This window comes from Argopecten irradians, chromosome 11 (assembly GCF_041381155.1).
Source record: "Argopecten irradians isolate NY chromosome 11, Ai_NY, whole genome shotgun sequence".
Taxonomy (NCBI): domain Eukaryota; kingdom Metazoa; phylum Mollusca; class Bivalvia; order Pectinida; family Pectinidae; genus Argopecten; species Argopecten irradians.
Genome location: NC_091144.1, coordinates 1,473,671 through 1,617,849, shown reverse-complemented (window position 1 = coordinate 1,617,849; position 144,179 = coordinate 1,473,671). Strand labels below are relative to the sequence as shown.

The window sequence follows — 144,179 nt, the reverse complement described above, 5'->3', positions numbered from 1 at the left end:
TAAATATGATTTGAAAGACGGCAGATCAATATCGCCGAGTGGTGTCAAAATAAGAAAGTATTTGTTTTAACGACAAAATAGACAATATGCTGCAGATTGATAAATATGTCATATCTGACTCAAAACTATCTAATGTTCAGCATTACTTTACCACTTTTTAAATGTTCATAGCCTACAAAAGACGCGATACAATGACTGCAAACAACTGCATAATGTGTTCAAATGGCACCACTGGATTGGTATTTTTGCTAGTCTTGCTATTCTCTCTTTTGCAGGATTTAGGCATTGTAAGGGTGTTTGGTCATTGATAGAGGCCCTGTATTCCCCAGAGCCCCGGATATATCCCCAACCATTTCATAACAAATCCCGATTAGATTGTGGACAATCCAGAACTTTCTTACTCCCTGTACCTCATCATACTTTATAATTTGTAGATTTGTTAGTGTTTTATCCCGTCTTCTCGTGTCACCAAGCTCATGGTAGCACAGGAATGACAGAAATATAGCATACGGAACTGGAGAAATCGTAAGTCGTCCTAACGTGCAGCGCTCTAATTCTGGCTGTAGTTGGTATGGAAACATACGCGAGGAATTCTTGGTAATCTTTATATCTGATGAACATGCTATTTGACATTTTTGAAGGAGGGTATATCCGCGCCCACAGCAGAGATGTTCATATCTTATCTCATCCTTCATACTTAGGTGGTCATTAACATATAATTTCCAGTATGTTATCACCTGTCCACACATCTCCAGTGACTTCTGGTAATTCCCGGTCTGGAAGTGATATGTTGCTAATGGTAAAATTCCTTGACTTGAACATGCTGAGACCAGCGGTGTTAAGAGCCTTTTTGATCTCCTGAGTGATTTGTACATTCCTTTATTTCCCCTATCACAGACGTCGTTCGCAAATGTTTCCATCCCTTCTACGGACATCCCGTTTACCAAGCCATAGTAAGCGATGAAGTCGTCCATGTCTGACTCGGATTTATATAAAAGGTTACACAGAAGTTTTAGCGATCCAGGAGCTGAATAATTGTGAACGGGTTGCAACGTTTCTCTGATGATTTTCAAATCACATTCTTTTTCTGATCGAGTTGATGGAATGAGAATTGCTTCCCATTCCCCGCGTTTCACCTGATCGATATGGTCGCCGACTGTTGGTTTGATAAACGTGCCAATAGACAAAGAACCCCAAGCCATATCATGGATATCACCAAGAAAACGATACAGTTTTTGTTGACGGTTTCCCACAAACCTTTCCAAGAAACATATTGTGTTTGTAAATAAAATAATTTGGGCAGTGTCCAGCTTTCACGTACGCGGATAACATTTTCAAACATAGCATGAAACAAAGAAATGTATTTTTCTCTTGCCACAGAGATGTGGGTGTAGTTTCCAACGCATGAAAGACAACTGTTTTGAGGATATATGATGAAATGATATCTTCATCTCCGTAGATGTCTTTTAATCTGTCGGACACCTGTTTGAAGAGGTACTTGAGTAGACAGTAAACAAGGAACTGGACATGACTAAACGAATGAATGAGCTTGCGTTCCGCAGACGCGAATGAAATTCTCCATTGCATGAACGCACATTCTGATGTCTTATCCCCAAAAGGCACCACATAACATCCACCATTAACGATCTGATCTCTCAAACTCGCAACTGGCCAATTATACATCCGGGATCTTGTCACCCATTCATGAGCCACTACTGGCCAACTACTACAGGAGAAAGCGCAAACGATATCCATATCAGAGCCTACTTTACTCTTTTCGTTCAGCAGAGGCGTTGATGGTCCATGTGTTTCTATGGGGACCTGGAAAACAGTACTGAGTATAAACGCAGCGCATCGTGTATACAATGCACTCGATAGAAAATGTGAATTTCCAAAAGGAACAATAGATTCTAACAACATTGCGGGAGGTTGCTGTCTCATATTGATTAATTCCAAATTCACATATCCAGGTCGGTCGTTAGAGTCTCTCATGATAAACACAGATTCATTACGAAGATCAGAGGTTATGCTCAACGATTCCTGATCAAAGTCTAAAATAATCACCATTTTGTCAATCAGCATCGAGTCTTTGTCCGAACCTTTCATCAATATTCCTTCAGCTGAACTTCCCGTAGACAGCTGTACCTGTAATACTGCTGAAGCATTATATAATAGATCGTTTATAAGAGTCAGTCTCCTACTGATGGTTAACATTGGTCGACCTCCTATCAACCTGTCAAGAACATGGTACAATATCCAGGAATCCTCGCACAAACTGGTCCGACATAGTGGATGGGAGATCCTGTAAATGTAAAACAGAATAAATGTAGCAGTGTATGTAAGGTTCAATGAAATCAGGTGTAAATATCATTCACATGTGCTTCCTTTATTAAGCGACGAGTGTATTACTGGTGGGTGCCGTTTTGGGAGACTGTAGTATTCACATGTGACTATTATACGATGATATAAAACTCTTGCATACGTTGTTGTGAAAGATAGGGATATTCTACCAGAGGGTTGTACAACATTGTGTGATCCTGATAGTAGAATATCCCTTTTACCCCATCGGACAGAGATACCTGCACTTCAGAACTTAGATGCGTGCTTAACCGGAAGCTGTAAAACGTCATTTAAGGATTAACCTCTTACTTTGTGTATTTTATGAGATGATTAACCAATGGAGCACGAGGTAAATTGCGTAAGGTTAATAATTATATTTACAATATTTTCTTTAAACAATAGAATCCACCAGAACATCAGTTACAATCATTTACCGTGTGCTATTCGCCGTCAAAATTATGTCGTCATGTTTAGTTTAACCGTACACAACAGTCATTCAGAAATAGCGCGCCGTTGACTAGCTTCATCCGCTCTATTTTTCTATGACATCACAAAATATAGTTCTTTTTTATGTCAAATAGCAATAAAACAATAAAACAATAAATCTGTTTTCTTGTGTGTATCCGATTGTTTCGTACATGTGTTATTTGTAAACATTGACACGTGATTTTGCGGAAGGTCAAAGGAAGTCCACCAATGTTTACATGTATCCATACGTACCGGACATGATCACGTTTTGCACTTAAGTTATAGGGAAATAAACAGATCTGCCCCAAATTATTTTATGGATACAGAAACAGTGGCAATAGTTAATATATGCAAATAAACATTCATATGTCCAGTCCAATTGGACAATCTGTATCACCCTTTAATTAGAACACCCGATCAACTTTCATCATCGAAATCGGATGTCCACCTTCCTTCACATATATCTTTGATGTTCATCCGATGAAAAGACTTATCTGAGTAATATTGATACAATACAATAATATATCAATATTTCATTGACTTCGAATATGTTGAATGATTTGGATTATTGGTTTTTATCCCCTGCTTTCTCCGAAACAAATGTAATCCGAATTTCTTCAAACTTAGTGACAAGGTTATTTAGCGGAGTTATGGTCTTTGTATTACTAAAAACGTCATTTTCTGCCATTTCCGTGCAATAAGTGTAACAAATGTAAACAGATTTTCTTCAAACTTAGTAACAAGGTTAAATGCCTTAAGGACTCGGACAAGTTCGATCGCGACTTTCAACGAACCTTATTTAGCGGAGTTAGGACCCTTTGCTTAAATAAAAAAGTCAGTTTATGCCACCTCCGTACAATAACTGTGAAAAATATTAACCGATTTTCTTCAAACTTGGTAACAAGCTTGAATGCCTTAAATGCCTGACCAGGTTCGAACAACTCTTTCAGCGGATGTTATTTATCAGAGTTATGACCCTTTAATTTACAACAAATGTCATTTTTCTGCAGTTTCTGTGTAATAACTAACAAAAAACTGTTTGTTAAAACTTGGTAACAAAGTTAAATGCCTTAACGGCTTAGCCAATTTCGATGGCCACTTTTGGCAGATCTTAATTAGCAGAGTTATGGCCCTTTGATTTAATAAAAAAGGTCATTTTCTGCCACTTCCGTAGAATAACTAATAAATACAAGTGCTCTTATATACACTATAAGGTACTCTGAACATGACAAGAAGACTATTTACGAAAAAAAAAAAAATAGTTATAATATGGACTTTGAGGTTCCATCCGGAAATTTGCATTTTCCGCCCCAAACAGATCGGTTGAACTATTTTTTCGTGAAGAGTCGTCTTGTCATGTTCAGAGTACCTTATGGTGTCTATAAGAACATTTGTATCAATTGAGATGGCTTCTTATATGCGATATTTGTGATCCGCCATTTATAGCAGCCATTTGCATTTACTACAATAGGCTCCTATGCTATTTGCTGGTCCGATGTTGCCAAACAAACTGTTGGAGTACCTGGCATATTCACAACTGAACACGATGGCATGAATATTTGGTTCCATCAATGCAATTCACACGAGTTCTATGTCTTCTCCAGAAATATACATTTTTCTCTCATATTTTACTGAGTTTTACAAGCAGCTTCACAAATTACATATCAACAGTAAGACTGACAGTTAGCCAGGGTATATACCAACAATTGATGAAATTAGTTCTGTTCAATTGCAGCACAGTAATGAGTTTTAGGCTTGCAAAATATCACTGTTTAAAGCCTTTACATGAACCTTAACCGATTTTCTTCAAAGTTGGTAACAAAGTTAAATATCTTAAGGGCTTGGTCAAGTTCGATCGCAACTCGCAATTTGGCAGAGTTATGGCCCTTTGATTTAATAAAAAAAGTCATTTTCTGCCATTTCCCTGCAATAATTTAAAAAAAAATTAACCGATTTTCTTCAAACTTGTTAACAAGGTCAAATGCCTTAAGGGCTTGGTCAAGTTCGATTGACCGACAATCGAACTTTTTTGGTCGACATTATGTAGTAAAGTTATGTCCCTTTGATGTACTAAAAATGCATTTTCTGCCATTTTCTTAAAAGTTAGTACGGAACTTAAATGCCAAGTTTAATAGTCACTTTTTAATAGCCACAATTTCAGGCATGATTCAGCCAAATCTTACCTGTAGAACTTGTCAATGAGAAGTTAAAAATGTGTTTTCAAGATTGCGGCTGTGGCGGCCATCTTGGATTTTAGATCGACCCGAAAAATCACAACACTTAGTCATGACCACGTCAGAGTCGTTTCAGGCAAGTTTCAGCCAAATTCCATTGGTAGAACTCGCTAATAAGTTCAAAATGTGTCTTCGTGTCAGATGACCTAAAAATCGTCAATTTGATAGAGTTTGTATACAAAGTAGACTATTATAGTTTTAAACTGATTTAAGTTAAAGGTGCAGAAGATGTATCATTCATTCTTAAACTAAACAATAGGACAGGAAATTCACGACAGTCTAACCCTCGACTGTCATTTCCTTACGGTAGGAAAGATCCTTTTAATCCTTCATAACCAAATATAAAACAGTACTTTTCCTGCAAAACCTCCACGTTTTTACTATAATTTCACAATTGAAATATTCAACATATTGATATCCTCAACGCAGAGTTTTAAAAAAGCCTCTTCTGTCAGTACATTTTCCATATATTGATATTTGTAGCGGACAGATGTCTTTCTGCCTCCTTTACAGTGCAACCAGCCTGCGTCCTAGAAATAATACTACTATTTAAGAAAAACAGTAACATCATTGATGCAGTGACGTCCCCAGGTTGTACTGCATGGTTACCCAAGGGTATGTATGTTATAAATCTATCTACTAAGATTTCCAGACAGTAGTAGTGATTGCTACAATCAAATATAAAGGAAAACTTCTTAAATTTACTGAGTTAAAATCACGTGGTCATTAACATATTATAACATGTTTTTTCGTCGGATAGTATTTTTTCTTGTTCCAAGTTAATGTCTATCAAAAAGCTCCAATTATTTAAAGCCTTTTAATACAGTACATATAATGTTGTAGATATAAAAGGCTTACTTTATCGAACACTCAACGTCAAGATAGTTTTTTTTTTTCCAAAAAGACCGGGATCAGGTCAGTCATGGTGTGAGCAAGAATGTTACCCGCGTTATGCTTCGGTGATTATTATATCGACGTGAACAGATTTGAGTACATAGGACACACTAAGGTAAACATGATATTGTCGTTGGAACAAACCCCGGTTAAGATCTATAACATCTACTCACCAGTGTTTGTGTCTCGACTGGTCAGTACTAGTCAGTACGTACTCAGCGGTTGTGAGGTTTCACTGCATGCCATATTTCTGCATACTAGAACCTATATATAGGCAACACAATATTCCTGACAACATATGGATAAATTATTTCAAAGGCCCTCTATTAGCAACATGTGATATAAGTTACTGGATGTCCCAGGTGTGTTATTGCCCAGCCATGTAACACTGTTTTACATGTCCACATCCATATACCAGGTTAATATCCATCGATTACGATAACGTTATTTGTGTGCACTTTGGAATTCCTACTTTCGATTTGTATAGTCGCAAGTGTAAACGTAAGTTTATAACAAGAGTAAATGGTCTTATAGCGAGTTTCTGTATGACGCATCATGTGATCACCTGTAAGTTATTCTAAATTTGGAGTGGGAATTCCCAACGCTTTGTGGCAGTTGTGGTATAGCGTATGTATATATCGTTCAACAATAACTGGTTGTGTATTACACAGATGGAGAATGGACATCCTGTTTAAAACCCTTATAGTAACCAGCTGAATTACAAAAGTATCTCTCTATCGTATCAAAAGCACAGCCAGTACGTTGGAACGTGTTTGTTGTTATTGTGGAAATGGGGTGTTGTATCGTTTAAAGGTCATTAGATATCAAAATGTATTTTAGCACTCTTATATCGTATTAATTACTATTTATTATATGGTGTTTCAAAAATATTGTCACACCCGTTCTATATACTTAATAAGCGTAAATAAATATCAAAATATCAAGTTTATGTGTACTTATAATTCACATGGGATATATCAGTTATTTTATTCGGGAAAAGATAGTTTGTTAATTGCAATATATAAATTTTTAAATGATCAAAAAGTTGCAACATCGTCTAATTTATGTTTTTGGGTGGGGTTTCCAGTACTTTTTTTTTACATCGACCGCATCAGAGGACCAACTATGGCTTATTTTTGTGAGTGTAGTAAAATACAACTTTAATCATATTCCCAAAAAAGTTGTCCTCCGATGCGCTCATGCCGAAAAATGAGAGAAAATTGTGATTGAATGAATATTAATCAATACTATTCAGATTGCGTATGAATTAATGAGAACAAATCGATTGATTAGTTTCTTTTTTTTCAATTTCCATGTTTCATTTTGTTTTCCGATTAAATATCTCAACATTTATTAGATTTTATAAACAGCGATTGTTTTAAACTGACGTATCTAGCTACTTGCATTATCTGCATTAGTTTGTTGATATTGATTTGTATAGCATATCCATTGCTGTTTATTCTTTATGATTGTGGACGGCTCCTTCAATGTAAGAGTTGTTTCCCTTCTGCCGATTTTAAAACATATTAAAACAGTGTCGAAGTTGTAACCTGAGTAGTTTCTCAGGAGATGACGTCACCAGCACCCAGAGGCACGTAAGAATTGGCTGACGTGTATCTCCTCCTGATATCCTGTCCTTTACCTGCCATGTGATTATTCATTATTGCAAAGAAATAATTGTGTTGTCATAAACAATACTTGCTTCTGTTGCATTTATGTGTATCTAAATTGATATCAATCTAATGTTTTGAGGGGTTTAAACCGTATACCAAAAGTATCGAGTAAATAAAGTGCAGTGCGCCCGGTATTATCGGTATACCGATATATCCCCGGTTTTCAGTTGTGAAAACGATACGTATTCGCGGTAACGATTAAGTCGTAATCGGTTCATCTACTTCGGAAATCATGTCGGGGAATTGACCATTTTTAAAATAAAACTAAAATATATGTGTTACATGAACGAATAACAAGAAAGGAGAAACCAGCAGCTAAATTCCAAAACAGACACAAATTAATTAATATGATACAATATTTATACATAGGATGGTTTACAATATCTAGAGTAATTCGTGGTGGTACAAGAGTAATACGATGATTTAAAGTGTTTACTTATCTGTATGTGAATGTCCTGGTATAATCCTTTGATCCTTCCAGGTTTCAAATTAACAATAATCACAAATCCTAAAGGAAATTGAATGTCCACCGATGATTTGTAAAGTTCCAGGCAATATGAATAAATCCAAACAAAGTGTTGTAATAATCCACAGATTAAAGTCACAATAGCTCTCCCAATAGAATCTTATATGGCGCTGTACAATTCTTGGTATGTCTTATTACAGGTCTCATTACAGTTCTGATTAGCCTTGGACAGCTGGAGTATATATAGCTAAACCGTAATTCAAGAATATTGGAGAACCTTCTACTTCTAGAAATATCTAACTAAAAACAGTAAACAAGTAAACACACATAACTTTCTGAAATAGATCATTCTAGATCTCTACTTAAAATATCAACATGTTTACAAACATATTTGTTTATACATGATTAAATTCTAGAAAGTTCTATAACCTAAATCAATGATATGACCTTCATAGGATGTATTGATAAAAAAAAGCTATAGGAGTTATCTCCCTTATCTCATAACTACATGTATTTAGTGTCATACATAACACACCCCTCCTTAAAGAAAAGAAAGTTTTCTTGAAAAGGAAACTTTCTTGACATATCAAGTAATATTTAAATCCTTGATAAAGCATCAGCTAGAATATTGTCTTTCCCTTTGATATGTTTGATGTCAAGATTGTACTCTTGCAAAGTCAAACTCCACCTGAGAATTCTTTGATTTTTGTTTTTCATTTTCCCAATGAATGTCAAAGGGTTGTGGTCGGTGAAGACCAACACAGGCACAACTGTAGTGCATAGATACACATCAAATTGGTTTAAGGCCAAAATCAATGCTAAACATTCTTTCTCAATGGTGGAATAATTTCTCTGGTGTTTGTCAAACTTTTTCGAGAAATAACAAATTGGATGGTCAATTTGTTCAGTACCTTCTTGCATCAAAACAGCACCAACACCTACATCGCTGGCGTCAACAAACAGTTTAAAACTGTTTATTAAAATCTGGAGCAGTCAGAACTGGTGAGTTTGATAGTATGGCTTTCAATTTCTCAAAGGCAGACTTACATTCGTCTGACCAGACAAATTTGACATTTTTCTTTAACAAAGCAGTAAGTGGAGCTGCTATAACAGAGAAATTTTGACAAAATTTTCTGTATTATCCAGCCATACCAAGAAACCTCATCAGCTCTCTCTTGCCTCCAGGAGCTGGAAAATCTATAATTGATTCTACTTTGGCCTGAACAGGTTTAACCTGCCCCTGTCCTACAACATGGCCTAAAAAATCAACAGTTGCATGACAAAATTCACATTTCAATAAGTTTACAGTCAATTTCATGGTAGTGAGTCTTTCGAAGAATTCACGAATCCTGCGTAGATGGTCTTCCCACGTGTCGTGGTAGTTGATGACGTCATCGATGTATCCACCACAGCCTTCCAGGTCTGATATCACGCTGTTAAGAAGTCGTTGAAATGTTGCCGGGGCATTCTTCATACCAAATGGCATAACTTTGTACTGGTACAAACCTTGCGAGGTTACAAATGCGGACACTTCTTTAGCTCTTTCTTTTAATGGCACCTGCCAATATCCTTTCAACAGGTCAAACTTGCTTACGTACTTGGCTTTGCCAACTTTGTCAATACACGAGTCAATCCTTGGAATTGGATAAGAGTCTGTTTTACTGACAGAGTTTACTTTTCTGAAGTCAGTACAGAACCGGTATGTCTTGTCTGGCTTTGGCACCAGAACACATGGAGAGCTCCATTCACTTTTGCTTGGTTCAATAATATCATTGTCCAACATGTATTGAATTTCTTTCTTTAAGTGTTCTTCTTTCAAAGGATTGACACGGTAAGGATGTTGCTTGACAGGTGGCGCATCGCCTACATCCACGTCATGATAGATAGCATCTGTTTTGCCTGGTGTATCCGGAAACAAATGTTTAAACTCAAGTATCAAATCTTTCAGTTCATTGCGTTCCTTTTCTGATAGATGACACAGTTTTTTGTCCAAGTTCGCGAGCACATCTGAATTCCGTAACTTAACACCACAGTCTAAACCTACATCTTGTACACCACCATCTAAGTCTAATTTACAAATATCAGCTGTACTTTCACTTTGTGATGGTACAGAGGCCAAAGTAGCAATAGGTTGAGAGGTCTTGCTCTCTTCTCTATCTACATATTTCTTAAGCATATTAACATGACATAATTGAGTTTTCTTGCGCCTCCCTGGAGTTTGTACAATGTAGTTAACATCATCGACCTTTTTCTCAACAACATAAGGTCCAAAATATCTAGCTTGCAAAGGCTGACCCGGTATTGGTAATAGAGCCAAAATTTTGTCACCTGGATCAAAACTTCTTGCACGGGCATCTTTATCATACCATGTTTTCATTTTGGTTTGAGTAACGGCCAAATTTTCTTTTGCCAGTTCACATGCCCTTGTCAACCTTTGCTTAAAGTTAGACACATACTCTAAGAGATTAACTTTAGAATCTTCGTCCAAAATTTTGTCTTTCAAAATTTTCAAAGGACCACGTACAGTATGTCCAAACACAAGTTCAAAGGGACTGAAGCCAAGAGATTCTTGTACAGATTCTCTAACGCCAAACAACAACATGTGTATACCTTCGTCCCAATCTCTTTTGTTTTCAAAACAATAAGATCTCATCATATTCTTCAATGTCTGATGAAAACGTTCTAAAGCACCCTGAGACTCTGGATGATAAGCACTAGACTTATACTGCTTGATCTGGAGCTGGTACATGACTTGTTGAAAAATACCAGACATGGAATTTGAACCTTGGTCCGATTGGACAGCTTTTGGAAGACCAACCAATGTAAAGAATTTAACCAAAGCCTTGACTATGTTAGGGGCTTTAATATTCCTGAGTGGAATGGCTTCAGGAAAGCGTGTGGAAGCACACATAATAGTTAAAAGATACTCATTCCCAGACTTAGTTTTGGGTAGAGGACCTACACAGTCTATAATGACTCTACTAAATGGTTCCTCAAATGCTGGAATGGGGTGCAAAGGTGCAACAGGGATTTTCTGATTAGGTTTCCCTACCACCTGACAAGTATGACAAGACCTACAAAAATCAGCCACATCCCGTTTCAACTTGGGCCAAAAGGAGTGATCTAAGATCCTGTTATAAGTCTTGGTCACACCTAAATGCCCTGCCATAGGTACGTCATGAGACAAACTTAGAATATCTTGCCTATACCTCGGTGGGACAACTATTTGATTGACAACCTTCCAGTCTTCCTCGGGAGACACATCAGGGGGGCGCCACTTGCGCATCAACACACCTGACCTACGGAAGTAACAAACCGGGACTTTCTCCGCCTCTTCCTCACTCAAAGCCCGATTACACAGTAAGGAGATTTCAGGATCTTTTTCCTGTTCTACTATAAGCTCCTCTCTAGACAAAGATGATTTACTCATCATGTCAGACAAAGAAGTACCCTTGTTAGGAACAACTCTATTACTATCAAAGTCTACAGGATTGCTCAAAAGATCACACTTGCTCCCGACATCCTCTATATCATGAGCCAAGAAAGTGTCACCTAACCCTGGACTATAATGATCCTCAACTACTGCACCATCAGAAACCTTCTTACTCATTGAACGAGTTACAGCACAAGAAGGGAAAATACCAGGAAATTCCTGTTGAATAGTCTCAGCATCATCTGTTTTATCAGGGATACTGGACACTAAGGGATCTACCCTAACTTTCTCTCCAGCCAAGTCATTGCCTAAAATGAGCGACACGCCCTCTATGGGAAGTTCCGGTCTAACACCAATGGTGACAGGCCCAGTAACCAAATCTGACTTTAAATAAACACAATGGAGAGGCACATTAACAAAACCTAACTCTACACCTTGAAGCAAAACACTACTACCAGATGAGGTCTCCTCAGACAAAGGCACTACACCATCTAATATTAAAGAATGAGAAGCCCCAGTATCTCTCAAAATCTTCACAGGTTTCAAGTTGGTGATATCACTAGTAAGTGAAACAAAACCTTCAGAAATGAAGGGAGAGTACTTCTCCAAGACGCTATCAGACTCTGAGCTCTTAATTTCAACAGACACTTTAGAATCTTCCACAATATCACTAAGTTTCTGACTAGGCTTTGACATAGCTAACACAGAAGGAACTGACTGTTTACGCCTTTGCTCCTTACGCTGGAGAGAATAACATTCAGACATAGTATGCCCTACTTTCTTGCAGTAATTACAAACAGGACCAGAAGGAGACCCCACACCTACCCTATCATCTGTTTTAGAAGCAGACTCAGTTTTATCACCTAATTTAGGTTTGTCGTTGGAAGGGCCACTAAAGGTTGAGTTCCTAGGCTGACCAAATTTACTAGTACCTGTGGTACTGTTTTTGTCTTGAGAACTGTTTTTAACAAATGAGCCTTTGTGGGTGAGAGCGTAATCATCAGCCATTGTAGCTGCTTCACTAAGTGTTTCAACTTTTCTCTCATCTAAATGAGTTTTTATGTTTGTGTGGACACAACGTTTAAACTCCTCTATCAACAATAATTGCCTCAATTTACCGAAATCCTCATCAATTTCTTTAGAATCACACCACCTATTAAATAATTGTTCCTTTTCTCTGGCAAATTCTACATGAGTTTGTTCATCTCTCTTTCTCGAGTTTCGAAATTTCTGGCGGTAAGCCTCAGGAACTAACTCATAAGCTTTCAAAATAGCTTTCTTGACTACTTGGTAATTTGAAATCTCATCTACAGATAAAGAAGAATAAATGTCTCTAGCTTTACCAATCAAGACACTCTGAAGAAGCATTGTAAGCTTATCTTCAGGCCATTTCATACTGTCAGCTATTTTCTCAAAATGCAGAAAATACTTGTCAACTTCTTTCTCTTGAAAAGGAGGAACTAACCTTATGTTTCTACTGACATCAAAAACTCTGTTTCCTCGTAAACCCATAAAAGTTGGATTACTTGAACTGTCTTGAGAAGCTAGTTCTAATTCTTTAATTCTAAGTTCTGTTTCAGCTTGAATTTTTTGCTTCTCTAGCTCTAACATCTGATCTCTCTCTTTTTCTTTTAATTCTTTCTCAATTTCTTTTTCTCTTAACTCTCTTTCTTTGTCTATTTCTTTTTCTCTTAACTCTCTTTCTTTGTCTATTTCTTTTTCTCTTAACTCTCTTTCTTTGTCTATTTCTTTTTCTCTTAACTCCTTTTCTATTTCTCTTTCTCTCATTTCTTTCTCTATTTGTTTCATTTTCATTTCATGTTCAAGTTCCATTTGTCTAATTTGGATTTCTGAAGTGACTGTTTCCTCTATACTATCTAATGCACTAGAGTCAAATTTGCCATTGTCAACAAAATATCTTATAATTACATTCCTAATTTCAGCTTTCCTCAAATTAGTTTTGATAGTAAGGCCTAAATGTTTACCCAATAACAGTAAATCCTTCTTACTAACTTGCAAAAGAACTTCCAGGGATGGCGCTTTAACAAACTGTTCTACCTGCATAGTAGTCATATTTATCTAGCTGTTGGTTTCAAATGTAAACTCAAAGTTTGTACACAAATTTTGAAAATTTCTAAATTAATTTTTCAAAGTTAGATTTCACAAATTAAATATCGATCCCGGACGAGCCCCCAATTCTGTTACATTAACGAATAACAGAAAGGAGAAACCAGCAGCTAAATTCAAAACACAATTTAATTATATATACAATATTATACATAGATGGTTTACAATATCTAGAGTAATTCGTGGTGGTACAAGAGTAATACGATGATTTAAAGTGTTACTTATCTGTATGTGAATGTCCTGGTATAATCCTTGATCCTTCCAGGTTTCAAATTAACAATAATCACAAATCCACAAGGAAATTGAATGTCCACCGATGATTTGTAAAGTTCCAGGCAATATGAATAAATCCAAACAAAGTGTTGTAATAATCCACAGATAAAGTCACAATAGCTCTCCCAATAGAATCTTATATGGCGCTGTACAATTCTTGGTATGTCTTATTACAGGTCTCATTACAGTTCTGATTAGCCTTGGACAGCTGGAGTATATATAGCTAAACCGTAATTCAAGAATATTGGAGAACCTTCTACTTCTAGAAATATCTAACTAAAAACAGTAAACAAGTAAACACACATAACTTTCTGGAAATAGATCATTCTAGATCTCTACTTAAAATCAACATGTTTACAAACATATTTGTTTATACATGATTAAATTCTAGAAAGTTCTATAACCTAAATCAATGATATGACCTTCATAGGATGTATTGATAAAAAAAGCTATAGGAGTTATCTCCCTTATCTCATAACTACATGTATTTAGTGTCATACATAACAATATGTTTTAACAACATTTCAGCCAAATGCATAGGTTAAGATGGATTTTTTGGATGTTATTATAGGTAGATTACGATCGATCTTGTGCTTAATAACGTTTCAAAATGGCGGCCTTCATAGGCATGGATGATAACCTCGTAAAAAATCCAAAAGCCAAAGCGGCTGTATGGCAGCATTTTGGCCTTATCGTACGTAAAGGAGAAAGAAATAGCGAGGAAAAGATCACTGGATGTCGATTGTGTAGGACAATCGTTAAATGTAGTGGCGGGACAACGAACCTGACGACTCACTTGCATTGCCATCACCCAGCTACTGCAGCTAGCGTCCCGTCCAGTAGTAAGTGTTTGCAAACATCGAGCGGAAGTAACACAGACATTATCTCGCATAACAAACAAGCACAACAACAGTCAATCAATCAAGCATTTTCCACACACAAGCCATACCCATCTTCATCAGAAAAGACACAGAGAATAACAACTAAAGTACCGAGATTTATTGTAAAAGATCGACGGATTTCAAAGAAATGATTAGTGAATGCGACCCTCGGTATATAGTACCGTCAAGAAAAACTTTCTCGGAAATTATCATCCCTAAAATGTATTCACATGTTTATGAGGAAGTGAAGAAGAGTTTACAACATGCTGAATTGGTAAGACAAAGTGAGCCTAAATAACTCATGATATCTGTTTAGGAAAGGTTAGGTGATTATATAGGTTTGTTGTGTACATTAGCCAGTGTACACATATACATGTAGCGTCACAACTTATATTTATTTGCGTTTATTATAATAAAGTTTGGTTATGATTTATATTCATAATATATCATAATTTATTATTATAACTCGTGGAGCATTAATGAATAAATGTGTACTAAGTTAAAGTCAGTAAATTGTATATCATTTTCTAATCCTAGGTAGCTCTCACTACAAATGGATGGAGCTCCCGTGCAACGGAATCTTACATCACTGTTACATCCTGCAACATTGATGAAAATTGGACAATGCGGAATGATGTTCTTCAGACTCGTGCAATACCAGAAAATCATACAGGTAAACATTAATTAAGTGTTTTAATTAAATAGCATAGACTACTATTGAAATATGATTTTTTTTAAATAAGAAACATTGTCAATTTAATATACATGTAGTATCAATAAATTTAACATGATATACATCAATGATGCATAATTTTAATAATTAATTTAGGGATACTTTTTTATAAACAGTTCTAAATTTATGTTAAATTGTAAAAAAAAATAATAATAAAAAATCCTGCAAAGCAAATACTGTGATACAACAATATCTAGCATTATCTACAAATGACAATGAGCAATAATAGTCAATAACATGTATTTATAAGATAAAATAACTAAATTTTGAAGCGTGGCGCTCAACTTTAAATCTCTATAAAAGAAGAAAATAGCCATGTAAATATGACCATGTTGACGGTAACTGAATGCATGTTATGATCTCGTCAGTGGGTAACTGATTCACTAGATGACACGAATAAACCCTTAAAAATTACGTAAACTGACGCATGCGAAATCTGACCTAAATCATCGTCACTATTTTTGTAGAGCGTAACTACAGTTACCCACATCCGGTTGGTGACATTGGTATCTACTTGGTTTGGGATTACAATATAACAGCAAGATATTCCACTATATATATATATACTTGAATTGCCTTGTGTTAAAATATATATAATATAGATATTTATTTGACACAGTACCTTTCATTTCACTGTTTACCTGCAAAATCACAGGTTACGAGTTAAATATGATTTGAAAGACGGCAGATCAATATCGCCGAGTGGTGTCAAAATAAGAAAGTATTTGTTTTAACGACAAATAGACAATATGCTGCAGATTGATAAATATGTCATATCTGACTCAAAACTATCTAATGTTCAGCATTACTTTACCACTTTTTAAATGTTCATAGCCTACAAAAGACGCGATACAATGACTGCAAACAACTGCATAATGTGTTCAAATGGCACCACTGGATTGGTATTTTGCTAGTCTTGCTATTCTCTCTTTTGCAGGATTTAGGCATTGTAAGGGTGTTTGGTCATTGATAGAGGCCCTGTATTCCCTCAGAGCCCCGGATATATCCCCAACCATTTCATAACAAATCCCGATTAGATTGTGGACAATCCAGAATTTTCTTACTCCCTGTACCTCATCATACTTTATAATTTGTAGATTTGTTAGTGTTTTATCCCGTCTTCTCGTGTCACCAAGCTCATGGTAGCACAGGAATGACAGAAATATAGCATACGGAACTGGAGAAATCGTAAGTCGTCCTAACGTGCAGCGCTCTAATTCTGGCTGTAGTTGGTATGGAAACATACGCGAGGAATTCTTGGTAATCTTTATATCTGATGAACATGCTATTTGACATTTTTGAAGGAGGGTATATCCGCGCCCACAGCAGAGATGTTCATATCTTATCTCATCCTTCATACTTAGGTGGTCATTAACATATAATTTCCAGTATGTTATCACCTGTCCACACATCTCCAGTGACTTCTGGTAATTCCCGGTCTGGAAGTGATATGTTGCTAATGGTAAAATTCCTTGACTTGAACATGCTGAGACCAGCGGTGTTAAGAGCCTTTTTGATCTCCTGAGTGATTTGTACATTCCTTTATTTCCCCTATCACAGACGTCGTTCGCAAATGTTTCCATCCCTTCTACGGACATCCCGTTTACCAAGCCATAGTAAGCGATGAAGTCGTCCATGTCTGACTCGGATTTATATAAAAAGGTTACACAGAAGTTTTAGCGATCCAGGAGCTGAATAATTGTGAACGGGTTGCAACGTTTCTCTGATGATTTTCAAATCACATTCTTTTTCTGATCGAGTTGATGGAATGAGAATTGCTTCCCATTCCCCGCGTTTCACCTGATCGATATGGTCGCCGACTGTTGGTTTGATAAAACGTGCCAATAGACAAAGAACCCCAAGCCATATCATGGATATCACCAAGAAAACGATACAGTTTTTGTTGACGGTTCCCACAAACCTTTCCAAGAAACATATTGTGTTTGTAAATAAAATAATTTGGGCAGTGTCCAGCTTTCACGTACGCGGATAACATTTTCAAACATAGCATGAAACAAAGAAATGTATTTTTCTCTTGCCACAGAGATGTTGGTGTAGTTTCCAACGCATGAAAGACAACTGTTTTGAGGATATATGATGAAATGATATCTTCATCTCCGTAGATGTCTTTTAATCTGTCGGACACCTGTTTGAAGAGGTACTTGAGTAGACAGTAAACAAGGAACTGGACATGACTAAACGAATGAATGAGCTTGCGTTCCGCAGACGCGAATGAAATTCTCCATTGCATGAACGCATATTCTGATGTCTTATCCCCAACAGGCACCACATAGCATCCACCATTAACGATCTGATCTCTCAAACTCGCAACTGGCCAATTATACATCCGGGATCTTGTCACCCATTCATGAGCCACTACTGGCCAACTACTACAGGAGAAAGCGCAAACGATATCCATATCAGAGCCTACTTTACTCTTTTCGTTCAGCAGAGGCGTTGATGGTCCATGTGTTTCTATGGGGACCTGGAAAACAGTACTGAGTATAAACGCAGCGCATCGTGTATACAATGCACTCGATAGAAAATGTGAATTTCCAAAAGGAACAATAGATTCTAACAACATTGCGGGAGGTTGCTGTCTCATATTGATTAATTCCAAATTCACATATCCAGGTCGGTCGTTAGAGTCTCTCATGATAAACACAGATTCATTACGAAGATCAGAGGTTATGCTCAACGATTCCTGATCAAAGTCTAAAATAATCACCATTTTGTCAATCAGCATCGAGTCTTTGTCCGAACCTTTCATCAATATTCCTTCAGCTGAACTTCCCGTAGACAGCTGTACCTGTGATACTGCTGAAGCATTATATAATAGATCGTTTATAAGAGTCAGTCTCCTACTGATGGTTACCATTGGTCGACCTCCTATCAACCTGTCAAGAACATGGTACAATATCCAGGAATCCTCGCACAACTGGTCCGACATAGTGGATGGGAGATCCTGTAAATGTAAAACAGAATAAATGTAGCAGTGTATGTAAGGTTCAATGAAATCAGGTGTAAATATCATTCACATGTGCTTCCTTTATTAAGCGACGAGTGTATTACTGGTGGGTGCCGTTTTGGGAGACTGTAGTATTCACATGTGACTATTATACGATGATATAAAACTCTTGCATACGTTGTTGTGAAAGATAGGGATATTCTACCAGAGGGTTGTACAACATTGTGTGATCCTGATAGTAGAATATCCCTTTTACCCCATCGGACAGAGATACCTGCACTTCAGAACTTAGATGCGTGCTTAACCGGAAGCTGTAAAACGTCATTTAAGGATTAACCTCTTACTTTGTGTATTTTATGAGATGATTAACCAATGGAGCACGAGGTAAATTGCGTAAGGTTAATAATTATATTTACAATATTTTCTTTAAACAATAGAATCCACCAGAACATCAGTTACAATCATTTACCGTGTGCTATTCGCCGTCAAAATTATGTCGTCATGTTTAGTTTAACCGTACACAACAGTCATTCAGAAATAGCGCGCCGTTGACTAGCTTCATCCACTCTATTTTTCTATGACATCACAAAATATAGTTCTTTTTTTATGTCAAATAGCAATAAAACAATAAAACAATAAATCTGTTTTCTTGTGTGTATCCGATTGTTTCGTACATGTGTTATTTGTAAACATTGACACGTGATTTTGCGGAATGTCAAAGGAAGTCCACCAATGTTTACATGTATCCATACGTACCGGACATGATCACGTTTTGCACTTAAGTTATAGGGAAATAAACAGATCTGCTCCAAATTATTTTATCGATACAGAAACAGTGGCAATAGTTAATATATGCAAATAAACATTCATATGTCCAGTCCAATTGGACAATCTGTATCACCCTTTAATTAGAACACCCGATCAACTTTCATCATCGAAATCGGATGTCCACCTTCCTTCACATATATCTTTGATGCTCATCCGATGAAAAGACTTATCTGAGTAATAATGATACAATACAATAATATATCAATATTTCATTGACTTCGAATATGTTGAATGATTTGGATTATTGGTTTTTATCCCCTGCTTTCTCCGAAACAAATGTAATCCGAATTTCTTCAAACTTAGTGACAAGGTTATTTAGCGGAGTTATGGTCTTTGTATTACTAAAAACGTCATTTTCTGCCATTTCCGTGCAATAAGTGTAACAAATGTAAACAGATTTTCTTCAAACTTAGTAACAAGGTTAAATGCCTTAAGGACTCGGACAAGTTCGATCGCGACTTTCAACGAACCTTATTTAGCGGAGTTAGGACCCTTTGCTTAAATAAAAAAGTCAGTTTATGCCACCTCCGTACAATAACTGTGAAAAATATTAACCGATTTTCTTCAAACTTGGTAACAAGCTTGAATGCCTTAAATGCCTGACCAGGTTCGAACAACTCTTTCAGCGGATGTTATTTATCAGAGTTATGACCCTTTAATTTACAACAAATGTCATTTTTCTGCAGTTTCTGTGTAATAACTAACAAATGTTAAAACTAATATTGTTAAAACTTGGTAACAAAGTTAAATGCCTTAACGGCTTAGCCAATTTCGATGGCCACTTTTGGCAGATCTTAATTAGCAGAGTTATGGCCCTTTGATTTAATAAAAAAGGTCATTTTCTGCCACTTCCGTAGAATAACTAATAAATACAAGTGCTCTTATATACACTATAAGGTACTCTGAACATGACAAGAAGACTATTTACGAAAAAAAAATAGTTATAATATGGACTTTGAGGTTCCATCCGGAAATTTGCATTTTCCGCCCCAAACAGATCGGTTGAACTATTTTTTCGTGAAGAGTCTTCTTGTCATGTTCAGAGTACCTTATGGTGTCTATAAGAACATTTGTATCAATTGAGATGGCTTCTTATATGCGATATTTGTGATCCGCCATTTATAGCAGCCATTTGCATTTACTACAATAGGCTCCTACGCTATTTGCTGGTCCGATGTTGCCAAACAAACTGTTGGAGTACCTGGCATATTCACAACTGAACACGATGGCATGAATATTTGGTTCCATCAATGCAATTCACACGAGTTCTATGTCTTCTCCAGAAATATACATTTTTCTCATATTTTACTGAGTTTTACAAGCAGCTTCACAAATTACATATCAACAGTAAGACTGACAGTTAGCCAGGGTATATACCAACAATTGATGAAATTAGTTCTGTTCAATTGCAGCACAGTAATGAGTTTTAGGGTTGCAAAATATCACTGTTTAAAGCCTTTACATGAACCTTAACCGATTTTCTTCAAAGTTGGTAACAAAGTTAAATATCTTAAGGGCTTGGTCAAGTTCGATCGCAACTCGCAATTTGGCAGAGTTATGGCCCTTTGATTTAATAAAAAAGTCATTTTCTGCCATTTCCCTGCAATAATTTAAAAAAAATTAACCGATTTTCTTCAAACTTGTTAACAAGGTCAAATGCCTTAAGGGCTTGGTCAAGTTCGATTGACCGACAATCGAACTTTTTTGGTCGACATTATGTAGTAAAGTTATGTCCCTTTGATGTACTAAAAATGCATTTTCTGCCATTTTCTTAAAAGTTAGTACGGAACTTAAATGCCAAGTTTAATAGTCACTTTTTAATAGCCACAATTTCAGGCATGATTCAGCCAAATCTTACCTGTAGAACTTGTCAATGAGAAGTTAAAAATGTGTTTTCAAGATTGCGGCTGTGGCGGCCATCTTGGATTTTAGATCGACCCGAAAAATCACAACACTTAGTCATGACCACGTCAGAGTCGTTTCAGGCAAGTTTCAGCCAAATTCCATTGGTAGAACTCGCTAATAAGTTCAAAATGTGTCTTCGTGTCAGATGACCTAAAAATCGTCAATTTGATAGAGTTTGTATACAAAGTAGACTATTATAGTTTTAAACTGATTTAAGTTAAAGGTGCAGAAGATGTATCATTCATTCTTAAACTAAACAATAGGACAGGAAATTCACGACAGTCTAACCCTCGACTGTCATTTCCTTACGGTAGGAAAGATCCTTTTAATCCTTCATAACCAAATATAAAACAGTACTTTTCCTGCAAAACCTCCACGTTTTTACTATAATTTCACAATTGAAATATTCAACATATTGATATCCTCAACGCAGAGTTTTAAAAAAGCCTCTTCTGTCAGTACATTTTCCATATATTGATATTTGTAGCGGACAGATGTCTTTCTGCCTCCTTTACAGTGCAACCAGCCTGCGTCCTAGAAATAATACTACTATTTAAGAAAAACAGTAACATCATTGATGCAGTGACGTCCCCAGGTTGTACTGCATGGTTACCCAAGGGTATGCATGTTATAAATCTATCTACTAAGATTTCCAGACAGGAGTAGTGATTGCTACAATCAAATATAAAGGAAAACTTATTAAATTTGCTGAGTTAAAATCACGTGGTCATTAACATATTATAACATGTTTTTTCGTCGGATAGTATTTTTTCTTGTTCCCAGTTAATGTCTATCAAAAAGCTCCAATTATTTAAAGCCTTTTAATACAGTACATATTATGTTGTAGATATAAAAGGCTTACATTATCAAACACTCAACGTCAAGATAGTTTTTTTTTCCAAAAAGACCGGGATCAGGTCAGTCATGGTGTGAGCAAGAATGTTACCCGCGTTATGCTTCGGTGATTATTATATCGACGTGAACAGATTTGAGTACATAGGACACACTAAGGTAAACATGATATTGTCGTTGGAACAAACCCCGGTTAAGATCTATAACATCTACTCACCAGTGTTTGTGTCTCGACTGGTCAGTACTAGTCAGTACGTACTCAGCGGTTGTGAGGTTTCACTGCATGCCATATTTCTGCATACTAGAACCTATATATAGGCAACACAATATTCCTGACAACATATGGATAAATTATTTCAAAGGCTCTCTATTAGCAACATGTGATATAAGTTACTGGATGTCCCAGGTGTGTTATTGCCCAGCCATGTAACACTGTTTTACATGTCCACATCCATATACCAGGTTAATATCCATCGATTACGATAACGTTATTTGTGTGCACTTTGGAATTCCTACTTTCGATTTGTATAGTCGCAAGTGTAAACGTAAGTTTATAACAAGAGTAAATGGTCTTATAGCGAGTTTCTGTATGACGCATCATGTGATCACCTGTAAGTTATTCTAAATTTGGAGTGGGAATTCCCAACGCTTTGTGGCAGTTGTGGTATAGCGTATGTATATATCGTTCAACAATAACTGGTTGTGTATTACACAGATGGAGAATGGACATCCTGTTTAAAACCCTTATAGTAACCAGCTGAATTACAAAAGTATCTCTCTATCGTATCAAAAGCACAGCCAGTACGTTGGAACGTGTTTGTTGTTATTGTGGAAATGGGGTGTTGTATCGTTTAAAGGTCATTAGATATCAAAATGTATTTTAGCACTCTTATATCGTATTAATTACTATTTATTATATGGTGTTTCAAAAATATTGTCACACCCGTTCTATATACTTAATAAGCGTAAATAAATATCAAAATATCAAGTTTATGTGTACTTATAATTCACATGGGATATATCAGTTATTTTATTCGGGAAAAGATAGTTTGTTAATTGCAATATATAAATTTTTAAATGATCAAAAAGTTGCAACATCGTCTAATTTATGTTTTTGGGTGGGGTTTCCAGTACTTTTTTTTTACATCGACCGCATCAGAGGACCAACTATGGCTTATTTTTGTGAGTGTAGTAAAATACAACTTTAATCATATTCCCAAAAAAGTTGTCCTCCGATGCGCTCATGCCGAAAAATGAGAGAAAATTGTGATTGAATGAATATTAATCAATACTATTCAGATTGCGTATGAATTAATGAGAACAAATCGATTGATTAGTTTCTTTTTTTTCAATTTCCATGTTTCATTTTGTTTTCCGATTAAATATCTCAACATTTATTAGATTTTATAAACAGCGATTGTTTTAAACTGACGTATCTAGCTACTTGCATTATCTGCATTAGTTTGTTGATATTGATTTGTATAGCATATCCATTGCTGTTTATTCTTTATGATTGTGGACGGCTCCTTCAATGTAAGAGTTGTTTCCCTTCTGCCGATTTTAAAACATATTAAAACAGTGTCGAAGTTGTAACCTGAGTAGTTTCTCAGGAGATGACGTCACCAGCACCCAGAGGCACGTAAGAATTGGCTGACGTGTATCTCCTCCTGATATCCTGTCCTTTACCTGCCATGTGATTCATATTGCAAGAAATAATTGTGTTGCATAACATACTGCTCTGTTGCATTTATGTGTAGTAAATGTATCATCTAATGTTTTGAGGGGTTTAAACCGTACAAAAGTATCGAGTAAATAAGTGGTGCGCGGTATTATCGGTATACCGATATATCCAGGTTCAGTTTGAAAACGATACGTATCGCGGTACGATTAAGTCGTATCGGTTCACTCGGAATCATTCGGGAATGACCATTTAAAATTAAAACTAAAATATATGTTTTAACAACATTTCAGCCAAATGTATAGGTTAAGATGGATTTTTTGGATGTTATTATAGGTAGATTACGATCGATCTTGTGCTTAATAACGTTTCAAAATGGCGGCCTTCATAGGCATGGATGATAACCTCGTAAAAAATCCAAAAGCCAAAGCGGCTGTATGGCAGCATTTTGGCCTTATCGTACGTAAAGGAGAAAGAAATAGCGAGGAAAAGATCACTGGATGTCGATTGTGTAGGACAATCGTTAAATGTATTGGCGGGACAACGAACCTGACGACTCACTTGCATTGCCATCACCCAGCTACTGCAGCTAGCGTCCCGTCCAGTAGTAAGTGTTTGCAAACATCGAGCGGAAGTAACACAGACATTATCTCGCATAACAAACAAGCACAACAACAGTCAATCAATCAAGCATTTTCCACACACAAGCCATACCCATCTTCATCAGAAAAGACACAGAGAATAACAACTAAAGTACCGAGATTTATTGTAAAAGATCGACGGATTTCAAAGAAATGATTAGTGAATGCGACCCTCGGTATATAGTACCGTCAAGAAAAACTTTCTCGGAAATTATCATCCCTAAAATGTATTCACATGTTTATGAGGAAGTGAAGAAGAGTTTACAACATGCTGAATTGGTAAGACAAAGTGAGCCTAAATAACTCATGATATCTGTTTAGGAAAGGTTAGGTGCTTATATAGGTTTGTTGTGTACATTAGCCAGTGTACACATATACATGTAGCGTCACAACTTATATTTATTTGCGTTTATTATAATAAAGTTTGGTTATGATTTATATTCATAATATATCATAATTTATTATTATAACTCGTGGAGCATTAATGAATAAATGTGTACTAAGTTAAAGTCAGTAAATTGTATATCATTTTCTAATCCTAGGTAGCTCTCACTACAAATGGATGGAGCTCCCGTGCAACGGAATCTTACATCACTGTTACATCCTGCAACATTGATGAAAATTGGACAATGCGGAATGATGTTCTTCAGACTCGTGCAATACCAGAAAATCATACAGGTAAACATTAATTAAGTGTTTTAATTAAATAGCATAGACTACTATTGAAATATGATTTTTTTAAAATAAGAAACATTGTCAATTTAATATACATGTAGTATCAATAAATTTAACATGATATACATCAATGATGCATAATTTTAATAATTAATTTAGGGATACTTTTTTATAAACAGTTCTAAATTTATGTTAAATTGTAAAAAAAAATAATAATAAAAAATCCTGCAAAGCAAATACTGTGATACAACAATATCTAGCATTATCTACAAATGACAATGAGCAATAATAGTCAATAACATGTATTTATAAGATAAAAAATAACTAAATTTTGAAGCGTGGCGCTCAACTTTAAATCTCTATAAAAGAAGAAAATAGCCATGTAAATATGACCATGTTGACGGTAACTGAATGCATGTTATGATCTCGTCAGTGGGTAACTGATTCACTAGATGACACGAATAAACCCTTAAAAATTACGTAAACTGACGCATGCGAAATCTGACCTAAATCATCGTCACTATTTTTGTAGAGCGTAACTACAGTTACCCACATCCGGTTGGTGACATTGGTATCTACTTGGTTTGGGATTACAATATAACAGCAAGATATTCCACTATATATATATATACTTGAATTGCCTTGTGTTAAAATATATATAATATAGATATTTATTTGACACAGTACCTTTCATTTCACTGTTTACCTGCAAAATCACAGGTTACGAGTTAAATATGATTTGAAAGACGGCAGATCAATATCGCCGAGTGGTGTCAAAATAAGAAAGTATTTGTTTTAACGACAAATAGACAATATGCTGCAGATTGATAAATATGTCATATCTGACTCAAAACTATCTAATGTTCAGCATTACTTTACCACTTTTTAAATGTTCATAGCCTACAAAAGACGCGATACAATGACTGCAAACAACTGCATAATGTGTTCAAATGGCACCACTGGATTGGTATTTTGCTAGTCTTGCTATTCTCTCTTTTGCAGGATTTAGGCATTGTAAGGGTGTTTGGTCATTGATAGAGGCCCTGTATTCCCTCAGAGCCCCGGATATATCCCCAACCATTTCATAACAAATCCCGATTAGATTGTGGACAATCCAGAATTTTCTTACTCCCTGTACCTCATCATACTTTATAATTTGTAGATTTGTTAGTGTTTTATCCCGTCTTCTCGTGTCACCAAGCTCATGGTAGCACAGGAATGACAGAAATATAGCATACGGAACTGGAGAAATCGTAAGTCGTCCTAACGTGCAGCGCTCTAATTCTGGCTGTAGTTGGTATGGAAACATACGCGAGGAATTCTTGGTAATCTTTATATCTGATGAACATGCTATTTGACATTTTTGAAGGAGGGTATATCCGCGCCCACAGCAGAGATGTTCATATCTTATCTCATCCTTCATACTTAGGTGGTCATTAACATATAATTTCCAGTATGTTATCACCTGTCCACACATCTCCAGTGACTTCTGGTAATTCCCGGTCTGGAAGTGATATGTTGCTAATGGTAAAATTCCTTGACTTGAACATGCTGAGACCAGCGGTGTTAAGAGCCTTTTTGATCTCCTGAGTGATTTGTACATTCCTTTATTTCCCCTATCACAGACGTCGTTCGCAAATGTTTCCATCCCTTCTACGGACATCCCGTTTACCAAGCCATAGTAAGCGATGAAGTCGTCCATGTCTGACTCGGATTTATATAAAAGGTTACACAGAAGTTTTAGCGATCCAGGAGCTGAATAATTGTGAACGGGTTGCAACGTTTCTCTGATGATTTTCAAATCACATTCTTTTTCTGATCGAGTTGATGGAATGAGAATTGCTTCCCATTCCCCGCGTTTCACCTGATCGATATGGTCGCCGACTGTTGGTTTGATAAACGTGCCAATAGACAAAGAACCCCAAGCCATATCATGGATATCACCAAGAAAACGATACAGTTTTTGTTGACGGTTCCCACAAACCTTTCCAAGAAACATATTGTGTTTGTAAATAAAATAATTTGGGCAGTGTCCAGCTTTCACGTACGCGGATAACATTTTCAAACATAGCATGAAACAAAGAAATGTATTTTTCTCTTGCCACAGAGATGTTGGTGTAGTTTCCAACGCATGAAAGACAACTGTTTTGAGGATATATGATGAAATGATATCTTCATCTCCGTAGATGTCTTTTAATCTGTCGGACACCTGTTTGAAAAGGTACTTGAGTAGACAGTAAACAAGGAACTGGACATGACTAAACGAATGAATGAGCTTGCGTTCCGCAGACGCGAATGAAATTCTCCATTGCATGAACGCATATTCTGATGTCTTATCCCCAACAGGCACCACATAGCATCCACCATTAACGATCTGATCTCTCAAACTCGCAACTGGCCAATTATACATCCGGGATCTTGTCACCCATTCATGAGCCACTACTGGCCAACTACTACAGGAGAAAGCGCAAACGATATCCATATCAGAGCCTACTTTACTCTTTTCGTTCAGCAGAGGCGTTGATGGTCCATGTGTTTCTATGGGGACCTGGAAAACAGTACTGAGTATAAACGCAGCGCATCGTGTATACAATGCACTCGATAGAAAATGTGAATTTCCAAAAGGAACAATAGATTCTAACAACATTGCGGGAGGTTGCTGTCTCATATTGATTAATTCCAAATTCACATATCCAGGTCGGTCGTTAGAGTCTCTCATGATAAACACAGATTCATTACGAAGATCAGAGGTTATGCTCAACGATTCCTGATCAAAGTCTAAAATAATCACCATTTTGTCAATCAGCATCGAGTCTTTGTCCGAACCTTTCATCAATATTCCTTCAGCTGAACTTCCCGTAGACAGCTGTACCTGTGATACTGCTGAAGCATTATATAATAGATCGTTTATAAGAGTCAGTCTCCTACTGATGGTTACCATTGGTCGACCTCCTATCAACCTGTCAAGAACATGGTACAATATCCAGGAATCCTCGCACAACTGGTCCGACATAGTGGATGGGAGATCCTGTAAATGTAAAACAGAATAAATGTAGCAGTGTATGTAAGGTTCAATGAAATCAGGTGTAAATATCATTCACATGTGCTTCCTTTATTAAGCGACGAGTGTATTACTGGTGGGTGCCGTTTTGGGAGACTGTAGTATTCACATGTGACTATTATACGATGATATAAAACTCTTGCATACGTTGTTGTGAAAGATAGGGATATTCTACAGAGGGTTGTACAACATTGTGTGATCCTGATAGTAGAATATCCCTTTTACCCCATCGGACAGAGATACCTGCACTTCAGAACTTAGATGCGTGCTTAACCGGAAGCTGTAAAACGTCATTTAAGGATTAACCTCTTACTTTGTGTATTTTATGAGATGATTAACCAATGGAGCACGAGGTAAATTGCGTAAGGTTAATAATTATATTTACAATATTTTCTTTAAACAATAGAATCCACCAGAACATCAGTTACAATCATTTACCGTGTGCTATTCGCCGTCAAAATTATGTCGTCATGTTTAGTTTAACCGTACACAACAGTCATTCAGAAATAGCGCGCCGTTGACTAGCTTCATCCGCTCTATTTTTCTATGACATCACAAAATATAGTTCTTTTTTATGTCAAATAGCAATAAAATAATAAAACAATAAATCTGTTTTCTTGTGTGTATCCGATTGTTTCGTACATGTGTTATTTGTAAACATTGACACGTGATTTTGCGGAATGTCAAAGGAAGTCCACCAATGTTTACATGTATCCATACGTACCGGACATGATCACGTTTTGCACTTAAGTTATAGGGAAATAAACAGATCTGCTCCAAATTATTTTATCGATACAGAAACAGTGGCAATAGTTAATATATGCAAATAAACATTCATATGTCCAGTCCAATTGGACAATCTGTATCACCCTTTAATTAGAACACCCGATCAACTTTCATCATCGAAATCGGATGTCCACCTTCCTTCACATATATCTTTGATGTTCATCCGATGAAAAGACTTATCTGAGTAATAATTGATACAATACAATAATATATCAATATTTCATTGACTTCGAATATGTTGAATGATTTGGATTATTGGTTTTTATCCCCTGCTTTCTCCGAAACAAATGTAATCCGAATTTCTTCAAACTTAGTGACAAGGTTATTTAGCGGAGTTATGGTCTTTGTATTACTAAAAACGTCATTTTCTGCCATTTCCGTGCAATAAGTGTAACAAATGTAAACAGATTTTCTTCAAACTTAGTAACAAGGTTAAATGCCTTAAGGACTCGGACAAGTTCGATCGCGACTTTCAACGAACCTTATTTAGCGGAGTTAGGACCCTTTGCTTAAATAAAAAAGTCAGTTTATGCCACCTCCGTACAATAACTGTGAAAAATATTAACCGATTTTCTTCAAACTTGGTAACAAGCTTGAATGCCTTAAATGCCTGACCAGGTTCGAACAACTCTTTCAGCGGATGTTATTTATCAGAGTTATGACCCTTTAATTTACAACAAATGTCATTTTTCTGCAGTTTCTGTGTAATAACTAACAAATGTTAAAACTAATATTGTTAAAACTTGGTAACAAAGTTAAATGCCTTAACGGCTTAGCCAATTTCGATGGCCACTTTTGGCAGATCTTAATTAGCAGAGTTATGGCCCTTTGATTTAATAAAAAAGGTCATTTTCTGCCACTTCCGTAGAATAACTAATAAATACAAGTGCTCTTATATACACTATAAGGTACTCTGAACATGACAAGAAGACTATTTACGAAAAAAAATAGTTATAATATGGACTTTGAGGTTCCATCCGGAAATTTGCATTTTCCGCCCCAAACAGATCGGTTGAACTATTTTTTCGTGAAGAGTCTTCTTGTCATGTTCAGAGTACCTTATGGTGTCTATAAGAACATTTGTATCAATTGAGATGGCTTCTTATATGCGATATTTGTGATCCGCCATTTATAGCAGCCATTTGCATTTACTACAATAGGCTCCTACGCTATTTGCTGGTCCGATGTTGCCAAACAAACTGTTGGAGTACCTGGCATATTCACAACTGAACACGATGGCATGAATATTTGGTTCCATCAATGCAATTCACACGAGTTCTATGTCTTCTCCAGAAATATACATTTTTCTCATATTTTACTGAGTTTTACAAGCAGCTTCACAAATTACATATCAACAGTAAGACTGACAGTTAGCCAGGGTATATACCAACAATTGATGAAATTAGTTCTGTTCAATTACAGCACAGTAATGAGTTTTAGGGTTGCAAAATATCACTGTTTAAAGCCTTTACATGAACCTTAACCGATTTTCTTCAAAGTTGGTAACAAAGTTAAATATCTTAAGGGCTTGGTCAAGTTCGATCGCAACTCGCAATTTGGCAGAGTTATGGCCCTTTGATTTAATAAAAAAGTCATTTTCTGCCATTTCCCTGCAATAATTTAAAAAAAAAATTAACCGATTTTCTTCAAACTTGTTAACAAGGTCAAATGCCTTAAGGGCTTGGTCAAGTTCGATTGACCGACAATCGAACTTTTTTGGTCGACATTATGTAGTAAAGTTATGTCCCTTTGATGTACTAAAAATGCATTTTCTGCCATTTTCTTAAAAGTTAGTACGGAACTTAAATGCCAAGTTTAATAGTCACTTTTTAATAGCCACAATTTCAGGCATGATTCAGCCAAATCTTACCTGTAGAACTTGTCAATGAGAAGTTAAAAATGTGTTTTCAAGATTGCGGCTGTGGCGGCCATCTTGGATTTTAGATCGACCCGAAAAATCACAACACTTAGTCATGACCACGTCAGAGTCGTTTCAGGCAAGTTTCAGCCAAATTCCATTGGTAGAACTCGCTAATAAGTTCAAAATGTGTCTTCGTGTCAGATGACCTAAAAATCGTCAATTTGATAGAGTTTGTATACAAAGTAGACTATTATAGTTTTAAACTGATTTAAGTTAAAGGTGCAGAAGATGTATCATTCATTCTTAAACTAAACAATAGGACAGGAAATTCACGACAGTCTAACCCTCGACTGTCATTTCCTTACGGTAGGAAAGATCCTTTTAATCCTTCATAACCAAATATAAAACAGTACTTTTCCTGCAAAACCTCCACGTTTTTACTATAATTTCACAATTGAAATATTCAACATATTGATATCCTCAACGCAGAGTTTTAAAAAAGCCTCTTCTGTCAGTACATTTTCCATATATTGATATTTGTAGCGGACAGATGTCTTTCTGCCTCCTTTACAGTGCAACCAGCCTGCGTCCTAGAAATAATACTACTATTTAAGAAAAACAGTAACATCATTGATGCAGTGACGTCCCCAGGTTGTACTGCATGGTTACCCAAGGGTATGCATGTTATAAATCTATCTACTAAGATTTCCAGACAGGAGTAGTGATTGCTACAATCAAATATAAAGGAAAACTTATTAAATTTGCTGAGTTAAAATCACGTGGTCATTAACATATTATAACATGTTTTTTCGTCGGATAGTATTTTTTCTTGTTCCCAGTTAATGTCTATCAAAAAGCTCCAATTATTTAAAGCCTTTTAATACAGTACATATTATGTTGTAGATATAAAAGGCTTACTTTATCGAACACTCAACGTCAAGATAGTTTTTTTTTCCAAAAAGACCGGGATCAGGTCAGTCATGGTGTGAGCAAGAATGTTACCCGCGTTATGCTTCGGTGATTATTATATCGACGTGAACAGATTTGAGTACATAGGACACACTAAGGTAAACATGATATTGTCGTTGGAACAAACCCCGGTTAAGATCTATAACATCTACTCACCAGTGTTTGTGTCTCGACTGGTCAGTACTAGTCAGTACGTACTCAGCGGTTGTGAGGTTTCACTGCATGCCATATTTCTGCATACTAGAACCTATATATAGGCAACACAATATTCCTGACAACATATGGATAAATTATTTCAAAGGCCCTCTATTAGCAACATGTGATATAAGTTACTGGATGTCCCAGGTGTGTTATTGCCCAGCCATGTAACACTGTTTTACATGTCCACATCCATATACCAGGTTAATATCCATCGATTACGATAACGTTATTTGTGTGCACTTTGGAATTCCTACTTTCGATTTGTATAGTCGCAAGTGTAAACGTAAGTTTATAACAAGAGTAAATGGTCTTATAGCGAGTTTCTGTATGACGCATCATGTGATCACCTGTAAGTTATTCTAAATTTGGAGTGGGAATTCCCAACGCTTTGTGGCAGTTGTGGTATAGCGTATGTATATATCGTTCAACAATAACTGGTTGTGTATTACACAGATGGAGAATGGACATCCTGTTTAAAACCCTTATAGTAACCAGCTGAATTACAAAAGTATCTCTCTATCGTATCAAAAGCACAGCCAGTACGTTGGAACGTGTTTGTTGTTATTGTGGAAATGGGGTGTTGTATCGTTTAAAGGTCATTAGATATCAAAATGTATTTTAGCACTCTTATATCGTATTAATTACTATTTATTATATGGTGTTTCAAAAATATTGTCACACCCGTTCTATATACTTAATAAGCGTAAATAAATATCAAAATATCAAGTTTATGTGTACTTATAATTCACATCGGATATATCAGTTATTTTATTCGGGAAAAGATAGTTTGTTAATTGCAATATATAAATTTTTAAATGATCAAAAAGTTGCAACATCGTCTAATTTATGTTTTTGGGTGGGGTTTCCAGTACTTTTTTTTACATCGACCGCATCAGAGGACCAACTATGGCTTATTTTTGTGAGTGTAGTAAAATACAACTTTAATCATATTCCCAAAAAAGTTGTCCTCCGATGCGCTCATGCCGAAAAATGAGAGAAAATTGTGATTGAATGAATATTAATCAATACTATTCAGATTGCGTATGAATTAATGAGAACAAATCGATTGATTAGTTTCTTTTTTTTTCAATTTCCATGTTTCATTTTGTTTTCCGATTAAATATCTCAACATTTATTAGATTTTATAAACAGCGATTGTTTTAAACTGACGTATCTAGCTACTTGCATTATCTGCATTAGTTTGTTGATATTGATTTGTATAGCATATCCATTGCTGTTTATTCTTTATGATTGTGGACGGCTCCTTCAATGTAAGAGTTGTTTCCCTTCTGCCGATTTTAAAACATATTAAAACAGTGTCGAAGTTGTAACCTGAGTAGTTTCTCAGGAGATGACGTCACCAGCACCCAGAGGCACGTAAGAATTGGCTGACGTGTATCTCCTCCTGATATCCTGTCCTTTACCTGCCATGTGATTCATATTGCAAGAAATAATTGTGTTGCATAACATACTGCTCTGTTGCATTTATGTGTAGTAAATGTATCATCTAATGTTTTGAGGGGTTTAAACCGTACAAAAGTATCGAGTAAATAAGTGGTGCGCGGTATTATCGGTATACCGATATATCCAGGTTCAGTTTGAAAACGATACGTATCGCGGTACGATTAAGTCGTATCGGTTCACTCGGAATCATTCGGGAATGACCATTTAAAATTAAAACTAAAATATATGTTTTAACAACATTTCAGCCAAATGTATAGGTTAAGATGGATTTTTTGGATGTTATTATAGGTAGATTACGATCGATCTTGTGCTTAATAACGTTTCAAAATGGCGGCCTTCATAGGCATGGATGATAACCTCGTAAAAAATCCAAAAGCCAAAGCGGCTGTATGGCAGCATTTTGGCCTTATCGTACGTAAAGGAGAAAGAAATAGCGAGGAAAAGATCACTGGATGTCGATTGTGTAGGACAATCGTTAAATGTATTGGCGGGACAACGAACCTGACGACTCACTTGCATTGCCATCACCCAGCTACTGCAGCTAGCGTCCCGTCCAGTAGTAAGTGTTTGCAAACATCGAGCGGAAGTAACACAGACATTATCTCGCATAACAAACAAGCACAACAACAGTCAATCAATCAAGCATTTTCCACACACAAGCCATACCCATCTTCATCAGAAAAGACACAGAGAATAACAACTAAAGTACCGAGATTTATTGTAAAAGATCGACGGATTTCAAAGAAATGATTAGTGAATGCGACCCTCGGTATATAGTACCGTCAAGAAAAACTTTCTCGGAAATTATCATCCCTAAAATGTATTCACAGGTTTATGAGGAAGTGAAGAAGAGTTTACAACATGCTGAATTGGTAAGACAAAGTGACTGTTAAGTGAACATAAATAACTGTACGATATCTGTTTAGGAAAAGTTAGGTGCTTATATAGGTTTGTTGTGTACATTAGCCAGTGTACACATATACATGTAGCGTCACAACTTATATTTATTTGCGTTTATTATAATAAAGTTTGGTTATGATTTATATTCATAATATATCATAATTTATTATTATAACTCGTGGAGCATTAATGAATAAATGTGTACTAAGTTAAAGTCAGTAAATTGTATATCATTTTCTAATCCTAGGTAGCTCTCACTACAAATGGATGGAGCTCCCGTGCAACGGAATCTTACATCACTGTTACATCCTGCAACATTGATGAAAATTGGACAATGCGGAATGATGTTCTTCAGACTCGTGCAATACCAGAAAATCATACAGGTAAACATTAATTAAGTGTTTTAATTAAATAGCATAGACTACTATTGAAATATGATTTTTTTTAAATAAGAAACATTGTCAATTTAATATACATGTAGTATCAATAAATTTAACATGATATACATCAATGATGCATAATTTTAATAATTAATTTAGGGATACTTTTTTATAAACAGTTCTAAATTTATGTTAAATTGTAAAAAAAAATAATAATAAAAAATCCTGCAAAGCAAATACTGTGATACAACAATATCTAGCATTATCTACAAATGACAATGAGCAATAATAGTCAATAACATGTATTTATAAGATAAAATAACTAAATTTTGAAGCGTGGCGCTCAACTTTAAATCTCTATAAAAGAAGAAAATAGCCATGTAAATATGACCATGTTGACGGTAACTGAATGCATGTTATGATCTCGTCAGTGGGTAACTGATTCACTAGATGACACGAATAAACCCTTAAAAATTACGTAAACTGACGCATGCGAAATCTGACCTAAATCATCGTCACTATTTTTGTAGAGCGTAACTACAGTTACCCACATCCGGTTGGTGACATTGGTATCTACTTGGTTTGGGATTACAATATAACAGCAAGATATTCCACTATATATATATATACTTGAATTGCCTTGTGTTAAAATATATATAATATAGATATTTATTTGACACAGTACCTTTCATTTCACTGTTTACCTGCAAAATGACAGGTTACGAGTTAAATATGATTTGAAAGACGGCAGATCAATATCGCCGAGTGGTGTCAAAATAAGAAAGTATTTGTTTTAACGACAAATAGACAATATGCTGCAGATTGATAAATATGTCATATCTGACTCAAAACTATCTAATGTTCAGCATTACTTTACCACTTTTTAAATGTTCATAGCCTACAAAAGACGCGATACAATGACTGCAAACAACTGCATAATGTGTTCAAATGGCACCACTGGATTGGTATTTTGCTAGTCTTGCTATTCTCTCTTTTGCAGGATTTAGGCATTGTAAGGGTGTTTGGTCATTGATAGAGGCCCTGTATTCCCTCAGAGCCCCGGATATATCCCCAACCATTTCATAACAAATCCCGATTAGATTGTGGACAATCCAGAACTTTCTTACTCCCTGTACCTCATCATACTTTATAATTTGTAGATTTGTTAGTGTTTTATCCCGTCTTCTCGTGTCACCAAGCTCATGGTAGCACAGGAATGACAGAAATATAGCATACGGAACTGGAGAAATCGTAAGTCGTCCTAACGTGCAGCGCTCTAATTCTGGCTGTAGTTGGTATGGAAACATACGCGCGAGGAATTCTTGGTAATCTTTATATCTGATGAACATGCTATTTGACATTTTTGAAGGAGGGTATATCCGCGCCCACAGCAGAGATGTTCATATCTTATCTCATCCTTCATACTTAGGTGGTCATTAACATATAATTTCCAGTATGTTATCACCTGTCCACACATCTCCAGTGACTTCTGGTAATTCCCGGTCTGGAAGTGATATGTTGCTAATGGTAAAATTCCTTGACTTGAACATGCTGAGACCAGCGGTGTTAAGAGCCTTTTTGATCTCCTGAGTGATTTGTACATTCCTTTATTTCCCCTATCACAGACGTCGTTCGCAAATGTTTCCATCCCTTCTACGGACATCCCGTTTACCAAGCCATAGTAAGCGATGAAGTCGTCCATGTCTGACTCGGATTTATATAAAAGGTTACACAGAAGTTTTAGCGATCCAGGAGCTGAATAATTGTGAACGGGTTGCAACGTTTCTCTGATGATTTTCAAATCACATTCTTTTTCTGATCGAGTTGATGGAATGAGAATTGCTTCCCATTCCCCGCGTTTCACCTGATCGATATGGTCGCCGACTGTTGGTTTGATAAACGTGCCAATAGACAAAGAACCCCAAGCCATATCATGGATATCACCAAGAAAACGATACAGTTTTTGTTGACGGTTCCCACAAACCTTTCCAAGAAACATATTGTGTTTGTAAATAAAATAATTTGGGCAGTGTCCAGCTTTCACGTACGCGGATAACATTTTCAAACATAGCATGAAACAAAGAAATGTATTTTTCTCTTGCCACAGAGATGTTGGTGTAGTTTCCAACGCATGAAAGACAACTGTTTTGAGGATATATGATGAAATGATATCTTCATCTCCGTAGATGTCTTTTAATCTGTCGGACACCTGTTTGAAGAGGTACTTGAGTAGACAGTAAACAAGGAACTGGACATGACTAAACGAATGAATGAGCTTGCGTTCCGCAGACGCGAATGAAATTCTCCATTGCATGAACGCATATTCTGATGTCTTATCCCCAACAGGCACCACATAGCATCCACCATTAATGATCTGATCTCTCAAACTCGCAACTGGCCAATTATACATCCGGGATCTTGTCACCCATTCATGAGCCACTACTGGCCAACTACTACAGGAGAAAGCGCAAACGATATCCATATCAGAGCCTACTTTACTCTTTTCGTTCAGCAGAGGCGTTGATGGTCCATGTGTTTCTATGGGGACCTGGAAAACAGTACTGAGTATAAACGCAGCGCATCGTGTATACAATGCACTCGATAGAAAATGTGAATTTCCAAAAGGAACAATAGATTCTAACAACATTGCGGGAGGTTGCTGTCTCATATTGATTAATTCCAAATTCACATATCCAGGTCGGTCGTTAGAGTCTCTCATGATAAACACAGATTCATTACGAAGATCAGAGGTTATGCTCAACGATTCCTGATCAAAGTCTAAAATAATCACCATTTTGTCAATCAGCATCGAGTCTTTGTCCGAACCTTTCATCAATATTCCTTCAGCTGAACTTCCCGTAGACAGCTGTACCTGTGATACTGCTGAAGCATTATATAATAGATCGTTTATAAGAGTCAGTCTCCTACTGATGGTTACCATTGGTCGACCTCCTATCAACCTGTCAAGAACATGGTACAATATCCAGGAATCCTCGCACAACTGGTCCGACATAGTGGATGGGAGATCCTGTAAATGTAAAACAGAATAAATGTAGCAGTGTATGTAAGGTTCAATGAAATCAGGTGTAAATATCATTCACATGTGCTTCCTTTATTAAGCGACGAGTGTATTACTGGTGGGTGCCGTTTTGGGAGACTGTAGTATTCACATGTGACTATTATACGATGATATAAAACTCTTGCATATGTTGTTATGAAAGATAGGGATATTCTACCAGAGGGCTGTACAACATTGTGTGATCCTGATAGTAGAATATCCCTTTTACCCCATCGGACAGAGATACCTGCACTTCAGAACTTATATGCGTGCTTAACCGGAAGCTGTAAAACGTCATTTAAGGATTAACCTCTTACTTTGTGTATTTTATGAGATGATTAACCAATGGAGCACGAGGTAAATTGCTTATTTAGCGGAGTTAGGACCCTTTGCTTAAATAAAAAAGTCAGTTTCTGCCACCTCTGTACAATAACTGTGAAAAATATTAACCGATTTTCTTCAAACTTGGTAACAAGGTTGAATGCCTTAAATGCCTGACCAGGTTCGAACAACTCTTTCAGCGGATGTTATTTATCAGAGTTATGGCCCTTTAATTTACAACAAATGCCATTTTTCTGCAGTTTCTGTGTAATAACTAACAAATGTTAAAACTAATATTGTTAAAACTTGGTAACAAAGTTAAATGCCTTAAGGGCTTAGCCAATTTCGATTGCCACTTTTGGCAGATCTTAATTAGCAGAGTTATGGCCCTTTGATTTAATAAAAAAAGTCATTTTCTGCCACTTCCGTAGAATAACTAATAAATACAAGTGCTCTTATATACACTATAAGGTACTCTGAACATGACAAGAAGACTATTTACGAAAAAAAATAGTTATAATATGGACTTTGAGGTTCCATCCGGAAATTTGCATTTTCCGCCCCAAACAGATCGGTTGAACTATTTTTTCGTGAAGAGTCTTCTTGTCATGTTCAGAGTACCTTATGGTGTCTATAAGAACATTTGTATCAATTGAGATGGCTTCTTATATGCGATATTTGTGATCCGCCATTTATAGCAGCCATTTGTATTTACTACAATAGGCTCCTGCGCTATTTGCTGGTCCGATTTTGCCAAACAAACTGTTGGAGTACCTGGCATATTCACAGCTGAACACGATGGCATGAATATTTGGTTCCATCAATGCAATTCACACGAGTTCTATGTCTTCTCCAGAAATATACATTTTTCTCATATATTACTGAGTTTTACAAGCAGCTTCACAAATTACATATCAACAGTAAGACTGACAGTTAGCCTGGGTATATACCAACAATTGATGAAATTAGTTCTGTTCAATTGCAGCGCAGTAATGAGTTTTAGGGTTGCAAAATATCACTGTTTAAAGCCTTTACATGAACCTTAACCGATTTTCTTCAAAGTTGGTAACAAAGTTAAATATCTTAAGGGCTTGGTCAAGTTCGATCGCAACTCGGCAGAGTTATGGCCCTTTGATTTAATAAAAAAAAGTCATTTTCTGCCATTTCCCTGCAATAATTTAAAAAAAATTAACCGATTTTCTTCAAACTTGTTAACAAGGTCAAATGCCTTAAGGGCTTGGTCAAGTTCGATTGACCGACAATTGAACTTTTTTGGTCGACATTATGTAGTAAAGTTATGTCCCTTTGATGTACTAAAAATGCATTTTCTGCCATTTTCTTAAAAGTTAGTATGGAACTTAAATGCCAAGTTTAATAGTCACTTTCAGCGGACATTACTTTACACATTCTACTTATTAACTTCAATAATGTTTATCTACATTATGTCCTGAAAGCGGGGGATGGAAATTCTACGAATTTTCTTGTTTTCACAGTGAAACGAGTTAAACGAAGTTTGTGACAAATTAAAAATAGCAAGAGGCCCAAGGGCCTTAACGGTCATCTCACTACCTTGGCAATAATCATATAGGTAATTAATTAGATATGGTGCCATGGTAGCCATTGTCGATATTGAGTAATCAGAGATGTAACAACACGTTGTCGGGACCATGTCAGAATAATTTCAGGCAAAATTCAGCCAAATCTGTAGAACTTGTCAATGAGAAGTTAAAAATGTGCTTTCAAGATTGCAGCTGTGGCGGCCATCTTGGATTTTAGATCGACCCGAAAAATCACAACACTTAGTCATGACCACGTCAGAGTCGTTTCATGCAAGTTTCAGCCAAATTCCATCGGTAGAACTCGCTAATAAGTTCAAAATGTGTCTTCGTGTCAGATGACCTAAAAATCGTCAATTTGATAGAGTTTAAGGATGTACTCCTCTGAGAAGTCAAATTTTCTTGTATTAAACTTTTTTTCTCATATAGATTTTTGGAAATAGGAGTTCATGCCATAAAAGAAAATAGAAGAAAAAACATATCTGCGTGTGCTCTTTTTTGAGCTATTGTCACTCAAAGATACCTAATTGATAAAAATAATTTTGCTCAAATTACCATTAAATGTAAAAATAAAGAGACAAAAGTGTATCATATCACACATTAATGCTCAATATTTTAATTACCACGAACCCAGTAAAGATTTACAGCAAAAATTACCTCAATACAGCTAAAAATACTGACGCAGTGATGATTTAAGTAAAAACAATTTCAGTAAAAAATGGTAAAACTGTGGCTCTACTCAAAGCGAAAAAAGACACAATTTCAAAATGGCCGCCAAATGGGCCATTTCTTAAAATCCCATATAAAAAAATCTACTAAAGCAGAAATGTAATTTTTTGACAAAATTTGCAACTGGTAACTTCCGACAGATATTGATAGATTTTATTTGAAAATCTCATAACTTCTTTGATCTTTGTCGAAACGAGACTTCAACGGGACTGAAACCTGAGAAGAATACAACCTTAATAACAAATATTTGTCTTCGCTTTTTCAATCGGGTAGACTATTATAGTATTAAACTGATTTAAGTTACAGGTGAAGAAGATCATCATTCATTCTTAAACTAAACAATAGGACAGGAGATTCACGACAGTCTAACCCTCGACTGTCATTTCCTTACGGTAGGGAAAGATCCTTTTAATCCTTCATAACCAAATATAAAACAGTACTTTTCCTGCAAAACCTCCAAGTTTTTACTATAATTTCACAATTGAAATATTAAACAAATTGATATCCTCAACGTAGAGTTTTAAAAAAGCCTCTTCTGTCAGTACATTTTCCATATATTGATATTTTGTCTGTCTGCCTCCTTTACAGTGCAACCAGCCTGCGTCCTAGAAATAATACTACTATTTAAGAAAAACAGTAACATCATTGATGCAGTGACGTCCCCAGGTTGTACTGCATGGTTACCCATGGGTATGCATGTTATAAATCTATCTACTAAGATTTCCAGACAGTAGTAGTGATTGCTACAATCAAATATAAAGGAAAACTTCTTAAATTTGCTGAGTTAAAATCACGTGGTCATTAACATATTATAACATGTTTTTTCGTCGGATAGTATTTTTTCTTGTTCCCAGTTAATGTCTATCAAAAAGCTCCAATTATTTAAAGCCTTTTAATACAGTACATATTATGTTGTAGATATAAAAGGCTTACTTTATCGAACACTCAACGTAAAGATAGTTTTTTTTCCCAAAAAGACCGGGATCAGGTCAGTCATGGTGTGAGCAAGAATGTTACCCGCGTTATGCTTCGGTGATTATTATATCGACGTGAACAGATTTGAGTACATAGGACACACTAAGGTAAACATGATATTGTCGTTGGAACAAACCCCGGTTAAGATCTATAACATCTACTCACCAGTGTTTGTGTCTCGACTGGTCAGTACTAGTCAGTACGTACTCAGCGGTTGTGAGGTTTCACTGCATGCCATATTTCTGCATACTAGAACCTATATATAGGCAACACAATATTCCTGACAACATATGGATAAATTATTTCAAAGGCCCTCTATTAGCAACATGTGATATAAGTTACTGGATGTCCCAGGTGTGTTATTGCCCAGCCATGTAACACTGTTTTACATGTCCACATCCATATACCAGGTTAATATCCATCGATTACGATAACGTTATTTGTGTGCACTTTGGAACAAACCCCGGTTAAGACCTACAAAATCCACTTACCGGTGTTTGTCTCGACTGGTCAGTACTCAGCAGTTGTGAGGTTTCAAAGCATGCCATATTTCTGAATACAAGAACCTATATACACGGTAACAATATGGATAAATTATTTCCAAGGCCCTCTATTAGCAACATGTGATATAAGTTCCTGAATGTCCCAGGTGTGTTATTGTCCAGCCATGTAACACTCTTCGATATGTCCACATCCCTATACCAGGTTAATATCCATCGATTACGATAACGTTATTTGTGTGCACTTTGGAATTCCTACTTTCGATTTGTATAGTCGCAAGTGTAAACGTGTGTTTATAACATGAGTACATGTTCTTATAGCGACCTTCTGTATGACGCATCATGTGATCACCTGTAAGTGATTCTAAATTTGGAGTGGGAATTCCCAACGCTTTGTGGCAGTTGTTGTATAGCGTATGTACATATCGTTCAACAATAACAGGTTTTACTGCATACTTCCAACCTCTCACAAAGGAAAAGTGTGGCCAATAAATGTCTAGTTACCACAGTTGAGTCCACAATAACCCCCTTTCATGGCCAATCAGGATTACTTGACCATGAAAGGGGCTAAATCCCCGATTCATGGCAAATTAGTATTATTACATGACCATGGAAGGGGCTGGACATGTGTGCAGTCAACCATGGTAACAAATGCTGGAAGAGGGGAGATAATCATATCTCACTTTGTTCTAATGATAGATCAATCAATAGACCAACTTACCAATGCTGATATTTTTTTAAATACAACGCAATAAGAAAATCACATTTATTTAAATGCACATCAAAAAGCTTCATTAATTATTATTCCAATTAATTATTATATGATAGGAACTTAGTATTGTAAGGAAAAGTTTTCACTCCTCATGAACCGTTCTATCAACAAATGATGCCTCAGTATTAATATATATACATTTTATCAATTGAAAGCACAGATACAGAATTAAAATGAAATTTACTTACATTCAAAGTTTCCAACAATTTCTTTTTTCATTTACTGATTTTTTCTTGCAATCGTTGAACAGAGCTTAATAATACTCCAATTGTTTCTTACTGTACATGTCTCCTAAAACATACTTAATAAGCGTAAATAAATATCAAAATATCAAGTTTCTGTGTACTAATTCACATCTGATGTATCAGTTGTCTTATTCGGGAAAAGATAGTTTGTTAATTGCAGTGGATAAATCTTTAAATGATCAAAAAGTTGCAACATTTCCTGTACTAAAGTCCACTTTTTTACATCGACCGCATCAGAGGACCAAGTATGGCTCATTTTCGTCAGTGTAGTAAAATACAACTTTAATCATATTCCCAAAAAAGTAATCCACCGATGCGCTCATGCCGAAAAATGAGAGAAAAATGTGATTGAATGAATATTAATCAATATTATTCAGATTGCGTATGCATTAATGAGAAAAATCGATTGAGTGTTTTCATTTTTTTTCAATTTCCATCTTTTATTTTGATGTCCGACTAAATATCTAAACATTTATAAAATTTTATAAACAGCGATTTTTTAAACTGATATATCTAGCTACTTGCAGTATCTTCATTAGTGTGTTGATATTGATTAGCTGATCATTGATACCCATTGCTATTTATTCTTCATGATTTTGGAAGTCTCCTTCAATGTAAGAGTTGTTTCTCTTTTGCCGATTTTAAAACATATAATAAAACAGTGTCGAAGTTGTAACCTGAGTAGTTCTTAGGAGATGACGTCACCAGCACCCAGAGGCACGTAAGAATTGGCTGACGTACGCGCGTGTTTCTCCTCCTGATATCATGTCCTTTATATAATTAGCCAGTGTACTAATATACATGTAGCTTCACAAGATATATTTATTTGTGTTTATTATGATAAAGTTTGGTAATGACTGATTATTCATAATATATCATAATTCATTATTATAACTCGTGGAGCATTAATGAATAAATGTGTACTAAGTTAATGTCAGTAAATTGTATATCATTTTTTAATTTCAAGGTAGCTCTCACTACAGATGGATGGAGCTCCCGTGCAACTGAATTAACACAGACTACTATTGAAATATGATTTTTTTTAATAAGAAACAATGTCAATTTAATATACATGTAGTATCAGTAAATTTAACATGATATACATCAATGATGCATAATTTTAATAATTAATTTAGGGATACTTTTTATATACAGTTCAAAATTTATGTTAAATTTGTAAAAAAAATAATAATAAAATAATCCTGAAAAGCAAATACTGTGATACAACATTATCTAGCATTATCTACAAATGACAATGAGCAATAATAAAACAGGTGAAAATGTTGCAGCTTTACTGCAGGATGCAGTAGATGAATGGAACATTCCAATCCTCCTTTGGTCTCGGATAATGCAAGCACCATGGTTAAGGCAGCTGAAGCATTCAACACCAAAATCCATGTGAGATGCTATGCTTACACATTAAATATGGCAGCACAGAAATGCCTTAAGTATAGCGTGTATCACACATTCGTGCTAGAATGTAACGGATGGTAGCCTTCTTTCATAAGAAGTTACAAAGGGCATGCTGATAATTTCCACGTGTGTACTGCACTTGACCCTCGGTTCATGCAGCTGCCTTACATGACCGAAGAAAACAGGATAATAATTTTCAATAAAATTGTCACAGAGGCAGCCGAAGTCCATGAAGGTGAAAGAAGAATCATCTGATAGTTCTTGGGGACTTCCTAATCTCCCTACCGATTTCCAAGATGCCAATATAGAATGCTTTTTACCAATGAATACAAGCATTCCGAAGAAAATAAAGTTAGAGAAACCAGAGAATGTTCCAGTTGAAACTGTATTTGGAGACATCTTTGGTGATGTCTACATTTGTGGATGATAGCCACCCAAAACCCCACTCAGTATTGCGGAATCTGAAGTTAACCTATACAGGGAATGCCCATCAATACATGTACCACTTTATAGTAACCCATCACAATGGCGGACGGAAAATGAGTTCAAGAGGTTCACATGGTGGCACGACTGGCCAAGACCCTACTATGCATCGGAGCGGATTTTCTCCACTGTTGGGGACATTCTCAATCCTCAGAGAGCAAACCTCAAGTCTATGCATGTGGACAAACTAATCTTACTGAAAAAAAACATGCAATAGATTTCATGAAGTAATTGAAGTGGGAAACCACGGTGCCAAATGTTTGAAAATATTTGAGTTTTCATTGTTTTAGGTTTCTTTTCACTTTTCAGGAAGAAATTCATTTTTGTTGCTAAGGTCCCGTTATGTTTCTAAATTCTAGTCATTTGATATCTTTTACATTCCATGAACATCAGCATAAGAATAATTTCTATTGACTTCTAGTCATGACTCATAGTCAAAGGTAATTTCATCTGGTGAAGATTTGACATTATATAGTGTTAATTGCTCCTTATTCAATTTTTATTCTTTTTTGATTGTTTTACAGATAAAAAACAAGAATAAAAGCGATAAATTGACAAGACATTTAATTCATACTCTTTTTAGGTGATTGACAGAAAAAAAACCTATCCAATTTTTGTTGTACAAAATTAATTCCATAATGTCATGATACCTATCATAATACACTTATGATGTATCGTGAGATATGGCGATACAAATTTTTTCGGGATACCCATCCCTAGATTAAATCAGCGTTGTGTGACCTAAACCCCATTTAAGGTACACTGTACGATTTAGTGAGTTCTAATTCTGTTACATAACCACCAAGTACTATACGACATCAAAGTATATAGCCGTATAAATCAATGAGCAAAATATTGGTATTGTTTGCTAAAACAAAAATCTTCTTTTCTTCAATCTAGGTTGAAACGAGCCTCACATCCTTTAGGGCAGACTCTACTGTAAAGGAATGTTTGTGTTTTGGGACAGACATTGTCTTTGCTATTATACCTTGGTAGCAGATGAAACATCACCTTTGTCATGTTATAAATTGTATAATACTTTGTTTGTATGTTTGTTTGTTTGATTAATTAACGTCCTATTAACAGCTATGGTCATGTAAGGACGGCCTCCCATGTATGCGGTGTGTTGCGTGTATGTTGTGCGAGGTGCGTGTTTCGGGAGACTGCGGTATATTCATGTTGTGTCTTCTTGTATAGTGGAACTGTTGCCCTTTTTATAGTGCTATATCACTGAAGCATGCCGCTGAAGACACCAAGCAACACACCCCACCCGGTCACATTATACTGACAACGGGTGAACCAGTCGTCCCACTCCCTTTTTGCTGAGCGCTAAGCAGGAGCAGAAACTACCATTTTTACAGACTTTGGTGTGTCTCGGCCAGGGGACAGAACCCAGAGCCTTCCTCACAGGGGCGAACGCTCAACTCAAGGCCAAAAGTGAGGCGGTGCCAAGGGAGGCATTAGGAAGGATAAAGTCAGTCAGGAAGAATAGAAAAGATAATATCCTAGGTCTGCCAAGGATTTATAAGTGATCACATACAAATCCCTGGGTCTACAATTTGAGTTGCTTTTAGTAAATGCTTTTTCTAGCGTTGGTACATTTTGTATCTAAACAGTTTCGGTTTCAAAACATCCCATTAACAACATTTCAAACGCGTAAATCGCTCTTTAGATAAGGTTATATTTTTTTGTTTGATTATTTAATGCCCTATAAACAGCTATGGCCATTTAAGGACGGCCTTCCATATATGTGGCGTGTTGCGTGTATGTTGTGCGAGGTGCGTGGTTTGGGAGACTGCGGTATATTCATAATTTGTATAGTGGAACTGTTGTCCTTTTTACAGTGCTATCATTGGAGCATGCCGCCAAAAACTTTAGATTAGATAATTAGTTCATTTGGATGACGGTATCAAAATGATGTTCTGAGCAGGCTGAATAAGGACGTGAATGACTTATGAATCCTTGGTTATTTCAGAGATTTGGATAGCATACTATCTAAAGTTCTGGGAATTTAACAGTACAATGTAACACAATCTTGTTACGATGAAAATCTCAAAATTCAGCATGAATACATACAGAGGTAGCGTGTTCTTTAAGGTTCTGGGGTAATGATGTAAACACGGGAAGACACGGGTTATTTTGAGTAAAAATAAAATGTGGATGATGGTCAGTTCTTTTATATTGTAGTAACGGTAACGAACTTAAATTGAAAAAAATCCATGTTGTTGTCTTGGAAACTTCATCATAACTTTAACTGGATTAAGCAGAAAAATATCAATGATATTTCTGTTTTTGTTTCTAAAATACAGTACTGTGCAACATTAAATTCACTATTTCAAAATTATACTAAATCCTAAAAAATATTAGCGTCATTGGTGCATAATCCTTTTGTATATCATACCGAGATATAAATAGCATAATATATGAACATTTGTCATATCATTGAAAAAAGTAACCACATAAAGTGTTACTTCGTTCCTACACTCAAGCCGAGGCGGCTTTAGAATGAACCTATTTGCATTACAAATGATGTATATTTTGTACCCTTTAAAAGATATACTCAGTGATATATATATAAGTATATCTAGTGTGGTCATGCTGTAAACCTATAGATTCGAATCGGTGAAACACCTTAAAAATATGAAAGATTGCTACATGCCATGCTTTCGTAATTACAGTACTTCTCTCGAATATTTTTTTTTTGTTACTAATTAAGTCATCCTGTATTAATGTTTACATATGTTCGATATAATATATATGTATATGTAATACCTTATATAATGTAAAATATACATTTGTTTTATTCTCAAGTCTGACTATGGATATTTTATTTCCTTTTGCTTTTAAATCATTTTATATGGAGATGTCAATAAAAACCCAGAACACATGTGTATAGGGTTCCCACAATCACAAGCCATTTAACGGATGTCCTTACCTGCTTGACAGTAAGACAATACCCGATGTAGTCCGCCAAATAGCAAATTGCCCCGCGGCTACATTTGTTTGTTTGTTTGATTTATTAACGTCCTATTAACAGCCTGTTTGATTCAATTAACGTCCTATCGATTTAATACAAGAACATTTTGACTTCTCAGGTGTATATTTAGGCTTTGTTTGTTTGTTTATTTTAACGTCTTATTAACAGCCAACGTCAGGTAAGGACGGCCTCCCATGCATGTAGTAAGTAGCATGTATGAGGTGCGTGTCCTGGGAGACTGCGGTTTGTTCGTGTTGTTTCATCTTGTATAGTGGAACTGTTGCCCTTTTAATAGTGCTGCATGTATATCACTGAAGCACGCCGCCGAAGACACCAAACAACACATTCCATCTTAAGCTATTACGTGACAAAATATCATTGTAATATATATATTTATGTGTTCGGAAAGGACGTCAGTAAGTTGTAATAACTTTTGTCCAATCCATTTGTCTTTTGTTAAAATAAAATTTATTTAAACTAAAAACCACATTCCATGGACAATGGGCGAACCAGTCGTCCAACTCCCTGTATGCTGAGCGCCAAGCAGGAGCTGAAACTACCCCTTTTATAGATTTTGGTTTATTTCAGCCAGGGGACAGAACCCAGAGCCTTCCTCACAGGGCCGAGCGCTCAACTCAAGGCCAAAAGTGAGGCGGTGCCAAGGAAGACATTAGGAAAGATAGTCAGTTAAAAGAGAAAAGATAATATCCTAAATTTAGTCGCCTTTCACGATCATGCAATAGGGGCAGCAGATACAATTCTAACGCCCTACCTGTATATTTAGGCAGGAAGAAGAGAAACTATAAGGCCCTAGATTTTGTCGTCGTTTACGATCATGTGATAATGGCAGCACAAACAATTGATAAAGGACAAAGCCATGTAAGGACGGCCTCCCACGTATGCAGTGTGTTGCATGTATGAAGTGTGGGTGCGTGGTTTGGGAGTATGGGTTATATGCGTGTTTAATCATTTTGTACAGTGGAACTCATGCCCTTTTTATAGTGCTATAACACTGACACATGCCGCCGAAGACATCAAGCAACGCACACGGTCACATTATAATGACAGCGGGCGAACCAGTCGTCCCAATCCCCTAATGCTGAGCTCAAAGCCGGAGCAGACACTAACACTTTTATATACCACATGGTGTGTCTCGGCCAGAGGCAAAGCCAACCTCCCAAGGTTAAGCGCTCAACAGAAGGTAAATCGTGAGGTGATGTCAAGGGAGACGTTAGGAAGTAAATGTCTATTCTAGCTTGATGCTATCAATATTTTCAGTTTCAAATCATTCCATTAACAACATTTCAAATGAGTAAATCTCACTTTAGATTTGTTTGTTTGATTAATTAACTTCCTATTAACAGCCATGGTCATGTATGGTCTTCCATGCATGCGGCGCGTTGCATGTATGAGAAAGAAAGAAAGATCATATCCTTTTGAGTCGCCAATAGGAGAAGCAGGTACAATTCTTAGGTCCTACCTGTAGTGATAGACCCCGATACAAACACAATATCTTAGCTCCTTTTCAAATATACATTTATTGAAGCTTCCTGAAACGTTTTGGAAGCCGACCAAGATAAGGGTGCTGCTGATGGAATAGGTCAGTGGACGGATATGTTAATAATGGAGGTTATCAACTGTATCGTTGACATGATGAATTTAGAGGACAAGCATACACCTTTATGAAGTTGCTGATGAATCTTTTGAAGTAGCCGTTGCTAAAGAAGCTGAAACCAAAACCTAACGCCTTGAAAAGACATCAGGTTCGAGGATTTTTTACCTTAATAAAGTCAGACTATTAATGTCGTTAACAACATATGATAGACAAGGGAGGCTGTCCGAACATGAAAGCAGTTGATAGGACGTAAAGTATAATACCCTAACCAACCAATTATCACATATCAATGTGTGTCTTCTCCAGTGATGAAAACGTTCGGATTTGTCCACTTGTCGACACGACATCGATTCATGTTGATATTAATGTTTATTCTTGCTTAACGCTCAGTTAAGACAGCACGAATATACTGTTGTCTCGCGAAACAATCACCAATACTGCAAAAAGGGTTGCACACTCAAAGTTACTAGCATGATACTCTTAACGGCTTCAAATAACAGTAATAGCACGGCGACCTTGGCTATCAGCGTCGCCATTATGATGCGTGATACTTAAACCTTTTGAAAACTTAGCATTGCCGCTAGATGGTATCAGATCATCAAACTACAATCTTTAATAATCTTATCAATGAGAAACACAAAAGTGACATTTCTGGCGGACACAACGGCTTGTATGGAGTAGTTTATCTGCTAACAAACCCAGGGCAGTGACACAGTGATGTGGTAGGACTAAACAAAGTAAAGAGTAGTTCGTGTTCTGTCGAACAGTTCGGGACGCAGTGGCCGAGTAGTAAAAATGACATAGTTTGTATTACCACAGACTATCAACCTCTGGTTCGATTAACAGCAACAGCCAAAGCACACAAATTTATGACATAAATGATGCATTTCTTATTATTGGGTTTACATATTGGTTTGGATACCCAACATCCAAACAATCATTCAATTACTTTCTTACATATTGGCAATTTTTTTCAAAAAGTAATTTCATGGACAATGCCAAGAGGAAAAGTTTCAAATTTTAGTTGACCACTATTAGCGATTTAATGAAACAGAACGTATGTATATAAATTGTATTTTAACTATGTTTTGGTAAGAACTGTCCTGGCTCATACACCACCAATCGTCCGTAATGACGTTCGGCAAATGATAAAACACATTATCAGACCAAATCCTAATTTTAGTCGCCTTTACGATCATGTAATAGAGGCAGCAGGTACAGGCAACCGATTTTAATTTCGACAGTATACCGTAAATTGGAAAATTTTGCAGTTTCGGTATAAAAAGGGGTGATTAAATTGTTCACATAATTTATCATAAGGTTGTCATGTTCACATAAGTGATCACTAGGTTGTATTGATCCTAACACACAAATAAATATGTAGTCAAATGTTGATGTTCCAAGTTTTGGCGCCTTCGTGCCAAACGCCAAAAGAAATCCAAATTCACGGTAATGTGACCGCGTTGGGTGTGTTGTTTGATGTTTTTCGACAGCAAGCTTCGATGGGAGGGTGAAACACGGCACAATTTGTTTTTGTTTGATTAATTAACGTCCTATTAACAGTTAGCGTCGTGTAAGGATGACCTCCAATGTATACAGTGCGGGTTCGCGTTGTGCGAGACTGTGGTATATTTGTGTTGCGTCTTCTTGTACAGTGGAACTGTTACACTTATACCGCGGTCTCCCAAAGCACGCAACACACGGCATATATGGGATGCCATCCTTGAATGGCCCTGTCTGTTTAATTGGACGTTAGTTTAAAAAACAACAATAGTTCATGATATATGACATCCAAGCTGTTGTACATTCGACCAGGATGGATGCCTTTAAGACCAGTGGCTTTGGCAGCAATACGGTCTGTATGCCGTCTGTCTATGAATGACCCGTCAATGGTGTTCCCTAAGTGTCTCGGTGTCGTTTTACGTATTTCAATAAATCAATTCTTTATTAATATAAACTGGGTAAAATTTGCTTGACCACACAAAAGCTTTGTATTGATTAAGTCTCCATGGGAATATTTCGGTGTGGGTGAATCTTTGTGTTGGCTATCATGTGTTGTCGGCTGAGACCTAGTACAGGGCTCTCCACACAAGTATGACCGCCATCTATAAGGAGAACACATTTCGTCGGCTTAATAGTAAACCACGCCAATTCTACAAAAAATAATGAAATGCGAAACTGGAAATAAAACTCGCAGAATTGATTAAAACCTTTACTATTACATATTTAATTGCATTTGACTTTATGATATATTGAATTGTTTAATTATTGGATATCTGCCGCGTTGAAATTGTACCTGTTGCCCCTATTGCATAATCGTCAAAGGCTACTAAATTTAGGATGCTTTTCTTTTTCTCGTCTTCCTAACCGACTTTCTTCTTGCCTGCTAACGCTTGACACCGCCTTATGTTTGCCTTCTGTTGTTCGCTCGTTCCTGTAAAAAAGGCTTTGGGTTCTGTGCCCTGGCCGAAACGAACCATAGTCTCTAAAAGTGGTAGTTTATGTTTCTCCTTAGCACTCGGTATATAGGGAGTAGGATGACTGGTTTGCCCATTGTCAGTATTATGTGATCACTTTGAAAGGGCAACCGGTCCACTTAACAAGAAAACGCTACACGAACATACCACATTCTTTCAAAACATGCACTTCACACATCTATACATCGTATAATTACCCTGGCTGTTCATAGGACGTCAATTAAGCAAACAAACGAACCCTTGACACCGAATCACTTTTGGTCTCTGGTTGACCGCTGCGCTCGCCCTAGTGACGTATGCTCTGGCCTCTTGTACCCTGGCCGAGACACACCAAAGTCTATTAGTGGTAGTTTCTGTTCCTACTTAGCACTCAGCTCATAAGGGAGTGGGACGACTGGTTTGTTTGTTGTCGGTAAAATGTGACCGATTTGTTTTTTTTTTATTTTTTTTTGTTGGGGGGGGGGGAGGGGGGCGGTGTTACTTCAGGGCAAGATTTCACTATACAAGAAGACACAACACGAAAAAACCGCAGTCTCTCAAAACACACACCAATGAATACACTTCTACTCAACTACACATCGCGTCCTTACATGAACCTAGTTGTAAATTAATAAAACAAACAAATGTAGCTAAAGTACATGTATGACTGGAAATGACGACTTAGGTCCTCGTACGTTATATGTAGTTTTCTAGTTTTGTTAGAGACAAATAACCGGACATATATTTGTGAAAACAAGACAAGACAAATGTATGCATTGACATTGTTTTACATGCATATAAAATAATGACATTTTGTTTTTATTTCACAGATTGATGACGCACGAGATAATGACCTAAGCGCTCAGCATAACGGGGGTGGGAAGACTGGTTCACCCGTTGTCAGTATAATGTGACCGGGTGTGGTATGTTGCTTGTAGTCTTCGGCGGCATGCTTCAGTAATATAGCACTATGACAAGAATTTCACGGAAGTGAATGTGTGGCCTAACCAGCATCATCTTGTTAATAATTAGGTGACGTTATCAAGTACTGTCACTCTTGCAATATTGATGTATTTTGGCCAGTATCAAACCCATCTAAGATCACATTTATATAAAGCAATACACAAAATTTGGTTGAAATCGGACAATAAATAATAAATTTATTGAGCGGAAATCAAGTTTTGACAGTTTCAAAGTCCCTAAACTCATGCAAATATTGACGGATTTTGATCAGTACCGATCCCATCTAAGATCGCATTGATATAAAGCAATTTACCAAATTTGGTTGAAAGCGGACAATAAATACTAAAGTTATCGAGCGGAAACCATGGATTTATCTGTTTTGACAATTTTAAAGTCCCGTAACTCTCGCAAATATAGACGGATTTTGATTATTATGGAACCCATTTGAGATCTCATTGATATAAAGAATTAACAGATTTTGGTTGAAGTTGGAAAAAGGATATTGAAGTTATCGAGCGGAAACCATGGATTTATCTGTTTTGACAATTTTAAAGTCCTGTAACTTTTGCAAATATTGACGGAATTTGATCATTATCGATCTCATTCGAAATTGATATAAAGCAATAAAACAAATTTGGTAGCAATCGGACAATAACTAATTAAGTTATCGCACGGAAACCGTTTCCCGGACGCCGACATAGTGATACCTAAGTGTCGCTCTTGCGTTGCAAGCAGCACAAAAATGGCAACAGTCCCACTACACAAGAAGACACAACACGAACGTATCGCAGTCTCATTAAACACGCACCTCGCACTTCACACGCGCTACACGACGCATGCACGGGAGGCCGTAATTGTATGTTCCTCGGTGTTAATAGGACATTAATTAATCAATTTAATATACAAAACGAAACATTAAAATTGTTCCTTTTCACAAGATGATAAGCTTGTGCAATAGCAAACGAAAAAGAAAGGAAGACACTTTCATCAAAGTATTTGTACCAAAACTAAATCAAAATAGATTTAAAGGGACAATTAAATGTAGGAGTACATTAAAATTTGCGCATATTTCGGAAACAAACCAGTTCTAATGGTAACTAGATTATTTCGTTTTATTGTAATATGCCAGAAAACCTCAATGTAGTTAAATGTATGTGATATCTTCAAACTCTCTTACTGTCCGCCATAGTGGTTTGATGGCTTGTATGCCGAACCCTGCCCCTTGCCTGTGTAGTAACGATTTTTTGTCTAGAACTACTCATATCGCTCTTGCAGTAGAATATGGGTATGTATTGCATATGTTTAACGTGCGCGGCTTTATCTTGGGTATAGGTACAGCGTACATATTGTACCTGCATAATAGTATTGATCAACGATTTGGAATTTCAACGGTATCAATCAAAATACTTAACGTCGTGATATGTGTCAATATTTCTTATTATATGTTTCACAAGGAATGTAGAACAATGCACCTATGTCATATTTTCTTCGTGGTTATGTAACAGAATTAGCCTCACTGAATTGTCTCTTTAAAATGTCACAATGAGAACAAACGTTTGTTACCCCCTTACGTCATTATTGTTATTACGCAACTATGTTACTAGGACGCCATGCAGATAGCCAGTAGGCTTGATCAAGACTGCGGAACCTACATATGATGCCATGTAATCCTATATATTTATGATATGGCTGTGTTTGGAGGTTCCTGTCACATGCACATGTTGTATATAGGTGTAACAGGAGAGGAGAAAATGTAGCGGCCAGACCGGGATTCGAACCCGGGACCCTCAGAATACTAGCCGAGTGCTCTACCGACTGAGCTACCTGGTCACCGATGATCGACCCAGTCCAATCCCGCTACACTCCTCCTTCCTTTCTCGAAGTCTTCGCCCTCGAAGACACACGAGACCCTTCCAAACACCACCATCGTGGGTTATGTAGTTGGGCGCCAATTCTGTAACAGGAGAGGAGAAAATGTAGCGGCCAGACCGGGATTCGAACCCGGAACCCTCAGAATACTAGCCGAGTGCTCTACCGACTGAGCTACCTAATCACCGATGATCAACCCAGTCCAATCCCGCTACATAGGTATGGTAACACTTTCCTATATACAGACAATGTACAGCATAGAGCACCATTATTTTGAGTAAGGCAATACATCTCCGTAACGCCTGCGCCACATATCAACATTTCATCACGAATAAAATAGGTAAGACGCAAAAGCAGACATTTTATGGAGTCTGCTGTGTGTTAGATTGGGAACATGCCCGGCTATGGATCCGATGTTATTAGGTTCTGGGGTGCCCCCTTTCTCCTTCCTCTTGATATTTTCTGCGGAGAGTTGTGTTCTAGACACTCGGTAAGATACAATCAAGATTCATAAGTGCTACACTGCATCACTGAAACGATCGCATGGGGATGTTACAAATGTTTATTCAATAGGAGACTAGATATTTTCATGAAAAAAATACTGGTATTGGTATTCAATCATTGACTGAAGTACTTGTATTAGAAGACAAACAATTAACATTTCGGAATACACATATGGTGTTTTGTCACCATTAGATTGAGGAAGGCTCTTTGTACTGTCCCCTGGCCGAGACACACCAACGTCTATAAAAGTGGTAGTTTCTGCTCCTGCTTAGCGCTCAGCAAACAAGGAGTGGGACGATTGGTACGCCCGTTGTCAGTATAATGTGACCGGGTGGGTGTGTTGCTTGGTGTGCATATAACACTATAAAAAGAGCAATAGGTCCTCTATACAAGAAGACATAACATGAATTTACCGCAGTCTCCCAAAACACGCACCTCGCACAATATATACGCAACACACCGCATACATCGGAGGCCGTCCTTACATGACCATAGCTGTTAATAGGACGTTAATTAATCAAACAAACAAACAAAGTATCCACCTGAAAATAGGTCGATAACTGTTTTATTATATGACACTTACATGATATTAACCCGGCTCTTCAAAAATACTTTTAAAACTACAAAAAACAAGATGATATTTGCAAACTTTCTGTTTACAAAAGCAATTACATGTAGTATATAGTAAATATCCAAATGCTTCTTGCTAACGGTTTAGACTGGTAGAACTGGAATATTGTATCAACCGCAGCCCGTCTGGCATTCTTGAACGTTTTCCATAAATTGAAGTTTGCAGTTGTCACCGTTGATCGCAGTAAACTTGCTGCCTTCCGCTATATATGTTGCCGACTATGATATTGACGTCACAATAGATTATCCCGACGTCATTGAATGAGGGAAACTCCTGTTACGCTATATTTGGGTACGACTTGACGTCAAAAGTCATTATGACGTCACATTTCAAGGGAGTTTTCCTCGATCTATTTTTGACAAAGGTTACTGGACCCGCGAGAGGTATCTGGACTGAGTCCAGTAACCTAGCGTGCTTTTTGCCGCCGATTTCGGGGTTGACATCGCAGTTGATGAATACTTCTGAGAAACGTATTGGCCAATCAAATATTGTCATTTAAGTTCATTCGGCTCCATTTCTAGAGTGAAATTAAAGTTATTTCATTTTTTGTTTTTCTCTTTGTAGAATGTATTATCTGTTTAGATGGAACACCAGACTGTTTGAGTGCATGTATGGATTGCGCCAGAAGACGATGCCCAATTTGCAGGAGAAAGGTTATTCAAAGAAGGTGTTTGAACCTAAAGGAGTAGATATGATAGGACCAGTATTTGGCCTTAATTTTTCAGGCCGAAAAATATTAACTCTGATCCACATCAATTTCACATCAATAAATACTCTCATACTTGCCATTCATCAAAACATAACCTTTTTTAACCATGTACACGATGTGCTCCACCTATGACGTCATCAAATTGATGATTTTCCTCTTTTCGCCAAATTTTGCTAGAAATTCATCATCTTTAGGTTAGAAAAGGCTTGAAATGGATTTGGCCGCTACCTTAGAGCAATTTCATATTTTGCATGGATATGCGTAAATACACGATACACAACGTGTGAAAATCTCTTTCTGCTCCACGAAGGCGGTCACATTCATTTTTAGAGAAAGCCACTCAAAAAGTATGATTTTTCAAGGATTTTTGTGAAAAATGGCGGGAAACTGCATGTTGATGACGTCATAGTGAACATAATTAGCACATGTGGGATGTTTTCGGGATGTGATGTGTTAGCAAATGTATTCAACTGTTATATGGCAAAATATGTTGTTCTTAACGGGAGAATTAATTTTGAGGCCATATTCGAGTCTTAACGTACCTTCTCCTTTAGATATGATTAACATTATATGCGTTAATTGCATTTACACAGTGGTATTAAACACTAAATTGGTAAATTGATATTCTCTATAGTATGTACATGTACTATAGGGGAAAACATTCTGTTTCTTGTAAAGTGCTGGTAGTACATCTATATCTGATTACACGGTATTGTTATTAACACCTTTAAGGTTTGTATTCCTTTACCATTTTGTGCAAATATAATTACAAAAGATAATAATAACCATTGAATATTGATAGATGTATTCATTAATGTTCTTACCGAACACGGACCAGCACACATGAGCCGTACAAAAGGCATCAAATTACCCCATATTAATTTTCACCTATACATGACATTCGGGTGTAGGGGTGAACATTTTCTTGGGAAAGTTATTAATAAATGGAGATTCATTGACCAACTCCGTCATCATTGTCAGTAAAATTCAATTGATTGTACCCAAGATGGTGAAAATGCCGATTTAACTATTGCACTGACCGCAAATGCATGCAACAAGGTTGAATATACTGTGGTCCTGGAGAGAACACATATCTACTTCTTTATCATAATACAGGTAGTGCATATTATCTTATATTTAAGTCGTGCAAAACATGAACAAGTATGTGCCAAGTCTTCGCGTATATCATCAGTGCCTAAAGAAAGGAAACATTTTGGATATCCTAAACTATGGCTGGGAAATCAAGGACAACGAAATGTTCCCAGTCTACATAAAAGCTGCGCCTGCGCCAAAGTAACTTTTGAAAATCATCCATTGCAATTACAAACAGCACTGTGATAGCATGCGATGTACTTGTCGAAACAAGCACTAGCTTGTTCTGCTGCTTGTGGAGAATGTCTAGCGTAAATTTCACAAACACAGGAGACATTACGGACTATGATGATTTACAAGAAGAAGGTCAATGAAGAGGCATGTTTGTTTGCTTGTTTGTTTGATCGTTTTAACGTCCTATTAACAGCCAGGGTCATGTAAGGACGGCCTCCCATGTATGCTGTGTGTAGCGTGTTTGAAGTGCGTGTTTTGGGAGACTGCGGTATATTCGTGTTGTGTCTTCGTGTATAGTGGAACTCTGCTCTTTTTTAAGCAGTCACTGTAAATATACAATACATCCAAAAGTCAATTTCTATTCACACAGTTTGTACATATCAAATTTTAACGAGGTCTTTTCCATATTGTCAATATCATCAAATACCATAAAAAATGTAGATGTAGAACCAGTCGTCCTACTCCCTGTATGCTAATCTAAGCAGGAGTAGAAACTACCCCTTTTTGTGTCTAGGCTAGGCGACAGAACCCAGAGCCAATCTCACATAGGCAACCGCTCAACAAAAGGCCAAACAATTAGGCGGTGTCAAGGGAGAAATAAGGAAGATCAACGCTACTTAGGAAGAAGAGAAAAGATAAGATCCTAAATTTAGTCGCCTTTTACGATCATGCAATAGGAGCATCAGGTATCTGCAGGGCCAAGGTCGGAATTGTTCTAAATATTGAATGAAGAGAAAGAGCGATAACGGAGTTATCGTTCTTGACCGAAATGTTTACACGGCTAATTTAACCTACCAACACTCATATAACCGCGATTTGGGTAATAAGGAATCATAGGTACGAATTTGCTGAAATTTTGCATCCTGATAAATTTTGGCGTGATCTTTTATTTTCATAACTACGAAAACTCATTCGAGGGAGAAATTTTGGGTCAAACATGCAAAAATCTACATTTTCATCGATAGTGTCTGTTTAATTCGACCTAGCGAACAAACGCTAAAAGGTGACAAACTGAGATTCTACGCATTACAAATTTAAGTTATTCTGAATAAAACGGCGTCTTTGGTTTTTGAAAATATTATGCAGAACGACCACAAGACGGTCTTGGAAATTGGTAGCATTTCGCAGGTTCCCAGTAAATCTCCACGGCAGACGAGATTTCTTGACTTGTGGGCCACCTTCCTTCAAAGCTATTCTGAACGATTGTGGACCATTCACAAATTGATCGTATTTATGAAAATTCTGTTCATTTTATTATATACTTACTTAAATTTATAAAACGTTTTATAAGTTATGCAATCCTATCCAAATATTTGTTGGGGGTTGCGTGTATTGATGAAATTGTGCTATTTGGGGCGTTCAACCGCACAAAGGAATGCTAGACGATCAGCGCCACCTGGTAGAAAGAATGTACATGGTAACGTTTTGTCACTTGTATATCCGCTTTGAACCGATTCGGATTGATGTTGAAAGCCGCCTCGCTTTTCAAGTTACAATCGGCAATAGGTATCAGTAAGTAGGCCTAGTTATGTATTTTACTTGTTAAAGCTATCACTATCGTCGGATGTTAGTATTATACGCTATCTGATATTTGAGGTTGCTGTTGCTTATTATGATTGTTTTTCGTATGCCTACTGCAGTACCGAATCTGATCATGACAGTGGCTGAATCAAGCGTTAGGCTAGGCAACAGTGCATGGATTGAATTGAAAAACAACTTGTATTGTGTATTGCTTGATTGTACGATTACATAAGCCATAGTTAATGGCTTGACGCAGCAACATTTGTTTTTGACAGGTCCTGATCATCAACTGTTTACGTGTACGACTGCCGTCTTAAAATAGCACGGAGCTTCACTTGTGTCAACTTTTTGCACTTGTATGTAGTCCGAGATATCCTTTTGACGAGTCCAGTACAAGGCGTAATACATTATACTATGTGCAGAAGGTGAAGATTATGAATTAATTTCATTGACTTAGTCAGGACATTTTGATTTCCTTGACCATACCATGTACTGATGACATGATATAGTAGGGTCATAAGCATTGATATTAAACAGAACAGGCATGGTTTTCAGAATTTTAAATATGTAAACAGACCAGGTTTGGCTTCGAGTTATTCACACAATTTTAATCCAATGTGTGACCGTAAGTTGTTAGATACTCCTGGTCCATGTTTTTTTCTCTGGGTACTCTGGCTTTCCGTGAGCATCAAAACGTCCAAATGGAAGATGTACAGTAACTGGACGGATACAAGTTACAAACCCCAACAAAGACAAGAGATGTAAGTTCTACATGTACTGTTACATGTAGAGATATACAGGCCTACATGTATACAGTTACGGAAGTTAAATAATATAAAAAAAGTTTTAAAACTAAAAGTGAATCACATTTATACATATCAGACCATATACCGGTACATGTGTATGTATGTAAAAAGAAAAAAGAAAAAAAACAACACCTCTTCCATTATAAGAAATGTCTATGAAGAATAAACACAGCTACTGAAGAAATTTGATTTTCTTTTTAAGAGAATTTCTTCAATAAACATTATTTAAAAAAAATATATTTTTTCATTTAGAAAAAAAATATCACTAGGAATTTTGAAAAAAAAAATCATCAATATAAGATATCAAAAATGTAATATTTTTCTGATTCTTGAACCTGAACTAGCCTTTCATAAAATAATTGTAGAAACTCACATAGCAAGTCATGTATTATAGCCTAAGACCAAATGTTGAAACATAAATTATTTAAATTAATATATATATCTCTCTCTATATATAAAGCCACAAATAGATCATCACTATACAAACAAAAATTGTAGATGCACATAAAATTTTACTAAGAATATTTCATTTAGCTATATTCTGAAAACAAATATCACTTTTTGCAAGTGCTGTCCGGTGCTCAAAATCTCCTGCAATTTTGGAGTTATCTCCCCTCCTGACAAAAATACAAATACATGTCCATGTATTCACTGATTGAAAATGCTTGAATTTTATGTAATTTGTTACACATATAAGATAATACATAAGGAACTCTTTGAAATCTGTAAGTTTTAATATTGATGACATGATTTTATCGTAACAACATTTTAATGTTTTACTGCAGTTTTACTGAATTTAAAAAATAGATTTACAATTCTGTAACTTTACACAACACAAATATTTTTCAAAGATTAGTACTGTAAACGCAATTCTAACAAGGGGTGGAAAACAAATTTTGGAATGATGTTGGATTGGTAAGGTGAGGTAATTGGCTTAATTTCTGGGTAAGTGTACAAGGTTAATGTTAACTATTTCAGCTGAACTTCAATTTTTGTTTTATTCGAAAAACTTACTCATGCGATAATAACTTATTGGATTTCTGCTGTCATACAATCTATAAAGCACGAATTCTGGTTATTTTAATCAATTGCCCAATATACATGGAAACTGATAGCAATTAAGTTGTTTTGTGATTTTTTTTCTATAAAAAACACTCTTTGACGTTTTGTTCTCTAAACAACTTATGTGTTTGTAAGACTAAAGAGATTGAGTGTTCGGTCAGGCCAAATTATCTATCATTATCAATTTCTTATTTATACAACAGATTCTTTTTGATGAAATGTTGGTAGCGGAGACTTTTAAATGATTTTTTATGAAAATGTTTATTTCCAGGGTAAAAATTAAAACCTTGTGATGTCATATGCATGATATTTCCAATTCTTTGTTATCATGTCATATTAATATATCAGAATCAGTATATATTTGGCAAAACAGCAGTGTAATAAGGATTAGTACTGATATTAGTGATGTCATCGAGTATTTATTACATCTTATCGCACCTCGGACAGAAATGTCCCCAAATGATTGGCGGAGAGCCGTCACGTGGTGACCCCCTATCACTTTATAGGGGGTCAGTAAATTTTATTATGGTGCAATATGGCGGCTCTCGCCCTCGCTTCAAAATTTAAACACATTCTCTTCAACTAAATATACCACTTCATTACCGTAAAACTATATATTACTTGTTAATTTTTGTGTAAAAATAACTTTAATCGTTTTAATACTTCAAATTACATGAAATGCATTTTTTTAAATACGAGTTGCTTCCCCTACGCCAGTTTGAAAGTTGATGACGCGGCGAAAGTCAAACGTAACAATTCAAGCGTTTTCTAGACTGTGATTATAAACAAATGGAGGTGTTCGTACCTACAGATCAATCTGTGCTTAAAATGTTAGATGGATGTTTGTGTCACTCTTGTTTGTGTTGCTTTCAATATACAGACGGTCTGGTGTCGTATTGAGGTAGGCCTACTCGGTACTGTGCACATAGGAATGTCGAAATTATTGTTGATTTCAGTTTTATTCTGCAGGTTCCTTATACAGTATATTTGAAAATTTTTGAAAGAAATGCATAAATATAAATATATGTAGCCTAGGCCATTTATTTCAAAAGTGGCGATTGTTTGTTATCATTCACCAGTATGATGTTTGATTTCAGATTCTTGACGAAACAAATAGGACACAAAGAATTAATGAAACAAATAAATGGTCCTCGATGCGATAAATTCGTTATATAGTCAGTTACTGACCCCCTATAAAGGCATAGAGGGTCAGTAAGATGTATAGGAGGCACGGGCTACGCCCTCGCCCCCTATAAATCTTACTGACCCTCTGTTTACTGTCCATACATACTGATGATGTCATCTGATAACTATATGTATATGATATGCTAGGATCAAGGATGAAGGGCTACTATGTTTGTTCAAATGAATGACTTTGACCTTTATTCAAGGCCACATGATTCAAATAGGCTAAAATCTTAAAGATTCTCCTCCGCTGACAAATGGAATTTTCTCACTATCAAAAATAAGATCAGACGGTTTAGTATTTTTCTTCAGTTACAAAAGTTACTTTCTTTACACTATTACCAACATTGAAAAGTTTGAGCTTCCAATTTTACTTCAAGTTAGAAATATGAAAAATAATTAATTGCATCCCGAAATATTCCTATATGGAATGAAGTACTGATTGCGCATGCACCAAAGGCAAAATAAATTATTCTATATTATTTTTTGTGTTAATTATACATCTATATACACGATGATCTTTAAAGCAACTTTTTATCAAGAACCTAGTAGAGGCCTAGACACCTGATATTACCTGGGTACATAGAAATTCATAATGATTTTCTTGTATGTATGAGGCCAAATGAAACCCCAAACACACATTTTTTTCGGGCCTTATAAGTATACACTATGTAAGGTATAGCAAGTCTAATCGCCTTTTGTCCGTCATATGTTCATAAAAAATTTACATTTTTGACTTCTTCTCCAAAACTGCTGAAGCAATTCAATGAAATTTTGCACAAACCTTTTAAGGCATAAGGCCAATCAAAATTATAAATTATATCTACAATAATTGTGAAATTCATGGCCCAGGGGTCTCAGATTTTCCCCTAGGGAGGGGGTCAAATTTACTATAATTTAAATAGGAAAAACACATTTATGAGCATTGTTTGCTCAATTTTCATAGAAAATGAGTCAAACCTGGTTAGAACTATTGTATTTGCCTGAGATAGCAGTTTAACAAAAAAGAGTCAAAATGGCTAAAATTTCAAAATCTTCTTCAATCGCAGATGTGGTAGAATCAAACACTCTTCATAGAATGAAAGGTCCCAAGGTCTTGTACAGAAAATGTGAATTATAAGGTCCTGTGGTTTTAGATCTCCCCCCCCCCAGGGGAGGGGGTCAAATTAACTATAGTTTATATAGGGATAATACATTTATTTGCTCAATTTTCAGAAATGAGTCAAACTTGGTAAGAGTTAATAGCCTGAGATAGTATTTCCCTGGTTGAATTCCAGGGGCCAGAGGGTGGTGCCAAAAGGGACCAAAATGGCTAAAATAAAAACATAAAAATCTTCTGAATTCAAAGATATGATGGGACCAAATAATCTTTATATATTAGTGGCCCTTAGGTCTCAGATTTTTACCCTAGGGAGGGGGTCAAATTTACTTTAGTTTATATAGGGAAAACAGATTTATGAGTATCATTTGCTCAGTTTTCATAAGAAATGTCACAGATAAAATGGAATCAAAAACTCTTTAAAGATTAAAAGGTCAAATTGGTATAATCATTGACTGATTTCAAGAGCCTGATGATAATTTGTATAGTGGTTTTATGTCTCTTTCATTCTTTATCCGAACTCATGACCGTTTAGGCTCATTAGCCTCTTGTCTTTAATCAGATCTATTTTAATTTACTGTGTTATGATTTCCTAACATAATGAAATAGCTCCAAGAGTTATCTCCCTTTCGCAAGTCTCTTCATTTAATCTGCGACACTCATTCAGGTGTCGCCGCACTAGTAATGGTATGAATGTTGTTTATGTGCTTTGCCCATGAAGACCTAATGTGGTCATTAAAATGCTGAATATGCTAAATATTGAAGATGTATGGAGGGGGTATCAAATAAAAAAACAATAGTATATAGATATCTTAAAATTGTATTTGAAAATTTCCCCGCTATTTTCCATAAAGGTCATCTATAAAATGGGGAAAATTCTAATCATTATCACTGTATACAATTTCTATTAACCACATTTTACGATAAACTGTATTAAAGGAGAGTATGAATACGGGGGTTTCGAGATCCCAAAATGACGTGAATAAAGTACAATTTACCGTTGATTAGTCCCACCATCCGGTGATTATGACGTCATCATTTGACGTGTTTCGTGATGTCATAATCGTCGGAAGGTGGGACTAACCGGCGGCAAATTGTACATTACCCACGTCTTTTTTGTGATCTCGAAACCCTCGTATTAACTATAGTCTAGTGGTTTTATAAACGTAATGTGATCTAGGAAAACGCTCCAAATAGCAGAAATCTAATGTAAAACTGAAAAATTGACCGGCATTTTTGAGTGGTCAATTTTTAAAGTGTCAAAAAATAGCGGGACATCTTTTTTTGAGGTTTTATGTGTTCCGCACTAATTTGACTTCGCTACAACAGAAGGCCAAGAGTAAGGCGGCGTCAAGGGAGACATTAGGAAAAAGAGGAAAGATAAAATACTAAATTTAGTCATTTTCTACAATCATGCAATAGGGGCAGCAGGTTCAATTCTGACGCTCTACCTGAAGTGCAAGTATTGTCCATTTTATAGCGATATATCACTGAAGCTTGTCGCTTCCTCACGAAATAAATTCAACATGAACTGCTTAACAGGCATTTCATTCAATTTGTTTCAAGAGGAACTCAATTCATCATACCATGAAATCGACCAAAACAAGATACAATTCTTGGTAGTACAGTAAAACGAGGATGTACACGAGATGGAATCCGATTTCTAAAACTCGGTTAATCACGTGATTTGCGACCTCGAGGTGAACTATCCTACCTCCTTGCCAGACGATTTCCTTTGGACCCTATATAATCCCCAGCAAAAGCATATTGTGTAAGCCTCTTAGTAGTTAAATCCGTCGCACAATTGGATACACTTCACGTCAGCTTAAACGCTACATAAATTGAGAAAATAGATTTCCGATATCGATTGTACATTTGATAGACAGGAGCAATTAATAATATATAATGTCATCCAAATCAATGCTCTAAACGAATACTCAATAGTGTCATTTAAAACCATGGCCAAAGGTGCGTATGACAATCGCATTACGTTAAAGATGGAAGTTTGCGCTCTATTGTCGTTTTCCGTTATCATTTGTCACTATTGTGATTTTTCCTAAACTAGTGAGCTTGATGTTTATATCAAATAGATCAAGTAACTTGCAGTAGAATTAATCATTTATGAATTATAAAAAAGCTATGAATACATTGACACTGTGAGAAACATGTCGGTGAGTTTGAATCGTTGGATGTCGTAGACCTGGTATGGAACCAAGGTACTAGAAATAAAATGTGTTTAGCTTCAAAATTGCTTGCAATGATAGTCTTAATATAAGTATTTTATACAACAAATTAGTTTGAAAGGTGATATTCCTCTCGGCCTCAGTACATCTGAGAATACATAACATTTCCTCGTAACAACTAAAAGTTAATGATTGTGTTAAATGATATCTTCATTTTTTCTTTATTCAAATTGATAAATGTAACTTGCTGGATATAAGTCTAATATTAAACATTCGGGAACTCTACAATTTCATTTATAAATATAAACAGACATTGTATGTGGATCAAGATAAAATTTGTAAGTAGCATGCAATTGTATTTTACGGCCCAACATCGATATTTTTGGTGATTCTCAAATATAGCGTTCCCTTTGTGATAGTGTCAGTCATACTATAAAACATCGGTTAACCAACATGAGGTTTGGTAAAATATGCACGATATAAATCATACATCACGGAATTGAGAACCATCAACCTTCGCAATTTCAAAATACCGCTAGTGGATTATCCCCTGAAAGCACGGAATTTCTAAAATATCAGGCCATCCGTTATACTGAAATTTCAGCTTAAAACACGTTTAACTTCCATTATTACAGCGCAAATCGTTAACGGCCAATGCATAACAAAAATCCTTGGCAGTTTGAGAAATGCAATTTAGAATTAAATATTCAACCAATTTAGTAGTTGCTTGAGTTCTTTTCTGAAATATCAGAATAGGCGTCTCAAACAGTCAAATTTCCTGCAATGGTTATTTTGTCATTTTTCTATGGTAACTAAAAATCTGGAATCGTGGATGTTTTACACAGACACATTAAGTGTCAAATGTCCATTTCGTATGCTGAACGTTGCCGTAACTGAACGTTCTAACTATCTAAATCGCGGCCCTAAACCTGTTGCCAGACACTGCATGTACGAGATTCCAGCGATCTCTTCACGCTAACAATAGTCTATTGATTATGTCATTCCAAAGACTTTTTTATCCGTGGAGATAAACGGATTTTAAATTGTAATCCTTCTGAGATGATTTCTGGGAAATTCACTTAGGTTGGCTTGGTTGATATGATCATTCGTTCCTGGAAGTTCCAAAAGAACAACTTCCAAACAGATTTGTACAGGCGGAAATTGTTTGTATTATTTTGGCTGCAGTTTTTGGATGTAGTCTGCATTCGGTGCGAAATGCTCCGAAAATGTTTCAACTAAAGATCAAGGGATGAGTCGTTAGAAAATAATGTTAAAGAATTTGAAAGTTCAAATATTAGTTTGCCTGGGGAATAATATATAATTCTGATGCTATTAAAAACACCCAAAATCATGTCTACGTTTGAAAAATAAAATTTGTTATAGAATCATATGAATTTGAACACTCATAAATCGTCCGCAACGCATGCATTTATATATCTATCAGGCATGCACAATGAATGAATAGATATCCACATATAGATGAGCAGAAAATAAAATTGACATCTCCATACCAGTGCTTATATTGATTATATAGTCAGTTAAACAATCGTTTTTAACGTGTTGCTTGGTGTCTTCGGTGGCATGCTTTAGTGGTATAACACTATAAAATGCGCAACAGTTCCAATATACAAGATATAACATGGATATACCAGTCTCCCATAATCCCACAAAGTACAGACAGATACATGGGAGGCCGTCCTTACATAACCCTAGCTAGGACGTTAATTCATCAAACACGCAAGCCGCGATCATAGTGTCTTTTTATAGCATCTTGTCAATCACTAAAATCAGCCTGGATGTCTATAGGACCTTATTGTCAATCACTAAAATCAGCCTGGATGTTTATAGGACCTTAATGTATTGGCAATCACTAAAATCAGTCTGGATGTATATAGGACCTTAATGTATTGGCAATCACTAAAATCAGACTGGATATCTATAGGACCTTAATGTATTGTCAATCACTAAAATCAGCCTGGATATCTATAGGACCTTAATGTATTGTCAATCACTAAAATCAGCCTGGATGTCTATAGGACCTTAATGTATTGTCAATCACTAAAATCAGCCTGGATGTCTATAGGACCTTAATGTATTGTCAATCACTAAAATCAGCCTGGATGTCTATAGGACCTTAATGTATTGTCAATCACTAAAATCAGCCTGGATGTCTATAGGACCTTAATGTATTGTCAATCACTAAAATCAGCCTGGATGTCTATAGGACCTTAATGTATTGGCAATCACTAAAATCAGCCTGGATGTCTATAGGAACAATATGACCTTATTGTCAATCACTAAAATCAGCCTGGATGTCTATAGGGCCTTAATGTATTGGCATTAACTTAAATCAGCCTGGATGTCTATAGGACCTTAATGTATTGTCAATCACTAAAATCAGCCTGGATGTCTATAGGACCTTAATGTATTGTCAATCACTAAAATCAGCCTGGATGTCTATAGGACCTTATTGTCAATCACTAAAATCAGCCTGGATGTCTATAGGACCTTAATGTATTGTCAATCACTAAAATCAGCCTGGATATCTATAGGACCTTAATGTATTGTCATGTCTATAGGACCTCAATGTATTGTCAGTCACTAAAATCAAATCAGCCTGGCTATCTATAGAACCTTAATGTATTCAAACACACTATTAAACAAGTTGTTTGGTTGTAAAATAACCAAGATAAACCGTTAAAACAAGCGAGTCTATAGTGGATCATTATAGTCTATAACATAATGGAATATCAAGATGGAAATGGACATTTGATGAACTATAACAAACAGAAGATTAGACAGTTATAGTAATACACGGACTGATGTATGGACTATCATAAGGACACTATTCTAGATGTAGTTGGTCCGAGGACAGATTTGTCGGTTCGTCTGAACACACTTTAGTTTTCAGACCTGCCGTAAGGCTCCATTGTGTAGAGGACACTTAGTGTGATTTGTTAGATCCTCCACGGACCTCACTGTCTATACGATAACGCTAGTCAGCATGGCTGGTGGCGTCTACATACGGTCGGTGGTGTATCTCCTGTTCAATTGCTACATTAAAAGTACAATTATCAAAATCGTCATACGAGTCGTATTGTCTTTAGAATGAATGACGATACTTAATTAATATGTTCAAACGATAACACATATTTGATGTATATTACCGTTATTTTTTCAGAAAATCAGCAAACTACATAACTCGCTACATACCGCATACATTGAAGGTCATCTTTACATGACTCTGGCTCTTCATAGGACGTTAATTAATAATAAAATAACTTTTCTCAGAAAATGCTGAAGGATCATTCTTAAATTGCATATGTAGGTTTCCCTAGGACCTTTGTTGTGCATACTGAAATCTTGGACCAATCAGTCAACAAGATAGCCGACAGGCAGCCATCTTGGAATTTGAGAGGTGTGGTATAAAATTGAGATGAATTTTTTTCTTATTTTGTTTTAATTATTTGGATGATGTGTAAAAACAAGAATGACACGTGGATCATATGCCGGGTATTTCTGTGTTTTTATTCTATATCTCTTCAACCTCAACCTTGATGCGTCTGTTAAGGACACCTGTTGTTGACGGGAGGTTACGACCATCATCATCACCATCGACGAAACCAACAACAACGGTAATAAGGTATACACTGAAATTATAATCACGATCACCACAACGGCAATTAAACTGTTAACTGTATCATGGAAGCCAGCCAGTATCATGCACGCACAATGAACACATAAATCAAAGGAAACGTTCTAAATATCAATAAGTACTTGGGTTATATAAATTTTGTATCAAATGTTTTATAAACAGTCGGTGACTGGTGTAATAAAGAATTCCGTGAGTCCACCCAAACAAGCAGGGAGAGTGGATGAATTAAATACTTGTGACAGGCCGTCAGAAATGCGTGTTTTAACGCTATTCAGTCACGTTCAGTTTGGATTGATCGTTCATTAATTTTGTATTTAATGTCATTTAATGAGTTATAGCATAGTCGATCCAAGTGAATGGAGTCCATCACTTTATATCATGCTTTTATTTTATTAATTAGTGATAGAATTTGCGAAATCACCAACTAGATTCAGGATTTCATATTTTTTTAAATTTTAATTTACTTGTATTGTTTTAAGTCAAACAAAAATACGAATGTGTCAGGTGAAAAGAAATCTGAATATCCAAAAAACCAACGATCTACAGTCAGGACTGCGTAACTTACCCACGAGGATTCATAGTCGGTTCATTGATGTGACGACCTAGCGGTAATACATGTGTGTCGGCCATTGCAATCCTTTACATCACTGGTATACTACATCAAATGTTTCATGTAGTAATTAACATCTGGTAACCCTTCAGGTAGAACATTAGAATTGTACCTGCGTCCCCAATTGCATGATCGTAAAAGGCAACTTAATTTAGGATCTTATCTTTTCTCTTCTTCCTAACTGACTTTATCCTTCCTAATGCCTCCCTTGGTACCGCCTCACTTTTTGTCTTGAGTTGAGCGTTCGCCCCCTTGAGGAAGGCTCTGAGTTCTGTCGCCTGGCCGAGATACACAAAAGTATATAAAAGTGGCAGTTTCTGCTCCTGCTTAGCGCTCAGCAAACAGGGAGTGGGGCGACTGGATCGCCCGTTGTCAGTATACTGTGACCGGGTGGGGTGTGTTGCTTGGTGTCTTCGGCGGCATGCTTCAGTGTGATATAGCACTATAAAAAGAGCAATAGTTCCACTATACATGACCATAGCTGTTAATAGGACGTTAATAAATCAAACAAACAAACAAACAAATCGAATAATTGAAAGCAAAGTAGCACTGTAAAACAAATACATTATATGTCTCGTTCATAATGTCATTGAACATTTACATTGAAGGATGTAACATGTATTTGTTTAACATACATATGTAAGAGTACGAAGTTTTGACGTAGAAATTTGAGATTGAAATCAATCCGAGCGTTCATTATGAAAAGGTTCCGCTGTACACAACCACCAAAGAGTCTGGTCAATAAAGGCGTATCACATGTCTGATATATCAGAGTCTGTGGGAACAATAAATCGGCGGGAAATATGTGTCTATATTGACGATAAGGTATGGATGTGGACGTTAGACAGCAAAAACTTGCCTTATCAGTCAAAAGTGTTTTGTAGTAGGCAACGATACCATCTCAATATACAGCAAGTATTGGGTGCTGGAAATAAACTCTGCCGCTCAGATCAGAAAAATCCACATTTATCGCCCAACACAGCTATATGAGATGGTTCTGTAAAAAACAGAATCACCTTTATAATAGCGTTTTGTCTCGTTTAATCTCTTTACGGTGCTAAACATATTTCAAGGAGTATGTGTCGGAAAGGGACCGACCTCTTGTAAATATTGTTCCACAACATAGTCTAAATGGAGTGTAGAAGGAAATATATTCTATATATATTTCAAGACCTCTGCATGAGGTGAAATTTGATATAAGGCTCCAAGTGTACTCATTGGTAAAAGGATACAACGCCTTTAATTTAGGTAAGGTATTTTGTGTTGTCATTGTTGAGTGTACTCGTGGCGGTCCTAGACACGGAATACTAGTATCTACCATTATATATATATATATGCACGGTTAGGTTATAAAGTGATTCATGAAAACCTGGTTTTAGTTTTCACTTTGCGGATACCAAATTATACCGTTACTTTAATTTGTGTTGTTTTGGAGCAATATTTTTAAGGAATTGCCACATGAACGCATCCGAGACTTATATAACATATTCAGCTTAATCATAGAATAAAACAAAGACGAAATCAAAATTTAAAGGCATAATTGTTAATTGAATTATATCGATTGTTTGAAATTAGAATAGGCATATATATTAAACTATTTTTGCTTTGTCTAAGTATCGGTTGTTTGGTGAAGGACAACGATAAAACCTTTCACCATTACATGAGTGTCTGGAAGGGTTCGTTTCGCTGCAAGTTATAAATCCGCAGGATATCAAACTACTGGCGGGATTTCGGGCTAAATGAACTGCGGGATAAATACATTCACTAGGTGTTATTACTAATGGATGGGGAGTGAATCGATATAGAGGAAGGATTGACCAAAGGCACGCTAACGTGGACCAGGACTGATCTACCTGTAGTTACAGGTGTGGTGACTATATACACGGTTTAGGATGGAGTAGTCGTTTCAAGGTTAGATTTATATACATGTGTGATGTGTATTTCAGATCTGAATTCTAATTCTACATCGACATGGAAAACTTACATTTCATTCTTTGAAATCGTAGAATTGAAATTGTGATCACGTTCCTCATTATAGAAGGACTACAGCTTAAACTGGAAATACACTATGATTGTTCTTTATACTACATTGGATCTAAGGTTAGAGTAAACGATCGGATAGAACAATGTAAGCTCCATTTAGTTATAAAGGAATTATGGAATCTGCTACAAACGTTTAATATTTCAAAAGCGTTTCTGTTTTTACGGACCCTGGAATCAAATGAAATAATTCTGACGTGCACGTACCCTGAACGGAATACAAATTCCAGCTAGCTTAGCGGGGATACATTGGTTGTGTGTCGGACGCTCAGAAACATGTGGCGATAATTTAACTCTAATTGCACCAACCCTTGTCCTGGAACGCTGTCGCTTTTTACATTCCAATAGCGAAACAGAAAACACGACAATACTGAACGAGAAAAGCAATTTCAATACCATTGGATGTTATTATATTTTCGTTTCTATTTTCTTGAAAGCAAATTGTCTTCGCTTCACCTGAAGTACACGATGAAGTGAAGTATTTCGCATGTCATTGCGTGTGTTACAATATGTCAAAGTATTGTAAAACTATTTCGGTGTTTATTTCCATTACTGGTGAGTTGATGTTGACAGAAAGTAGTGCGTTTTACAGTGGTTAGAGTTGGTAGAGTAATACGCCGCTCAGCTGTGCTATATATAGGGAGGGACTAGAATAAATATCTCCGTCCCTATTGTGGAATACTATAACTGGTGTGCATAGCAATCAGGAATTAATACAACAACTAAACATTAGGGTAAGTATGTCTATGTTCAGTATACTCAATTTATTTTTCATTAAAGATATTCGACTTTCCACCTGTTCAGCCTGCCACGTAATGTGAAGCAAACTACATATGTATACTTTATCAGCGATCTACCATCAGTCCTAAGTAATCCTCTGTCAATTCTTCACCAATGCCATCATGAAATGGGTGATATCGTTTTACACATCATCTAGATTTTTTGTGTATAGTTCTCAAATAATTCGGTACGAACTGTTACAATTTGATAAAAGTTTGAGTGATCTTTCCTGGTGGTCATTCTCAGTGAATTTCCCTGATGATCACCATACGAATTACACAAACTTCTCCCAAAGACAATTAGTGTGTATTTCAATTAAAAAAACTGCCTGGATGAGTTAAATATCTATGAATTATACATCTTCTATTTTCAATACTAAATGACCACGGGGAAATACAGAATAACTATGTAGACAATTTGCGCGGTGAAATGGTTTCATATGCAATGTACTTTAATTCCTTTTAAATATCTTGTACCAAATGAATAAATAATGTATTTCTTCAGCAAAAGAAGGAACATCCAATTTTGTTATGATCGATCTTAGTCTGCGTTATGATATGTAATTAATTATTCTCTGAGGTATCGATATTTAATAGGAACCTAATATACTCATAACGATATAAATATTTTCATTCAAACTTTTTCAGATATTTTAGCAAGATTGGATTTCAAAACAGTATCGACTCAAAATGATTTTAATGGTCAGGCAAAATATAAATCATTTGACTATTTTTATTGTTTGACCTATTTGATAATTGCGAAAAGTCAATTTAGTGACTTGTAAACTATCAAGGTTGGTATTCAAAAGATCTTTATTGAATAGCTTTGTGGTGTTTGTATAAATGTCATTATGTTTCTTGAAGCTTGATCAAAATACGTTAGAACGGTAATTTATGATGGGTCGTAAAATGTTACTTCGTACAAACTAACTAATGACAGTCTTCGCGTAATAGTCGCTGTAGATAAGCACTTATTGTTCCCCGTGATGACCGCTTTGGCAGGTACTTATTGTCCCCATGGTGGCCGCAATGGGCATGTACTTATTGTATCCGTAGTAGTCGGTATGGACAGGTACTTATTATCCTCGTGGTGACTGCTTTGGACAGGTACTTGTTGTCAACGTGGTGGCCGCTTTGAACAGGTACTTATTATCCCCGTAGTGGCTGCTATAGACAGGTACTTATTGTCCCTGTGAAGGTCTTCATTAATTTTGCACTTCTGTAGTATATAATGTTTTTAACAATGGACTACCGTATCTGATTGATAACAATGTAACAAGTTACAACTAGGTTACTTTAAACAAATTTTAATAGTTTTTTCTCTCTCAAATATTTAGCAACACCTTAATCACCTTTCTTTCCCGAACCTGTGCTTACCTACACACAGTTTATTTGTTCATATCTGATAACGAGTCTTTGGTGACATCAGGCTCCAGAATCTTAAGTCGTAGACTCAGTCAGACTCAGTCAATATCTTAAGACAGTTTTGTTTCTTGTTACTTTTTTGAGAGGAAAATGCAGAAATGACAAGATCATGAAGAAACTTTAAAGGTGCTCCACCGCTAACAATTGGTATATTTTCACTATCAAAAACAGAATCAGACGATTTAGTTTTTTTTCATCTGTTACAAAAGTTACTTAATTTACACCATTAATTGAGCTTCTATTTCTACTTCAAGTTAAAAATATAAAAAATATTTATTTGCATCCCGAAAAAAATCTGTGGCACTATATCCTATACTGATTGCGTATGCACCAAAGGCAAAATAAATTATTTTATATATTATTTTTTGTGTTAATTTGACATACATTTTTATATATACATGATTAAACACCAATTATTGTTCTAATTATGAATGTCATTTATGCTCTGTCGGCGGTGGATCATCTTTAAAGAAATGTTAATCTAATGTATAATATTAATCTATATTGTTCGGTAATTGAGTGATGAAAAAAAAATATGTAATGAGTAAGTAAAGTATAGTAACCGGTTTTGCTTCCAGACTATATAACTGTTAAAACGTGTGACTGTTCACTACACAGATGATTTTCTTCACTATGCCTCAGTAGATCTCGCCCTCCCTCCGATATTTGGGATGTAAAAGAATAACACATATGTATGGCTTCTATTACTGGACATTCCACAGATAGATAGTGAACTCGGTATTAAATCTAAACCTAACTAGACTTATGGATTGTGTACGTTGATTCCGTAAAATCCCGTCGTATGACTCATTTGCCGTATAAATATATAAGCCAAGCAGGTAGGGCGTTAGAATTGTACCTGTTGCCCCTATTGCATGATCGTAAAAGGCGACAAAATTTAGGATCTTATCTTTTCTCTTCTTCCTGACTTTATCTTTCATAATGCCTCCCTTGGCACCCATCGAAGGAGGGTGTTCTGTTGCTTGGTGTCTTGGCCACACAGCACTATAAAAAGGCAACAGTCCCACTGTACAAGAAGACACAACATGAATAAACTGCTGTCTCCAAAATCCCTCACCTCGCACAACATACACGCAACACACCGCATACATGGGAGGCCGTCATAGCTGTTAATAGGACGTTAATTAAACAAACAAACAAACTGTGTCTATTACCGAACATTCCATAGATTCTCCGTTCTGGTATTGTTTTGACTAGCGTTTGACAGAGATGAAGTATAATTAGAATGCCTTTGGTATATGTATATTTAAACATGAACTTCGAATTATGTTTGACATGCGTTGTTATGTAGTTCAGCCTTTTTATGGTAAAATATGGTGGCACCTGTTTCCGACAAAATACCTAAGCATAAAGTTATATTACTGCAAAACATGCCCTTTAACTAAAGTATTTCGGTGCATAATGCGTGATTATTCTAGCTATCGTGTGTTACCAATATATAGTTGTCCTCGAGCAGTCACCTTTCTAGTATCAATATATAATCACAATAGCTTTCACATATTCTAATACTCCATTTACAAATGTATATGAATGACAGGAGCCATGCTATCAATCACATGATGGTTTTGATTGCAGTTAAGATGCTTTGATACATTATATGTTTTTGGCGCATGTATAAAAACATTGGAATCCAGTTACACACAAAGTCCTATGTAATTGTTCTCATTCCAAATTTAGAGTTTCTGGGTCGGTCGATATTCTATTATGTATGTCCTGATCCTCCTTTTTAGTTTCCTATATGGACATTATTTGTGACTTGTTTACTGTGTGGTTATCTCCTCATTAATTATAAATAATACATTACTAAATATCATATATTTTAACGATGTGTTGTATATTATTATACTTATCTGACTACTACCATTGTTAATGTCAATGTATTTTTGAGGCAAACATTGTAATAGCCAAATGAATTGTTAAAAACAGGTGGGCTACAGATTCGATTTCAAAAACGTGTGTGATATTTTTCTTGGCCATATCTCGAAGTCAGTATGACCTTGTATACGATAAGAAACATGAGATGGTAGACGGAGAGAAACTGTAAGGAAGTGGTCCCTGGGTTTAGTCGACTGTATTTGTATGTCTGAAGAAGTATTGCGGCTGATCTTCAGGAATTCCGACACTATAGGTCCTTAATTAACATTCTGTTAATATCAGTAAAAACACGATACAATGATTGAATTATTAGATTATGTACACTTTAATGTGGAGTATCATCGGCATATAAGTATCGTCTGCATATACTTGATAAGTGTTCAACCTTAATCATAGCTAATTCAGACCTGATGCTGTTTAGGTACTCTACAAACGTAGATTTCGGTCACTACCCAGTGGCCTCGTGCCTCTACTCCCTATATCAGTCCTGGTAGATTCTGCTACTGCTTAGCGCTGAGCGTGCCGGGAGTAGCCAGACTAGAGAGATCCGCAAGAAGACATAACATGAATATACCGCTGTCTCCCAAAACACGCACCACGCACTTCATACACACTACACACCTTTTTCTAAGGTTCCTAAAACATCTGCGGATGTTTAGTGGTAAATGAATGGCACAGAAAAATATATATGAATCTTAATGTATACTAATGACCATAATAAATCAAACATAATCTTTGAAACGATCTACAATGTAAGATAGGTCCAAATTCACAAAGTGTATTACTTCCCCTTGCTTCATGTAAAATGTTTTGCAGCACAAAATTATTCATGAACTTGCATTCAACATGATATTGCAAGGTATTCCAGGTAGTAGCATTTGGTAAATGGAATGATATATAATTATTGTCTGATAACAATTTAGAACAAAACTACACATTATGTTTGTAAAACCTGAGAATTCCTCTACGGAGCGATTCCTGATATGGGTTGGTGGTAGTACCGTCTACACCTCTATAACAGATAGACACTGTCTCGATGCACAGTGCTAACAATCGCCTGTGGTTATCGACGTGCACGGAATGCTACTAAGCCATCTAAGATGTTTTTAACGCTGGCAGCATTGTACTGGTGCCAGAATCAGGACTAAATTTATAGTGAGCTTCAATAAATAAATGTCTCCTTCAGGGGATACATTATAAAGAACATCTGTTTTCGTATTATCCTCAGAGTTTGGTGAAATTAGAAAATTCGTGAAATTAGAACAGTCATACCAATTAGAAACGAGATTGGTATATAAACTATGGACTAAATAAAATACATTCTGTATGAGAATAGGAAGCATATTTAGATACAGAAACAATGTGGGAAGGTTTATCTGGCCTGACCTTCTGTCATTGAATAATGTATTGAGATATGTGAACAGGTGTCGGTGTTGATGGCTATGTGTCATAACATTGGCGTGCCTCCAGTTAATTGTCATCACAGCGTCAGCCAAAACAAAAACACATTAGGTTTAATAACACTCCGGATATGTGCAGAATTTGAAATTTTTTCCCGAACTCTAAAAACAAATTGGACTGTCTTTTACAATTGGACTTTGTGCTGATACTAAATATTTTGTCAAATTGATGTTTTAAAGATGCTACACCCCGGACAAATTGATTTATATTATTGTATGTTAATTAGACATATGAATACACGAGTTAACACCAATTATTGTTCAAATGATGAGTATCGTTTATGCTCTGTAGAATCTGTTTTTTGTTTGTTTCATTTATTAACGTCCTATTAACAGTCAGGGCCATGTAAGGACGGCTTCTCATGTATGCGGTGTGTTGCGTGTATAAAATGCGGGTGTGTGTTTTGGGCGACTGTGTTATAAGCATAAACTATCCCTTTTATACACTTTAATGTGTCACGGGCAGGGGTCAGAACCAAGATCCTTCCTCACAGGGGCGAGCGCTCAACAGAAAGGTGAGGGGGTGACAAGGGAGTGGATCATCTGTAAAATATAGTTAGTAGAAGGTTATCACCAATGGTAAATTTGTACGCTGAAATTAATGATAATTGAAATAAATTAATAACATAATTATAGCGTGTTAGGTTAGTTACATCATGCAGAAAAAATGTCTTGAAACATATCCAAACTATTTCTGTAGAAAAATGGTTAACGGAATAATTTCCGTCCATTGTCCTTTTGGAATCAAAAGCCAAAACAGTTTTCTGGTATGAAAAGTATATAAAAATATTATTTAACAGTATTTTTTAAAAAAGTTTTAGTATATCTGATTGACATTCGCTTTAGTCATCTAATTCTCGCAAATGATTAATTACTTTTTGTGTCAATTTCTCAATGCTTTTAAAGAAAAAGTGCAATAATTTTAAAAAATCAAAGCACTTCTATTGTTCGCCACACAACTGCTTCAAGTGTTCATTTGGTTATATAAAAGTGTTGTGTTTGATACGGTCTGAAGCAATGCCAAATCGATTACGTTATCTCAATGTGAACAATTCCATGTTCTTATAGCAGTGATGAGTGGCCCTTTTTATAAATATGTTATGAGCTGTGCCAAATAACAATAACGACTTTTCAATGTAATACTCCCACGTATTGTTAATACATAGGAACATGTTAATACAACATGGTTTAACAAATTAACATTTACTATTTATTGCTATAGTTTCTTTTGTCAATGTCGTCGTAATTCCTTTGTAATTCAAAAGGAAGAATTTTTGTCAAAATAACCCACCTGACGTGTAACACTAGGCCCTAAGTCCTGGGTTCAAGTTTGTTCGTTTGCTTGTTTGATTAAATTAATGTCCAGCCAGGGTCATACAAGGGCGGCCTCCCATGTATGTATTGTGTAGCATGCATGAAGTGTGTTAGTTTCACGTGTACTTTGAAATCTTGCAGATTCTGTATTTTTTTTACTGTTTTTGCCGAACATGCCAATACTTAGATGTACCATAGCAGTGATTACCTTTTTCGGAAATTTATATATTGATTGCTTTATATATAGGATTCCTCATGTCGGGGTCACAATATCTCTTGGATTTCAAAGTTAGGTCCTTTACAAGGCTAAGCTTACTCGTTGAACCGGCGGTCAGCAATACATGCCGTTATAATGGGGTCGGGTATTGATGTACTACAGTTACCAGCACTTGTGGTAATTGTGTAGGATATTAGTTTATTGAGCGATGGTCGTACCTGGCCGGGGGATGTGGACGCATGGTTAGATTGGACGATCTGATGTACGTCTATTCCCAGGGTCAGACGGTCATGATATCGATGGTATGCTATGTGAACTTGACGGAATGCATTCCTGATGTAATGTTAGGTGAACCTCTCAAACAACACTCACATGATAGTCGTATGATTTTAACTATTCAAATTTAATACAAATGCGACATGTTGTGGATTTGTCTTAATTGAATTATTATATCTGAATAGATTCCGATTTGTTATGATTTATTTGGAATATTATCGGATCATAGCAATATTTTGATTGATAAACAACTACCAGTGGGTTTTGGGGAGAGACTTTATGCAAAATCGATCATTTTTATATATGCTTTAGATTTACAAAGTTTTCGCAGTGCAATTTCTTAAACGCTACAGAATTTGTGAACTTCTCACCTTCTAACTGAATTCCGTGTGACCGACCTAAGTTTCCCATTTTCTGGCCAGTAATACTTATCACTAATGAGATATACCATCGTTGTACTTTTAAGTTGTACTTTACAGCTTTCTACCATTTCAATTGCGGTCTTTGACACGAGGAACTACGGTCTATCGCTGTTAATGGGATTTGAATGAGTAATTTAAACGACGGATTGAAGAAAGTAAATGTGTGGGGAAATACGCAGAAGGGAAATAATCGGGACTAGATGACACAATCAAGCTGTTCGGGAATTACAAGACTCTTAATTGATAGTATAATCTACATATATTATAAAGTAGATTGAATTCCTTCAAACATTATCAGGTGTCGATCATCTCTATGAAAATGGTATGAGATCAGACCCATTATAAATATTGGTATAACGACCTGTACGTATAATGGAAAATGTAGATTTCCTTACATTATTTTACTTTTTTTTTCATTAAACACACTGCTTTTTGTAACGTACGGGAGGATAGCTAAAAGTCTGCCAGTTTGTTCGAACGGAAAAGAAAATGCACATCTGTAGACCAAGACTAATATTTAATACATTTTCAGAGTGGAATATAAAGTTTTTGGTGACAATATTTGTCATATTTATAACTCGAGAAAAATATCTCTTATGAGAATTTCACTCATTATTGACCAATCAAAACACAATATTTACAAAATAAATCCTTTTTGCGGGGATACCTTTTTGAAACATCAAACCAAATATAATATTTCTTGTATCTTAGGTTATTTGTCCTCGAAGTGTGTTCCCCATGTAAAAACTAAATTAGTAAGCGGAAAAATGGCGACCGATTGAAATACGGAGATCAGTAGGCCTAGTTTAGACCTATGATAGAGACGTACACATGTAGTAAATAGAAATATTTACCATGTTTCTTGATAGATAAAAGTTTTCTTTCGTCGAGTGGGGTGGAGTAATATAACTGTTTTTATTGTCGCGAAACAAGAAAAATCCTCTATGTATATGGACTTACAGACAGGTCAATTTAGAACAAAGTGAGAAGTATAAATACTATTAAGCAACCAAAGTTTAAATCGGAGATAATAATCTATCAGCTGTACTGTTTCTGAATTTATTAAATGTATTGTACACAACTTATGATAAATATGATCCTAAATAATGACGGTATATCATGCATATTCTGTTGGATCGATCTCGAAATATATCCAAAACGCACACTTATGAATGTACGATCACCGCCTACAAGCCATATTAGATTAGGATAATTTGCAACTGCGATATGCTTATCTTGAACGCTTGATAACCATTGTGCTAGTATTCTGATACTCTTCTGTCAGACTAAGAATGCTTATACTTATTAATGTAATCTCACACAATCACAGATTTTGTGTATCGCTCAAGGTCTGTTTCCTCTTTTTGCTTTAGATGTAAAAGTGTATGGTTCGGTTATGTAGAATTACATACAATGTATGCGTTACCACTATTTACAAAAATATTAAATCATTAGAATAGAAATAACTCCATGATTCCTTCTAAACCATTCATGTCAAAACATAATAAATATTCGATGACATCTATGTAGGCTATATACATTATTCCAACCAACCAGGAGACAATATAACATTGCTACTTATGTTTATAAAGTATAGGGTTAGTCTGAAGGATACACGACTTCGTCCATTATACCTACATTAGCACTACGATCACGTTTCAGCAATGCTTTTTTTGTTACATATATTTGTCTATAGACTTTTTAATCGGACTGTCTGGTACACCAACATTTGTTTCAACGATGTGTTTTTATGTTTGATTTTAGGCCCGTTTTAGTAGTCTATGTCTGGTTCTGTATACTTTGTCTACAAAAGCCAGAACAATTTCCATTTAAACTTGAAAATTTCACAGACGACCGTTTACAAGCTATCCATGCCTCGAGCAGTGACCAATATATGTCAAATAATAAGGGAATGTGTCAGATTGTTAATATACATTGTACTGATTAAACAATACATCTATATTTTAGATAATACATGCATGGATGTCCTGCAATATTTAAAACAATAAGCTGAAAGTTGCTTTACTAAAACCGGATTACATGTTGGCATTAATGATTTTATCGAGTTCATTCATTTTAAATAAGTAGCTAGTTTCGTGAACAGATTACGTTCTGTACTTGGTATGATGAAGATATAACAATACTTGTTTATCAATATGTGTTATAATGGCTGATCCGCCAAGGCTCTATTATAATCCCCTACACTGTACAGACTGGTGGCATACGTCACTAGTAAGCAATAATATATAAATAAAATGTAGGATACAAAGTATTCTTAGCTTATCCTGTTTAATTAGTATCTTTGACTTATTGAACTTGTATTCTGAAAATTATTACACATTAACATTTGCTTTTTCCAATTCATTTCGTTTCTTTGGAATTAGCCTCTTATGGGAACTTCTTTTTTAAAACTATCCAATTAAATAGTTGATTGATATGATTGACATACTTCCATGTGGTTTATGCAGCTTTCCCTGTTTTGATACTTATTTCTATATTTAATTAATGTTTCCGTCTTTTGTTCATGTTTCTGTTTAAAAGACCTCTCCCAAATTTTACCGCGTGCTGCTTGAATTAATCTATTAAGTGACCATCACACGGCCCAATTCTGCCAATTGATACGCTTCCTGACACTGAACACTCTGTAACTTAATCAGACGGCCGACCATCTGGGACCAGGTGGACTACACCGAGCACAGTTAGTTATCTTAGTGTATTGGCGAGTTGTGATAGTAGTGTAAGTACTATACGGATTTAGTCTCCTCCTCAGACAGTAAGTATACTTAGCTGTGTGTATATATATATATATATAAATTACAATCTGTCATAATCATGTTTTGACTTCTCGGTGCTAATAGATCGCAGATTATTTTCTTGATGTTGTCAGTGAAACTATTTCTTAATCACATCTAAAGCACTTTCTTGAAGTATATAAAGTGATTTTCAGTAGTTAAACCTAACGGTTGTCGAAAAGGCGCAAGATGTGCAATATCCCCCGTACCTAGCTATGTTATTGTTTTCATTGGTAGCAGGGAAGCATTGACCAAAGGAAGACGGACAGTTGGGTCATTTTTGTAACACTAGGTTTGTAGAGGTGAGTTGTACAATTTTGTAGTAAATCAATAGCAGCTAGGGAAAGGTAATCTGGACGGACACAGAAACGGAGAGAGTAGTATACGCAGGGGCGTTTCACATGGGGTAATGTCTTGTTGATGATTGTACAGGAGAAACTTTAGATGCCTTGACTTGGTGGGGGAAGTTATACAGGCTAAACTTTAGATGATTTTGGTTGGTGGTGGGAAGTTATACAGGCTAAACTTTAGATGATTTTACTTGGTGGGGGAAGTTATACAGGGTAAACTTTAGATGATTTTAGTTGGTGGTTGGAAGTTATACAGGGGAAACTTCAGATGGCTTTACTTGGTGGGGGAAGTTATACAGGGTAAACTTTAGATGATTTTAGTGGGTGGTGGGAAGTTAAACAGGGGAAACTTTAGATGATTTTAGTTGGTGATGGGAAGTTATACAGGGGAAACTTTAGATGATTTTAGTTGGTGGTGGGAAGTTATACAGGGGAAACTTTAGATGGCTTTACTTGGTGGTGGGAAGTTATACAGGGGAAACTTTAGATGATTTTAGTTGGTGGTGGGAAGTTATACAGGGGAAACTTTAGATGCCTTGACTTGGTGGGGGAAGTTAAACAGGGGAAACTTTAGATGATTTTAGTTGGTGGTTGGAAGTTATACAGGGGAAACTTTAGATGGCTTTACTTGGTGGGGGAAGTTATACAGGGTAAACTTTAGATGATTTTAGTGGGTGGTGGGAAGTTAAACAGGGGAAACTTTAGATGATTTTAGTTGGTGATGGGAAGTTATACAGGGGAAACTTTAGATGATTTTAGTTGGTGGTGGGAAGTTATACAGGGGAAACTTTAGATGCCTTGACTTGGTGGGGGAAGTTAAACAGGGGAAACTTTAGATGATTTTAGTTGGTGGTGAGAAGTTATACAGGGGAAACTTTAGATGGCTTTAGTTCATGAGAAGTTATACAGGGGAAACTTCTGATAACTGTTTTTGAGAAAATATACTGTTATTGTGCGGGTAGATTTACTCACGCTCATACGTGTTGTATTTCTGGTCTTTCATTCTATTTTATTAGCAGGTATTTAAATTTGCATAAATTAATTTGACCGCAAGTATAGAAAAAAATGTAATCCTCTGCATAAAACCCTTACTATACAGTATGTAATAACTATACAGCGAGCAATTAAACTTGACCTGTAGTTTAGTGCCTTGTGGTTGGAACGGATACAAACCCACGTGTTTTGCACGAGGGAGGTAATCGGTTTATATAAACACAACTACGAAACTTATGTAAAGATACAATATAACTGTTCTTGAAGCCAGGTGATAATTGATTTAATCACTGTTGCTAGACGGGCTCCTTGTACCGAGACGCTGAATGTTATTGCTTTTATCCACTGAACACCAACATTTAAATGAAGATTTATTTTTAACACTGTTTCGTTTAAGGCTTACATACATATTTTTCACATAATACTCTTATAAGCAAAGTCTATGTTATTATATATATCTGTCGACCAGTGAATGATATACAGTGTGAACATAGCTGTATTTGTACAGTAGTGCGATACAGCTAGAATTCATCTTCTGTGATAAGGCCTCCTCCATTAAGCGCATACTGACAGATATCGTCATCTGGAACCACGCTAGCATTCCAAAGGTGTAGAATGGCTTAAATTTTACCCACTCTAGGGAAACCTGTATATCGTATAACTTAAGTGATGAATACCTAATTACTTTAACTATAAATTATGTTCGCCCCCCATAAAACACTTTTTTTTGTAAATCTTACACTTTGCATGATCATCTGCGTGCGATTCTAACGTTTTATGCCGTCATCCAAATGGAAATTTATGTGCAAGGTCCTTTTTCTATATTTTTAAAAAACTTTTTTAAAAATCTATAATAAAACCAATGTACACAGGGTTATCTTTGAAGACAGCTAATATCAGTTCTTGCTTTAGGTACGTAAACGTAGTAAATGAAATCCACCTTACGGTACATTTATTTAACATGATTTAGTTGAAGGTTATTCTGTGTACGATTACGTAATGCAGCGACGTGTAAAATATATGTTATGCTCGATTAGACTGCACGTGGTGTTTATAAGGGGTAATCGGTGCATGCTATGTGTTGATATTAGATATAGCGTCAGAGAGCATGCTTACCTACTATAGATATACCAGTACATCCCGATTACACGTGCCTACATATACAATATCAAGACGTTCAACCAATGTTAGATACTCGCTGATAACATCGCATACGTCATTTTACATAACGCTCATCTTATTGGTTCGATGGTCAGTTACGTTAACGTATACCTGAACCGAGTCACCCATTGAAACTTGTCATATTTTGTATTCCTATGTGATAGGGAAATGAAACCGTAAAACTTTCTACTTCGTTCTATCTGTTTATTTCCCAGGAGCGTCGCCACACAGATTACTGGGTCAAAGATTGAACACCTGTGAATACAAAAGCCTTTGTAGAGATATATTTTACAATATGATCAGTTAAAATAGCAATTATTTAGACCGCGTACGTACACTTACTTAACTATCCGCGTTCATCATATCATCTTTATTATGAAGAACATACCTTTGACCATCATTGTGACATGTAGTCGGATAAATGTCTCGTTTGATGTCTGTCTACATATCGTCCGACGTAAAACCCGTAGATCTCATCCGTCGTCTCCCTTACTAATGCGCCGCTCCCCTCTTACACAACATTTAAATACACACGCAAACACGCCCCTTTCGCACGTGTCAACTCTCATGCTTTACCTGACATACTTGGACACAACTGGAGGAACATATTGTAGGAGATTTCAGAAAAGATGGCGATGACGTCACACGAAGGTACATCCGGGCGCTCAAAGGTACAACTCCGTATAGCTTTACACATTAATATATGGGAACACCGCCGTTTGCGATGTTTGTTTACATTTTATTGTAATAAATTGTACGGCAATCCGAGAAATTTTGCTTTATTTTCATTTCAAAAAGTGTAAATAAATAATTAATAAATATGTAACAATAATGTATAGATATAAAAAAAAAATGTCAATCTAACACGTATTCAAAATATTTAAAAGTAATATCACTTCAATTTAAGACTTCATATAGCAGCCCATGGAATGAAAGCGACTGAAAATTAAACAATAAACTCTACAGCATGAAAACTGAGCGATTTCACAATTTTATTTTTCGAGATATATCGGCAGCCATACATTGTACGTGTACGAACACATGTAGATCTGCATGTACGTGTAACACAGTGGTTTATAGCATTCCTTTAAAACAAGATATACACGGTAAAGAACGAAAAACACAAGTACTTATTGAGATATGTGTTGGTAATTACATACGTATTAATATTATTAATTTCCCCAAGTATGGGCTGTGGCCTGAGATGATCTACCAACGAAGCTATGCACGAGCGGCCGTGGTCTGGCCAGATATGGTCCACATTTCGTTATATTAAATAGTGTTGTGAACAGCTTTTTCATGTATAACAGAAACATGAAACAAAAAAAATCAATTTTCTATTCATAACTTTTTCAAAACATGGATTTAGATAACGTCAACGTGTGAACAAAAAACGGGTACGTGTGACGGCCCGGCACCGCTTCCCAAGCCGGCTTCAACACTAAATCTACAGAAATATATTTAGAAATAAACATTGTAAATATAAAAACATAAATGTCTGTAACCTCTGAAACGATAAGAAACCATCTTAAAATCAGAATTTGCAAGTATGAAAGTGTATACTTTTGCCACAGTATCGATTGTGTAGCAGGGATGTACGTATCTGTTATTGTTTTTATTAGTCGCCATACTGTGTTTGTACCTTTGAGCACCCGGATGTAAAATCTCTGTGACCTCACGCTATCTTTTTTGAAATCTCCTATAGATACAAAAAGACATAGCATTATATAACTACTGGACGCACATGGACACGTACTATAAAAAGACACACGGGTAAACAGATCACACTCACTGTAAACAGTGATCCACATTAACGGAACACATGACAATATATACATATATTTGACCCTACGACATACTCCCCTTTGTTAAGAATGTCGTCCCGACATGTATCTAAAATAAGCACATTTATCCTTACAGACTGAGAAATTTAACATCATCTGATCCCAGCCTGAAATAAAGACATTATACCATATCAGCAGCTATATAATATAATACATTGTAGCAAACTACGGAAAGTAAAAAAAAAATGCATGAATTATATACATATTTAACATAAAACCCAATCCTCCTCAACCACGTGCCTATTTGCCAGTCTCCATAGCGGTTAGGTGGTTTCAACACTGCTGAGCGCCTTGGGCTCTGTTCCCTAACTACCGTTAACTACCTATTATCTGTATAATGAGTGACAAATCCATCACTACAGTGTATATTTACTGGTCGAAAAATTCTGAGAACTAGTATTCTCTGCACCAACACTTACATTTGACCTCTTTGACAAACTCCTAGGAGTTGTGATTACTTGTCGAGTTCTCCATGGTACATAGTACGTCACTTCCTCCTCCCCGAGCTGGAACTCTGAAATTATGTTCATGTAAACAAACACTGGTCATTACATAGAAATATCGAACACAGAAGAAACAAACCTCATATATTCGCACAAAATAGCACTCGAAACTCGTATCAAAACCATCCCAAAACGATACACTAGTCAGTCGTGATAAATGTCTACTAAACGTCAGTTTTTTCGTAAAAGATATTGGTACTGTCACAATGTCATATGTTACACTTGACAAATATAGGAATAAAACAACAAACAACATCGCTTTAACATATATTAAACATTAAGGCGTAGGTCAATATACTATGCATGAAAAACTTCAAACTGTCACTGCACAATCTGTCCTAGCCCGAAAACGTGTGTCCGTGGCCTTGACCTTGCTTAATTGAATCCGAGTCACTCCCGTGTTTATATGGCATGGCTCGTCGAGGCTGGCTCGTCGCATCCATCCGTCTTGGTCTCGTAGACGCTAAATCACGCACTGTTATTGCGATGCTTAGTCACGCACTGTTATTGCGATGTGCACATATGTTGAAACCGCACGGATATCTACACTTTCAGGTAATGACAGTAAAAACATAAAACACTTTATCCCGCGGGGCCGAAATGTCTCCCTCGACACCACCTCACTTTTGGTCTTTTTGTTGAGCGCTCGACGCTGTGAGAAAGGCTCTGGGTTATGTCCCACGGCCGAGACACACCGAAGTCTTTAAAAGTGGGGTCTGCTCCTGCTCAGCGCTCAGCACAACGGGAGTGGGACGACTGGTTAGCCCGTTTTCAGTACAATGTGACCGGTTACATATGTTGCTTGGCAATCTGAAGTACATGTAGGAGCACTGGTTTGACCGAATTCGACTTAACAAAGGCATATATATCGAGTCCTTTTGCCTTGTAAAACTAGGATGTACGCCGATTGATTGGACGTGCCTGACTGCCTCGCTGTTATACTGCTGTAACAGATGTCGTTCCTCTATATCAATCAGAAGGCAAAAGTGCATGTTGTTTTCATTGATAAATAATGTAATGAATTCCCAATGGGAAAAATATAATTGAAGAAAGAAATCAAGAATAAAAGGCTGTCCTAACATAGGTAAAATTTTTAATAATAATCATTCATTATATTTGTAAAAAAAAAATAAATGTGTGAAGTACTTGTGACCCAGGATATCAACGGAGCATAGTGGAGCGGTTGATATTTTAAACATAAAACGCCTATTTCGCTGTCTTGTGACCCAGGATATCAACGGAGCATAGTGGAGTTTAGACACTGGTTTCCGAGGGTCGTAAGAGTAGCCGCTGAATGTCTATGGCAGTGATTCTGTGCGATTGATGAGCAATAGAAGTATGATATCACTATTAATCTTATCACATCTCAACAGCATTCATATTTTTGTTTGTCGTTTACTTAAAAATCTAGACTTCAGTAACACACATATATACCAATTATTTGCATAAATGTAACCATCACAATTATATTATATTCATTTTATATGACAAAACACGTAATAAAACTAGCTGTCAGAGTCATTTTGACAGACCGTGGTGGTTCACAAATTTAAATTCTACCTGCGGAAACATGCTTTCTTTGCTAACAGAGTGATTTTGACAGACCGTGGTGGTTCACAAATTTAAATTCTACCTGTGTTAACATGCTTTCTTTGCTAACAGAGTGATTTTGACAGGCCGTCGTGGTTCACAAATTTAAATTCTACCTGTGGAAACATGCTTTCTTTGCAAACAGAGTGATTTTGACAGACCGTGGTGGTTCACAAATTTAAATTCTACCTGCGGAAACATGCTTTCTTTGCAAACAGAGTGATTTTGACAGACCGTGGTGGTTCACAAATTTAAATTCTACCTGTGGAAACATGCTTTCTTTGCTAACAGAGTGATTTTGACAGACCGTCGTGGTTCACAAATTTAAAATCTACCTGTGTTAACATGCTTTCTTTGCTAACAGAGTCATTTGACAGATCGTGGTGGTTCACAAATTTAAATTCTACCTGTGGAAACATGCTTTCTTTGCTAACAGCAGTTTAACCTATACCTGGGCGTATTTTTACGACCAATTCAATGTATATGAATTTATGATAGTTAAATGGTAATGGACAGGTATTAAATCAAGCAAGTGTTGATAAGAAAAGCAATGTTTTAAATGTGAAATCACATTTGGGAACGGAATCTAATATATGTGAATTATAAAAAAAAAATCTAGCGTAGTGAAAGACGTCAAAATCGGGTTTTTTCAGAATATCTCCCGTTTTAGTAAAGAGACATATTGCTCGTATTTCATTCAAAGCAATTATGCTTAACATAATTGTTCATAATGTCATTTCTATTTGCTATTTAATTAATTAACCTTTACCTGCTAATGCGCCGGTTATTCTTTCCCGTGTTGTCGCTTAGGACATTTAGAACGGACAACTTCCCGCAAGACGTCACACGTTTGTTCTCTTTTTGGTTTATGTTGTTGCTTGGTGGCAGATATTTTGGAAACACTGTAGCGATATTTAACTACATTGTGCGTCGTTATTCTTACTTTACAATCAATTGTTTCACAAGCTTACAGCATGAGTGTGATTGCTAATCACTCACTGTTCTACTACCTTTGTGTTGTAATAGTGTAATAGATAGTATCACTCCAATACAAATCGAACTCGGTTACGATTACACAACACCGATCGAACTAACGAGAAGTTCACTGTAGTCAAGATGTATATTGCGACTATTTTATACTTAGACTGTGAGAGTTTATGCGAAGACAAAATCACTTACTTTCATATAAAACAATGCTCCAGTTTAAATATCACAATTCATTCCCATATCATAAACCCTAGTAATCCATCAGAAGCTCTTAAACAACAACATGATGGATATCGATGGTGCGGTATCAGGGTGTTGTCTGTTATAAATGCGGGAGAGTCATCATAAACCAAACTCGACTGTATTTAATTATCAGTTTGATTCGATGACTTCACTCGTAACAAAGGTGTGAATTTTAAAGTTAAATTTAGCAGAATTAAAACTAGGCAGCACTAAAATGTTCAAGTATCAATTTTTGTTAAATTTGTTATCGGAAATGACATTTCTGGGAATCAATCAGCTACCCCCCTTGGTGTTAATTAGAAGACGAAAATAGCGAGAAAATAGGGCAATAATTACATATATTAGATATGCTCTGATTTTCAACCATTTTCATTAACTAAAACATGTTCAAGCATATTGACTCTGGTCAGTATTCCTTTGTGAACGTCCTTGCGCAAACGCTGCATTCTACAGGGTGCCGTTCTTTGACCAATACTTTTCTTATAATTAATATGAAACATTAGAGATAGATTTTGCCATTTGTTGAAGAAACGACATATCTAATATACAATTTAAGGACTTTTCTATTCGTGCAATATAACACCATATCGACCTAAACGAAGGTCCATAAGGTCTTAGGCTATGTTGATGAGGGTAAACTTAGGCTATGTTTATGGGGGTAAACTAAGGCTATGTTTATGAGGGTAAACTTAGGCTATATTTTTATGGGGGTATGCTTAGGCTATGTTTATGGGGGTATGCTTAGGCTATGTTTATGAGGGTATGCTTAGGCTATGTTATGAGAGTATGCTAGGCTATGTTGATGAGGGTAAACTTAGGCTATATTTATGGGGGTATGCTTAGGCTATGTTTATGGGGGTACGCTTAGGCTATGTTTATGGGGGTATGCTTAGGCTATGTTTATTAGGGTAAACTTAGGCTTTGTTTATGAGGGTAAACTGAGGCTATGTTTATGAGGGTAAACTTAGGCTATGTTTATGGGGGTATGCTTAGGCTATGTTGATGTGGGTAAACTTAGGCTATGTTTATGGGGGTATGCTTAGGCTATGTTTATTAGGGTAAACTTAGGCTATGTTTATGAGGGTAAACTGAGGCTATGTTTATGAGGGTAAACTTAGGCTATGTTTATGGGGGTATGCTTAGGTTATGTTTATGGGGGTATGCTTAGGCTATGTTTATGGGGGTATGCTTAGGTTATGTTTATGAGGGTATGCTTAGGCTATGTTTATGGGGGTATGCTTAGGCTATATTTATGAGGGTAAACTTAGGCTATGTTTATTGGGGTACGCTTAGGCTATGTTGATGAGGGTAAACTTAGGCTATGTTTATGGGGGTATGCTTAGGCTATGTTGATGTGGGTAAACTTAGGCTATGTTTATGGGGGTATGCTTAGGCTATGTTTATGAGGGTAAACTTAGGCTATGTTTATGGGGGTAAAACTTAGGCTATGTTTATGGGGGTAAACTTAGGCTATATTTATCGGGGTAAACTGAGGCTATGTTTATGGGGGTATGCTTAGGCTATGTTTATGGGGGTATGCTTAGGCTATGTTTATGAGGGTATGCTTAGGCTATGTTTATGAGGTATGCTTAGGCTATGTTGATGAGGGTAAACTTAGGCTATGTTTATGGGGGTATGCTTAGGCTATGTTTATGAGGGTAAACTTAGGCTATGTTTATGGGGGTATGCTTAGGCTATGTTTATGGGGGTATGCTTAGGCTATGTTTATGGGGGTATGCTTAGGCTATGTTTATGGGGGTATGCTTAGGCTATGTTTATGGGGGTATGCTTAGGCTATGTTTATGAGGGTAAACTTAGGCTATGTTTATGGGGGTAAACTTAAGGCTATGTTTATGAGGGTAAGCTTAGGCTATGTTTATGGGGGTATGCTTAGGCTATGTTTATGGGGGTATGCTTAGGCTATGTTTATGGGGGTATGCTTAGGCTATGTTTATGAGGGTAAACTTAGGCTATGTTTATGGGGGTAAACTTAGGCTATGTTTATGGGGGTATGCTTAGGCTATGTTTATGGGGGTATCTTTAGGCTATGTTTATGAGGGTATGCTTAGGCTATGTTTATGGGGGTATGCTTAGGCTATGTTTATGGGGGTATGCTTAGGCTATGTTTATGAGGGTATGCTTAGGCTATGTTTATGAGGGTAAACTTAGGCTATGTTTATGGGGGTAAACTTAGGCTATGTTTATGTGGGTATGCTTAGGCTATGCTTATGAGGGTAAACTTAGGCTATATTTATGGGGGTATGCTTAGGCTATGTTTATGGGGGTATGCTTAGGCTATGTTTATGGGGGTATGCTTAGGCTATGTTTATGGGGGTATGCTTAGGCTATGTTTATGGGGATATGATTAGGCTATGTTTATGAGGGTAAACTTAGGCTATATTTATGAGGGTAAACTTAGGCTATGTTTATGGGGGTATGCTTAGGCTATGTTTATGAGGGTAAACTTAGGCTACATGTATGTTTATGGGGGTATGATTAGGCTATGTTTATGGGGTATGCTTAGGCTATGTTTATGGAGGTATGCTTAGGCTATGTTTATGAGGGTAAACTTAGGCTATATTTATGAGGGTAAACTTAGGCTATATTTATGGGGGTATGCTTAGGCTATGTTTATGAGGGTAAACTTAGGCTACATGTATGTTTATGGGGGTATGATTAGGCTATGTTTATGGGGTATGCTTAGGCTATGTTTATGGAGGTATGCTTAGGCTATGTTTATGGGGATATGATTAGGCTATGTTTATGAGGGTAAACGTAGGCTATATTTATTGGTATATGCTAAGGCTATATTTATGGGAGTGCGCTAAGGCTGTTTATGGGGGTTGCATAGGCTATGTTTATTGAGGTAGGTAGTGGTAATATCCATCAATGATAAATTTGCCTACTGTCAACATGTATATAGATATCACTCATAATCACATTAATGTGGTCTACTTGCTGAGGTATGCGGTAATGTGTCATATTAATTTAACTTAATTGTCTTCTTAAGCTCAATTTCATAGTCGACTGCTTTTAATTCTATGTCATCTATATTTGGTAATACAGTAAATTTGTTTTATATAAATGGGCGGTGAAAAATCTCCTAACTCACATTCTTACAGAAAGATCACAGAACTATGATGTCGTACTTATTTTACCATAGCTTTTCATAGAACGTGAGCATAATCAACTGCCTAAACAACTTAGTGAGGGGGAGTAAAAACACACGCATTGGTGTTGTGATGTGTATCAGCGTCTCTCACTACTGAATAATCGAACATAGTAAGATACGTGTTTTTTTTCTGAATGTATCCTTCAGGACTGATATATATGGAGACTTCCGAAGGATCAATGTATCCCAACATTACTTACCGGAACACACATCCCATTCATCTGTATTATTGGGCCGGAGTGGGTTTCCGTGTTATACACAACTTCTATACAAAGGTGTTCAGTTTTAAAGTCAAACTGTCCGACCAGAGTCTGCAACACCAACAGCAACCTATCATTACTGTTGCTTAACCGGATAAAATCAATATTAAATTTGACGTCAACATTGAAAACCGCATTTCCCATCGGAAACATGTGCCTTTTATTGAAAGTGAATGAATGCGGCATCATCGACATGATGTATCGGTCAATGGACATGGAGTGAATATAAAGGATTGCATTGATTTGCTAACATGATTTAACTGCAGATTTCACATGAAAGCACATTTCCACGGTTTTTACAGCCTACTTTATATAAAGATTAAAATTCTACAATATTACGATAGTTCTGTGGCGTAACATATATATATGTGTTACTTACATGTGTATCATATACGAGTATTTGTATGTTTAGTTACATGTAGTTCATTTGCAGTTCAATCCATGCGTATACTGTGACATGTTATAATTTGTATATAAATGCAATAAAGTCAAATGCATTGAATATACTGTGACAATATAATAATAATAAATAGCAATAACATAGCAAATAATATATTTAGAGGAAAACACAAAGTTCTCCTGTCAATATCAAATACATGTAGTATAAAAACGATTATATCTTTAAAATGGAACTTCGACGTTTATAGTGTTACGCTTTTTAAACGATTGTGATATGTATGTGTCTATTTTCTCGGCATTTTAGAGGGTTTCATAAACTCTAAATTTAAGGGACAACATCGGAATACGACAATCAATTAGTTTTTCATTTTGATCAATAAGCTTTTATTTTTACAAAATCACGTAAAAATGATTAGGTTCGTCATTTAATTTAATTGAAGGCAAGTTTAAAAACTACTGTTAAGATATAGCGCATCGCTTTAGCTTATTTTTCTGTCCAATTAACGTATCTTCCCGAACACATGTCGCGATCGTACAGCTGGGTTATTTTCACTAGAATGACATTTTTTTTTTGGGGGGGGGGGGGTCATTAATATGATCACAAAATAATTGAAGTATTGAGAAATGGTTAAAACGTTTATACCATTAAAAGTCTAATAGCTTAAAATTCAAAATCACAACTATTTGTATTTTTTCTCGTTTTAAGCTACAATCGCGAAATATGTGAGCGACGTACATAAGATATACGGTATAAGATTCAATACATAAGTAGTTTGTCCGACATCAAAATATAAATAGAATACCACAAATAAAACCACTACCCTAGGAGACATGCAACATGTTCATAAAGTAAGATATCGGCAAGGATGTGCTTAAACAATTTACTTAATGGACACTTTGCTATGGCGATGTGATGCAAGAGCTGTATGGCGATGTGATGTAAGAGATGTATGGCGATGTGATGTAAGAGATGTATGGCGATGTGATGTAAGAGCTGTATGGCGATGTGATGTAAGAGCTGTATGGCGATGTGATGTAAGAGCTGTATGGCGATGTGATGTAAGAGCTGTATGGCGAGTAAGTGTATGGCGATTTGATGTAAGATCTGTATGGCGATGTGATGTAAGAGCTGTATGGCGATGTGATGTAAGAGCTGTACGGTAATGTGATGTAAGAATTGTATGGCGATGTGATGTAAGAGCTGTATGGCGATGTGATGTAAGAGCTGTATGGCGATGTGATGTAAGAGCTGTATGGGATGTGATGTAAGAGCTGTATGGCGATGTGATGTAAGATGTATGGCGATGTGATGTAAGAGCTGTATGGGCGATGTGATGTAAGAGCTGGATGGCGATGTGATGTAAGAGCTGTATGGCGATGTGATGTAAGAGCTGTATGGCGATGTGATGTAAGAGCTGTATGGCGATGTGATGTAAGAGCTGTATGGCGATGTGATGTAAGAGCTGTATGGCGATGTGATGTAAGAGCTGTATGGCGATGTGATGTAAGAGCTGTATGGCGATGTGATGTAAGAGCTGTATGGCGATGTGATGTAAGAGCTGTATGGCGATGTGATGTAAGAGCTGTATGGCGATGTGATGTAAGAGCTGTATGGCGATGTGATGTAAGAGCTGTACGGTAATGTGATGTAAGAGCTGTATGGCGATGTGATGTAAGAGCTGTATGGCGATGTGATGTAAGAGCTGTATGGCGATGTGATGTAAGAGCTGTATGGCGATGTGATGTAAGAGCTGTATGGCGATGTGATGTAAGAGCTGTATGGCGATGTGATGTAAGAGCTGTATGGCGATGTGATGTAAGAGCTGTATGGCGATGTGATGTAAGAGCTGTATGGCGATGTGATGTAAGAGCTGTATGCGGTGATGTAAGAGCTGATGTGATGTAAGAGCTGTATGGCGATGTGATGTAAGAGCTGTATGGCGATGTGATGTAAGAGCTGTATGGCGATGTGATGTAAGAGCTGTATGGCGATGTGATGTAAGAGCTGTATGGCGATGTGATGTAAGAGCTGTATGGCGATGTGATGTAAGAGCTGTATGGCGATGTGATGTAAGAGCTGTATGGCGATGTGATGTAAGAGCTGTATGGCGATGTGATGTAAGAGCTGTATGGCGATGTGATGTAAGAGCTGTATGGCGATGTGATGTAAGAGCTGTATGGCGATGTGATGTAAGAGCTGTATGGCGATGTGATGTAAGAGATGTATGGCGATGTGATGTAAGAGATGTATGGCGATGTGATGTAAGAGATGTATGGCGATGTGATGTAAGAGCTGTATGGCGATGTGATGTAAGAGCTGTATGGCGATGTGATGAAAGAGCTGTATGGCGATGTGATGTAAGAGCTGTATGGCGATGTGATGTAAGAGCTGTATGGCGATGTGATGTAAGAAGAGCTGTAAGAGCTGTATGGCGATGTGATGTAAGAGATGTATGGTGATGTGATGTAAGAGATGTATGGCGATGTGTTGTACAAAGTGTATGGCGAAGTGATGTAAGACTGTATGGCGATGTGATGAAAGAGCTGTATGGCGATGTGATGTAAGAGCTGTATGGCGATATGATGTAAGAGATGTATGGCGATGTGATGTAAGAGATGTATGGAAATGTGGTGTAAGAGCTGTATGGCGATGTGATGTAAGAGCTGTATGGCGATGTGATGTAGAGCTGTACGGCGATGTGATGTAAGAGCTGTATGGTGATGTGATGTAAGAGCTGTATGGCGATGTGATGTAAGAGCTGTATGGCGATGTGATGTAAGAGCTGTATGGCGATGTGATGTAAGAGCTGTATGGCGATGTGATGTAAGAGCTGTATGGCGATGTGATGTAAGAGCTGTATGGCGATGTGATGTAAGAGCTGTATGGCGATGTGTTGTAAGAAAATGTAAGAACTGTATGGCGATGTGATGAAAGAGCTGTATGGCGATGTGATGTAAGAGCTGTATGGCGATATGATGTAAGAGATGTATGGCGATGTGATGTAAGAGATGTATGGAATGTGGTGTAAGAGCTGTATGGCGATGTGATGTACAAAATGTAAGAACTGTATGGCGATGTGATGTAAGAGCTGTATGGTATGTGATGTAAGAGATGTATGGCGATGTGATGTAAGAGCTGTATGGTGATGTGATGTAAGAGCTGTATGGCGATGTGATGTAAGAGCTGTATGGTGATGTGATGTAAGAGCTGTATGGCGATGTGATGTAAGAGCTGTATAGCGATGTGATGTAAGAGCTGTATGGCGATGTGATGTAAGAGCTGTATGGCGATGTGATGTAAGAGTTGTATGGCGATGTGATGTAAGAGCTGTATGGCGATGTGATGTAAGAGCTGTATGGCGATGTGATGTAAGAGCTGTATGGCGATGTGATGTAAGAGCTGTATGGCGATGTGATGTAAGAGCTGTATGGCGATGTGATGTAAGAGCTGTATGGCGATGTGATGTAAGAGCTGTATGGCGATGTGTTGTAAGAATGTATGGCGATGTGATGTAAGAGCTGTATGGCGATGTGATGTAAGAGCTGTATGGTGATGTGATGTAAGAGCTGTATGGCGATGTGATGTAAGAGCTGTATGGCGATGTGATGTAAAGAGCTGTATGGCGATGTGATGTAAGAGCTGTATGGCGATGTGATGTAAGAACTGTATGGCGATGTGATGTAAGAGCTGTATGGCGATGTGATGTAAGAGATGTATGGCGATGTGATGTAAGAGCTGTATGGCGATGTGATGTAAGAGCTGTATGGCGATGTGATGTAAGAGCTGTATGGCGATGTGATGTAAGAGCTGTATGGCGATGTGATGTAAGAGCTGTATGGCGATGTGATGTAAGAGATGTATGGCGATGTGATGTAAGAGATGTATGGCGATGTGATGTAAGAGATGTATGGCGATGTGATGTAAGAGCTGTATGGCGATGTGTGTATGTAAGGCGATGTGATGTAGAGCTGTATGGGATGTAAGAGCTGTATGGCGATGTGATGTAAGAGATGTATGGCGATGTGATGTAAGAGCTGTATGGCGATGTGATGTAAGAGCTGTATGGCGATGTGATGTAAGAGCTGTATGGTATGTGATGTAAGAGCTGTATGGCGATGTGATGTAGAGCTGTATGCGATGTGATGTAAGAGCTGTATGGCGATGTGATGTAAGAGCTGTATGGCGATGTGATGTAAGAGCTGTATGGCGATGTGATGTAAGAGCTGTATGGCGATGTGATGTAAGAGCTGTATGGCGATGTGATGTAAGAGCTGTATGGCGATGTGATGTAAGAGCTGTATGGCGATGTGATGTAAGAGCTGTATGGCGATGTGATGTAAGAGCTGTATGGCGATGTGATGTAAGAGCTGTATGGCGATGTGATGTAAGAGCTGTATGGCGATGTGATGTAAGAGCTGTATGGTGATGTGATGTAAGAGCTGTATGGCGATGTGATGTAAGAGCTGTATGGCGATGTGATGTAAGAGCTGTATGGCGATGTGATGTAAGAGCTGTATGGCGATGTGATGTAAGAGCTGTATGGCGATGTGATGTAAGAGCTGTATGGCGATGTGATGTAAGAGCTGTATGGTGATGTGATGTAAGCTGTAGGTGATGTGATGTAAGAGCTGTATGGTGATGTGATGTAAGAACTCTATATGGCGATGTGATGTAAGAGCTGTATGGCGATGTGATGTAAGAGCTGTATGGTGATGTGATGTAAGAGCTGTATGGTGATGTGATGTAAGAGCTGTATGGCGATGTGATGTAAGAGCTGTATGGTGATGTGATGTAAGAGCTGTATGGCGATGTGATGTAAGAGCTGTATGGCGATGTGATGTAAGAGCTGTATGGCGATGTGATGTAAGAGCTGTATGGCGATGTGATGTAAGAGCTGTATGGCGATGTGATGTAAGAGCTGTAGGTATGGATGTAGATGTGTGATGTAAGAGCTGTATGCGATGTGAGTAAAGTGTATGGCGATGTGATGTAAGAGCTGTATGGCGATGTGATGTAAGAGCTGTATGGTGATGTGATGTAAGAGCTGTATGGTAATGTGATGTAAGAGCTGTATGGTGATGTGATGTAAGAGCTGTATGGCGATGTGATGTAAGAGCTGTATGGCGATGTGATGTAAGAGCTGTATGGCGATGTGATGTAAGAGCTGTATGGCGATGTGATGTAAGAGCTGTATGGCGATGTGATGTAAGAGCTGTATGGCGATGTGATGTAAGAGCTGTATGGCGATGTGATGTAAGAGCTGTATGGCGATGTGATGTAAGAGATGTATGGCGATGTGATGTAGAGCTGTATGGCGATGTGTTGTACAAAATGTAAGAACTGTATGGCGATGTGATGTAAGAGCTGTATGGCGATGTGATGTAAGAGCTGTATGGCGATGTGATGTAAGAGCTGTATGGCGATGTGATGTAAGAGCTGTATGGCGATGTGATGTAAGAGCTGTATGGCGATGTGATGTAAGAGCTGTATGGCGATGTGATGTAAGAGCTGTATGGCGATGTGATGTAAGAGCTGTATGGCGATGTGATGTAAGAGCTGTATGGCGATGTGATGTAAGAGCTGTATGGCGATGTGATGTAAGAGCTGTATGGCGATGTGATGTAAGAGCTGTATGGCGATGTGATGTAAGAGCTGTATGGCGATGTGATGTAAGAGCTGTATGGCGATGTGATGTAAGAGCTGTATGGCGATGTGATGTAAGAGCTGTATGGCGATGTGATGTAAGAGCTGTATGGCGATGTGATGTAAGAGCTGTATGGCGATGTGATGTAAGAGCTGTATGGCGATGTGATGTAAGAGCTGTATGGCGATGTGATGTAAGAGCTGTATGGCGATGTGATGTAAGAGCTGTATGGCGATGTGATGTAAGAGCTGTATGGCGATGTGATGTAAGAGATGTATGGCGATGTGATGTAAGAGCTGTATGGCGATGTGATGTAAGAGCTGTATGGCGATGTGATGTAAGAGCTGTATGGCGATGTGATGTAAGAGCTGTATGGCGATGTGATGTAAGAGCTGTATGGTGATGTGATGTAAGAGCTGTATGGCGATGTGATGTAAGAGATGTATGGCGATGTGATGTAAGAGCTGTATGGTAATGTGATGTAAGAGCTGTATGGTAATGTGATGTAAGAGCTGTATGGTGATGTGATGTAAGAGATGTATGGCGATGTGATGTAAGAGATGTATGGCGATGTGATGTAAGAGCTGTATGGTAATGTGATGTAAGAGCTGTATGGCGATGTGATGTAAGAGCTGTATGGTAATGTGATGTAAGAGCTGTATGGTGATGTGATGTAAGAGATGTATGGCGATGTGATGTAAGAGCTGTATGGCGATGTGATGTAAGAGCTGTATGGCGATGTGATGTAAGAGCTGTATGGCGATGTGATGTAAGAGCTGTATGGCGATGTGATGTAAGAGCTGTATGGCGATGTGATGTAAGAGCTGTATGGCGATGTGATGTAAGAGCTGTATGGCGATGTGATGTAAGAGCTGTATGGTGATGTGATGTAAGAGCTGTATGGCGATGTGATGTAAGAGCTGTATGGCGATGTGATGTAAGAGCTGTATGGCGATGTGATGTAAGAGCTGTATGGCGATGTGATGTAAGAGCTGTATGGCGATGTGATGTAAAGAGCTGTATGGCGATGTGATGTAAGAGCTGTATGGCGATGTGATGTAAGAGCTGTATGGCGATGTGATGTAAGAGCTGTATGGCGATGTGATGTAAGAGCTGTATGGCGATGTGATGTAAGAGCTGTATGGCGATGTGATGTAAGAGCTGTATGGCGATGTGATGTAAGAGCTGTATGGCGATGTGATGTAAGAGCTGTATGGCGATGTGATGTAAGAGCTGTATGGCGATGTGATGTAAGAGCTGTATGGCGATGTGATGTAAGAGCTGTATGGCGATGTGATGTAAGAGCTGTATGGCGATGTGATGTAAGAGCTGTATGGCGATGTGATGTAAGAGTGTATGGCGATGTGATGTAAGAGTATGGATGTGATGTAAGAGCGTATGTGATGTGATGTAAGAGCTGTATGGCGATGTGATGTAAGAGCTGTATGGCGATGTGATGTAAGAGCTGTATGGCGATGTGATGTAAGAGCTGTATGGCGATGTGATGTAAGAGCTGTATGGCGATGTGATGTAAGAGCTGTATGGCGATGTGATGTAAGAGCTGTATGGCGATGTGATGTAAGAGATGTATGGCGATGTGATGTAAGAGCTGTATGGCGATGTGATGTAAGAGCTGTATGGCGATGTGATGTAAGAGCTGTATGGCGATGTGATGTAAGAGCTGTATGGCGATGTGATGTAAGAGCTGTATGGCGATGTGATGTAAGAGATGTATGGCGATGTGATGTAAGAGCTGTATGGTAATGTGATGTAAGAGATGTATGGCGATGTGATGTAAGAGATGTATGGTGATGTGATGTAAGAGCTGTATGGCGATGTGATGTAAGAGCTGTATGGCGATGTGATGTAAGAGCTGTATGGCGATGTGATGTAAGAGATGTATGGTGATGTGATGTAAGAGCTGTATGGTAATGTGATGTAAGAGCTGTATGGCGATGTGATGTAAGAGCTGTATGGTGATGTGATGTAAGAGCTGTATGGTGATGTGATGTAAGAGCTGTATGGCGATGTGATGTAAGAGCTGTATGGCGATGTGATGTAAGAGCTGTATGGCGATGTGATGTAAGAGCTGTATGGCGATGTGATGTAAGAGCTGTATGGTGATGTGATGTAAGAGCTGTATGGTGATGTGATGTAAGAGCTGTATGGCGATGTGATGTAAGAGCTGTATGGCGATGTGATGTAAGAGCTGTATGGGATGTGATGTAAGAGCTGTATGGCGATGTGATGTAAGAGCTGTATGGCGATGTGATGTAAGAGCTGTATGGCGATGTGATGTAAGAGCTGTATGGTATGTGATGTAAGAGCTGTATGGTATGTGATGTAAGAGCTGTATGGCGATGTGATGTAAGAGCTGTATGGCGATGTGATGTAAGAGCTGTATGATGTGATGTAAGAGTGTATGGCGATGTGATGTAAGAGCTGTATGGCGATGTGATGTAAGAGATGTATGGCGATGTGATGTAAGAGCTGTATGGCGATGTGATGTAAGAGCTGTATGGTGATGTGATGTAAGAGCTGTATGGTGATGTGATGTAAGAGCTGTATGGCGATGTGATGTAAGAGCTGTATGGTAATGTGATGTAAGAGCTGTATGGTAATGTGATGTAAGAGCTGTATGGCGATGTGATGTAAGAGATGTATGGCGATGTGATGTAAGAGCTGTATGGCGATGTGATGTAAGAGATGTATGGCGATGTGATGTAAGAGCTGTATGGTGATGTGATGTAAGAGCTGTATGGTGATGTGATGTAAGAGCTGTATGGCGATGTGATGTAAGAGCTGTATGGTGATGTGATGTAAGAGCTGTATGGTGATGTGATGTAAGAGCTGTATGGCGATGTGATGTAAGAGCTGTATGGTGATGTGATGTAAGAGCTGTATGGTGATGTGATGTAAGAACTGTATGGTGATGTGATGTAAGAGCTGTATGGCGATGTGATGTAAGAGATGTATGGCGATGTGATGTAAGAGCTGTATGGCGATGTGTATGGTAATGTGATGTAAGAGCTGTATGGTGATGTGATGTAAGAGCTGTATGGCGATGTGATGTAAGAGCTGTATGGTGATGTGATGTAAGAGCTGTATGGTGATGTGATGTAAGAGCTGTATGGTAATGTGATGTAAGAGCTGTATGGCGATGTGATGTAAGAGCTGTATGGTGATGTGATGTAAGAGCTGTATGGTGATGTGATGTAAGAGCTGTATGGTGATGTGATGTAAGAGATGTATGGCGATGTGATGTAAGAGATGTATGGTGATGTGATGTAAGAGCTGTATGGCGATGTGATGTAAGAGCTGTATGGTGATGTGATGTAAGAGCTGTATGGTAATGTGATGTAAGAGATGTATGGCGATGTGATGTAAGAGCTGTATGGCGATGTGATGTAAGAGCTGTATGGCGATGTGATGTAAGAGCTGTATGGCGATGTGATGTAAGAGATGTATGGCGATGTGATGTAAGAGATGTATGGAAATGTGGTGTACAAAATGTAAGAACTGTATGGCGATGTGATGTAAGAGATGTATGGCGATGTGATGTAAGAGATGTATGGTAATGTGATGTAAGAGATGTATGGTAATGTGATGTAAGAGCTGTATGGCGATGTGATGTAAGAGCTGTATGGCGATGTGATGTAAGAGCTGTATGGTAATGTGATGTAAGAGCTGTATGGCGATGTGATGTAAGAGCTGTATGGTGATGTGATGTAAGAGCTGTATGGCGATGTGATGTAAGAGCTGTATGGCGATGTGATGTAAGAGCTGTATGGCGATGTGATGTAAGAGCTGTATGGCGATGTGATGTAAGAGCTGTATGGCGATGTGATGTAAGAGCTGTATGGCGATGTGATGTAAGAGCTGTATGGCGATGTGATGTAAGAGCTGTATGGTGATGTGATGTAAGAGCTGTATGGCGATGTGATGTAAGAGCTGTATGGCGATGTGATGTACAAAATGTAAGAGCTGTATGGCGATGTGATGTAAGAGCTGTATGGCGATGTGATGTAAGAGCTGTATGGCGATGTGATGTAAGAGCTGTATGGCGATGTGATGTAAGAGCTGTATGGCGATGTGATGTAAGAGCTGTATGGCGATGTGATGTAAGAGCTGTATGGTGATGTGATGTAAGAGCTGTATGGTGATGTGATGTAAGAGCTGTATGGCGATGTGATGTAAGAGCTGTATGGTGATGTGATGTAAGAGCTGTATGGCGATGTGATGTAAGAGCTGTATGGTGATGTGATGTAAGAGCTGTATGGTGATGTGATGTAAGAGCTGTATGGCGATGTGATGTAAGAGCTGTATGGTGATGTGATGTAAGAGCTGTATGGCGATGTGATGTAAGAGCTGTATGGCGATGTGATGTAAGAGCTGTATGGCGATGTGATGTAAGAGCTGTATGGCGATGTGATGTAAGAGCTGTATGGCGATGTGATGTAAGAGCTGTATGGCGATGTGATGTAAGAGCTGTATGGCGATGTGATGTAAGAGCTGTATGGCGATGTGATGTAAGAGCTGTATGGCGATGTGATGTAAGAGCTGTATGGCGATGTGATGTAAGAGCTGTATGGCGATGTGATGTAAGAGCTGTATGGCGATGTGATGTAAGAGCTGTATGGCGATGTGATGTAAGAGCTGTATGGCGATGTGATGTAAGAGCTGTATGGCGATGTGATGTAAGAGCTGTATGGCGATGTGATGTAAGAGCTGTATGGCGATGTGATGTAAGAGAGCTGTATGGCGATGTGATGTAAGAGCTGTATGGCGATGTGATGTAAGAGCTGTATGGCGATGTGATGTAAGAGCTGTATGGCGATGTGATGTAAGAGCTGTATGGCGATGTGATGTAAGAGCTGTATGGCGATGTGATGTAAGAGCTGTATGGCGATGTGATGTAAGAGCTGTATGGCGATGTGATGTAAGAGCTGTATGGCGATGTGATGTAAGAGCTGTATGGCGATGTGATGTAAGAGCTGTATGGCGATGTGATGTAAGAGCTGTATGGCGATGTGATGTAAGAGCTGTATGGCGATGTGATGTAAGAGCTGTATGGCGATGTGATGTAAGAGCTGTATGGCGATGTGATGTAAGAGCTGTATGGCGATGTGATGTAAGAGCTGTATGGCGATGTGATGTAAGAGCTGTATGGCGATGTGATGTAAGAGCTGTATGGCGATGTGATGTAAGAGCTGTATGGCGATGTGATGTAAGAGCTGTATGGCGATGTGATGTAAGAGCTGTATGGCGATGTGATGTAAGAGCTGTATGGCGATGTGATGTAAGAGCTGTATGGCGATGTGATGTAAGAGCTGTATGGCGATGTGATGTAAGAGCTGTATGGCGATGTGATGTAAGAGCTGTATGGCGATGTGATGTAAGAGCTGTATGGCGATGTGATGTAAGAGCTGTATGGCGATGTGATGTAAGAGCTGTATGGCGATGTGATGTAAGAGCTGTATGGCGATGTGATGTAAGAGCTGTATGGCGATGTGATGTAAGAGCTGTATGGCGATGTGATGTAAGAGCTGTATGGCGATGTGATGTAAGAGCTGTATGGCGATGTGATGTAAGAGCTGTATGGCGATGTGATGTAAGAGCTGTATGGCGATGTGATGTAAGAGCTGTATGGCGATGTGATGTAAGAGCTGTATGGCGATGTGATGTAAGAGCTGTATGGCGATGTGATGTAAGAGCTGTATGGCGATGTGATGTAAGAGCTGTATGGCGATGTGATGTAAGAGCTGTATGGCGATGTGATGTAAGAGCTGTATGGTGATGTGATGTAAGAACTGTATGGCGATGTGATGTAAGAGCTGTATGGTGATGTGATGTAAGAGCTGTATGGCGATGTGATGTAAGAGCTGTATGGCGATGTGATGTAAGAGCTGTATGGCGATGTGATGTAAGAGCTGTATGGTAATGTGATGTAAGAGCTGTATGGTGATGTGATGTAAGAGATGTATGGCGATGTGATGTAAGAGCTGTATGGCGATGTGATGTAAGAGCTGTATGGCGATGTGATGTAAGAGCTGTATGGCGATGTGATGTAAGAGCTGTATGGCGATGTGATGTAAGAGCTGTATGGCGATGTGATGTAAGAGCTGTATGGCGATGTGATGTAAGAGCTGTATGGCGATGTGATGTAAGAGCTGTATGGCGATGTGATGTAAGAGCTGTATGGCGATGTGATGTAAGAGCTGTATGGCGATGTGATGTAAGAGCTGTATGGCGATGTGATGTAAGAGATGTATGGCGATGTGATGTAAGAGCTGTATGGTAATGTGATGTAAGAGCTGTATGGCGATGTGATGAAGAGCTGTATGGCGATGTGATGTAAGAGCTGTATGGCGATGTGATGTAAGAGCTGTATGGCGATGTGATGTAAGAGCTGTATGGCGATGTGATGTAAGAGCTGTATGGCGATGTGATGTAAGAGCTGTATGGCGATGTGATGTAAGAGCTGTATGGCGATGTGATGTAAGAGCTGTATGGCGATGTGATGTAAGAGCTGTATGGCGATGTGATGTAAGAACTGTATGGCGATGTGATGTAAGAGCTGTATGGCGATGTGATGTAAGAGCTGTATGGCGATGTGATGTAAGAGCTGTATGGCGATGTGATGTAAGAGCTGTATGGCGATGTGATGTAAGAGCTGTATGGCGATGTGATGTAAGAGCTGTATGGCGATGTGATGTAAGAGCTGTATGGCGATGTGATGTAAGAGCTGTATGGCGATGTGATGAAAGAGCTGTATGGCGATGTGATGTAGAGCTGTATGGCGATATGATGTAAGAGATGTGATGTAAGAGATGTATGGTGATGTGATGTAAGAGCTGTATGGCGATGTGATGTAAGAGCTGTATGGCGATGTGATGTAAGAGCTGTATGGCGATGTGATGTAAGAGCTGTATGGCGATGTGATGTAAGAGCTGTATGGCGATGTGATGTAAGAGCTGTATGGCGATGTGATGTAAGAGCTGTATGGCGATGTGATGTAAGAGCTGTATGGCGATGTGATGTAAGAGCTGTATGGCGATGTGATGTAAGAGCTGTATGGCGATGTGATGAAAGAGCTGTATGGCGATGTGATGTAAGAGCTGTATGGCGATGTGTTGTAGAGCTGTATGGCGATGTGATGTAAGAGCTGTATGGTGATGTAGGCGTTATAAATATTGATATGCTCATCACTGATTCATGTTACTAACTAATATACCTCTGCTGCTGTTTCAGAACATTGGACAGATCAGCAGTGGATTTTATTACCCTTGCCATTAAATCAGGAATAAAACTTGGCGGAAGACGACATTAAGACTAAAAACAGATGATAACAAAGATACTGGACACGCCAATGCGCTTAACTTATGGTCCATGGATTTAGACCTGAAATGGAGTTGTCACTTGGTATAGATCTCGGCGAAGGCTTTTTGTTAGTCTCAGACTCTGAGTGACGTATGTGTAGTGAGAGACAGTGATCAGTCATCTTACATGTACTACATTGAAATGATGATAATGCTCCTCGCTAGGCTTTAGATTCAAGGAAGAGTGTATTTATGGACAAGGTCAGTTATATGAAAGAGTTTATCAAGTGAAAGACACTGTTTATTTTTACAAGAAACAATCAGTGAAACATGTTTTGAGCGTTTGTTTTTCAAAGCAATGGATCTTATTTTTGTAACTGTAGGAAATTTTGAAGTGATAAGTGGATTTATATTACATTGGAGGATGTGAAAATTAGCATACTAAAAGGCAGTATTCGGATAATTAGTGCTTAATGAATCGTATCGTAACGGTTCGTTGTGCTCTAGCCCTGAATCGTAACAGCAGAGCGATATAAGTACAGAATAGATAACAACCAATCACTGGCAGATCTCCTGTCGGCTGTATAGCTAAATCGTGGTATCCGTGGTTTTTGTTTTTCATTTCTTCATAACAGAATATGGAAAACACAACATTGAATTTTAGTTGTCCGCCGGAACCAAAACCGGAACAGATTTTAGGAGATGGCGTGGTGTCGACACTCGTGATAATTTGCCTTTCCAGCCTGCCGGTGTTGACCATATTAGGAAACCTTCTGGTGATCATTATTATTGTCCGACGCAGCAACTTCCGACAGAAAGCCAATGTATTCGTGGTATCGCTGGCCATCGCCGACATTGCGGTGGCTATTTTTGTCATGCTGTTCTCCATCTTACAGGAAGTGAGTAACATGGCGTGGCTGACCGATCCCTATATCTGTCTGATGGCGTGGAGCTTTGACGTCATGTTCACCACGTCCTCCATCCTGCATTTGATGTGTATGACAATAGACCGCTATGTAGCGATCTGCCTGCCTTTCCGATACCACGATCTCATCAGTCAAACTTGTGTGGCTACCCTCCTCATGCTGTGCTGGTCACTACCCGCCGTTATTTCGTTTGGGTTGATATTTGGAAAAGTTCACATGATCGGGATAGAAGAATATTATTCATGTTCGTCAGAGTGTCAGTTCAGAGTCAATGCCTATTACGCCATCATATGTTCTGTCATATCATTCTACATTCCTTCAATATTCATGCTTGTGCTAAATTTTAAGATTTTCTGGAATGTTCGTGTTCGGACAAGACAACTCCGCCAAATGACAGACGGCATGGCGGTACAGTCCAAACAAAAAGAACACTTCCTGATGCGGGAAGCTAGTGTGGCGAGGACAATTGCTATCATGCTGGGCTGTTTCCTTATCTGTTGGCTTCCGTTTTTTGTGTTTAATATCATCGACCCGTTGTTAGACTATACTATCAGTGAGGTGCTATGGAGGATAGTCACCTGGTTTGGTTACGTCAATTCCACTATTAACCCATACCTATATTACTTCCGCAGCAGAAAGAACAGACCATGTATTTACAAATCTAACCTCGTTTTAAAGAGGTCAACAAGTTGTAAGGGTCATCAGGTGTAACCTGTGATCAGGCGTACATTAAAGCAATGTCACTATATTTGCTTAAGGAATTTGTTAACTGTTGAACTGTACATTTGGATATACATTTTAAATTCAAAAGACTACAATTGATGCTCCAAAAGGTTGTTATTTACGTTACATTCGTCTAATGATAGTTCATCGAACAAATCAGCGGCATATTGACTTTGTAAGGGCACATCTTCAAAAATTACAGAAAATTGTGTATTACTAATACAACAATTGTAAAGTAAACTCAATGCGCCCAATTCTCGTTCTCTGCAGTCGTATTTTTGTTCCCCATCACCATGAGATATATAAGTAATGAGCTTCGTGTTAGTGCAGGGAGTCCCGTAAATTATGTTACACATTCCAAGTGTAATTTGGTAATACAAAACTTAAAGCACCAAGGTTTTATTTACAAAACGTGTTTAATCAAATCTTTTGTTTTCCTGGTAAAATGAGCTCAACAATATAATGTATGCTTTTATTAAAATGCGGTCAAAACGACGTTATCCTTCTCACTGAGCAACTTGAAAAGACTAGTATCAAAGATCTATTCTTATTCTCTAATGCCTATTGATGAATTGGACCACGTTTTCTGGGGTTGGTGATTACTTTCTGTTATTCTAAAAAACACTTGAAAAATGAAAAATATAAAAAAAATATATCTATTTGATTTGTTGAAAATTGTATAATTAGGGAAACAAATCAGCATGTCCTTCAAAGTGTGGAACCTTTATCATTACCTGTATAATGGCATCTACCAATGGTCTAAACGTGGGGGTATCATTTTGACTCCAGTGCTTTTTAGCAGAATCAATTTATTCATTCAACAAAACTTTTGATTGTATGTCTTCACATACCATAGATAGTTTTTCATGTTCATGTACGTCAAAAGCATTCACATTTTGAACGTGTACAATGAATTATGGGACATCTGTACAATGTACCAAATATGTGTAAATTGTTACTATTGTAACTATGGATTTAGAATTAATGAGAAGAAAGAGATAAATCGTTTGATAACGTTTACTTTTGGTTACATGATAGGTATGCTATTAAAGGAAAGGTCGTAACTTGTACAACCCAGGGAATTGAAAATACTAAACAAAACGACTAAGGATTTGTGGGGGTTAGAATTGAGTGCAAATATTCGAAAACACATCTTTAGAGAGTGCTTAAGAATGAGCTATTTGTCTGATATATTTTTGTTAGTTAAAAGATACTCCATCGCTGACAGAGCATAAATGATATCTAAACAATGATTAGCGTTTATTAATGTAATTTATGCCTAATTAAAACATCGTGGATGCACAAGCAGTATTTCATTCCATATAGAGCATAGTGTCATTGACTTTTTTTCGGGACACAGTAAATTATTTTTAATATATGTATTATAGAGTAAAAAAAAGGAAGCTCATTTTTTTCAATGGTTGTATTGATATGTAATTAGTAACTCTGTAAGTGAGGAAAATACTGATTCGTCTGCTCAAGTGTTAGAGATAAAAATATTGATACGTCTGCTCCAGTGTTAGAGAACAAAATACTGATACGTCTGCTCCAGTGTTAGAGAACAAAATACTGATACGTCTGCTCCAGTGTTAGAGAACAAAATACTGATACGTCTGCTCCAGTGTTAGAGAACAAAATACTGATACGTCTGCTCCAGTGTTAGAGAACAAAATACTGATACGTCTGCTCCAGTGTTAGAGAACAAAATACTGATACGTCTGCTCCAGTGTTAGAGAACAAAATACTGATACGTCTGCTCCAGTGTTAGAGAACAAAATACTGATACGTCTGCTCCAGTGTTAGAGAACAAAATACTGATACGTCTGCTCCAGTGTTAGAGAACAAAATACTGATACGTCTGCTCCAGTGTTAGAGAACAAAATACTGATCGTCTGCTCCAGTGTTAGAGAACAAAATACTGATACGTCTGCTCCAGTGTTAGAGAACAAAATACTGATACGTCTGCTCCAGTGTTAGAGAACAAAATACTGATACGTCTGCTCCAGTGTTAGAGAACAAAATACTGATACGTCTGCTCCAGTGTTAGAGAACAAAATACATAGTTACGTCTGCTCCAGTGTTAGAGAACAAAATACTGATACGTCTGCTCCAGTGTTAGAGAAAAAATACTGATACGTCTGCTCCAGTGTTAGAGAACAAAATACTGATACGTCTGCTCCAGTGTTAGAGAACAAAATACTGATACGTCTGCTCCAGTGTTAGAGATAAAAATACTGATACGTCTGCTCCAGTGTTAGAGAACAAAATACTGATACGTCTGCTCCAGTGTTAGAGAACAAAATACTGATTCGTCTGCTCCAGTGTTAGAGAACAAAATACTGATACGTCTGCTCCAGTGTTAGAGAACAAAATACTGATACGTCTGCTCCAGTGTTAGAGAACAAAATACTGATACGTCTGCTCCAGTGTTAGAGAACAAAATACTGATACGTCTGCTCCAGTGTTAGAGAACAAAATACTGATACGTCTGCTCCAGTGTTAGAGAACAAAATACTGATACGTCTGCTCCAGTGTTAGAGAACAAAATACTGATACGTCGCTCTGTTAGAGAACAAATACGATCCAGTGTTAGAGAAAAAATACTGATACGTCTGCTCCAGTGTTAGAGAACAAAATACTGATACGTCTGCTCCAGTGTTAGAGAACAAAATACTGATACGTCTGCTCCAGTGTTAGAGAACAAAATACTGATAAGTGTTAGAGAAAAAATACTGATACGTCTGCTCCAGTGTTAGAGAACAAAATACTGATACGTCTGCTCCAGTGTTAGAGAACAAAATACTGATACGTCTGCTCCAGTGTTAGAGAAAAAATACTGATACGTCTGCTCCAGTGTTAGAGAGATAAAATACTGATACGTCTGCTCCAGTGTTAGAGATAAAAATACTGATACGTCTGCTCCAGTGTTAGAGATAAAAATACTGATACGTCTGCTCCAGTGTTAGAGAACAAAATACTGATACGTCTGCTCCAGTGTTAGAGAACAAAATACTGATACGTCTGCTCCAGTGTTAGAGAACAAAATACTGATACGTCTGCTCCAGTGTTAGAGAACAAAATACTGATACGTCTGCTCCAGTGTTAGAGAACAAAATACTGATACGTCTGCTCCAGTGTTAGAGAACAAAATACTGATACGTCTGCTCCAGTGTTAGAGAACAAAATACTGATACGTCTGCTCCAGTGTTAGAGAGATACAAAATACTGATACGTCTGCTCCAGTGTTAGAGAACAAAATACTGATACGTCTGCTCCAGTGTTAGAGAACAAAAATACTGATACGTCTGATCCAGTGTTAGAGATAAAAATACTGATACGTCTGCTCCAGTGTTAGAGAACAAAATACTGATACGTCTGCTCCAGTGTTAGAGAACAAAATACTGATACGTCTGCTCCAGTGTTAGAGAACAAAATACTGATACGTCTGCTCCAGTGTTAGAGAAACAAAATACTGATACGTCTGCTCCAGTGTTAGAGAACAAAATACTGATACGTCTGCTCCAGTGTTAGAGAACAAAATACTGATACGTCTGCTCCAGTGTTAGAGAACAAAATACTGATACGTCTGCTCCAGTGTTAGAGAACAAAATACTGATACGTCTGCTCCAGTGTTAGAGAACAAAATACTGATACGTCTGCTCCAGTGTTAGAGATAAAAATACTGATACGTCTGCTCCAGTGTTAGAGAACAAAATACTGATACGTCTGCTCCAGTGTTAGAGATAAAAATACTGATACGTCTGCTCCAGTGTTAGAGAACAAAATACTGATACGTCTGCTCCAGTGTAGAGAAAAATACTGATACGTCTGCTCCAGTGTTAGAGAACAAAATACTGATACGTCTGCTCCAGTGTTAGAGAACAAAATACTGATACGTCTGCTCCAGTGTTAGAGAACAAAATACTGATACGTCTGCTCCAGTGTTAGAATAGAGATAAAAAATACTGATACGTCTGCTCCAGTGTTAGAGAACAAAATACTGATACGTCTGCTCCAGTGTTAGAGAACAAAATACTGATACGTCTGCTCCAGTGTTAGAGAACAAAATACTGATACGTCTGCTCCAGTGTTAGAGATAAAAATACTGATACGTCTGCTCCAGTGTTAGAGAACAAAATACTGATACGTCTGCTCCAGTGTTAGAGAACAAAATACTGATACGTCTGCTCCAGTGTTAGAGAAAAAATACTGATACGTCTGCTCCAGTGTTAGAGAACAAAATACTGATACGTCTGCTCCAGTGTTAGAGAACAAAATACTGATACGTCTGCTCCAGTGTTAGAGAACAAAATACTGATACGTCTGCTCCAGTGTTAGAGAACAAAATACTGATACGTCTGCTCCAGTGTTAGAGAACAAAATACTGATACGTCTGCTCCAGTGTTAGAGAACAAAATACTGATACGTCTGCTCCAGTGTTAGAGAACAAAATACTGATACGTCTGCTCCAGTGTTAGAGATAAAAATACTGATACGTCTGCTCCAGTGTTAGAGAACAAAATACTGATACGTCTGCTCCAGTGTTAGAGATAAAAATACTGATACGTCTGCTCCAGTGTTAGAGAACAAAATACTGATACGTCTGCTCCAGTGTTAGAGAACAAAATACTGATACGTCTGCTCCAGTGTTAGAGAACAAAATACTGATACGTCTGCTCCAGTGTTAGAGAACAAAATACTGATACGTCTGCTCCAGTGTTAGAGAACAAAATACTGATACGTCTGCTCCAGTGTTAGAGAACAAAATACTGATACGTCTGCTCCAGTGTTAGAGAACAAAATACTGATACGTCTGCTCCAGTGTTAGAGAACAAAATACTGATACGTCTGCTCCAGTGTTAGAGAACAAATACTGATACGTCTGCTCCAGTGTTAGAGAACAAAATACTGATACGTCTGCTCCAGTGTTAGAGAACAAAATACTGATACGTCTGCTCCAGTGTTAGAGAACAAAAATACTGATACGTCTGCTCCAGTGTTAGAGAAAAAATACTGATAGAGTGTAGAAAAAAATACTGATACGTCTGCTCCAGTGTTAGAGAACAAAATACTGATACGTCTGCTCCAGTGTTAGAGAACAAAATACTGATACGTCTGCTCCAGTGTTAGAGATATGATAAAAGAACTATGATACGTCTGCTCCAGTGTTAGAGAACAAAATACTGATACGTCTGCTCCAGTGTTAGAGAACAAAATACTGATACGTCTGCTCCAGTGTTAGAGAACAAAATACTGATACGTCTGCTCCAGTGTTAGAGAACAAAATACTGATACGTCTGCTCCAGTGTTAGAGAACAAAATACTGATACGTCTGCTCCAGTGTTAGAGAACAAAATACTGATACGTCTGCTCCAGTGTTAGAGAACAAAATACTGATACGTCTGCTCCAGTGTTAGAGAACAAAATACTGATACGTCTGCTCCAGTGTTAGAGATAAAAATACTGATACGTCTGCTCCAGTGTTAGAGAACAAAATACTGATACGTCTGCTCCAGTGTTAGAGAACAAAATACTGATACGTCTGCTCCAGTGTTAGAGAACAAAAATACTGATACGTCTGCTCCAGTGTTAGAGAACAAAATACTGATACGTCTGCTCCAGTGTTAGAGAACAAAATACTGATACGTCTGCTCCAGTGTTAGAGAACAAAATACTGATACGTCTGCTCCAGTGTTAGAGAACAAAAATACTGATACGTCTGCTCCAGTGTTAGAGAACAAAATACTGATACGTCTGCTCCAGTGTTAGAGAAAAAATACTGATACGTCTGCTCCAGTGTTAGAGAACAAAATACTGATACGTCTGCTCCAGTGTTAGAGATAAAAATACTGATACGTCTGCTCCAGTGTTAGAGAACAAATACTGATACGTCTGCTCCAGTGTTAGAGATAAAAATACTGATACGTCTGCTCCAGTGTTAGAGATAAAAATACTGATACGTCTGCTCCAGTGTTAGAGAACAAAATACTGATACGTCTGCTCCAGTGTTAGAGATAAAAATACTGATACGTCTGCTCCAGTGTTAGAGAACAAAATACTGATACGTCTGCTCCAGTGTTAGAGATAAAAATACTGATACGTCTGCTCCAGTGTTAGAGATAAAAAATACTGATACGTCTGCTCCAGTGTTAGAGAACAAAAATACTGATACGTCTGCTCCAGTGTTAGAGAACAAAATACTGATACGTCTGCTCCAGTGTTAGAGAACAAAATACTGATACGTCTGCTCCAGTGTTAGAGAACAAAATACTGATACGTCTGCTCCAGTGTTAGAGAACAAAATACTGATACGTCTGCTCCAGTGTTAGAGAACAAAATACTGATACGTCTGCTCCAGTGTTAGAGAACAAAATACTGATACGTCTGCTCCAGTGTTAGAGAACAAAAAATACTGATACGTCTGCTCCAGTGTTAGAGAACAAAATACTGATACGTCTGCTCCAGTGTTAGAGATAAAAATACTGATACGTCTGCTCCAGTGTTAGAGAACAAAATACTGATACGTCTGCTCCAGTGTTAGAGAACAAAATACTGATACGTCTGCTCCAGTGTTAGAGAACAAAATACTGATACGTCTGCTCCAGTGTTAGAGAACAAAATACTGATACGTCTGCTCCAGTGTTAGAGAACAAAATACTGATACGTCTGCTCCAGTGTTAGAGAACAAAATACTGATACGTCTGCTCCAGTGTTAGAGAACAAAATACTGATACGTCTGCTCCAGTGTTAGAGATAAAAATACTGATACGTCTGCTCCAGTGTTAGAGATAAAAATACTGATACGTCTGCTCCAGTGTTAGAGAACAAAATACTGATACGTCTGCTCCAGTGTTAGAGATAAAAATACTGATACGTCTGCTCCAGTGTTAGAGATAAAAATACTGATACGTCTGCTCCAGTGTTAGAGATAAAAATACTGATACGTCTGCTCCAGTGTTAGAGATAAAAATACTGATACGTCTGCTCCAGTGTTAGAGAACAAAATACTGATACGTCTGCTCCAGTGTTAGAGAACAAAATACTGATACGTCTGCTCCAGTGTTAGAGAACAAAATACTGATACGTCTGCTCCAGTGTTAGAGAACAAAATACTGATACGTCTGCTCCAGTGTTAGAGAACAAAATACTGATACGTCTGCTCCAGTGTTAGAGAACAAAATACTGATACGTCTGCTCCAGTGTTAGAGAACAAAATACTGATACGTCTGCTCCAGTGTTAGAGACAAAATACTGATACGTGCTGCTCCAGTGTTAGAGAACAAAATACTGATACGTCTGCTCCAGTGTTAGAGAACAAAATACTGATACGTCTGCTCCAGTGTTAGAGAACAAAATACTGATACGTCTGCTCCAGTGTTAGAGAACAAAATACTGATACGTCTGCTCCAGTGTTAGAGAACAAAATACTGATTCGTCTGCTCCAGTGTTAGAGAACAAAATACTGATACGTCTGCTCCAGTGTTAGAGAACAATACATTTCGTCAGCGGTATATTATCTTTATGAACCCCGGTATTTCTTTTGTCCTCAACAGAAGCCTTGATCAACATCTATAGCAGAAATACAATCAAATCATTTCTCCATCACTTTCAGCGATACTTTACTAGTATTTGATACTTTTCACGCTGTTTGTCTCTCATTTCATTCGCATGCAGAATCGCCTGGCAATGATTTGCTAATTGCTTTTAAAATGTGTATTTCCGAAGGAATGCCGACATTTTTGTGATGCAAATGTATATATTATGTATGTAAATCCGGCATGTACGTATATAACATTATGACACTGAATGTAAAATAAGTAATTTATTGTTACAATTAACAGAAAAATGCCGGAAAAGCAACATGTTATATTTTGTTATGTGGAATAAAAGCATATCTGGAGAGCATACATAATTCTCAGAAGGATTCTATCAATTTTTATCATACCAACAAGGGGACTTCTGAAAATATTTTTACTCATGCCAGATCACAAGATATTTAACGAATTATGACGATGCTCATCTTTATAGTTTCATATTGATTATGACGGAGAATGTCTGAAGCACTCAGAGTTTTAAAAGCATCATTCTGACAATGAGACATATCTGTCCCAAAGAAAAAACTGTGTAAGCTATGGTATAAGGCGTAGATGAATAAACCCGGAAGTGATAATTGTAACACCGTTACACGAGCCAACTCTAACAATATCATGTGCTAAAGGACGGATATTACGTACTAACTTGATATAGACTCGGAGACTCAATATTGCACTGACAATATAATGTTATATCTGAAGAATATCCCTGTTGTAATTTAACTAATATCCTGTTGTACACCATTATCGGCCCATAACGCTGATAAATCAGACAGCGTATTTCAATTCTCTCAGAAATTGTTACAAACAATTAGAATTAGTAGACATATGGCTCTTAACAAAGGGAAAGTATTACAAACTCGTGATGAAACTGATATAAGGTACAGAATACAGGACCATGATGACGATCTATTATTGTTACTGAATACACAGGACGAAGGTAAAATTGAATTCCATTTATAAAAAGAGTATATTTGATTTTATTATTGTGTAAGTCACTTGATAGTCCTGGCTTCGCTTCGTTTCATGTTGACACATTACTTTAGTTGAGGCATGCTGGTCGATGTTTCTTATACACCAAACACAAATACAAATGACCTCAACAACAGGTACTGGATTTTACTTCATGTAAACATATTTCAATACGCTGGAATGGAGATGGTGGTTTCAAATACTTATCTGTAAACTGCTTTTGAGTTTAACATAAAACGAAGAAGAGTTTAGCAAAAATATCCACAGTTGTATTTTTAAAACATATAACATTTCAACTCATTGTCATTTACATTTTATTTTATTTTACATATGCTCTTGACATTATTTAAACTTCAATAAAGTAAATCAGCCAATTATTAAAATACGCTAATTGCCAATTGGAAATCAAGAACCAAGACCTGTCAGCCAAAAAATACAACGAATATCATTGTAAGTAAATATCAAATCTGTGTCCACCTAAATAATACATTATTATTTTTTAGATAACTTTCCCCTTTGACCTAGATACCCCTTTAATTATCATGGACAAGTCAAATATACTAAATATTATACGATATGAAGTTGCTACGATGTGATATTTTCTTGCAAAATGCATTTTTCTCATTCACCCCTGAAGAAACTCATGAACGCTTGTAATTTGAAGGCATGATCAGTTCATAATGGGTTTTCAGGGGCGAATGAGTTAAACTGAGGGATAGCAGGACGACGGCCCATCATACACTCTTTGTCTCAACAACTTTAACAAGCACGAGGCGTATTGATAGATTAGCCCGTACTCGACCTTAGACATGTGGTTTTCTTTATCACTCATATTGTAGCTGTCAGCGACTAATGAATAAAAACATATTATATACAACATTTTCAAAGAACTATTCAAACTATTCCCTTTTCCTGGTAATTATGAACTTGTACAATCGGCCCTTGCCATTTCTCAATACATTGAATTCACAATAATATAAACCATTTGAATTTTGCGTATCCAATATTTCGCGTCTTCTTTTTCAACATATTTGCGACTACATAAAGTCGCGATTAAAGGCTACTACTGGATATCGTGCATTCACATATACGATTTTACAGTTATTAACAAATGACATTGATTAGATGATGAGACGAGGTGGCTTCGATTGTGCTATGGTTTAGGGCGTCCTTGAGATTGTTATTTTTAAAAATTTATGTTAGTATTCAATAGCAGGTTTAAATCAACAGTTCCACTATACAAGAAGACACAGCATTATATACCGCAGTCTCCCAAAACATGCACCTCGCACAACATACACACAACACAACGCATACATGGGAGGCCGTCCTTACATGACCATAGCTGTTAATAGGACGTTAATTAATCAAATAAACAAACTTAAATCTTGTAATACCAAACAAAAGAATGGCAGTGAACACTAACCAACTTCACCACAAACAAATCGACTGTATAAACAATACAAATGTCTCTTTTACAAACAAACAAATCGACTATATAAACAATACAAATGTCACTTTTACAAACAAACAAATCGACTATATAAAGAATACAAATGTCTCTTTTACAAACAAACAAATCGACTATATAAACAATACAAATGTCTCTTTTACAAACAAACAAATCGACTATATAAAGAATACAAATGTCTCTTTTACAAACAAACAAATCGACTATATAAAGAATACAAATGTCTCTTTTACAAACAAACAAATCGACTATATAAAGAATACAATGTCTCTTTTACAAACAAACAAATCGACTATATAAACAATACAAATGTCTCTTTTACAAACAAACAAATCGACTATATAAAGAATACAAATGTCTCTTTTACAAACAAACAAATCGACTATATAAAGAATACAAATGTCTCTTTTACAAACAAACAAATCGACTATATAAAGAATACAAATGTCTCTTTTACAAACAAACAAATCGACTATATAAACAATACAAATGTCTCTTTTACAAACAAACAAATCGACTATATAAAGAATACAAATGTCTCTTTTACAAACAAACAAATCGACTATATAAAGAATACAAATGTCTCTTTTACAAACAAACAAATCGACTATATAAACAATACAAATGTCTCTTTTACAAACAAACAAATCGACTATATAAGCAATACAAATGTCTCTATTACAAACAAACAAATCGACTATATAAAGAACACAAATGTCTCTTACAAACAAACAAATCGTCTATATAAAGAATACAAATGTCTGTTTAAACAAACAAACAAATCGACTATATAAACAATACAAATGTCTCTTTTACAAACAAACAAATCGACTATATAAACAATACAAATGTCACTTTTACAAACAAACAAATCGACTATATAAAGAATACAAATGTCTCTTTTACAAACAAACAAATCGACTATATAAAGAATACAAATGTCTCTTTTACAAACAAACAAATCGACTATATAAAGAATACAAATGTCTCTTTTACAAACAAACAAATCGACTATATAAAGAATACAAATGTCTCTTTTACAAACAAACAAATCGACTATATAAACAATACAAATGTCTCTTTTACAAACAAACAAATCGACTATATAAAGAATACAAATGTCTCTTTAACAAACAAACAAATCGACTATATACAGAATACAAATGTCTCTTACAAACAAACAAATCGACTATATAAACAATACAAATGTCTCTTTAACAAACAAACAAATCGACTATATAAACAATACAAATGTCTCTTTAACAAACAAACAAATCGACTATATAAACAATACAAATGTCTCTTTTACAAACAAACAAATCGACTATATAAACAATACAAATGTCTTTTTTACAAACAAACAATCGTCCCCCAGAGGGTGAAATGTAAATTTTAAAAAGTACATATGTCACACTACAAATGTCTCATTTGTACTATTTAAACTAGATATGTTCTCCCTCTGAAACCAGATTGTTTGAAAGGAGAACTATATAGACCGGAAGTGTACTTATCATGTAGATAGTGCCGTATACACTTGTATCTTGACACAATTGTGAACTGGCTTCAATTGACCCATAATTTGCCCGTACGTACAAATGAATCATCATCATGAATCAATTTGCTAGGATAATAAGTCAGCTGAGTTGTATGGATGTTATTGAGGCGATGTATTATTGAATATTTAATCTATATATAAAAATTCCGTTCGATGACATAACGAAACGGTCAATTAGTGGAAAACTAGTCAGGATTCTAGACGATTTATCGTTAATGCTTCATCATGCTACTATACAGAAGTCCGATATAGTTTATTTTCACGCACTAAGTTACGATACATAGCATAGTACATATCCAAACAAATCGATATAGCTTATGATCAAGTACAGTTTCCTCACTTGGTTTATGTACAGACGCCGCATTTAGTTTGTATACACGTGCATAATATCATCACATAGTACATAGGACGCGAATTATAACAATGCTAGGTACATATGTATGATAAGAAGCATCTAACATGGTTTTATCTACGTCTATCATACTAATCTTGTATATTCTGATGATACCAACCCAAGACACTCAAAAGTAAAGACGTTTTGTGAACCTGTCCACAATTTCAGTCTGATTTATAGGTATAAGTTCATTGATTGTATTCCGTGTTTTTCCGTGTCGGGAGTTATCTTCCTTGCGGGAATGTATTAATTGTGACGTCATAAGTTTGCCAGCGAAACTCGGATTGTTTTTGCTGAAAAAATATAACGTTACGTTGTTAAATAAATTATATGGCAATTGAGACATGTACCCATATGCAAGGATAAGTGTTTATATATGCAAAGACGGGACACTACGTAAAGGTTATATACCTAAAACTATCTATTTAGTTAAATTAGTACCGAAGACAGTCCGATATTACACATAATAGACAGTTTGAGGCTTATATACTACTTAAAACACAGCCACCTTTTGTGTTAATTGGACAATGACATTGTTCATTCAGTATGTACAATTGACTTTAAAGTCTATCGATAAGAAGTAATGTAATCCACAAATGGATTAAATGTGATTAATATATATTTGAGATATACGGTCTTTACTGATACTGTATATTAAATAAATCATATAATCAAAAGTGGTGGAAGGTTTTCAGTACTGTGTGTAGAAAGGATTACTATAATCAATATTACTCAGTATTATTCACAATCTCACAAATTCACTAGTTCTTCAATCGCACAAATAATGGCATTCAATAAGAATCATTGCCAAAATAATATAGATCCAATGGATATTTCGTGCTGTTATCGTAAAGTGCTTGGATATACGGTTTGAATCTGTCATCACCTTGGATTTTTACCTGTATGCGGGGGATAAAGTCATTTGATTTTACATGTTAGTGACCATTCGTAGTATTATATTTGTGAAAAACACGGATTTAGAATTTCCGTATTCATTTTTCTTTGTTTCTTAAATTCACTTGTATACTTAAACCTTCACCTGTCGCTGGGGCCGCGGTGGCCGAGTGGTTAAGATGTCCCGACATATTACCACAAGCCCTCCACCTCTGGGAAGCGGGTTCGAATCCCATGTGGGGCAGTTGCCAGGTACTGACCGTTAGGCGGTGGTTTTTCTCCGGGTACTCCGGCTTTCCTCCACCAATAAACCTGGTACGTCCTTAAATGATCCTGGCTGTTTAAAGGACGTAAAAATAAACAAACCAAAACCTATCGCTGTCCAATCTGTTATCTTTGACGGTCCATCATTAACTTGTATCTGTCTAACAAGTTAAAACTTATTGGACAGCTACAGGTAAATAATGGGCTAACAAAGGTAACATATTGGTCAGCGACAGGTGAGGTCTATGGCTTCTGTTGGGTATTGTACTAGAAAGACAATGGATGACATCACAACGGTGTTTTTGATAATAGTAACGATTCAACTCACTGAAAACTTTCAAAGTGTTTTTGTAAATTGATTAATTTAAGATACACACAACTTGTTCTTAGTTTATCGCTTTCGATTTGAAATTCATTGTTGTTCGCCGAATTTCAATTTATCAGTATCACACTCGTGTGTCTGGATTGCTACTCGTTAAGTCAATACCTATCTGTACAAAGGAGATGTTACCGACTCTTTCTTGTGAAAGCGATCAGAGATAGGATGCCTAGAAGTTATTACCCCCAGACTATTGTCTGCACGCGACATGTCCAAATGGTTCTAAAACCAATATAAACTACTTGTTAACTATAGCTGTATGTATAAAAGACAGGGGATGTAGACTTTTCTAATAACTCAGATGCTTTTAGAGACTACAGATTTTAAAGGACTGGCACAAAATGTCAGTCAGACTGGCGCGTAAACTTAACGAGTGATAGAAAATTACCCGTTAAAATGTTTTTACCTTTTTGTCCTAATACGAAAGCATAGATTCAGCATGGAATGCTTGTAAAACAATGTCTTCATTTTGTAATGTTATGGACAAATGGCACGCGATAAGATGCAAATATACTTTCATAATAACGACCATGAATAGATGTTTTTGTACGATTCAAAGATGGATATCGTAAAGTACATTTGTTCTTTTATGAAGTACCATTGTAATTCCAAACTAGTTTTAAAAAACGTAAACGGTTAAGTCGAATAATACCTTCCATTGACAATCAATTACTATAAACTACTCTATTTTGTTTTATACAACATTTTGCGTCTATTTATATTTTCAACATATTGTAAAGTATAGATTCGGAATCAAGGGTTCGTACTGGCAACCATATACCGGTATTTGAATTAGCGTCTGATAAGCTTTCGCGAATTATTATTTGTCTCTCGCAAAAAAACAATGTGGTTAAATGTTAGTTAATGAATTATTATCAGTTCAATGTTCCACGTTTTAAACACGTGTTCTCTATTAATAGAAAATGTATTTATTATCTATCGTTTGAACGCTTGACATAATCTCTAATCTACCAACTTCTTTACAAATGATTAAACCAACACGCATTATGAATCGAAAAACAACCTTTTATCATCACAACACTTTTATAAAGCACTTTTACATCATTGTCTATTGATCTGTATACCAATCGATCACAACAATAGTTAAACCAAGTTCATTAACGTCATTGTGTACATCATTAATCCATCTCGATAGTCCACTAGTAAGTTATATCAAAGCCTAAATTGCCAAATACTTACATATGTAAATGTCTATGTTTTGGAAATAAATTGTCATGTAGAATCCGTTCGCTGCGAACATCACAAGTACATATCATAATACAGAGAATTAATGAAAATTTATAGTCAAAACATTCGTTAACATCAATTACAACCACTCTTAATTGTCAATATTTGATAGAAATACAGGTAATATATTTATTATACTACAATTCCGGCTAATACAACAATGCACACTATTTCAAGTAATTTGACAGAAAACGTTGGCAAACATATATGTAAACACGATATACGAAATAAATTAGATATACTGAAGTCCAAAACAGTCTTCCGGCAAGGTCAAGTCCTGCACAACCACGTCACCTGCAAAAAAACAGAAAAAAAAATCGATATTGAAAAGAGAACTTTTTATTTATTAAAATTCTCAATTGAATGAGAACAAAACACATATAATGTCAAAATTAAATATTTAAAGATGATTGTACCCAGTATCCCGAATGTAAAATTAGAAATCTAGTAGCTACTGCCACGTTAAGTTATGAGATATAACATGTTTCATTCAGCATGTATATTAATGATGGCATTCATGCGATATTAACTAAATCAAATCGTTGTCGTAAATTGCACTGTTTGCGGGAAAACATGTCTGCTATTTTACTACAGATTCGACTGACATCAATTTAATTAACATGACGTTACAATTACTGGTGCTGTTGTCTCTTACGATTTCTTTGTTTGTTTGTTTGTTTGATTAATTAACGTCCTATTAACAGCCAGGATCATGTAAGGACGGCCTCCCATGAATGCTGTGTGTTGCGTGTATGCTGTGCGAGGTGCGTGTTTTTGGAGACCGCGGTATATTCATGTAGTGTCTTCTTGTATAGTGGAACTTTTGCTCTTTTTATAGTGATACATCATTGAAGCATGCCGCCGAAGACACCAAGCAACACACCCCACCCGGTCACTTTATACTGACAACGGGCGAACCAATCGTCTCACTCCCTGTATGCTGAGCGCTATGCAAGAGCAGAAACTACCACTTTTATAGACTATGGTGTGTCTCGGCCAGGGGACAGATTAGGAGTCTTACTCACAGGGGCGAACGCTCAACTCAAGGCAAAATGAGGCGGTGCCAAGTGAGGCATTAGGAAAAACAAAGTCAGTTAGGAAGAAGAGAAATGATCAGATCCTAAATTTAGTCACCTTTTACGATTATGTAATAGGGGCAGCAGCTACAAATCTTACGCCCTACCTGCAGGGCAATGTCTCTTACGAATGGCAATAAATGTGACGTATTTTTGTTACGCTTCGGAGTTGTAGAGAAAGGTGAAGGGCACCTATATACACGTATAGAAATAGTGTCCTTAATGATGTATCTATCTATATTATTCTAGTTTGAAAATATATGAGTATAATTAAACTTTGAAATTAATCGACAACGCATACATAAATATTATTTTTTAAAACGCCAATTTTATTATTAAAGATGAATGAAAAATAATAAAAACAATATTTATTTTGCCTCTGGTGCATGCGCAATCAGTAATTCATTCCATAAAGGATATAGTGCCACGAGTTTCTTTTTTCGGGATGCAATTAATTATTTTTCATATTTCTAACTTGAAGTAAAATTAAAATCTTTAACTTTCCAATGGTGGTAATGGTGTAAATTAGGAAACTTTTGTAACTGAAGAAAAATACTAAATCGTCTGCTCCTGTTTTTGATAGTGACAAAATACCAACTTTCAGCGGTGTAGTACAGGTTACTTACCACCTACAATGATACAATATATACAGTCTGATAACAATATAAAATATGTTTGAAAAAGTGAATAACTGCTATCATATTGGGATTTGGAGATCAATAGGGTCACCCATACCTTTTTCTGATTTAAATGAAAGTTGATACATATTGTATATAAGGTTTAAGGAGATGCTGAACATCACCGCAACAGTTTCGTAAAATCCGTAGTCACGGTAAAACACTATGGGAAATTCCCAAACAAAATTCAGTTTCTCTCTGTATCGAGGCTTGGCAACAATGCCATTAATGACCTTATACCAAAACCCCCTTACTTTCTTTCTGAAGAATATGAAAAGTCAATCATTAATATCTTCCCATATCTTTACTCGTAACTGTACATACAAAATATGCATGACCTTCATCACATAAAATGGTTAGCCTTCAGTCGCGTGTATGAAAACCACGACTGCCTTCGACTAGTAGGGACAATTGTTTTATCGACAATTTCAATCATGAACCGCTACTGTATACGTATGTTCGGAAAAGTAAACGCAAGCTAGAAAACGCAAATGAAGTGTTGATGTCGACGAACAGTCGCCACCGTTCCAAAGAAGCGTTCTTAATATGGGTCAAGCACTTTCCGATATGTCTATAGCCCGAGAGGATTAAATCTACATTTCGTTTTATGACAAACACATTTAGTTTGTTTGTAGAGATGATCATGCTAAAAACATGTAAGTGTGACCCTAAACAGTTGTCTGGAATACACTTTATGTCAAAGAGAGGACCACATTACCTACTGCTCTAACGCGACCGTGTGTTATTTTAGCCTGTCACTTAATTTGATTAAATTAAGGACTAGAATTTAGCTCGTGTGATCTAGGTCGTATTGGATGTCTGACGTGTCTTGTGTGTTAGGTAGTACATGTACTATACACTCTACACGAGATGTATTCCTGAATTTGTGTTATACAAAGACGACCTACTCTAAACGTTTCATAATTTAGTAGTAATACTACACTGTATTTTAACGGTTTTCGCACCAGTATTCTTGCACTAAAAATTATTCAGTATAAAGTATGATACTTGTTTACATTTTACGTTAATCTATTTAAGATAGTTTTCGCGCTCCGATTTGATTTAATTATTTGATAGGGTATCATTGATGAATTAAGTCAGACAAGTTATTTCAAGGATACAATGAAATCAGAAAATTACAAATCGAATATTAATCACAAGGAATTAATGCTATTTTCATGCGTTTTAATTTCCTTAGATATTCCCCGGGTTTCAAGATATTATTCATGATCATTAACGGTGCACATACCTGTTTCCCTTACATCTGTAATTTCACATATACCTGTTTCCCTTACATCTGTAAGCTAGCACACATATCTGTTTCCATTACATCTGAAAGCTAGCACACATACCTGTTTCCCTTACCTAGCTGAATCAGTTACATCTGAAAACTAGCACACATACCTGTTTTCCTTACATCTGAAAGCTTGCACATATACCTGTGGCACTTACATCATTAATTTCACACATACCTGTTTCCCTTACATCTGTAATTTCACACATACCTGTTTCCCTTACATCTGTAATTTTACCCATACCTGTTTCCCTTACATCTGTAATTTCACACATAACTGTTTCCCTTACATCTGTAATTTTACCCATACCTGTTTCCCTTACATCTGTAATTTCACACATACCTGTTTCCCTTACATCTGTACTCTGTGTACTATCCCTACTTGACACACTGGAGTGTTTCGGGGACCATGACGTAGTTTGATCAGAGATCACAGATGATACCCTTTTCTTCCGGTACGGTCTCTGGCACTTACGCTCGTGACGGTGCTGTGCTTTCTGTAACAGAAGAATACATACTGACCATCGACAGAGATGATTGTATACATACTGACCATCAACAGCGATGATTGTATACATACTGACCATCGGCAGTCTCGCAGAGATGATTGTATACATACTGACCATCAACAGAGATGATTGTATACATACTGACCATCGGCAGAGATGATTAAATACATACTGACCATCGACAGCGATGATTGTATTGTAACGGGTACCGTTACTTTGTATTTTGCCATCATAGTGTATTTACTGTGATTTGTTTACCTATTCAACACATTTATCTTCCGGTTATAGGTTAATTGTTTACAAAATTCACTAGAGATAGCTACACTAGCTCTCGGTACGCGGGCAGAGTGCTGCTGCACGTTTTCTCCGAAATAACTTTGGGTTCGAGACTAAGGCGCATTCGCTTCGGCCTCTGATTGGTCACTGTTGTATTTCGCATAATTTCTAATATTACTGATAATTATAGGCTAAGTATAAGCGTTACACATGTTTATTAGGAACTAGTTTGAAATTAGCTGGGATGGGGTGGTCTAAAAGTAAACCTGTAACGCCATTGTGGTGAGTGTTGTTTAGTCTTGTTTACCTGTAAGTGCCGCGGCCCTGTGCCTTGTCATGTTTTGTATACGTCCCGCTATGTCTGAATAAATATTTGTTATCAACTGTTTATATTTGTCAGTCTTATTTTCCACATTCTGTCAAAAAGTATTTCCTTACTCAATCGAACCTGGGTTGAAATACTGAAAGTGGAGTGGGCGTCGCCTGAGTACACCCCACCTGTTACAGTATACATGCACATATACTGACCATCGACAGCGATGATTGTATTGTATAATATGACAATGATTGTATACATACTGATCATCGAAAGAGATGATTGTATACATACTGGTCATCAACAGAGATGATTGGATACAATATATTCTATATTTATCTACGGAGTGTTAATGACAATGTCATTCTTATGAAATTGTAATTTTAAGTTAATTCAGTCAAGCACCTGCCGTAACATAAACTACATACCAATTTATGATTAGAATGGTATGAACAATCCGTTTATTAATATAAAATACATAGTATTCAATTATCGCTTTGAAATACATCCTGTCGACTGAGCAAAAATGACATGTTCGTTTGTTTACGGTTGTGTAATTTCGCCAGTCTGTCTAAAAGGAAAACTAGTTGTTTTTTTCTTGTATTTGCGTTTGAGAATATTTTTCTCGATTTCCCGTCAACGCGAAATTTGATTGCACATGGACATGTGATTCGTTGACTCCAGAAATATCATCTATTTTACATTACCTGGTAGCCATCCGAGTTTCCGTTTGAAAGAGAAACGAAATCACCTCTTTGTAGCAGTCGTCGTTCTCGCATTTTTGACAATGCTTGTCGGACCTAATTACGAGGGAATACAGCCATTGATATGTTGATATATATACACAATTGAACTTCATATGTTACACTCATTTCTATTAATTAGATCTTTGAGGGTTTTGTTTTCATAGATCGAAAGAATTGTACGTCACCAATTATGACGTCACAAATACAGAACGTTGCAGCGAGGAATTTTATAAGCGGCACAGTCATTGGCAAAACTGAATTATCGGATAAGATATCAATGCGCCACAACTCAATTTGTTTGATTATAAAATTAAGTAGGATTTCGGAAATATATGCCTACTTAGTACCTGATTGAGATCTGAATTAAATCATAAGCAGTAGAAGGACATTCTTCATAGAAAAGGATGTCCGTCCGTTTTTTGTCTACGACTTCATAACCCCAAAAGATATTGAGAATAATGCTTAAATAAAAACCAGCCAAAGTAAATATATAATGCATATATATTACAGATGAAGACATATACATATAACTATTACAACAATGTAAAAACCTAAGTGTCGATAACAATTCACGTCACCTGATGCAATGGAAAAATCAAATGATTTATATATGGCATTAGTTCAAATATTGTATTGTATTTAAAATTACCCGATATAGATCTAAATTCAGATACACAAACCTACTTATTGTGATATAATTACTGTAACATTGTAATTCTCACCTCTAAGTTAAAGGCACAGTGGAACAGAAAGATGAAAAACCCCTGCAAAGATAAAACTCAACATCAATATTGTTTATGGAAAGTAGTATTTTTATAAACACTAATACTCTGCATGTACAATTATAGCCCGAAATACTGCTAAGTTATCGGTCAATGTACACCTTAACTAGCCAGATTTACAACGGCAAACTCGTTAATGTATGGGCTCAAAAATACACCAGTTATAGAGTGCATTGAAATATCGTTTGATATAGGATTTAAACCTGTAGTTGGTAAGAAACCTGTAGGTGGTAAGTAACCTTTAGGTGGTAAGTAACCTGTAGGTGGTAAGTAACGTGTAAGTGGTAAGTAACCTGTAGCTGTTAAGTAACCTGTAGTTGGTAAGTAACCTGTAGTTGGTAAGTAACCTGTAGGTGGTAAGTAACCTGTAGGTGGTAAGTAACCTGTAGCTGGTAAGTAACCTGTAGTTGGTAAGTAACCAGTAGGTGGTAAGTAACCTGTAGGTGGTAAGTAACCTGTAGGTGGTAAGTAACGTGTAGGTGGTAAGTAACCTGTAGTTGGTAAGTAACTTGTAGTTGGTAAGTAACCTGTAGTTGGTAAGTAACCTGTAGGTGGTAAGTAACCTGTAGTTGGTAAGTAACCTGTAGTCGGTAAGTAACTGTAGTTGGTAAGAACCTGTAGTTGGTAAAGTAACCTGTAGGTGGTAAGTAACCTGTAGGTGGTAAGTAACCTGTAGTTGGTAAGTAACCTGTAGTTGGTAAGTAACCTGTAGGTGGTAAGTAACCTGTAGTTGGTAAGTAACCTGTAGTTGGTAAGTAACCTGTAGGTGGTAAGTAACCTGTAGTTGGTAAGTAACCTGTAGTTGGTAAGTAACCTGTAGGTGGTAAGTAACCTGTAGTTGGTAAGTAACCTGTAGTTGGTAAGTAACCTGTAGTTGGTAAGTAACCTGTAGGTGGTAAGTAACCTGTAGTTGGTAAGTAACCTGTAGTTGGTAAGTAACCTGTAGGTGGTAAGTAAACTGTAGGTGGTAAGTAACCTGTAGTTGGTAAGTAACCTGTAGGTGGTAAGTAACCTGTAGGTGGTAAGTAACCTGTAGGTGGTAAGTAACCTGTAGTTGGTAAGTAACCTGTAGGTGGTAAGTAACCTGTAGGTGGTAAGTAACCTGTAGTTGGTAAGTAACCTGTAGGTGGTAAGTAACCTGTAGTTGGTAAGTAACCTGTAGTTGGTAAGTAACCTGTAGGTGGTAAGTAACCTGTAGATGGTAAGTAACCTGTAGGTGGTAAGTAACCTGTAGGTGGTAAGTAACCTGTAGGTGGTAAGTAACCTGTAGGTGGTAAGTAACCTGTAGGTGGTAAGTAACCTGTAGGTGGTAAGTAACCTGTAGGTGGTAAGTAATCTGTAGGTGGTAAGTAACCTGTAGGTGGTAAGTAACCTGTAGTTGGTAAGTAACCTGTAGGTGGTAAGTAACCTGTAGGTGGTAAGTAACCTGTAGTTGGTAAGTAACCATGTAGGAGTAAGTAACCTGTAGGTGGTAAGTAAGTACCTGTAGGTGGTAAGTAACCTGTAGGTGGTAAGTAACCTGTAGTTGGTAAGTAACTGTAGTTGTAAGTAACTGGTAAGTAACTTGGTAAGTATACCTGTAGTTGGTAAGTAACCTGTAGGTGGTAAGTAACCTGTAGGTGGTAAGTAACCTGTAGTTGGTAAGTAACTGTGTAGCGTAGGTAAGTAACCTGTAGTTGGTAAGTAACCTGTAGGTGGTAAGTAACCTGTAGGTGGTAAGTAACCTGTAGTTGGTAAGTAACTTAGTGGTAGTAACGTAGTTGTAAGTAACCTGTAGTTTAGTACTGCAAAGAACCTGTAGGTGTAAGTAACATGTAGTAGTGGTAAGTAGAACCTGTAGGTGGTAAGTAACATGTAGTTGGTAAGTAACATGTATTTGGTAAGTAGGGCGAATTACCAACACAGATCCATAAAAAAGTATCTTCAAAATAAAATTTAAGTGATGACTCAAAGGTTAAAAAAAAACTACTCATAATCACTTCATTTTAAAATTATACAAGGATTTTGATAAAACATTTTCTTTTTCTACCATGGTGGATATGATACGCTCTTTTGAATGGTAAAAGCCATTGCTTACCTTAATTGTAATTTTTTTGATAGATTGCCTTAAAAATTAGAACCTGGGAGTGTTGTATATGTCGACCCTACAATAATGTTACATTTCATTGGATCATAGCACAATGTTCGGTTAGTAATGACCGGTGATAGGGAACAGAGCAGGGTTGATGAAGCCCGACCTGATCTAGCCATGTATGCTATAAATGATGTGTCTGTGAATCCTTGACGTTATTTATCACCCTACTAATACGCACGACCACACACAAACAGTGACCAAATACATTTACCTATCATACGTGTTTGCCAATAATGTTTTATATAAATTTTGCAGAAATGTTTTTTGTAAAGATATCTCTCATTAATATGAAATTTGCAATATACTCGAGTCAAATATTCATACTGAAATAATCGCCTCAACTCATTAAAATCTGGACATTAAAAATTCATCTCAAGATTTTCAACATCTCTGTCAATTATCGTTGTCTATCACTCGGATATTAATTGATATTTTAGAAAGTTTTTCAAAGTTGAGCGGATTTTACCTCGTATTTTGTCTTGTAAACTTGAACACCAGAAAGATTTATATACTTATGCATATTGGATCTTAGTTAGTTTGGATATATTTTATTTAATGTTATGTTTATTTAAAATTTTGTAAATGAAAAGTGTATACCCTATTTGGTTTTTGGAGGTTTCTTGATCTTACCGTTCGATGGAATCTCAAATTAAGTTTAATATCTTTGGGTCTTTTACGAATGTCAATATTAATATTTTACCTGTAAAGAGTTGAAAATGGCAAAAAGGTACTGAAAAACAATCATATCTTCATTGACTGCAAGCAGGCCGAACAGCCAGGTTAGTCCGAGGAGGGGGAGGAGGAACATAGCGCCCTTAATACCGGCTCTGTGGAGAGATGATGATAAAATGACAGGTTGATACCTATTCTCCTTTTTAACATACCATTGTTTGTAAACAGGCAAACAGTTGGTTTTTGTTTGTTTGGTCTTAATAAAGGGGCAAAAACAAAGTCTATCAAATATCAACTACAAACAGGATAATCAAATACAAATGCTTATACATAATAAGGTAAAAAGGGTATAAAACTATGGAATGTATATTCAGTCACTATACGGACTTCTTCAGTCCAAAATACTTATTCAGACTATACATCCGTATAAAGACTCCCTAGAATGTACGAAGTGATGTCATATCTAGATCGTTTAAAGCAATTTACATTGCTATGCTTAATTGATGCTGTAAACATTATATAGAATACTGCTTGTCATTAAGTATCTGTTTTGTTTCATATAACATGCCTTCGGGCGTTCTATATCAATTTAGACGAGGACCATTAGCCATATCTATCTCTATCGCAGATAACTTAATAGTTGGTCAGTAGAAGTTCCTATCGACTATGTAATACAAACTAACGCACGTTTAGTATGGATGGAAACATGGTATAAACATATCATCGTCTTTATCCGTATGGTATGTCGTAAAACACAAACTCCTGTAATATTTTAGATTTTTATGTTATAGACATTACGGATTAATGACTAGTACTATACAATACAACTACGGACAAATATAATTAGTACATATTGATAAATATCCATATCTAATTTTATATAGCAAACGCATTAATGGTAGAAAGCGTATACAAATATATCGACAACATTAGAGACCAATATTCGTGTCAAGGGAGTGTATGCTATATAACACTATATATCTTATTAATGTTAAACATAGTTAAGGGCCCTTGGAATATGTTGGCTATTGTTCGTTGTAGAAGTTCTATATGATTATATTATATGTAACAATGAAGTGTTGTTCAATTTGCAATGTGTATATGAATTCAGTTGCGATCCACTGTGCTCTGTGAATTGCAACTGGATCAACAGTTTCGAATGAACAGTGATGACTGCCTACCTGATGTGGTCAAACTCGCCATGTCTTTCCAGCTTCGCGGAACTCATTACCACTTTAACAACCATAGCTAAGATCACGATGTTTACCTGTAATGTAAAGTGAGTCAGTATACTGGATATACAGACAGCTGTGATAGACATGGAAAGTCTTGACACCCGAGCACTAACGCTCATCTACGGTCTGGGACCTGTTTATGACAGAGAATCTTGGAAATGCAGAACTATGTTTGTTTACTATTATTATGGTTAGGCAAATGAAGTTTGTTGTTTTGCTTTACTACTATGATTTAGCTACAATTTAAATGTCTTACCAATATGATGGCTATAGCTGGACCGACAAATGCCCATATCGTCCCTGTTTTTGTGGATAGCCAACAACTGCAATATAAAAGTAATGTTTACTAAAATAATCTTAAAACTATTATACATTATAGGATTTAAATGGCAACTGTTTGGTGTGTAATTAAGTATAAACGCTCATGGCAATTTCAAATGAATCAGAGAGATCAACATTAGGTATATAAAATGTATCTAGAACCGTCGCCAGAGTGGCCGTCTAATACCCCGCTGCACACATTTAGTAATAACTAAATATCCCTATATATTTTCCTCACCCCCCCCCTTATGTCAGCGTTATATGTATCAAATCTATCAAAATCTATCATATGTACATGTATTAAGTAGTTTAAGAAGAGTTCGCCGGACATAGTTGTGTCTACATGCAGGCAGACGGACAAATGAACAACCCGATTCCAATATACCCCTTAGCTTCGTTGCGAGGGTATATATGGAACGAATAAAAAGGTGTACATTGTATATCATAATATGTATATTTTTGATATGCAATGTTAAAACTGTCATCAAATTTTATTGATGTTTCTAATGTTTGTTTATAACAATACATTACAGTTATCTAATAATTGTGAGTGAACTATATAAAGTCATGTCTTATGCCAGTTGACATTACCGTATCATTGCGATAATTATTTTTTTATTTAGAGAATCCTGTAATAGATTGGTGGAATCAAGACTTGAATGACTATAATATTATCGAAGACCAATAACTCAACAGAACACCTTAAACATGATCTAGTCTTCCACATACATACAAATACACAATTACGTAAATGGCTATTGAATACACCCAATAAACCAATGGTTTGAGGCGTTGTGGTCACGTCTTTTCCTCAGATCTGCTATAGTCGACAAGCAACGATAAGCAAACACAACATCGGTGAGTGTATGACGAAATGGTAATTTGACACGAAGACGAAATGACAGCAAAAAAGATTATACTGCATTTGAACCCGGGACTAGTTGCCTAATGGAAACACTTCTAAATTCAACGAACTATCACTATCAAAGTTCCTAAGTTGTTACAAATCATAAGTTACCACCTCTAAGATAGAGAGTATCATAAAAACGTATTTAATGGTCAATTATAACAGGTCTGGTGGCTACAACAATCGCCACTCTATTAGCTTGAATATATATTATTTATTGGTTATGTGCAATAACAAATTACTGATAATCATTGTTCTATTTTCATAATACATAAAATCTATTTATTTTACATCGATTGCGAAACAAGTTATACAATTCACTTTCGATGGCCCGGACGCGCAATGGGTCTGAGATAGGGAGGAAACCAAACTGTCCAGAGAAACCTATGTGTTCGGGCAGGTGACCCCTTATAGTCCGTGCCGGGTTTTGGATCGGCCAGCTATATATAGCTAGGTGAAAGGCAAGTGACGTAACCACTACACTACTCGATCACCAATTACACTACGTAATAACACAAAGTATTGTGTATATAACTGAAGACACATCCTGATGTATGTAATTGCCAAACATCTACTATTCGATAAGATCATATTAGTTACACGCGTGATATATTTTCTATACATCAGATACCGCAATAATATAGATTCGTCGATGATTCAAATATACATGTATCACCATAGTTACAATGAAGATGCGAATGACAAGAGCACTTGACATAACTTTCTGATAGAGTGAGCTATATTCACTTTATTTAGTAGGTTATGCAACTGATAAGAATATTTGATTTGTTTTTACTTTTCTAACAACTCATATATCATATAAGATACCGCGGGATGTAATGACGTTCAGTTACACTCATTGATACATCTTCCTTTTAACTTTGCCTGACATGACACTGGTAGAATGTAAATGAGCATATCGTTTGGTGGGATTTAGAAAAGACGCCACACACGTAGATTAGAGAAATGAATTACGTCGAGAAAATCAAAATGAAACATTTGTTAAAACAGTGTCTCTGTTTGTTGAGGTTTCGGCGTCAAGATAGAAATCTTCAATTACAGATCACGGTGGATACTATTGTTTGAATGATGAAGTCTATTAATATTTCCACGACACACGAGTTAAATTTAAACGTTTTAAACATCAATGGGAAACTTGTTTGATATATAGCAAATGCTTCAAAATCTACCAAAATCCATTTGAAATTATCAAAAATTGATTTATTTATATTCATGCAATGTTTGTATTGTTGTATCGTTATATTTAACTGATATTGATACTGTGTATAAATGATTATATCATATTCTGATGTATGACAGAGTGGTGGAGACCATACGTTTTCTACACTCAGATTGGACAAATAATCATTACAAAAACTGCAACGAAGGATTTGTTCAATTATATAATTCTTAGTGATAGTTTCGTTTATGATTCTCGATTATTTAGCGTCGTAAGCATGATTGACTTTAATTAAGATATTACTCTTATTTTCATATTTGAAAACTCAACTTTTTTTTATCAAGAAATTTGATTTGAAAATGAAGTGATTTTTGTATGCCTTTTGATTCCAGAATTCCTCTACAGAGTCTAAATATCATTCAGCAAGATATCGACCGACCATCGCTTCGTCATTAAACCGTTTTGAAGACATGTGTGTAGCGCAAATGTTTAAAACGCATGTATGTTGGGTTAGACGATTAGGTGCCGTAGATCATGAGTTCGAGGGCCGGATGTGGTACGAGTAATAAAGGTGGTGTTTAAGCTAATGTTAAAAAATCCCATTGGAACTGCCGACAACCCAATTTTCTTGAAACTTTGCATATCGAAAGTGCTACAAGTTGTCCTTTTAAAATGACACTGCTTTTTCCTTTTATGATTTTAAAACGGCCCAAAGGGCCTGAATTCATTTTCATTAAAATTACTTGCACAAACATGCAAAAATAGGTAAGCCTTTGTTAAATATTCCACATTTTTATTCATAATTCATTTGAGACGATTGTAGCCTTTATGGTGGTGGTATTGTTTTGAGATTACACATTTTTCATTTCAAAATCAAATGTGATTCTCTCTCACTCTTTAATCATTTTTAATTCAATTTAAAACAGTTTTATCTCCATAAGAACGATGGGTAATCGTAATTTGTATCTTTTGACGAAAATATATTTCTTTCCAATAAATATTTGACTTCCGATTTCCTACAAAAGAAACTATTCTTTTCACTCAAATGCATATCTACTTGTTAGGCGTTTGTGTACTGTTAGGGGAAATGCAAGAATAAAAAATGCACTAATTTTACAGTATATATGTTAGTTTACAAAATTCTATCACTAACTGTTGTTTTATCATGGTGTCTGAGACCAAATTTTGATTTACAGTCATTTAAAGCAAATATTGATTTAAAAACAAATTCTGGCTACATTTCAATTTCGGATTTTTTTTTTTTTTTTTTTTTGGGAAAAGTATCTGTTATAAGATTAAACCTATTAACATGTTTTTAAAATGGTTTAAAAAGTGTGGACAAAATCGATAACGTTCCAAAGATTTTGACCAAACCCAATATTCTCAAAAAATTGCCAAAAATTTGTTTGTTTTTTTTTGCCAGAAAATCAATTTATAGTAACAAGTAATAAATGTCATTATCAATGGGTATAGAATAAAAAATGAAGTATCTTTAATTAAAGTTGTATGGTCTATCACTTTCGCTCTTTTTGTCATAGTGAAAACTGTTTAAGTGTTATACACATTTTCCCCGTCTCTCCGAGGTTTAAACTTTCTACTTTTACCACTTTTTATAAAGTTGCAGCACTGGAAGTATTTTTAATTATAGAAGTAAAAAATCTTTTTAACGTGTACACGTCAAAAATAAGCTCGAAAGATGCCGAATCATTCCGAACTCTTCCGAACATCGTCGCGACAATCTCGAAGTAACACGAGAGTTGTGAAACCAAATGTCAACAATTTGTTTCTTAAACAAAACATGCGGTCGACCTCAGCAGACTGGATCTACAAAGAAAATAATGCTTGCACATTACAATATTTGATACACACAATATTGAATTACGGCAATGTGTGAATTAGATGTTTCAAATACTCGCTCTGTGGACATATACCAGCACGATTTGCTCATATTAGCCAGAAGGAAAACGTAAACAAACACATATGCGCTTACGCTAGTTACCTGGATCACCACGTGCAGGACGTGTGGACATAAGTCACGTGGTACGATTCGGAATGCCGACAAAAGCCGAAGGTACTCTTATAGGCCGACATATTCTTTTGGGGAGCTTAATCAATAAGTTACATGTGCATGTTCAAATATCAAATGTTTAAGCAATATATCGTTACAGTGAAAATTACCAGAAATACAACTTTAACAAAAATAATTAAAAATAAAAGAATTAGTTAAAAAGTAGGTCACAAGGGGAAAATACAAAAATGCTAAAATGAACGCATAAAGTTGTACCTAGACCTTTAACAGCATATTTTGAAAACAATCGGATTTTGAAATAAATCGGAGCATGGGCAGATTTTGCAACCTCAACTTTGTCATCATTCGCCACCTGTATTTCTGTGATAGTATATGTATATGTTTTATGTAGACATCAGTAAAACCCCTCTAACTCGAACCCGGATTCCTCGAATACCCCCTATTCGTCGAACTGGTCGTACGGTCCCGACCGTGTCCCTATATAATCTATGTAATAAAACCCCGGATAGCTCGAACAGCAATTCGTCGAATACCTCTTATTTCTCGAACAGAAATATGTCGTTTCATTAAATACATAGAATTTACCTATGTATTCGTCGAACAAGTGTTCGGCTCATGAGATTGTTTTTTACCTGTGTCACACCTGACTGCACCAACCGACATGGCTAATTGCTCATGATCTTGTGTTTATACAGATGGCGTATCAAGGCTTTAGGTAATTAAGGGATTAACGATGTAATTATTACCTACCTACACGATGTTTGATGCTAACTTTATTTGAACATTTAAGAAAAGGCATTAAATTATTGATGTTTCTCACGTAATAATCTTCGCTGTAAATACGAAAATACGGAAATTGTTGATATGTGTTGATGGAAACAACTCATTGTGAAATGACAAAAGAGGCGGAAAATATTGCTGACGTCCGCCCAATTATGTAAGTTCATTTTTTAAACAATTCTTTGTTGCTTTCATTCGGCGGCTTATGCAATATATTTTTTATCGAAAGATGTAAACGATATCAAACGATAATATGCAAAGTACATTTTGTCAGTGCGTTCCGTATCCTTTCCCGTAAAATTGTATTTTGTAACTTTACTCGTAAACACATATAACCTAACGTTACGCTTTTTCAAAATAGACGTTTCTCATGTCCGTAATTTTGCTGGTTAATAACTTTATTGTGAGTATGTATTTTGTAAATGTTTGAAATGTTTTGTGATTATTAGATAATAGAAAATGTACTCCTTGTTGACCAATATTGATTGTACATTGGCCTAGATGATGATCGCTTACTCTGCTGTGAATAGCATTTGATTTAGGACTTTCTCGTAAGCATTTTCAAACGCTAAATTTATGCTATACATATTTTTTCAACTTGATATTGCTATCAATAAAACACTTGAATAAAGAAATCCAAAATGCTGAAAGATAGAGTAATTAAAATGTTATTGCCGTTGATTGTTTGTCATAGTTAGAGACCGGATATTTTGACTGTCGATCGTGACCAACCTCGGATGAGTCGAATACCCCGTATTGCTCGAACTATTAACCTGGTCCCCTGCTGTTCGAGTTATAGGGGTTCTACTGTATATGATACCTTTTACCGTTCCCATAGCCTTCCCAGTCAGCTGTAGCGGAAATGGTTACCAGAATAAGCGGGACACCTGAAGTAAGAAGGGAAGGTGCCTGTCAGTACAAGAAAAAACCCTTTAATCTTTAAAAAAAAAACCTGTCAGTACAAGAAAAAACACAAAAAAAAACAAAAAAAAACAAACCGTGACATCATTCATCTGTTGGTATTTATGTCAACATCAAGGAGCCTATCTTTAATAATTTGTATTTGCTATATAGGCCTGAGTTTAGGTTTAAGTTTGTCATCAACTAATAACGTGTATCAAATCACAAATCCACTTCTATCAGACACCAATGCCAGAATTACGTAGCAGCATATATTTATATCTATGAATGTGTTTTAATACTTTTAATACCTTTATTTACGACTGTAAAACTATTCTGTAACTCTGATAACACATACCCCATCCAAATCCACAGTAGTAGATGACCCGTGACCTTTCCGTAGAGAACACCCTGACAACTTTACTGTACAGATGCATGCCTTCAACGAGCATCCAGACAAACATGGCGGTGTAGAAATAGTGGAGAATCATCGCAACAATAGAACACAGCACCTAATTGTGATAACATCAATATGATGATATCAACATCGATAATCGCCGCCATCACTGCCATCATCAACATCATAATTAACATACGAAAGGAGCCGCAAGGTCTTTCTAAAAGGAGTTCTGATAATTACCCGACAATTGTCTTTTATTGGTAAGAGAAGATAACCCTCTGTAAATGCGGTTTACGGTCTCGTATATGCAAAATGAGTATTGTAGCGACGAATGGACTATTTATAAAAAGTTTCATAATATTTTGATCAGTAATAATATTAATTTTATAGTTATCCGATTCATTTCGAAACATTTTCTGCCGTTGTCTGAGCAGACAGTGTAAATGGAAATTAAAGTTGATATGTATTGACTTGCACAGGCCCGGCCAACAGAAATATAATACTAATAATAATTGACTTCATTTCAATTTGTTGAGCTCAGCAGCTCGTCTTACACATAGTAATGATAAACAGATAATATACATTACATACAATAAAAAAACATATAAATGTATACATGTATACGAATGCAAAGAAATGTAGAACTGAATGTTCGTGGCCTACTACAATATAACTGTGTAAATTAAGTACATAGGTAAATGGAGGGACGAGAATGAACGCAAAATATAATATGAACATATTACGATAAAAACAAAGTACAAACATCAGGCTCGATTCAAGTGATTCAGAAAGCAGGTAAATAGAAACACTACTTTACGGACTGACACTGTATCACTTATACCTGAAATTTTGCTTTATTTTGCTTTCGCCCAACTCTTGTTTATGTTCCAAAACAAATTTTGGGGAATAAGTTTGGGGTGAGAAATCCTCACGTACTTCTGACGTTCGTGATAAAACTGTCACGAGAGTAATAGTATGTGAGTTGGTTCACGAATATATAAATATAATCCAACAGCTATAAACAGTTGAAAGTTTATTCATATAAAAACGGAGACAGATAACCTTTCAGCACTGTGGCCGTAAAGCACACAGGCTTCCAGCTATAGGTGTTACATGTCCGGTGCCTATTTTCCATGTCATGTGTGTGTATGTTAGTTGTTATGATGACGTATGAGAGGTGAGTGAATGGATTGGTTGAGTGTGTCACATTGACCCTGCATGACCCTGTCCTTGCACGTGCATGCCCACCCTGGTGGAAGCGTGTCCACACATGACATGGAAAATAGGCACCGGACATGTAACACCTATAGCTGGAAGCCTGTGTGCTTTACGGCCACAGTGCTGAAAGGTTATCTGTCTCCGTTTTTATATGAATAAACTTTCAACTGTTTATAGCTGTTGGATTATATTTATATATTCGTGAACCAACTCACATACTATTACTCTCGTGACATTGGCGCCCAACGTATAAGTTCGAGGCAGTGCCCGGCGTGCACCCATTGTTTACCACGTGGGTGATCACGTGATACCAGCTAGTGGACCGGAAAGTATGCTCAAGGGGAGATCACTCCGATTTGATATCTCTACTTTTCAACATGTGCTTCCGGTTTTGATGTCTTCTGTTTACCTGTGATTGTCATCGTCTTTATTTTCGTCTTGTCATTATGGACTCGTGATTGTTTTATTGTCATCATGTTTACTTTGGAGTTCCTGCTGTCGTCGTTGGATTGTAACTGATTGTTATTCTGTGTAGTCCAGTGGAGAGCCGTCCAATTCTTGACATTTAGCGTTCGCGTGTTTATCTTTGACATCATTTTTGTTTTCATTGTCATTTGTATTCACTATTGATATTAATCATTGCGTTTGTAATTGATTTGTTTGATGTCTCATGTTCATTTTCATGATTTAGGCTATTCGCATCGTTCACACTAGCGTGGTAAAAGTAATTTGGATAATTTCGGTTCAATTAATTTTAAACATTATGCTAGTGTAGATTAAATTTAAATCTAGTCTTAAATAGTTATACTACTTATAAGACTCTAAATCATATCTAATATAACTATATAAATAGATCAGTAACAACATTATCATAAACATTTTATAACATTTTAGATACATTTGTATATTCATCTAAAATTTAAATCCGTAAAATGTGATAAACTTTTATATTTCTTTACATTTCAAACTATCTTATATTTACATATATTGCATGCTTGCTTCCCAGCTAACAATCCCAACCTACTAACACTGCACACACTGCACTGCACTGTAGCGGAAGTTGAGAATTGTGTCAGAAGTTCAAGAGCTGAGTGAAACTGCTGCTGAAGATGGGTTTGTAAATGTTATATTTGTCCTTGGTGTTTTATGTCAGCGCATTGTATTTATATAAGTAATCCACACCTCTACATATTCTGTATAATCTAGTTTTGAATACTTATGATAGAGGTTATTGAGAGTTCCTCCTCCACTACTAGCTCTGACAGCTCGGATAATGATGGGAGTCAAACACCCAGGAACGTTATTCCTGTTAGGAGACCCATATACGCACTGTTGCTGAGTCGCGACGGCCAGTGCAACCATATACCGTTGGGTATATGGGGAATTCTCTGAAACAGGGTAACAGGGGTGTGTGTCGAAACTCTAATGCTGCAGGCGGTGTTGGTCAGGCACAAGACTTCGTTCCAGCTGTAAGGTCCATACGAGCTTGTAAACTCCTGTTATATGGAGAATGACTCGTTGAAACCTTAGCACCATTCAATTCTGGGTCTGCGGTCTACGTTCAGACATCTAGAGCAGTGGGAGAATGTCATAGTGAGCCAAGACTACTCCTGATTGTGAAAATCATATTTAATATCTACAGCTACTAATGTGTATTACCTTATGGTTTACCATTTATTAAGTAGAATTGTAGCATAATTGCAACTTACGTTCAATTATAATAAATTTTTAGATTATATTCACATCAGAAGTGCTTTGTTTCACTTGGCAGAGGAGAAATTCTTATTAGGCTAATTAGGTATATATTACCTTGGGACACTGGCCAGGGTGATTAATTTTGTAGTTTTGAGTTAAAATAAAACAGACAATACACAGCGCATGTAGTTTTAAGACCTAATATGATATATTTTATGTACACAGTGAATTCAAACACCGCGACAATAATTATTGTATTGATTTTAACAATAAACATCTGGAAATCATATATATTCGTGTACCTTGATTAATTTGAATACATTATTCCAGTTTAACCCGTATCCATACCTTATTTTCAACCGCCCTTATTCCAGCCAGAAAAGCCACCTGTGAAGCTATGATTGCTAAACAAAGGTTGCGATGTACATACACACGTTCTGAGTTTAGCGTACTGAAAAAGAATGACATTTAGGTTAATTGTATTGTTTCTGTATAGATAAAGAAACATTTACCAGAAATGACTGGTGAATCTTAGAAATGAAGATACCTCCCTCGATATATATAACAATATTTTAATGACTTTCCATTACTGGTTATGTATAAACATCACATAAACAAAAGTCCTACCCGACACAGACGGACACTGTGACAGTGATCAGCTGGGTTATTAGGGACACACTACAGACGATATAGGTGACAAGACTGAGGACCGTCAGGTCTAGACTTACCCGACACAGACGACTGAGACAGTGATCAGCTGGGTTATTAGGGACACACTACAGCCGATATAGGTGACAAGACTGAGGACCGTCAGGTCTAGACTTACCCGACACAGACGACTGAGACAGTGATCAGCTGGGTTATTAGGGACACACTACAGCCGATATAGGTGACAAGACTGAGGACCGTCAGATCTAGACTTACCCGACACAGACGAACACTGTGACAGTGATCAGCTGGGTTATTAGGGACACACTACAGACGATATAGGTGACAAGACTGAGAACAGTCTGGTCTAGACTAGTACTTACCCGACACAGACGACTGAGACAGTGATCAGCTGGGTTATTAGGGACACACTACAGCCGATATAGGTGACAAGACTGAGGACCGTCTGGTCTAGACTTACCCGACACAGACGAACACTGTGACAGTGATCAGCTGGGTTATTAGGGACACACTACAGACGATATAGGTGACAAGACTGAGAACAGTCTGGTCTAGACTTACCCGACACAGACGAACACTGTGACAGTGATAAGCCGGGTTATTAGGAACACACTACAGCCGATATAGGTGACAAGACTGAGGACCGTCAGGTCTAGACTTACCCGACACAGACGAACACTGTGACAGTGATCAGCTGGGTTATTAGGGACACACTACAGACGATATAGGCGAAAAGACTGAGAACAGTCTGGTCTAGACTTACCCGACACAGACGACTGAGACAGTGATCAGCTGGGTTATTAGGGACACACTACAGACGATATCGGTGACAAGACTGAGAACAGTCTGGTCTAGACTTACCCGACACAGACGAACACTGTGACAGTGATCAGCTGGGTTATTAGGGACACACTACAGACGATATAGGCGAAAAGACTGAGAAC

The 144,179-nt window shown here is 36.8% G+C and overlaps 6 protein-coding genes across 8 annotated transcripts; 1 reads left to right on the top strand and 5 right to left on the bottom strand.

The window, feature by feature from the left end:
* Window positions 1–1,212: 1,212 nt before the first annotated feature.
* On the bottom strand, window positions 1,213–6,592 carry LOC138335655 (cyclic GMP-AMP synthase-like receptor). The gene is made up of 2 exons (XM_069284819.1): window positions 6,110–6,592; window positions 1,213–2,302 (listed from the first exon to the last, which is right to left on the bottom strand). Exon 2 carries the CDS (start codon window positions 2,212–2,214, stop codon window positions 1,213–1,215), a length of 1,002 nt encoding a protein of 333 aa, XP_069140920.1. The 5' UTR covers window positions 2,215–2,302; window positions 6,110–6,592.
* Window positions 6,593–14,692: 8,100 nt separating this feature from the next.
* Window positions 14,693–22,725, bottom strand: LOC138335654 (uncharacterized). The gene is made up of 3 exons (XM_069284818.1): window positions 22,293–22,725; window positions 17,323–18,487; window positions 14,693–17,176 (listed from the first exon to the last, which is right to left on the bottom strand). The coding sequence occupies exons 2-3, from the start codon at window positions 18,470–18,472 to the stop codon at window positions 16,404–16,406; spliced, it is 1,923 nt and encodes a 640-aa protein (XP_069140919.1). The 5' UTR covers window positions 18,473–18,487; window positions 22,293–22,725; the 3' UTR covers window positions 14,693–16,403.
* A 2,680-nt stretch (window positions 22,726–25,405) lies between these two features.
* On the bottom strand, window positions 25,406–32,318 carry LOC138334269 (uncharacterized). Its single transcript, XM_069282906.1, has 2 exons — window positions 31,903–32,318; window positions 25,406–28,097 (listed from the first exon to the last, which is right to left on the bottom strand). Exon 2 carries the CDS (start codon window positions 28,080–28,082, stop codon window positions 26,016–26,018), a length of 2,067 nt encoding a protein of 688 aa, XP_069139007.1. The 5' UTR covers window positions 28,083–28,097; window positions 31,903–32,318; the 3' UTR covers window positions 25,406–26,015.
* A 2,013-nt stretch (window positions 32,319–34,331) lies between these two features.
* On the bottom strand, window positions 34,332–42,174 carry LOC138334268 (uncharacterized). Of its 2 annotated transcripts, none has more exons than XM_069282904.1 (2): window positions 41,822–42,174; window positions 34,332–37,719 (listed from the first exon to the last, which is right to left on the bottom strand). In XM_069282904.1, the coding sequence occupies exons 1-2, from the start codon at window positions 41,876–41,878 to the stop codon at window positions 35,968–35,970; spliced, it is 1,809 nt and encodes a 602-aa protein (XP_069139005.1). In that variant the 5' UTR covers window positions 41,879–42,174; the 3' UTR covers window positions 34,332–35,967. The 2 variants fall into 2 exon arrangements, with proteins under 2 accessions (XP_069139005.1, XP_069139006.1); XM_069282905.1 differs by lacking the exon at window positions 41,822–42,174 and adding an exon at window positions 41,496–41,792.
* A 30,320-nt stretch (window positions 42,175–72,494) lies between these two features.
* On the top strand, window positions 72,495–109,827 carry LOC138334267 (5-hydroxytryptamine receptor 4-like). 2 transcript variants are annotated; one of them, XM_069282903.1, is made up of 2 exons: window positions 72,495–72,688; window positions 106,934–109,827. In XM_069282903.1, exon 2 carries the CDS (start codon window positions 107,640–107,642, stop codon window positions 108,636–108,638), a length of 999 nt encoding a protein of 332 aa, XP_069139004.1. In that variant the 5' UTR covers window positions 72,495–72,688; window positions 106,934–107,639; the 3' UTR covers window positions 108,639–109,827. The 2 variants fall into 2 exon arrangements, with proteins under 2 accessions (XP_069139004.1, XP_069139003.1); XM_069282902.1 differs by lacking the exon at window positions 72,495–72,688 and adding an exon at window positions 82,327–82,516.
* A 13,349-nt stretch (window positions 109,828–123,176) lies between these two features.
* Window positions 123,177–143,021, bottom strand: LOC138334271 (adhesion G-protein coupled receptor D1-like). The gene is made up of 10 exons (XM_069282908.1): window positions 142,915–143,021; window positions 139,612–139,765; window positions 139,174–139,240; window positions 133,393–133,459; window positions 133,083–133,168; window positions 131,930–132,056; window positions 129,036–129,077; window positions 128,275–128,367; window positions 126,810–126,963; window positions 123,177–123,713 (listed from the first exon to the last, which is right to left on the bottom strand). Exons 2-10 carry the CDS (start codon window positions 139,742–139,744, stop codon window positions 123,652–123,654), a joined length of 831 nt encoding a protein of 276 aa, XP_069139009.1. The 5' UTR covers window positions 139,745–139,765; window positions 142,915–143,021; the 3' UTR covers window positions 123,177–123,651.
* Window positions 143,022–144,179: the final 1,158 nt, after the last annotated feature.

Coding starts and splice junctions, on each gene's coding strand:
- LOC138335655 (XM_069284819.1), bottom strand. CDS start 2,214: ATGTTAACCATCAGTAGGAGACTGACTCTTATAAACGATCTATTATAT.
- LOC138335654 (XM_069284818.1), bottom strand. CDS start 18,472: ATGTCGGACCAGTTGTGCGAGGATTCCTGGATATTGTACCATGTTCTT. Junction 17,177..17,322: donor TCGGCGACCATATCGATCAG/GTGAAACGCGGG, acceptor TAACCTTTTTAT/ATAAATCCGAGTCAGACATG.
- LOC138334269 (XM_069282906.1), bottom strand. CDS start 28,082: ATGTCGGACCAGTTGTGCGAGGATTCCTGGATATTGTACCATGTTCTT.
- LOC138334268 (XM_069282904.1), bottom strand. CDS start 41,878: ATGGCATGCTTTGAAACCTCACAACTGCTGAGTACTGACCAGTCGAGA. Junction 37,720..41,821: donor ACCAGTCGAGACAAACACCG/GTAAGTGGATTT, acceptor TTACATTTACAG/GATCTCCCATCCACTATGTC.
- LOC138334267 (XM_069282903.1), top strand. CDS start 107,640: ATGGAAAACACAACATTGAATTTTAGTTGTCCGCCGGAACCAAAACCG.
- LOC138334271 (XM_069282908.1), bottom strand. CDS start 139,744: ATGATTCTCCACTATTTCTACACCGCCATGTTTGTCTGGATGCTCGTT. Junction 139,241..139,611: donor CTACTGTGGATTTGGATGGG/GTATGTGTTATC, acceptor TTCTTACTTCAG/GTGTCCCGCTTATTCTGGTA. Junction 133,460..139,173: donor GGCTATGGGAACGGTAAAAG/GTATCATATACA, acceptor TTTATATTGCAG/TTGTTGGCTATCCACAAAAA.